The sequence below is a fragment of the Ceratotherium simum genome, chromosome 3 (genome assembly GCF_057802395.1).
Source record: "Ceratotherium simum simum isolate JZ-2026a chromosome 3, ASM5780239v1, whole genome shotgun sequence".
Lineage (NCBI taxonomy): Eukaryota > Metazoa > Chordata > Mammalia > Perissodactyla > Rhinocerotidae > Ceratotherium > Ceratotherium simum.
Window position 1 is genome coordinate 92,887,168 of NC_141902.1, and position 108,404 is coordinate 92,995,571.

The 108,404-nt window shown below is 48.5% G+C and overlaps 5 protein-coding genes across 7 annotated transcripts; 2 read left to right on the top strand and 3 right to left on the bottom strand.

Moving 5' to 3' along the window:
* Positions 1 to 936: 936 nt before the first annotated feature.
* PEX11A (peroxisomal biogenesis factor 11 alpha) lies at positions 937 to 7,872 on the bottom strand. Its single transcript, XM_004431943.3, has 3 exons — positions 7,702 to 7,872; positions 5,010 to 5,125; positions 937 to 3,042 (listed from the first exon to the last, which is right to left on the bottom strand). Exons 1-3 carry the CDS (start codon positions 7,764 to 7,766, stop codon positions 2,471 to 2,473), a joined length of 753 nt encoding a protein of 250 aa, XP_004432000.1. The 5' UTR covers positions 7,767 to 7,872; the 3' UTR covers positions 937 to 2,470.
* WDR93 (WD repeat domain 93) lies at positions 7,571 to 60,645 on the top strand. 3 transcript variants are annotated; one of them, XM_087428938.1, is made up of 17 exons: positions 8,031 to 8,443; positions 17,612 to 17,956; positions 18,578 to 18,770; positions 20,603 to 20,667; positions 27,611 to 27,689; positions 29,699 to 29,814; positions 31,566 to 31,604; positions 39,051 to 39,135; positions 42,928 to 43,099; positions 44,636 to 44,706; positions 45,257 to 45,343; positions 46,656 to 46,775; positions 48,201 to 48,414; positions 49,820 to 49,883; positions 51,807 to 51,963; positions 52,317 to 52,530; positions 60,301 to 60,645. In XM_087428938.1, exons 2-17 carry the CDS (start codon positions 17,654 to 17,656, stop codon positions 60,398 to 60,400), a joined length of 2,079 nt encoding a protein of 692 aa, XP_087285064.1. In that variant the 5' UTR covers positions 8,031 to 8,443; positions 17,612 to 17,653; the 3' UTR covers positions 60,401 to 60,645. The 3 variants fall into 3 exon arrangements, with proteins under 3 accessions (XP_014644159.2, XP_087285064.1, XP_087285063.1); XM_014788673.2 differs by lacking the exons at positions 8,031 to 8,443; positions 60,301 to 60,645 and adding an exon at positions 7,571 to 7,960 and having other exon boundaries at positions 52,317 to 54,424; XM_087428937.1 differs by lacking the exon at positions 60,301 to 60,645 and having other exon boundaries at positions 52,317 to 54,424.
* Positions 60,646 to 65,428: 4,783 nt separating this feature from the next.
* On the bottom strand, positions 65,429 to 66,810 carry MESP1 (mesoderm posterior bHLH transcription factor 1). Its single transcript, XM_087429139.1, has 2 exons — positions 66,112 to 66,810; positions 65,429 to 65,786 (listed from the first exon to the last, which is right to left on the bottom strand). Exons 1-2 carry the CDS (start codon positions 66,808 to 66,810, stop codon positions 65,712 to 65,714), a joined length of 774 nt encoding a protein of 257 aa, XP_087285265.1. The 3' UTR covers positions 65,429 to 65,711.
* Positions 66,811 to 82,544: 15,734 nt separating this feature from the next.
* MESP2 (mesoderm posterior bHLH transcription factor 2) lies at positions 82,545 to 84,843 on the top strand. Its single transcript, XM_004431946.2, has 2 exons — positions 82,545 to 83,384; positions 84,220 to 84,843. The coding sequence occupies exons 1-2, from the start codon at positions 82,545 to 82,547 to the stop codon at positions 84,484 to 84,486; spliced, it is 1,107 nt and encodes a 368-aa protein (XP_004432003.2). The 3' UTR covers positions 84,487 to 84,843.
* A 5,438-nt stretch (positions 84,844 to 90,281) lies between these two features.
* On the bottom strand, positions 90,282 to 108,142 carry ANPEP (alanyl aminopeptidase, membrane). The gene is made up of 20 exons (XM_004431947.3): positions 106,558 to 108,142; positions 106,009 to 106,151; positions 105,753 to 105,892; positions 105,227 to 105,353; positions 104,988 to 105,142; positions 104,644 to 104,757; positions 104,410 to 104,553; positions 104,164 to 104,229; positions 103,955 to 104,020; positions 102,089 to 102,264; positions 101,742 to 101,821; positions 100,925 to 101,058; positions 100,751 to 100,806; positions 99,733 to 99,880; positions 96,568 to 96,659; positions 95,999 to 96,109; positions 95,723 to 95,890; positions 94,795 to 94,935; positions 94,277 to 94,358; positions 90,282 to 90,856 (listed from the first exon to the last, which is right to left on the bottom strand). The coding sequence occupies exons 1-20, from the start codon at positions 107,163 to 107,165 to the stop codon at positions 90,704 to 90,706; spliced, it is 2,904 nt and encodes a 967-aa protein (XP_004432004.1). The 5' UTR covers positions 107,166 to 108,142; the 3' UTR covers positions 90,282 to 90,703.
* Positions 108,143 to 108,404: the final 262 nt, after the last annotated feature.

Below are 108,404 nucleotides of genomic sequence, written 5' to 3' on the forward strand. Positions count from 1 at the left end.
ACAAATTAACCATGCGGCTGTGTCGGACAGCAACCTGGGCCACAGGGCAGTTGTAAGCCTCTGGAGCAGTGGCTTTGGGCCAGAGGAGCACAGGGCTCTGTGCCTGAAAGCTCTGCTGACAAGGCTCGTTCTTTGGCCGCTTCAGCTGAGAGCCCAGAATGTGGGTGAGAGGTGACAAGTGGTGAAACGGCCTAGGAGAGGCCCCCGGGAGCAACCTGTTTTCCAGCAGCAGCTTGAAGGACACAGTTATCTTCTTTCCTTCCCCATCCCTACCTGCCTCCCCTGCCACCACCACAGGAGCACAGGGACCTCGGTCATCTTGTGCACCAGTGGGTCCCAACACTAAGCACTGCACTCAAACGTTCACTGTTGAATAAACAAACTATCAGGCAACAATGTTAGTTATGAATGCACTGGCCTGTACATGTATTAGGAATGTCTTTGCTTTTTAGAATCCCTCATGAATCTGGTGGCTCGGAGGTGGGGAGAGTCAGTTAAAAAGGACAAAGATGCACAGGGAGGGAGGTACCAGGGCACCACTAAGGTTTTCACAAATTCTAGAAGAGGTGGCATCTCCCAAACTCCCCACAACCCACCCTAACTTGCAGAGGACAAAAGTACCAAGACAGATAACACGCTGCTGCAGATTCAAGGCCGACTTCTCCAGTCAGAAGCCAAACCACCACCGACAGGGCTGACATAGAGGACCCTCTCCCGGTAGCAGTCTGGATGTGATCATTTTAGAGGTCTCCTGCAACCTGGACGTTCTATGTCTAAATTTTCTTCATCCTCCCCCTCAGCTTGGATCTTCCCAGGAGAGAGCTCATTTTCCCAGAGCTCACTCTACCAACTGGGTAGACTCTGACTGAGATTCCCTCTGGATCACCTTACCTTTAACTCTTCTCCATTCTCAGAACACATTCACAGGTACATGAGTCAAGTTTGTCTAGAAATTTATTAGACATAATTAATCTATTACAGTATAGGATCTGGACAAAGTAAAAATAATTATTTAAATTTTTTATTTGCCCTGATCTAGCAGCTTTCATTTCTCTTAAAATTCACAAAATGTTCTTTCCCAAATCCTATATGTTGATTGATCACTTTAAAAATAGAGAGCCAAGGCCCTGAGTCTCAATCACATTTATGGGAAATTTATTTAGTGCACATTTCTTTTCTCATTTCCATTCAGATGAGATGGCTTTATTGGTGAGGCTGACACAGGCCTCCTACTTGATGACATCCTATTTCTCCACCTCACTTCCCTCAAATCAGAGGATCTGTAATCATAAATAAGAACCCAACACCCAAGATGGGAAGGAAGAACACAGCATGAATAAATGTCCTCTTCACTAGCCCCTCACTGCTCTTTTCCAACTCCCCCAACCACCCGACACATATGAAGTCTGATTTAACATAGAAAATCATGACCCTCTTACGTTCAGAGTACTCATGAAATTTTTTAACTGCATAAATTTTTATGAAAATTAATGTAGAAATGCCCAAACTGTTATATGGCTTTAAAAAAAACAATCTAGCTGATAAGTCTAGAGATAGTTTTAATTTTTGTAGAATACAAACCACTGACCAATAATGGTTCAAAAAAAGGCTTTTCACACAGGATTCTAGAGAGTCTCACACTTCCACTCAATCAGAAAGACAGTGAAATATCATGGAAAGACCACTGAATTGGGAGTTAGAGGAATGAGGTTCTGTCCTCAGTTTTTTTAACCTCAGTTTCCTCATCAGTCACAGGCTACCTACAGGCACCCGTTGTGACCTTCCACGTTATTTTTACCTCAAGTCCTTTCTATCCGCTTCTGATTTTTGCTTACTCACTGCATTACCTAAAGACACCATTTATACCTCAATGAAGGTGCCTGATACATCTCTGATTCTACTTCTGGACAGAGGGAGGACAGGAGTGCGATGAAGTAAGGGTCCGCAATTTAAGAGGCTATAAGCCCAGCTCCCCTCCATCCTGGCACTGGCACCTACGGAGGAAAGAAGGGGCGGAGGAATAAGGGGCCTTTACTAGATCTGAGAGTGGGCTGTGCATCAGACCTACTGTATTCATGCGAAAGCAGGGAGGCACACAGCCCAAGAGTTACCGCATATTAGTATTCACTTGTTAGTTTGGGCCTTTTTCAATTTTTTTCTTTCAATTTTTATTCATTCAGCAAACACTAAGCTCCTACTACGTGCATAAGAGATGCTCACTAAATGTTAGATGAAGGGAAAATACTCAGAAATTCACAAGTCACTCCAGCACTCTAAAAAACATACATAAATCTTCACGCTCTCCCATTCTCCATTCTTGGCCCCACCTCTGCACACTTCACAGGTCACTACGTGTTCAGGTGAACAAGTCTTTAAGGACAGTAGGACACCATCTGTGCCTAAGGCAAACATCCATTCTGCTAAGAGGCCATCTGTTAAAGCAGGGACTAGTCTTCAGCCTGAAACCACCTCAGTGGGTCTTTAGCTTCATCTGTGGATATGCCACCGTGATGACGCCTGCTATAGAGGACACAAGACCTCCAAGTCCAATGATGCCAGGATTGGACTTATAGATCCCCAACTGGTCCAGAGGGTTCAAGATATCACAGAAGTTCTTCACCGTGTCCAGGAGCAAGGGAGGATGCTTCTTCAGAGATTGGAATAAGAGAAAGAGAAAGGACTGAAGCCATTCTGTTTCCTCATCAGCCACGCTGTACCCAAGAGGATCCTGGGATGATGATTTCTCCCCCTTTGCCTTGTCATGTGCAACCTGTTCCATCTGCAGGGAGATTTCATACAGATCCCTGACCAGGCTCAGCAGGAGAGAATAGTAGTAATGGCGGGCAGCCCACATTCGCCATTTCTCTTTGTTAATGCCAGAGGCGAGCCCTACGCTCCTCACCCAGAGAATGGTGTCACAGATGAAATAAATCACACGGTTCAGGTTGGCTAGTGTTAGGCATAAGCGGGGCACCAGGTCAGTGGCATGAATGCTCTGCTGAGTCGCCTGTACAGCATGTACCACATTGCCGAGTCTGAACCCTGCGAGAAGAACCCACAACAGTTAACAATGATTTAATTAGTGTGTAACAGGAAAGCAGAATCCCTATATCAAGGTGCGAAGCCAGCACTGGTTTAACAACTGACTGTCATTTGAGGCTCAATCTTTGCTCAGGAAAGGAGAAGGATATTACAGTATGTCAAGGACACCTAAAATGATCCTGGAAGGCAAAAAAGACAGTGACTCTTTAAATTTATCACCTCCGTGCCAGTGAATACCTTAACATCAACTTACAACGTACTTCAGGCAAGATCAATCATGAGTGTGAATTGTTACATTCAAATATTACCACCTACACTTCTTTCCAAGTAAGGTACTATGATAACATGAAGTCCAGATGCAATATTCTTTTGGAGAATCTGATGCTTTACATTTTATTTACTTTCCAGACAAAAGATTTCTCTTTTAAAAAACACCATTATCATTTTGCCATTTCTCTGGTCCAAACCCCTTTGGCTCCCTACTGTGAAGACGACCAAGTAGGGATGGTAGGATATCGTGGATAGGACAACTAACAATTTTGTCATATGTGACTCCTAGTTGAATTAAATCAACCGCTGCAAGGCATGCCCTTATTTAAGCATGTAATTCAATTAATCAGGGATGCATGAGTCAACGAACATTTATGGAGCACCTACTCAGAATGAGTTACAGTACTAAACATTATGGAGGATACAAAATAAGTACTTTCCTTAAAGGACTATATCTTAGACTCGGCCAATGCTCAAAAGTAGCTACCCTCAGGAAACTTATAATCTCAGAAGAATGTCTGGTATTATTTTATCAAAAATAACACAAAACAGAATATGTAATGAATAATCCTGGGTTCTAGTTCTGGCTCTTGCACTAACTGGCTGAGTGACCTTGGGTAAGTCCTTTCAGAACTTCAGAGACTAGTGACCTCTAAAGGACCTTTGAGCTCCAACATTCTCCAAGAGTCTAAGAACTTCTAATCTTGGCCTTCTAAGCCATCCAGAAAAACTGACCCGACCCTTCCCATCCCTCTGCTTGACAACTTAAGTCTTCTCTCCGTCAAACAAGTTTCCTCATTGATCCCTCAATACAATGGTTTGCTCATGACAGTTCTGCGACTTCACTAGAGGAAACCTCCCTTCAAGAGTGCTCTCCTTCGTTCTCTAGCCACACCTCAAGTTCCACCTCCTCCAAAACACCTTTCTTTTCCTCTACCCCAGCCAACATATTTGGCACTAAATCTTATTATTTATACCATGTGATCTTAGTTCTCCCATAAAGCCAGGACTAAACCTATATGAAGTAGATGTTCAAGAATAATTGATCAACATCTGATTTCTACATTCCATTCTAACGCCTCTGCTTACCTACTGTAGCAACATCTGGTTCTCATCAAACAACTAGGAGTCAGGCATGCAGTTGTTATTATAGGTATGGGATTTCCCAGTACGCTTTATTTTCAAAGTGAATTAAATGAGTGTAAAACCCTGACTTCACTTTTTGCCTTTAACATGAAACCACCCCACAAATGATCTAAGAAAATGTGTCCATCCGTTTCCTCTATCAATCCCTCAACAGAAGGGTAAAAGACAGGAGGCCCAAGATAAAGCTATTCTGTTCTTCTACAGAATACAAAGGGCTCCCAGGAGCCAGGAGCTCATGTCAGGGATTGCCAAAACATTTCGTGATTCTAAGAACTAAAGGTGAACTAACACATTGTATGTCCCAGTGGTTATGATTAAGCAGAAAGACATGGTGTAGCACCAAATGTGAACATAGGAGGGTGTGTGTGAATGGTCTGCAGCAAAACATTCAACTTTTTTGGCCTGTCGTTCCATGACAGCAGCCTTACCAGTCAACTTCATCAATAAACTTGATTGACTAGAAATTAATGACCTAGAATGTATTTTGTGAATTACAGGGTCTGAGGATTCTAAACCAGGAGCCACTGTCCCTCAAGAGACAGGGTACTTACATTTACGGCCAGTGCTCACACTGGACTCCAATTTCTTGAGCTTCATTACCACCTTCTCTTTGCCAGCTTTAGGCTCTAACAAATATCTAAGCAACATGCATGTGTACTGAGTAGCTCTGAAATGGAAAAAAAAAAATGAGGAGAATGATTTACAAACCAAATAAAACTTGATTCATGAAGTAAGAGAAGGAGAAATATGTTTTGCTAAAGATAAAGTTTCTCATGTAAGCAGCTCTTACGAAAGGAAAGTTCTGCAACAGTCACTCCACAGGGCCAAAGGGTAGAACATGTGATGGAAAAGCAACACAAAGGTAATGAAAGAGAATTCTGCAATAATACAGTGAACAGCCCCTAAAAAGGCCTTTTGCTGGCACAGAGAAATGGATATAGTCAAAGTGGCAAACTGCACAAAAATCTCCCTCATGTTGAGTCTGCAAAGGTCCATAATCTTTATTTTTTCTAGAATGATCTTTCAGATTTCTAAAATGAACTTTTTCTTTTTCCTGGGGAAGATTTGCCCTTCTGTTGCCAATCTTCCTCTTTTTTAATGTGAGCCACCGTCACAGCATGGCCACTGACTGATGAGTGGTGTGGTTCCACACCTGGGAACCAAACCTGGGCCGCCAAAGCAGAGCATGTCGAACTTTAACCATTAGGCCAACCAGGCTGGCCCTAAAATGAACTTTTTTGCCATGTAGTTAACCAACTACTTATGTGACAGGACACACACTCAAACCAGAACCAAATGAAAAGTCCACAGTTTGAACATTGCTTAATTTTTTATAAAAGGACCAAATACACACCAATACATAAATAAGTATAGACATGTTTTATATTTGTCTTTCAAAACTAATTAGCATTTTATATAAAATACAGACAGATCCTGTTTAATAATACAGTCATGTGCTGCATAATGATGTTTCGGCCAACAATGGACAGCATATATGATAGTGGACCCATAAGATTAGTACCATAGAGCTTAGGTGGGTAGCAGGCTATACCATCTAGGTTTGCATAACTATACACTATGATGTTTCCATCATACGATGAAATTGCCTAACAACGAATTTCTCAGAACATATCCCCATCATTAAGCAACACATGACTGTACTAAATATTTAGTAAAGTGATTATTGTCGTGACTACAAATAATGCCTTACTAACAGAAATACAACAAATGAGAAATTTTATCACATAATCAAACATCTAAATGCATTTGGCAGTCTATTTAATAAAGCAGGTGCCTGTTTCCTACTGTCCTGTAACTGCATTTGAATCCCTTTATGCTATAAACATTATTCTTAATAAAAACGTGGCACGTTTTCCAAAATGGTGAACTTGTTATTGGGGATGACGTAAAAAGAAAAAATCTCTCTCTTTCTCTCTCTCCCTTTCAATGTATGCTTCCCGGCTAGAGGGCTCAAGCTGGTGATGTCAATGAACGAATCTCCCTTTCTCAAACTTGGTCTAATACGAACGAGTCCAAAAACAAAGCATTATTTTATAAATGCCAGTTCGTTCACAGAAGCTATAGATCACCAAGGAGACTGGGAAATGAATACTAGAGATCTCAGATCTCGCTGAATAAGTATATTCTAAACAATTATTTTATTAACCAACCTCGTTGATAAACCTTGCAGGAAACATTCTGTGTACACTGGAATTGTAGCCTTCTATTTTAACAAAGCTTGTATATACCGCAACCATTTCAAAAACCTATCAAATTAATTAGAAAGGTAGTATGGCTTGTAGTTAACGACGTAGGCACTGAGGTCAACTGCATGGATTTAAATCTCTCAGCTCTACCACTTAGTACCTACTAACCTTCTGCTTCCGTTTCCCCATCCGTGAAATGGGGATGATTTAGAGTATCTACCTCATAAGATTGCGACGAGGGTTGAGTGAGTTACTAGCTGTAACACACTGAGAACAATATCTGGCATAAAGTCGGCTGCCAAAAATATCATTATTGGGGCTATTCTCACTGGTCTGTTTGCATTAGCACTTGTACACCCAGAAGAAGAGGAAAAGCTGTTAAATGAAACTGCAACTCTAACTATTCTATTTTTATTGAGCAAGAATCAACCAAATTTCTAAAAGAAATATCATGAATTATTATTAAAGCCACAATCGCTGTTTAATATGTTCAGTAGCACGGCGTGACCTTAGCGGCGCAGTCAGTTCTTTCCGAGCTCGCCACACTGTATTCGTTTCACAGCTCACGGACTATTGCACACGCAGCATCCCAATGAGGGAGACAGGACAGTATGGGAAGACAAGATAAAATTCCTGTCTCTCCATAACCATTTCATGGGTATTTGAAGCCACAGTCAAATGCTGGGCTTTCCTAGCCACAATGCTAAACCAGAGTTTCTCTTTAAAAAAAATCCTGGGAAGACTGCGGAGCGGAGAGACCCAGCCCTCCTGCGGTCAGGAGAGGAGGACTCGTCGACGGCCGGCACACGGCCAGGGCCTCCCGGCGGCCGCGCTCCGGGCCCGGGGCTTCCGAGCACGAGGCTCGGCCCGGGGGCGGGGCGTCGGCTCAGCCCCACGGCATTCATGGCGAGGAAGGGCTCGAGGACCACTCCCTCCGGGAGCCCGCAGCGGCCTTCCTGCTCCACGCATCGGGCTACGACCTCCTTCCCGGGCGCCGGAGAGAGGAAGGGGCGGTGGCCGCCAGCACCTGACTCACCTGAAGAGTCGTTCCCGGCCCTGGGTCTGGTTGGTGAAGCGGGTGAAGGCGTCCATGACATCCATGGCACCCAGCCCAGACCCACGCGTCGCACGGAGCTCACTGGCGAGTCCCCGCGGGAGAGCTGGTCTCGGCCCGCGAGAACGGCTGTCTCCCCGCCCCCGTGGGGGCGGGCGCACCTTCTGAAGAGCCACTTCGCGGGCTTCCGGTCGGGGCCGGAAGTGCTGGTTGCTAAGGCGACGCGAAGCAGCTGGCCCAGGTGAGCGAAACCTCAGCTTCCGCCCTCAGGTGCGGTGGCTCCCCGCATGTCCAGGGGCTCCGCTTTACATCTGGGGTCTTCTAGAGGGGGCCCGTCTCGCCAGCGGCAGGCGTTCCCGGGACGCCCCGCGCATCCCTGCAGATCCTGGTGCCCAGGATCCCCAGGTGGACCCCTGTCTGGCCACACGCCCAGTTGGGTGAGCAGTGCGGGATAGGTTGCGGAGAGCCGGAAGAAAAGACCCAGAGACTGCGAACGAGACATATAGGTTTATTGGGAGTTACTTACAGGGAGGTCCAGTGGCGGCCGGTTGGACAGCAACGAGCAACCGCAGGCGGGGAAGGTGTTGCTTCTATAGGCAGGGGCCGCAAAGGCTATATGCTTGCCAAGGGGCTGTCCCTGGTACGACCAGCGTTCCAGAAACAGTAGCTCACGTGGAGGATCTCTGTGTCCCTTTAAGACGTGATGTTCTTTGAGTGAGATAAGGTGAGATCCTGGCTGGCCAGCCCCTGGATTATTACAAATCCCAGCAGCTGGGCGTCCTGCCCAGAAGGGAGCCAGAAGCACACATGGTTGCAATGGGCTTGTGGGCTCTTGCTGGGCAAGCAAGGCCCAGGCCCTACAAACCCGGAATGGAGATTCCCCTGAGGTTTTGTTTGGGACTGCAGGGCCTAATCTTTTCCCAGCTCTGTGCTTCTGTTTCCCTTGAGCAACACCAGCTCCAGGTCTGAGGAATGAAATGGTTAGAGCAGAGGTAAGCCAGTTTGTGGAGTGTATTTCTAGCATGAGAGCTGGGGAAAGTGAGAGAAATTTTTGTTAGGATTATTGAACACTGAAAGATTTTACTTGAGGAAATCCTAAAAGGGTTAACATGAACAAAGTGGGGGTGAAAATAGATTACAGTGAAATTGCACCACTGAACGTTCCTTGTGTGGGGCTTGAAAACATGGAGCCCCACCCATTCCATAGCAGTAATTTTATAAAATGTGCACCCTAGAATCACAAAGGAAGGTCATCTGTTTTTGTAATCTTTATTCCCTTCCGCAGGCCGGCCCCTAACATTTGCAGGCCTGGTAAGAGTACCAATAGAAACCCACATACCATATGTTTAAATATTTAAAAGTTTTGAATCAAGGTAACAAATTGTTAAATAAAATATCTTCTGTTCTCCTACTTTGACAAATGTATCGTCATAATGATCTAGAAGTCCAGTTTCACATTCAGAATTCTTAAGCTTCTTGGAATACCTGGAAAAACAGCTAGAATATGGTACTGTGGGGAGAGCTGGTCCCCAGTCCTTTCTCACCCCCTCTCTTCCCATTTCTGGCTCCCACCTACATCACTGAGAGAGGCCTTGCATACAATGTGTGGATACTTCAAGACACATCCAAGTTTTGCCTGTACCCCTGCAAAGAGCCACACCTTGGCCGCCACTCAGGTCTGGGGGTTAACACTTTAGCAGCTGGGTCTCCCCTCAGGAGAAAGCTGAGAAGGAGACTCATGCAGACCCTGGCATCATTTGGGCAGTAAATTCCAGGGGGATATGTCCCTGAACATGATCTAGATTCCAGAAAGGGGTGTCTAGGCTTTGGGTGGGTATATCCTCTTGACCCCATAAATTACTCATCCTTTGCAGAAGGAAGTGCCTGTCTTCAGAGAGCCAGAAGTGTTTTCTAAGTTAATGTCCTAGGTCAGGGCAATATTGCAAGCAATAAGAATTTCTGAGGTGCTGGCCGTGTACCAACCACTGTGCTAAGCTCTAGACCTAGGGTTATAGACTAATGAGGGACACAAGTAAACAGAAAAGTACAACACAGCGATATGTTAGATGACAGAGATGAGCACAGGGTGCTTCTAAATACAGATTTATATAGTCTGTTTTCTATACCTATAATTCTGCCTTTTCCACAAGATCATATAAATTGAATCATATGGCATGTAGCTTTTTCATTCTGATTTCTTTCACTTAGCCTGATGCATTTGAGTTTCATCCATGTTGTGTATATCAGTAGTTTGTAATTTTTTATTGCTGAGTAGTATTCCATTGTATAGATGTGCCATAGTTCATTATCTCTTCACCCACTGAAGTACATTTGTGTTGTTTCCAGTTTGGGGCAATTATAATAAAGCTGCTATAAATACTTAAGTACAGATTTTCATATGAGCCATAAGTTTTCATTTTTCTTGCATAAATATGTAAGAATGGGATTGCTGAATCATATGTTAAGTGTATGTTCAACTTTGTGAGAAACTGCCAAATTGTTTTCCAAAGTGGCTGTACTATTTTGTGTTCCCACTGAATATGAGATATGAACGTGTGGGAGTTTATTCACCTACTGATAAACATTTGGGTTGTTTGAGTTTTGAACTCCTACAAATAAAACCATAACAAACGTTCACGTACAAGTTTATGTATGGACATATGTTTTCCATTCACTTATATCACACCTATGAGTAGAATGACTGGATATTGTGGTAGGTGTATGTTTAACTTTTTAGGAAATTGCTAAACTGTCTTCCAATCTGGTTGTACTATTTCATTTTCCCAACAGCAGCTGGAAGAGTTCCAGTTTCCCCACATCCTCAACAACACTTGGCATGGTCTATCTTTTTAACTTTAGGCATTCTAATATGTTTAGTGGTATCTCATTGTGATTTTGTGTGTGTGTGTGAAGAAGATCAGCCCTGAGCTAATATCTGTTGCCAATCCTCCTCTTTTTGCTGAGGAAGTTAGGCCCTGGGCTAACATCAGTGCCCATCTTCCTCTACTTTATATGTAGGACACCTGCCACAGCATGGCTTGATAAGTGGTGTGTAGGTCCGTGCCTGGGATCCAAACCCGCGAACCCCCGGCAGCCAAAGTGGAGCGCACGAATTTAACCACTATGCCACTGGGCCGGCCCCTCATTGTGATTTTAATAATGATGTCGAACATCTTTTCATGTGCCTATTTTCCATCTGTGTATCTTCTTTGGTTAAGTGTCTGTGCAAACCTTTTGCTCATTTTTAAAAATTGGGTCATTTCTTCTCTTATTACTGAGTTTTAAGAGTTTTTAAAATATCCTGGACACAAGCACTTTATCATATATATGACCTGCGAATATTTTCTCCCAGTCTGTGGACTACCTTTTATTCTCTTAACAGTGTCTTCTGAAGAGCATAAGTTTATTTTTGAAAGGTTTAGAAAGGTTTAAATTATCCATTTGTTCTTTTGTAGATTGTGCTTTAATGTCATACTGTCTTGACATGAGTACAGCCATGTTTGGCCGTTCCATTGACCTACACCCACCAGCACACAAAGAAATATAAAGCTACTTTCTCTGTGATGGGAACTGGCCCTTCTCCCACAGAAAGAGTTGCAATTTGTAACATTTCAAGGCTCTTTGGGCGTCATAGCACGGGATGGACTGGCCATCTGTGCGGGGCTGGGACGATAACCAGAGAAAACAATGCACGTACACAACTGCTGGGCTGGGACTATAGCCAGGGGGCTCAGTGCACATATGCCACTGATAACGATTTGTGCATGGGAACACTAAATGCTTGCTCTGCAAAACTCTGTAACTGCTTATATAAACTGCTGGAAACCGAGGCCTGGTGAGAGTTCCACCTGTGGAAGGGTCGCCTTGCCCGGACATGTGATTCCTGCCCAGCCGTGTAGATTGAAGGGACTCTCCCGGCAGTGGGGCGTGGATGTTGTGAGTAACTGATCTGATGTGTTCTCTTTTCAGTCAACCTGGTGTTTCTCTTTCCGGTTGATTTATGTCATTTCCCTTCAGCTGATGTGGATGCTTTCCCTTTCCAGTCGGGCTGATGTTTTTCCCTCTTACTATTTGACCTATTCGGATCTGTTTGCAGACTATCGCCTTTACTCTCCTCTATATAATAAAATATACCTTCAGTCCATTTGTTTGGAGTGGAAAGTTTCTTTTACATCTCCAATCGAATCCCCCGAACCTCTCATAACACATACCTAGGAAATCTTTGTCTAACCAAAGATTGTGAAGGTTTTCTCCTATGTTTTCTTCTAGAAGTTTCCTGGTTTTAAGTTTTGCATTTAGGTTTATGATCTACTTTGAGTTAATTTTTGTATATGGTGCAAGGTATGGATCGGAGTTCATTTTTTTACCATATGGATATCTAATTGATGTAGCATTATTTATTGAAAGGACTATCCTTTTTCCACTGAATTATCTTTGCACTTTTGTCAAAAATAATCTGTCCATATATGGATGGGTCTAATTCTGTACTCTGTATTTGGTTTCATTGATCTCTTTGTTGATTTTGATGCCAATACACACTGTCTTGATTACTATGGCTTCATAATAAGTCTTGAAATAGGTAGTGTTAGTCTTCTAATTCTGTCTTTCTTTTTCTAAGTTATTTTGGCTATTCTAAGTACTTTACATTTCCATATGAAGTGTAAAATCACCTTCTTAATTTCTAAGGAAAAAAAAAAAGCCAGTTGGGACTATTGTAGGGATTGTGTTCAATTTATAAATCAATTTGGGGAGAATTGACATCTTAACAAAATTGAGTCTTCTATCCCATGAATAAAGTATTTCTGTCCATTTATTTAGGTCTTCTTTAGTTTCAGCAATATTTCACAGCTTTCAGTGTACAGGTCTTGTGTACATCTTTTGTCAGATTTGTCCCTAAGTATTTCATATTTTTGATACTATTATAAATAGTATTTTTAAATTTCAATTTTTGATCGTTTGTTGCCAGTATATACAAATACAATAGGATTTTGTATATTGAGCTTGTATCCTGCAACCTTGCTAACCTCATTTATTAGTTCTGGTAGATTTTTTGGTAGATTCATCAGATTTCCTATATAGATAATCATATTATCTGGGAATAAAGATAGCTTTACGTCTTCCTTTCCAATCTGGATGAAACAGTTTTATCATGCCCCAAAACACCCTCATGCTACCCTTTTGAAATAACAGCCTCCCTCCACCTATAACTCCTGACGGCCACTGATCTGTTTCCCATTACTCGTTCTGCATTTTCAAGAATGCCGTGTAAATGGAAATCATACTGCACATAAATTTTGAGACTGGTTTCTTTCACTCAGAATAATGCCTTTGAAATTCATCATGTTTTTGTATGTATCAGTAGTCTTTTCCTTTTTGTTACTGAATAATATTCCATAATATGGCTATACCACAGTTGGTTTATCCATTCACCTGGTGAAGGACATTTGGATTGTTTCCGATTTTTGGCAATTATAAATAGAGCTGCTATAAGCATTTGTGTACAGGCTTTTGTGAGAACATAAGTTCTCATACTCCTAGAGTAGATACTCAGGGGTGGTATTGCTGGGTCATATGGTAAATACATGTTTAACTTGATAAGACACTGCCAAATCCTTTCCCAGAGTGCTGCTATCCTTTTGCATTCCCAGCAGCAATGCATGTGAGTCCATTTGCTCTGCGTGTTCACCAGGGCTTCATATTGTCAATATACTTTTTTTATTTTAGCTATTCTAATAGGTATGTAGTAGTGATCCATAAGTTATTAAGAAATGTTAGTTTCCTAATATTTTGAGGTTTTGTGTATTTCTAAATATCTTTCTGTTGTTGATTTCTAAAATAATTCTGTGTGGTCAGAGAACATGGTTTGTATGACTTGAGTACTTTTGATTTATTACGACTTAGTTTATATAGCCCAGAATATGGTTTGCCTTGATAAATGTTTTATGTGTACTTAAAGAATTTGTATCCTGTTGTCGTTGGGTAGAGTATTCTAGAATGTCAGTCATATCAAATTAGTGTTCAAGGGCCGGCCCTGTGGCTTGGTGGTTAAGTGCGCGCGCTGCAATGCTGGTGGCCCGGGTTCGGATCCCGGGTGCGCATCGAAGCGCCACTTCTCCGTCCATCCTGAGGCCGAGTCCCACATACAGCAACTAGAAGGATGTGCAGCTATGACATACAACTATCTACTGGGGCTTTGGGGGGAAAAAATAAAATAAATAAAATCTTTAAAAAAAAAAAATTAGTGTTCAAGTTTTCTGTATCCTTGCTGATCTTTTTGTCTACATAGTCTATAAATTATTGAGAGAGGGTATTGAAATCTCTGACTATAATTTGGATTTGTCTATTTCTCATTGAAATTCTCTCAGTTTTGCTTCATGTGCTTTGAAGCTCTGTTATTAGGTTCATAAATATTTAGGATTATTATGTCTTCTTGATGAAATGACCCTCTTATTATTATGAAACAAACCTCTTTATGCCAGGTAATATTCTTTGATCTGAAATATGCATCATCTAATATTAATATAGCCACTCCAGCTTTATTTTAATTAACGTTAGCATGGTAAATCTATTTCTACTCTTTTAGTTTTAACCTAAATATGTCTTTATATTTAAAGTGGATTTTTTGTGGGCAGCATATATTGAATCTTTCTCTTTTGTCTAATCTGAGAATTTCTGCTGTTTGATTAGAGTGTTTAGACTATTTACATTTGATATGATTATTGATATGGTTGGGTTTCGCCATATATTTTGTTTGTCTCATCTGTTTTTTGCTCTTTTTCTTCTCTCTTACCTTTTTTAATTGAATATTTTGATGATTCCATTTTATCTCCTTTGTTGGCTTATTAGCTGTAACTCCTAATTTTATTACTTTAGTGGTTGCTTTAGCGTTTATGGTATGCATGTTTAACTTATCAGTCTACATTCAAGTGGTATTGATTTACTTCCATTTCTCTCCTCCTAGCCTTTGAACTATTATTGTCATATATATCTCTTCTACATGTGCTATTAACCCCCTACTACACTATTATTATTTTTTTGTTTAAATATTTTAAATATCTTTCAAAGAGATTTAAATAATAAGAGAAAGTCTTTTGTATTTACCTACATAGCTATCATCCAGTGCTTTTCATTCCTTTGTGTAGATTCATATTTCTATCTGATACCATTTTTCTTCTGCCTGGAGGCCTTTCTTTAACTTTATTTCTTATAATCCTGGTCTCCTGCTGATGAATTCTTTCAGTTTTTGTATGAGTTTTTGTTTTGTATTTTGCATTCATTTATTTAAAGGTATTTTTCCTGGGTGTAGAATTCTTGATTGACAAGTTTTTTCTTTCAGTACTTTTAAGATGTTGCTCCACTGTCTTCTCACTTGTACTGTTTCCTTCAGGAAATCTGCTGTTGTCCTTTACTTTGTCCCTCTGTACATGTGTTTTTTCCTCTGGCTGCTTTTCATATTTTGTCTTGATCACCAGTTTTGAGCAATTTGATCATGATATGCCTTGGTATAAATTTCTTCATGTTTTATTTGGTTAGGATTTGTTTTTCTTCTTGCATCTGTGAGTTTACAGTTTTCATCAAATTTAGAAAATTTTTGTCCATTATTTCTACAATTTTTTTTTTTTTCTTTTCTTTTTTTTTTTTTTGGTGAGGAAGATTGGCCCTGAGCTAATGTCTGTTGCCAATCCTCCTCTTTCTGCTTGAGGAAGATTGTCCCTGAGCTAACATCTGTGCCAGTCTTCCTCTATTTTGTATGTGGATGCCACCACAGCACGGCTTCATGAGCAGTGCGTAGGTCCGCACCTGGGATCTGGGCCTGTGAACCCCGGGCCGCCAAAGTGGAACGTGCAAACTTAACCTCTACACCACTGGGCCAGCCCCAATTTCTACAAATTTTTTTTGTCTCGTCCCTCCTCTGGGGGTTTCAGTCACCCGTGGATTAGGCTACTTCAAGTTATCGCACACCTCACTCTCTTCATTTGTTTTTTCTCTTTGTTTCGTTTTGTTTCTGTTGCTGTGCCTTCAAATTCACTAATCTTTTTTCTGCCATCTAATTTGTTTTGCTCTGAAATCTTGTTATTAATCTAACTGAGTGTATTTTTCATCTCAGACATTGTAGTTTTCATCTCTAAAGGTTCAGTTTGGTTTTTTTCTTTTTTAGATCTTCCACATCTCTACTTAACATGTTCAGTATCTCCTCTTGGTTTTCGAACATGTGGAATATACTCATAACTGTTTTGTCTGCTAATTCTAATATCTGTTTTGGTTATGAGTCAGCTTCAATTGATTGATTTTTCTCTTTATTATGGGTTATATTTTCTTGCCTCTCTGTATGCCAGGTAATATTTTTATTGGATCCCAGACACTGTGAATTTTACTTCATTGGATGCTGGATATTTTTGTGTGTGTGTGTGAGGAAGATTAGCCCTGTGCTAACATCTGCCAATCCTCCTCTTTTTGCTGAGGAAGACTGGCCCTGGGCTAACATCTGTGCCCATCTTCCTCCACTTTATATGGGACACCGCCACAGCATGGCTTGACAAGCGGTGCGTTGGTGCGTGCCCAGGGTCCGAACCCTGGGCCACCACAGCGGAGCGCACGCACTTAACCGCTGTGCCACCGGGCCAGCCCAGTGCTGGATATTTTTGTATTCTTATAAATATTCTTGAGCTTTATTCTGGCATGCGGTTAAGTTACTTAGTAATAGTTTAATTTTCTAACTTCTAAGATTTGGTGGGTGATACCAGAGCAGCATTTATTCTAGGGCTAATTTTTCCCACTTGGCAAGACTCTTCTGAGTACTCTACTCAGTGTTTGTGAATCTTGAGGTTTTCTATTGTTGCTAGTGGAAACAGGCATTCCTGGACCTGTGTGAGCTCAGGTTACTGTTCCCTCTAATTATTTCAGGTAGTTCTTTCCTCTCAGACTCAGACTCAGACTCAGACTTAGCTAGTCTCCTCTCGCTCATGTGCTGGAAACATCACAAATGTACTTTAGCAGGTGAGCAAAGGTGATGGCAGCAGGGCCTTTATAAGACTTCCATGGCCCCCAGGCACCTGACAGTGCAAGACCCTACCCCACTACATTAAGCATCTTAAAATGTACCCTGTGTTCTACATTAAATGCCTTTTTTAAACTATAACATTTGCAAGCCTTGTTATAATTTGTACAGTTTTGAGTTTTATAAGGTACAGATGACTTGTTCTTTTCTTATAGGCTTGAACTTCATACACACACAGAGTGGAGCTGATAAGTTGTAAATATTTCTGTGAATATTTAATTATGTTGATGTTGTGGGGTTTTTATTCAGTCAATTTTTTTTCAAGTCTCAAACATTTCTGTAGGCCCTTGAAAAGTCTCATAGGCTCTGGGCACTGTACCTACAGAACTCCTGAGTGGCAGCAGTGGCAATAGGGAGAAAGAAACAGATTGGACAGCAAGGATTGGAAGTGCTTGACTGCATCAGGTTGGAGGTGAGGGAAAGGGAAGGGGAGAAGTCATGGCTCATACCCAGCGGGCTTGAGCACAGCCGTTTGCAGAGATGGAAGAATGAGAAAGCATACATTGTCGGAGACAGAGTGAATTCTATTTGGGACAGAAAGACAGCCATTCTCTTAGGAGGTGAAGAAAGGCAACAAGGATGCCAAACTCCTCTCCTTCCATCATAGCACACATCATCTTGGGCAGGCCTGGAGGATGTGAATAGTGAATACCTGTCTCTGCTGACATCCCTACTAATATGAAGAGTAATGTGGTAACAACCCTGTGATCAATAAGGAAAGTGCCAGTCTCTAGAATATAGTCCCCGTAGGCTATTTGTGGTAGAGAGGATGATGCTCTATCTTCTGCTAACTTCCCCTTTTTCTGAAAGTACCTTTGCTTACTTCTTTATCAGCTTTTCAGAGTTTCATAGAAGTTCTCAGTGCCACCTTCTGTGATGTCATCCCCCAAAGGAAGTCGAGCCCAGAAGATGAGGCTGCCCGTTTTTACACGAAAGGGGCCTCTGGAGGTGCCATCCCCAACAGAGAAGGACTGGTCTAAAGATGATGAAGAGGATTATGTATTCAAGGACCCAGATGAGGAGCTAGATTCCCTGCCTCAGCCTTATCGAATGATCAACAAGCTGGTGAACCTTCTGTTTGACCGGTCGTGGGAAGTTATTGAGGAGAGGGACACATTGAGGAAATCTGAGCTCAGCTGGATCCAGCCCACCATCTACCCTCCACTTGTAGAAAGCAAGGTATGGAGCAGCTGACCAGGAGTCCCTGTTTCTCAGTTCAGTGTTAATAAATGAAAACACCTGATCCAGGGAAGGAATTCCTACCAGGAACTTTCATTCAATAAGACAGGTGCATTTTTGAAAGATTATAGGCATGCTGATGTTGATGAAAATCGATCTAGTAATTGCCTGGGGAAGTGGGTGTTCTGGTTAATTGAAGATTATGCAGAGTGTCTTTTATATTCTGTTGTTATTTAAAAATCTTTCTGAATATGTTAATCTTGCTTGATGGTTGAGAATCTGCCAGTGCCTTACCTATAACTCTTTCCACAGTGTTCTAGATGAATAAAGTACAGGGAATGGGGCCTCTTGTCCACTCATCACAGGGCTTGTAGTCATGCTTAGTGTTATGAATGTGCATTTATTCCCAGCTTCTTTGTTTTCTCTGGCCCCTTTCCCCTAAAAATGGAATGCTATGACTTTCTTGATGTTTGGGCAAGATAATTAGATGAGCACTATGTTTGGGGATGATATTATAGCTAGGAAGGGCCCACGTCCCTCTTTGAAAAGTTAGTTCATATTACTTGCAGATGGTGACAGCTGAAAATCATTCCTTTTTTTTCTTTGTTTTTGTTTTCCCAGCTCAACAACATGCCGAATTGTATGGCTGTTTCCCAAGACTATGTGTTTATTGGAGGAGCCAAAGGATTCTCCATCTATAATCTCTACAATGCTAAACAAGTATATGTTTGGGAGAAACTTAAGGTTGATGTCACTTCCATCTGGGCCACAGATTTGGGGAGTGAAATACTTATTGCTCCTGTGGATGAAATGGGTACTTGTTCTTTATCTTCCTTTTTAGCTTAATTAACGGGTACCTGTAGACTGTTGCTCAATTTAATCTCCTTTCTAGAAATCAGCAGAGCCAGACATGGTCATGTAGTGGTAACTGACACCTACAGAACAGTATAGTGTGCCAGGCACTATTCTAACATTTCACGTATAGAGGCCCATTGAACCCTCACAACAGCCCTAGGAGGTAAGTACAACTTATTATCCCTGTTTTTCAGAAGAGGCAACTGAGGCATGGAGGTTACTTGAGCTAACATGGAAAGTAAGTGGCACGGGCAGGATTTGAACCAGGCGGCGTGGCCCCAGAGTCCCCTACCCTTTGGGCATTCAGCAATCCTGCCGCTCGCAGGAACCAGGGCTTGCTTTTTTCCCTCTTGTCTGAGGATGAATCAGGCCCTCAATGGGACTACAGTATAGAGAACTGTAGACAGTGTCCTGGAGGAGACTGTGTCTGCAGGAGAGCGACCTGACCAGATTGGCATTTTAGGAAGGGCACACTGGTTAGGAGTTTGAAAAAGTCAAAATGAGAGGCAGAGAGACCAGGAAGAACTATTGCATTCATTGAGGAGAGAAATTATGAATGTCTGAACCAAGGCAAGGTCCGTTAAAATGAAAAGAAGAATTGTACTATGGTTATAAGACGTTAACATTAGGGGAAATGGGTGAAGGAATAAGGGAACTGTTTGTACTATTTTCACAACTTTTCTGTAAGTCTAAAATTAGTTCAAAATAAAAAGCTTTAAAATGAAAAGGAAAATGTAATGGAAAAACTTGATGAGTGATGGAATATGTGTGTGAGGTCGGGAGTGGGGAGGTATATGAAGGATAAGTGAAGAAAAATGACTCCTTTCTGCCTTAGATAACAGGGTGGATGATGATGCCATGCCTTGATAGCAGTTATAGGAGAATAAGGTTTCAGGGGTCCGTAAGTTGAAGAGTTCCATTTGAGCATGCACAGCTTTGAGGCATCTGGAGTGGGAATGTTGATACTCAGGAGAAGTTTGGTCTTAAAGATAGGATTGCATTTGTCACACTGCATTATATCTAATTGGTTTCATGTCTGTGTGACCCTCAATGTGATGACTTTGAAGACAGAGACTGCCTTGGTTGTCCCTAGCACATTCATGGTCATGGAGTAGATATCCCTTGGATGTTGATTGGGTTGAGTTAGACTTTCACCCGTGGTGGGCCAGATGCCTTTACAAGGTCTGTATTATGGGTGTAGAAGCAAGTTCTGAGTATCTGGGAGGCACCTAAAGAAAGAAGTAAGAAGTCATGGTGGGTCATGATCATATATAGAGCCCTTAGGTTAAATGGGAACTAGAGTGACAGAATTATTAATTCAACAAAATTAACTGCATGACGAGCTTGTTGGGGGTTGAGAGATGAGGCACATAGAACGGTGAGATATGATTCTTTCCCTCAAGGAATCTATGAACTCGCTGAGAGGAATAAAATACCCTCACAGGAAACGATTGGATAACAATGTGAGGCAGTACAGATGATGTGCTAAAACAGGCGGATAGAAATCAAGGAGTGGATTGATGTGGCTGAAGCGCTTACAGAGCCTTCCAGGAGAAGAGGAAGGGCCAGGTTAGGTGGAGAGGACCCAGGCGGGAAAAGAACTTGAACATTTCAAGTGAGAGGTGGAGGAAGGCAGGGATACCATGATCACCCTGGGCAATGGAGGGGCCAGGGTGGAGGCCTAAGAGTGCGTGAGCTTATGGTGATAATTTCAGAAAGTCAAATGGAAAAGTCCAGTTCTTCTTTGGCTCACTTGTCTGTCTTACATTCTCACTTATTTTTCTGTTTCAGGTATCATTAGACTGTTTTATCTTTATAAGGATGGTCTTTTCCTAATCAAAGCCATTAATGAAGTGGTAAGTTCCTCTTCTTTCACCTGTAGCTGGACCAAAAGCTGTAGCACATTAAGTTTACTTTTAATATGGAGGTGATGACAGCTGTCCTAGAGTGGAAAGAAATACGGACTCCCGGGTCAGGGAGCCTCCAAAACATCAAATTCAAAGATCCCCCGCCATCAGAGGGTACATGCTGAATGCCTTGGATTTATATACCCTGTTGTTGAAAGAAGAAAATTACTAAGGGACTCCAGTCCAAATTGACCACCAGACCAGCATATCTACTAACTGCTTACAAGTCCCTAAATTTTCCAGGCTGATACACATTCTGTTCCCTTGCCCATGCTATCCCCTCTGCTTGGAGCGCTCTCCTTGCCTCCCTGACTACTATGTGCCTCTTAAATTTTCCTCGTTCCCTTAAATTTCCTTCAAGACCAGCTCAGTATCTCCTCTGAGATACATCCCCTGATATACCCAAGAAGAGCTCTCTCTCCCTCTTCTGTGCCACCACCATATAGAACAACATTTCTATCATGGTATTTTCTCCACCCTCCGTACTTACTTGTTTCTGTGACTGCTGTTTCTCTTGGATGTGAGCTCCCCAAGGGCGGGGGACATGTCTTATTCACCCATATATCCCTTGTTCCTAGCACACTGTAGGTTCTCAGCAAGTGTTTTGTGAATCAATGAATCCAAAAAAGAGAGAGGATTGCTCAGAGTAGATTTTTCTTTTTCTTTTGCTGAGGAAAATTCACCCTGAGCTAACATCTGTTGCCAATCCTCCTTTTTTTGCTTGAGGAAGGTTCGCCCTGAGCTACATCCATGACAATCTTCCTCTATTTTGTATGTGGGTCACCACCACAGCATGGCCACCAATGAGTGGTATAGGTCCACACCCGGGAACCGAACCCGGGCTGCCGAAGCGGAGTGCGCCGAACTTAACCACTAGGCCACAGGGCTGGCCCCCAGAGTAGATTTTTAGTTGTAGTTTGTCTTGTAAAAAGTACCGTTATTGGGCACCAAAGCAGTTCAGTGGGAAAAAGAAAGTGTTTTCAACAAATGATGCTGGAATGCTAGGTAAAAAATGGGGGAAAAAATGAACCTCACCCCTACTTCACACCATATATAAAAATTAATTTGAGGGGCTGGCCCAGTGGCGTACCAGTTAAGTTCGTGCGCTCTGCTTCAGCAGCCCAGGGTTCGCAGGTTTGGATCCCGGACATGAACCAATGCACCACTTGTCAGGCCATGCTCCCAGACATGAACCAATGCACCACTTGTCAGGCCATGCTGTGGCAGCGTCCCAGATAAAGTAGAGGAAGATAGGCATGGATGTTAGCCCAGGGCCAATCTTCCTAGGCAAAAAAGAGGAGGATTGGCATCAGATTTTAGCTCAGGGCTAATCTTCCTCACACACACACACAAAAATTAATTTGATATGGATTATAGGCCTAACGTAAAGGCTAAAACATTATCCTTCTTGAAGAAAACACAGGAAAATATTTTTGCAACCTTGGCACAGGCAAAGATTTCTTAGGACATGAAAAGTGCTAACCATAAAAGAGAAAATTGATATTGGACTTCATCAGAATTAAAAACTTTTTATTCCTCACACCATATAGAAAAATTAATTCAAAATGGATCATATGCCTATATGTAAAATCTAAAACTATACAACTTCCAGAAGAAAGCATAGGAGAAAGTCTTTGTGACCTTGGGTTAGGCAAAGATTTTTTAGCTCCAATATCAAAAACACAATCTATATAAGAAAACATTGATAAATTGAACTTAATCAAAATTAAAAACTTCTGTAAAAGACACTGTTAAGAGAATAAAAAGACAAGGAATAGACTGGGAGAAAATAATTGTAAATCACCTATCTGATGAAGGACTTATATCCAGAATATAGAAAGAACTCTCAAAACTCAAACTCAAAAATAAGGAAATAACCCATTTTTTAAAATGGGCAAAAGATTTGAAAAGAAAGACAGTTTGCCAAAGAAGATATATGGAAGGCAAATAAGATGCTCAACATCGTTAGTCATTAGGGAAATGCAAATTAAAATAACAATGAGCTGCCACTACACGTGTATTAGAATGCCTAAAATTAGACAGACTGACCATACGAAGTGTTGGCAGAGATATGGAACAACTGGAACTCTCATACACTGCTGGTGGTAAAGTTTAACTGTACAACCATTCTGGCAGTTTTTTAAAAAGTTGAATATACACCTACCATGTGATCCAGCCATTCTGCTCCTAGGTATTTACCCAGGAAAAATGAAAGCATTATCTCCATACAAAGACTGGTACATGAATGTTCATAGCAGTTTTATTTGTAATAGCCAAAAACTAGAAACCACCCAAACATCCGTCAACAGGTGAATTGATAAGCAGATTGTGGTATAGCCACACAAGAGAATACTGCTCAGCAATAAAGAGGAATGAACTATTAATGCACGTAACAACATGGGTAAATCTCAAAATAACTATGCTGAGTGAAAAAAGTCACACAAAAAAGAATACATACTGTATGATTCCATTTATATGAAATTCTAGAAAATACAAACTAATCGGGTGACAGAAAACATCAGTTTTTGCCTAGGGTGGGGTGGGAGAAAGTTGGAGGGAAGGATTACCAAGGGGCAGGAGGAAGCTTTTGGGAGCGATGAATATGTTCAGTATCTTGATTGTGGTGATGGTTTCAAGGGATAGCACATGTCAAAACTTATCAAATTGTACACTTCAAATGTGCAGTTTATTATGTGTTATTACACCCCAAATAAAGCTGTTAAAAAAATTAAAGCTTCTGCTCATCAAAAGATGTTATTAGAGTTCAATCGGTAGCAGGAGCTGAGAGCAGACCCCAGAGAACCTTGAGCAACCCCACCAGTGCCCAGCCTAGTGACCCTCACACCCCAGAAGGAGCTGCAGCTGTCGTGCCGGCCCCAGTCACTATGACCACAACCCTGGCGAGGTGGATACCCAGCAGCAGCCTCTGCACTGCCCACACCCATACCACCTGCTGTAGCACAGGGAGCAGTGGCACCCACTGTTGGGGACAAGGAGGTCATCGCAACAAAGGTTTAGGGAAGAGTCAGATGGTTCCATGTGAAGAACGCATATGGTTTCGTCAACAGGAAGGACATCAAGGAAGATGTATTTGGACAGCAGATTGCCACAAAGAATAACCCCAGGAAGTGCCTTTGTGGTGTACGAGATGGACAGGTGGTGGAGTTTGATGTTGTCGAAGGAGAACAGGATGCAGAAGCAGCAGATGTTGCAGGCTTGGTGGAGTTCAGTGCAAGACAGTGAATCCGCAGCAGACCTGAACCATTGTGATCGTCTCCACGTCCACGCCGTTACCAGCAGAATTCCAGACTAGTGAGAGTGGCGAAAAGAACGAGGGGTCAGAGAGTGCCCCTGAAGGCCAGGCCCACAGCATCGGGCCTGGTACAGGTGACAGTCCCCACCTGCCTAAGTGTGGAGACCCTGCAGGTGCCGAGCACGGCATGCCCACCATCCTGTGCAGGGAGAAGGGATGGAGGGCCTGACAAGCAGGGTGCAGAACAGGGTAGACAGCGAGACAGAATCTGTATCTGGGGACTGGCCCTCCTTGCCCAAGACGGCCCAGAAAGGATGGCAATGAAGAGGAGAAGGAAAACCAAGGAGATGAGACCTGAGGTCAGCAGCCACTCACGCCGCTACCCGGCAACTTCTGCTGCTGACGCAAACACCCGGAAAACCTAAGCCATAAGATGGCAAAAGGACAAAAGCAGCCGAGAATTTGGCTGAGAATTCATCAGCTTCTGAGGCTGAGCAGGGCCAGGCTGAGTAAATGTCGGCTTACCACCTGTATACCATCACCTGGTTCAAGAAATGAATGTGAATTTCCAGCAATAAGAAGTGAACAAAAGATAGGAGCAGAAGACCTTAAGTGCTTGTTTTTTTGACCATTGACCAGATAACTAGAACTATCGGCATTATCTGTGCAGCATCCAGTTTTTATTTTTACCTAAAAACGTCTCTTTTTGGTAATACCAACTAGGTTTCTTTTAAAAAGCTTGGTTTTTCTCAATACACCTTTAAAGGTTTTTAAATTGTTTCATATCCAGCCAAGTTGAGATTTTTAAGAACCTCGTTTTTAATTTGTAATAAAACATTGTGACTTGATTTTTTCAAAAAAGTTAACAAAATGCAAGCACCTGATAATAAAGGTCTTCATAATTATTATTATTATAAAGATACTATTAAGAAAATAAAAAAGCAAGCCACAGACAGACTGGGAGAAAGTACCTGCAATGTGTATATATACCTTTTAAAGTATATCCAGAATATATAAAGAACTCCAAATCAATAGTAAAAAAGACAACCCAATAAAAAATAAGCAAAAGACTTGAGCTGACATTTTACAAAAGAAGATATATGAATAACTAATTTTTAAAAGTACCCAATATCATTAGTTAACAGGAAATGCAAATTAAAATCATAATGAAATATTACTACACACCTATTATAATGCTTAAAATTAAAAAGACCAAGCATACGAAATACTGACGAGGATGTGGAGCAATAGGAACTTTGATACGCTGCTGGCAGGAGTGTAAAATGGTACAACCACAGTAAGTAGTTTCTACGAAGTTAAATCTATGACCCATCAGTTTGACTCCTAGGTATTTACCCAAGAGAAAGAAAAACATATATCCACAAAAACATTTGTACAAGAATGTTCATAGAAGCTTTATTTATAATAATCAAAAACTGGATGGGCCGGCCCGGTGGCTTAGCGGTTAAGTGCGCGCGCTCTGCTGCTGGTGGCCCGGGTTTGGATCCCGGGCGCGCACCGATGCACCGCTTCTCTGGCCATGCTGAGGCCGCGTCCCACATACAGCAACTAGAAGGACGTGCAGCTATGACATACAACTATCTACTGGGGCTTTGGGGGAAAAATAAATAAATAAAATTATTAAAAAAAATCAAAAACTGGAAACAGAATGAATAAAAATTTGTGGTATATTCAATGGAATACTATTTAGCAATAAAACGTAATGAAGTAGAGATGCTTACAACACAGTGGACAAAATTCAAAGACTTTAAGTTATGTGAAAGAAGCCAGAATGTACAAAGAGTACATTCTGTATGATTCCAATTATATGAAATTTAAGAACAGGAAAAACTCATCTATGTTGGTGAGGAAGATCAGATCATTGGTTGCCTATAGAGGGGTAGTTGACTAAAACAGGGTACTAGGAGAACTTTCTAGGATGATGGTAATGTCTTATGCCTTGACTGTGTGTTAGTTACACAGATGTATACATTTGCCAGAACTCATCGAGATGTACATTTAATATTTGTGCCTTTAACTGTATTTAAATTTTATGTTTAAAAAAACTCTCTAAAAACATTTAGAGAATATATAATCCTCAACTCATTTTATGAGAGCAGCATAACTCTGATATCCAAATTGACAGGGACATTACAAAGAAAGTAGTGTTGCCGGGTTAGAACACACCAAAAACTGTTTTTAAAAAATCATTAATTCGGGGCCGGCCCGGTGGCGCAAGCGGTTAAGTGCGCGCGCTCCGCTGCGGCGGCCCGGGGTTCGCTGGTTCGGATCCCGGGCGCGCACCGACGCACTGCTTGGCAAGCCATGCTGTGGCGGCGTCCCACATAAAGTGGAGGAAGATGGGCACAGATGTTAGCCCAGAGCCGTCTTCCTCAGCAAAAAAAGAGGAGGATTGGTGGATGTTAGCACAAGGCTGATCTCCTCACACACACAAAAAAAAATCATTAATTCATAATATATTTTTGAAGACTTCATTGTTAGCTTTGTAAGTTGCTAGGGTACAGACTCAATCTTCTGAAAACTAAGGGAAAGAATCAAGGATTTATCCTGACTTTCCTATATAGGCTGTATTTCAGGGTAATCAAATAGTTGATGATGGAAGGATCTCCTTTACAGAAGAATTCTAACAAATGCAGAAGGAGTGATCCAGTTGGGCTATCTTAATTTTATAGCCATTTTGCAGAGTAATGGTCTAGGCAGTGACCATTGGTGGCTGATGGAGAACTTGATCACTGATGAGCCAGGATGACAACACCTGTTCTCAATGCTCAACCTTCACATTACTACGAGAGAACAACCAGCTGTTATGAGCTCCTGATGTGATGCAGGAGGGAGACTGCACACCTGTGGAGTATTGTTGCCAAAACAGTTGAACCTAAATCTAATCAAACCTCTAGATCTGATTACCAGTTTATGGGAAATACAGGGGACTCCAGAGCCTTCATGAATGGGATTAGTGCTTTATAAGAGGCCCAGGAGAGCTCTCTTGAGCTTTCCATTGTGTGAGGACGCTGCGAGAAGGTGGCAGGCAGTCTATGAACCAGGAAGCTGGCCCTCACCAGACACTGAATCTTCCGGGTTCTTGAAATCCTTGGAAATCTTGGATTTCCAGCCTCGAGAACTGTGAGAAATAAATGTTTATTATTTATAAGCTACCCAGTCTATGGTATTTTGTTATAGCAGCCTGAACAGACTAAGACACTACGATAGTCTAGATAGAGGCTTTCTTCAAGCAAACTGACCAGAGTTTTCAGTGTCATGTAGAACTTATTTCAACTCATTTTGGATAACTGAGTGCTGGCCTAGATCTTTAGGGTTTGCAAACCTGACCAGGAGATCAGATAGTATGAAATCACCGCAAATCATCAGGAGTAGTCTACAAACCAGGAAATAAGTCCAAAAACTTCTAGACAGAAAATTGAGTTCCACTTTTTTACATATGATCTTGTCCAATTCCTGTACAAAAAATGGAAAGTATGAAATAGTTTGAGGCATCTTTTCATGTCTCAAGCTTTAAAAAGATTTATGTTCTCTAGTGTGAACCACAGAAGGCCCTGAAATACATTCTTCTCTGTCATTAGGCTGACCTTACTCTGTCAGCATCTCTCTTCTTTTCAGGATGACACCAGCAAGCAAACCACCTGTATAAAGATGGAGATTTCTCAAGGAGGGGACTTTGCAGCCTTCCTCCTACAAGGCAAGTTAACCAAAGGCTGTTAAGAAGGTTCAGATTTGCAGTCTCTTCCAGATAAACACTTTTGTTTTTCAAACATTTTATTTAGAAATAACTTATAAAATAGTACAGAATTCCCCTATACCTTTCACCCAGCTTCCCTAGTATCAACATTTAACATAACCCTGGTTCATTTGTCAAAATTAAGCAATAACATTGGTATAATACGATTTTTGTGTGTGTGTGTGAGGAAGATCAGCCCTGAGCTAACATCCATGCCAATCCTCCTCCTTTTTTGCTGAGGAAGACTGGCCCTGGGCTAACATCTGTGCTCATCCTCCTCCACTTGATATGGGACGCTGCCACAGCATGGCCTGACAAGCGGTGCGTCGGTGTGCGCCCAGGATCCGAACCCGGGCCACCAGCAGCTAAGCGCGTGCACTTAACTGCTACGCCACAGGGCCGGTATAATACTATTAACTACAGATTTTTTTTCAGATTTCACCAGTTTTTCCACTAATCTAATTTTTTTGCTCCAAGGTTCAATCCAGGATACCATGTTGCGCTTAGTCATCATATCTCCTTAGTCTACTCCTCTCTGTGACAATGTCTTGGTCGTTCCTTGTTTTTCATGACCTTGACACTTTTGAAGAATACCAGTCAGAAGTTTTGTGCAATGTCCCTCAATTTCAGTTTGTCTGAATTTTTCTCATGATTCAAGTGGGATTAAGGGTTTGGGGGAAGATACCACAGAGGTGAAGTGCTCTTTTCCCTGCATCGCATCAGAGGGTATGTGATAGCAACGTAACTCACTACTGCTGATGTCAACCTTGATCACTTGGTGAAAGTGGCGTCTGCCAGGTTCCTCCACGCCTGAGCTTCTGTTTCCCTTGCCGTACTCTGTTAGAAGTCGCTAAGTCCAGACCACACTCCAGGGGAGAGAATTTCAGCACCACTTCCTGGAGGTGGGAAGATCAAAGAATTTTTGGACATATTTTGAAACTACCACAGTAATTGAGAAACATTTGGGGGGAGATACTTTGAGACTTTGCAAATATCCTGTTTCTCCTTAAAGTTTTGCCCACCAATTTTAGCATTCGTCATTGGATCTTACCTGTTGCAATTATTACTGTGGTAATAGAACATGTTTTATTCAAATGATTGTTAGCTTGATTTTTAACTTTTAAATATTTAGACATATGGTATATGGGCCTCTATTTATACTCTTGCCCCAGGCCCCTCAAATGTTAGGTTCTTGAGGAAGATATATATTTTATAATGTTTTATGTATCAAAGGAAACTTTTTTACTATCTGTAGTAGCTTCCTAGGGCTGCAGTAATAAAGTACCACAAACTAGGTGGCTTAAAACAACAGATACTTATTCTCTCGCAGTTCTGGAAGCCAGAAGTCTGAAATCAAGGTGTTCAGATGATTACTTTTTTAAGGAAACATTTAGCCAGAATCCTATACCATGGGAAAGTAACCTTTCCCAGGTTGGCAGGTATTTGGTATAGAAGCTGAGCATGTTTCTTTGACAAGATAAAGTCCCACAGTCACCCCATGGGTTGTCATCTCCTTAAATATTGGTCAGAAGAATTCTCTTGGAGCATCTCCCAATTCTAACCCTCTCAGCCATACTCCTCCCAGTTACTGATTCTGTATATGCACCTTCCTCCCCAGGCAGGAGTAGCTGTAAGACAGAATGTCAGTGGAATGTACCATTTGGAACCTAGAAAACATGGGCATGAGGCAGAGCAGACAGTTGGGTTAAAAACTGTTAACATCAGTGCTGTGAGTGTGAGAAGTCCCTGCTCCCTTTCGATGTGGTGGCTTGGGGGAGGAGCTCTACAGCTTTCCATAAGTGAGGACTTAGAGGAACCAATGCAGAACCACATCTTCAGTTTTCAAAGTTGCTGTTCTGAGAGGGTGTGCTGGTCTCCGTGCCAGGGGTTTGAAGAAGACAGGCCATTTCTCAGATGAAACTTGTCGCCTGCTTGCAGTTGCTTAATGGTTGCTTGGTTTCCCAATGCAGGAGCGGGAGACATTTGGCTGGATGTGCATAAATTGCCCAAGGAGTCTTGGCTCAAGGAAGTGGAGCACCCCCAACTCACTATAAATCCAAAGAAAAAAGTCAGACAGCTGCAACTGGTAGGAAACATCTCTGCTTTCAACTGATACATTTCTCCCTACCCTTGATCCACATTCCTAAATCCTCTGTGGAACTTCAAGATAAATGAGGCCTTCTGGAGGCTATAAGAAAGGACAACAGGCACACTGGCCCATGTCTCCCCAATCAACTTGCTTTGGTTAAAGTAAGATATTACAAAGTGGACGTGTTTTCAGGAATGGGAGTCTCAGTTTCTCTCTTGTCAGAAAGTTGCCCTCCCCCAAGACCACTCCCAGGCATTTTTCTGGGGGGAGGGTCTTGGATCCTGACTCATGCCTCTTAGGTAATTGTTTTCCCTCCTGGGCTGAAATAATCCTTTCATGCCTTGAATTCCACTAAATTTCCCAGATGATGGTATAAAGCAGTTGTGCTCAATATACGGGAATACATATATTCTTCATATTTTTCTTAGAAATTAGGAACTCCACCATTTCAGTTTAATCATATGTGGTCCCTGGGCCTCATGCTGTGTCTTTAATATATAGTTCCTCAGTAAATATTACCTTAAGATTTAATTTGCTCATCTAACTGTTGTGCAGTTATTATTTTTTTAACCAAGTAATATTAATTGCACATGCCTTTTAAACATATTCCGTTAGGTGCTAAAGAATTAGTGAAATTATTAATATAGGAGACCGAGACTCACATTCATGCTGAGCTCATTGAGTGGCTTTGAATAAATGCCTTTTCTCTCCAGTAAATGTCTTAATTGCGGGGTGTGGTCCTGTACCACTAGAATTACCAACCCAGAGAACTTCCTCCTCTAAAGTCTCACCGATTTTATTCTTCGTACCTCTTTTTTTTTTTTTTTTGAGGAAGATCAGCCCTGAGCTAACATTCAGTGCCAATCCGCCTCTTTTTTTTGCTGAGGAAGATTGGCCCTGGGCTAACATCCCTGTCCATCTTCCTCTACTTTATGTGGGATGCCACCATAGCATGGCTTGACAAGTGGTGTGTTGGTGCGTGCCCGGGATCCGAACCTGTGAACCCTGGGCTGAGAAGCGGAGTGCAAGCATTTAACCACTGCACCACTGGGCCGGCCCCCCTTTGTACCCCTTTTTTGACACTTTCCACATACTACCTTGATTTTTAGTTATCCTGTTGTGCATGAAAGTCCTTTTTTCTTAACTAGATAATGAATTTCTAGATTATTAAGACCATACCTTCTGCTTCTTTTTATCAACCAACCCCATGGTATCATACTCAGTGCTCAACAGATATATTTTTTCGGGGGATTAATTTATTATCCAACTGGGAAAAGCACCTTGGAGTGGGTGTGGTTTCTCACCATAGTTTCCTCAGTTTCCATACACTGAGAAGCAACCAACTAATGCCAGTTACAGTGGTAGTTCCTGTACTATGAATTATATTTAGCGTTAGTTAAATAAAATTGTCACATCACCAATTTATTTTACCAATCAGAAATATTCACTTCAACTTAGATTTTTGTAATGGTCTGCTAACTGATCTCCTTATCTCTGTTCATTCGTATTTCCTCTTATCGTCTATTTCTTGTTTCCCCAACTACGTTTTAAGATCCTGGAGAATTGGGATCATGTGTTAAAATCCTGCAGGCCAGAGGACTACACAAATATTGGTCCTCCATGTCTACTGAATGCGTTCACTACTCACAAGAGTAATTGGGGGGAAGAAAGAGCATCTTGGAAGATTAAACGGGGAGGGGGATCATATCAAAGCCTAGTGTGAATTAATTTCTCATTTTTCTCCTCAGAACACTCTTGATCCCGTGACTTCAGATAATTCAGAAATGGTAAGAAACTTTAAAGAATATCTCCAGAGAGATTTAAGTTACATGTTAGATATTTTTATCTTGACTTGAAATTTACCTTAACTATCAAGTATACTAGTAAAGGGTTCCACCAGGGCACTATTTTCAGATTCTCTGTGACTTCATCTTGTGCCTCATGTCCATTGAAGATGGCGCCCTATCCTTGTGGGTAATTAAACCAAGTCATTTGTCCAGAGGTGGGTTTCCCTGAAGGTAAGGGAGGTTAATTTTCAGGTCTCCTGACTTGGATGGCCCCTGCCAAGGCCGTGGGAGGGGTCCTAGCAGTGTGTTCACATGGTCACGTATTTTTGTAAAATTGGCAAAAGTAACGTATTTTAACCACAATTACTTAATACCACTGTCTCTTTTAGTTCAAACTTCCACTCTGTCACAATTTCCTCTATATTGGGTGGTATTAGGGTGGCCATGGGCATTTTGTGTTCAAAATTTTGTGTTCTTTTTCTTACAGAGGCCCCCAAATTGTATGTACTTTGAGACCCATGAAACCCAATTTGCCCCTGCCAAAATAACAGCCCATCCAGCAAGCCGAGGTTCTTGGGGGGTTTCGTCTTTGTGTTGGGATACCTTGGAGAATGGAGCAGCTTCCCGGAGCTTCCTGGCTCTCCCTCTGAGGCCGAGAGCACGCCATGCTTTCCAGAGGCTTAGCTCTTGGAGGACTCAGGCTTATCAGTAGAGTAGTGATGAACTTCCAAATGGAAGTCTGTCTAGAGCCCTTTCTTTTTTTCCCTTTTTAAATTACATTATGTTTCAACTTATACAAATAATATGTGAATACATCACTCTGGGAAAAGCCAGGTAATTCAGATAGAGCAGCCCTCTCCAGAGTGCATCACCATTATTAGCTTGGTGTGTGTTTTCTAGATCTTTAGTGTATATTTATATTCTTTTATCTGTTTATTTTGAAAAATATAGTTTTGTTTTATGGGAATTTTTTTCTATGTAAGTGGCATCATACTGTACATATCTTCTTACGAACTTGAATTTTTTTGCTCAACTTATTGGCAAGGTTTTTCAATGTCAAATAAACCTACTTTGTTTTTTTGACCCTCTGTGTTCTATTCTATATTATGGATATACCATGGTTTATTTGGCTATTAGAATATTGATGATATTGAGGGTGTTCCCAGTTTGTGGCTTTTACATAATACAGTGAAAATATTTGTAAATTCTTCTTTGTATACCCAAGTGCTTCTGAAAGGTATGTGCATTTTTAGTTTTAATATACATACTGCTAAATGGTCCTTTAAAAATGGCATGACAGCCACAGCTTTGCTGACCTTGATATTATCAATTAATGTTTTTTATTTTGCAAACTGACGGGACAAAATGACATCTCGTGTTACTTTTCATTAATCTCTTCATATTTTTATTGGCCATTGAGGTTTTCTCTTCTGTGAGTTGCCTGTATGTATCTTTTGCTGATTATATACTTTCTTCCAATCTGTTATTTCCCTTTTTACTTTGTTTATGTCCTTTTTTGTTGAAAAAAGTTTTATATTTTGATGTAGCTATAATTATCTCTTTTCTTTACAGCCATTGCACTTAAGGAGGCTTTCACTATGCCAAGGTTATAAATTCTCCTATGTTTTCTTCTAATACTTTCATAGTCGTTTTTTTTTTTTTGACATTTCACTCTTTAATTCATATGGGAGTTTCTTTTGCGAATGGAGCAAGGGAAGGATCAACTTTTATCCATTTTTTTTCATACAGCCAATTGCCACATAGATATTTTTGAGTAATCCATCTTTTCCCATTTGCTTTGAAATGTGATCTTTATCATTCCTGTATATATTTCTATACTCTTTATCCTGTTTCATTAAAATACTTGTCTGCCTACACCAAGACCTTATGAACTTGGGAGCAAAACTGCCAGGGTTCTAATCCTGTCTATGCCACCTGCTTGCTTGGTGACCTTATTGGATATTTTCTGTTCTATTTTCCATGCGTTTGTTGTTGTTCTACCTTTGGGGAGAGCTCCTCAGCTCTGTCTCCCAGCTCTTTCACTGAGCTTTTCATTTTGCTATCATATTTTCATTTACAAGAGCCCTTCTTTTGGTTCTCTGATAGACCCCTCCCTTTTCTTTATTTACTTAGTGCATACTATGGCTTCCCTGAAAACATGTATGATAATTTTTTGATGTTTCTTTTCTATGTGTAGTCTGTTTCCCCCAAGTAGTTGCTTTTTCCTTGATGTTTATTTGTTTTGGTCTCTCTCTTTCAGAAGAACTGCTTTCCTCCCTTGTCTGATGGTACTTGGCTCTCTACTCATGTCAGAGATTGGGAGTCACTGAGAAACTGACAGGAGACACTGTGCGCATGGTGGGGCTTCTTGACTGTGGTTTAGTGTAGGGTTCCCTAGCTGGGCTGTTTTATTGGGAAACATTCATGTCAGTGTCTTGGAGTATTTCCTCTGTGGATGGTCAGTTTCCCAGTGGTGGCTCCTCTAATCTGCCTGAGCTGTAGAGCCACTAGGGAAGATGGCTTGGGTGTGCGGATGATCTCAGCTTTCAGGATGTAAACTTTAGCTTTATCCTCTTGGCTGCATGGAGTTAGGGAGGGAATCTAAGAATTTAACTGCTTCTAAGAGAGGTTTTCAACCAATCCTCCTGTTGCTAGCCCCACCGGCACTTCAGCTTTCAGAGATACCTGTGGCTGCCATTTCCTTGAGTCTTAGGGGGTTTGTGGTATAAATCAGGTAGCTCCCAGGCTTTCTCCCTTCCTGGATTCAGATCTAACTTTCTTGGGTCTGCCAAATCATTTAGCCATCTGCTTTCTATCTTCAAAATTGTCTTGCTTTTGTCTCCTCTTTTATTCTCTTATTCCTTATGAATTTATTCCTTTAAAAAAAAAACACTTTTCTGTCATTATAATGGGGTTTCAGGAGGGAGAGGAGTTAAATGCATATGTTCATTCTACCATCTGTATTTTCATGGCTATTTCAGTATTCATCAGGTCTTTAGTTGCAGCAAAGAAATTGGAAGGACATCAAGTTTCAGAAAATTGGAAGACACCAAGGATTCCAGCTACCACCACTGCTGAACATTACCATCCCCAGGAGACACAGCCACCAAAGCTGATGCTGGGCTTTGCATGATGGCTCTACCACTGGGCTCTTGACATGGCCAAGAATAATGTGAATAATTTATCCACTGTTTCTGGTCTCTGTGTCACTCCCTCAAGAGTCACAGTCCTGGGCAGGAGCATGCAGCTGGTTGAGCCTGGGTCATGTGCCAACACGCTAATCTCCAAGGGACAGGAAGAAGTATCAGGCCCCTTCAGTTCCTTAGAGGGAGACAGATCCTTCCAGACTCACACAATAGGGGAGTCCCCTCAAATTAGAAAAGGTGTTTAGGGCTGGATAGCCAAAGAGATGACAAATGTCCTACACTGGTACATAGGAAACCTATTGATTTTTGTATGTTGATCTTGTATCTGGCCCCCAGGGCCAACATTAGGGTGAAGTAAGTGAGGCACATAAGGTGCAAAAGTTAAAAAGACACTCAGACAGGAAATGAACAGACACTTCTCCAAGGAAGATATACAGATGGCCAATAGGCACATGAAAAGATGCTCAACATCACTAATCATCAGGGAAATGCAAATCAAAACAACACTAAGATACCACCTCACGCCTGTTAGAATGGCTATAATCACCAAGACAAAAAACAACAAATGTTGGAGAGGATGTGGAGAAACAGGAACCCTCATACACAGCTGGTGGGAATGCAAATTGGTGCAGCCTCTATGGAAAACGGTATGGAGATTCCTCAAAGAATTAAAAATAGAGATGCCCTATGATCCAGCCATCCCACTACTGGGAATCTATCCAACGCACCTGAAATCAACAATCCAAAGAGGCTTATGCACCCCTATGTTCATTGCAGCATTATTCACCATAGCCAAGAAGTGGAAGCAACCTAAGTGTCCCTCGACTGACGATTGGATTAAGAAAATGTGGTATATATATACAATGGAATACTACTCAGCCATAAAAAAAGACAAAATTGTCCCATTTGCAACAACATGGATGGGCCTGGAGCGTATTATGTTAAGTGAAATAAGCCAGAAAGAGAAAGACAAACACTGTATGATCTCACTCATATGTGGAATATAAACCAACACATGGACAGAGAAAACTGGACTGTGGTTACCAGGGCAGTGGGGGTGGGGGGTGGGGGGTGGGCGGTGGGCACAAGGGGTGAAGGGAGTCATATATGTGGTGATGGACAAACAAAAATGTACAACCCAAAATTTCACAATGTTAGAAACCATTAAAACATCAATTAAAAAAAAAAAAAGACACTCAGACATGCGAGGACAGGGTGGGCCCCTAACAGTGAGTGCCTCCTTAAATTTTGCACCCTGGTTGCCTCACTTCCTTTACCCTAGTCCCAGCACCGTTGGCCTCTTCACTGAACTTTGTTATTGGTTCTAAGGGTTTGCCAGCTGATACTCTTGGGTTTTCTAGATAGACAATCATAACTGTAAATACTGACAACTTTTCCTCTTTCAAATATTTATCCTTCCTATTTATTGTTCTTGCCTTGTTTCGTTTTCTGGGATCTCTAGTAAAATATTGAATAGGAATGGTGATAGTAGGCTATCCATGACCTGTTCGTGACAATGAGAATGCTTCAAGTGTTCCACTATTAAGCATGAAGATTACTACAGGTTTTTAGTATGAATTTCCTTTATCAAGTTAAGCATGTCTCCCTCTAGTCTAAGTTTGCTAAGAGTTTATTATTATTATTATTATTGTTTAGGAATGGATATTGACTTTTATGAAATGCTTTCCCCTCATGCTTTGAGATGAGTTTTTCTTCTTCTTTTTTTTTTTTGAGGAAGATTGGCCCTGAACTGACATCTGTTGCCAATCTTCCTCCTTTTTTCCCCCCAAATCCCCAGTAGTTAGTTGTATGTCATAGTTGTACATCCTTCTGGTTCCTCTGTGTGGGACACCGCCTCAGCATGGCTTGATGAGTGGTGCGTAGGTCTGCACCTGGGATCCGAACCTGCGAACCCCAGGGCCGCTGAAGCGGAGCACGCGAACTTAACTGCTAAGCCACCAGGCCGGCCTCAGAGCTTTTCTTCTTTAATCTGCTAATGTAGTGGGTTGCATTAATAGATTTTCTAATGTTGAAACAGTCTTCCTTCCATTCTTGGGTAATCCATACATGGTCATAATTCATTTAATTACACTATAAATTTGCTTGGCTAATATTAAAATCCTAAATAAAATATTAGCAAAACAAACTGATAGTTCTATGTTCATAGATAGTATCTATGTTCAAATATGAGATTGGTCTTTGCTGTTGTGTTTTTTTTTTCTCGTCAACATTTGGTATCAGCGTTATGCCAGCCTTGTAAAGAAAGTTGAATATCTTTCTTTTTCTCCCGCAGGTCTAAATAAGTCCTAGGATGTTACTTAGCAGTAAAATTTTGTATCATGTTTTCAATTTCTTCTATGGTTGTTAGTCCATCATTTAAAACATTTTTAGCCAATTTCAGTCATAATTCATTTAATTTATTAATGTAGATATATAGATATAGATGTAAATATATTTCTTCTATACTGTAAAAATCAAAATCTCTTAAGTTATTCCTCTTTCTTGTTCTTAATATTATTTATTTGTGCCTTTTCGTTATTTAAATAAACTGTTCACAGATCTAACTCACTGATTTTAACTTGCTAATATTTTGTTAATAAATTTTTGCATCTGTGTTCATGAAGGATATTTTTAGTTTTGTTTTCTTATAACATCTTTGGTTCTGGTATCAGGGTAATACCACCTCATATAATAGATTGGGAGTATTCCTCTTCTTCTATTTTCTGGAAGGGTTTGTGTAGAACTGATATGATTTCTTCCCAAAATGTTTGATAGAATTTACCAATAAAGCCATCTCATCCTGGAGTTTTCTTTGTGAAACTACAAATTCAATTTCTTGGATAGATAAAGGGTTATTCAGGTTATCTGTTTCTTCTTAAGCAAACTTTTGTATTTTGTGTCTTTCAAGCAATTTGTCCATTTTATCTAAGTTGTCAAATTTATTGACTTAAAGTGGTTCATAATATTTCCTTATTATCCTTTTATTATCTGTAAAATCTGTTTTGATGTCACCTCCTTCATTCCTGATATTGGTAATTTGTGTCTTCTCTCTTTTTTTCTTAATCAGCTTGGCTAGAGGTTTGTCAGTTTTATTACTCTTTTCAAAGAACCAGCTTTTGGTTTCATTTCTTTTTGTCTATTGTTTTGTGTTTTCTGTCTCACTAATTTCCAGTTTGATTTTTATTATTTCCTTTCTTCTGCTTACTCTGGGTTTAATTTTTTCCTTGTCTTCTAGTATCTTAAGGTAGAAGATTGAGTCATTGATTTGAGATCTTTCTTCTTTTCTCATATAGGCATTTAGTGCTATAAGCTTATATCTAACCACTGCTTTGATTGCATCCTTTAAATTTCAATATATGTCCTCATTTTCAAAAATACTTAAAAATTCTTTCTCGTTTGCTTTTTTTTTAATTTCTTTTTTGACCAATGGATTCTTTAGAAGCACATTGTTTAGTGTCCAATGTTCCAGATATCTTTCTTTTTTTGGTTTCTGATTTAATTCCATAGTGATCAGACAACACACTTCATATAATTTGAAACCTTCTAAATTTATTAAGATTTGTTTTATGCCCAGAATATGGTTTATCTTGGTAAGTATTCTATGTGTACTTAAAAAGAATGTGTATTCTGCTATTGTTTGTCAAGTTATTCAAGTCTTCTATATTCTTAGTGCTTTTCCTTCTATATTCTTACTGATTTTCTATCTACATAGTCTATCAATTATTGAGAGAAGATTGTTCAAATCCCTAAGATTGTAGATTTATCTATTTCTGCTTTCACTTCTATGAGTTTTTGCTTCATGTATTTTGAGGCTCTATTACTAGGTGCATAAACATTTGGAACGTTATGTCCCCTTGATGAATTGACCATTTTATCATTATTCAATGACCCTTTGATCCCTGATAATATTCTTTGCTCTGAAATCTATTATGTCAGATATTAATATAGCCACCTCAGCTTTCTTTTGATTAGTTTTACAAGATATACTTTTCCATACTTTTAATGTGTTGGTGTCTTCATATTTAAAATGTTTCTTTTTAGCAGCATATCATTGGGTCTTGCCTTCTTATACAATTTGACAATTTCCACCTTTTAATTGGGGTGTTTAGGCCGTTTATATTTAATGTGATTATTGATATGTTGGGGTTTAAATTTACCACTTTGCTATTTACTTTTTATTTGTCCCATCTATTTTTCTTCCTTTTCCCTCTTTTTCTGCCTTCTTTTGGAATGAGTGTTTTTAATGATTCTATTTTATCGCCTTTGTTGGCTTCTTAGCTATGCTTTTTCTTTATTGTAGGATATAAACATTTGTTTTAGAGGAGATGTTAAGTTGAGTCTTCCAGTTCACATAATGAAGATCAAACCACCCAAACCAGTTACAGGTCAGTATGATTCGACTAATACTCGTTCCTTTTTTTTTTTATTTGTGAGGAAGATTAGCCCTGAGCTAACATCCGTTGCCAATCCTCCTCCTTTTGCTGAGGAAGACTGGCCCTGGGCTAACATCTGTGCCCTTCTTCCTCTACTTTATATGGGATGCCACCACAGCATGGCTTGACAAGCGGTGCGTTGGTCTGTACCCAGGATCCGAACCCGTGAACCCCAGGCCACCGAAGCGGAGCACGCAAACTTAACCACTATGTCACCAGGCTGGTCCCTAATACTCTTTCGTTTTGATGTCGATTTCTCAGTTTTTTCCTTCTTTTCCTTCCTCCACACTTCGTGTCTTTTCTGTTTGTTAGCAGCAATATCTAATTTGCAAGTATAGTTTTGAAGAGGAAAATTTTTTTTAAGTCATAAGCTCTGGAACCTAAAGACAAAAAATATAAATGTTACAAGGATACAAATAACTAACAGAATTGGGAGATCAGGAAAGAGAGACATCTTTCCTGAGTGCTAGTTGGCGTTCGTTCATTCCTACATTTCCCGTGTTAGTTCATTCGTCAGTATTTCCTGAGTGCCAATAATACACCAAGCACAAAGATGAGTAAGACACATCTCCTGCGCTCTAAAAGCTACTGGTCTACCAAGGGAGAATAGAAGGAAACCACCACAGTAGGAGGTGATAATGCAGCAATGGGGAACATCCAGGACCACGAAGATGTAGAGGAAGCAGTGACTGACTCTACCCAGGGAGTAGGCAAAGGCTTTATCATAGGAAGGGACATTTGGGAAGGTTTTGAAGAATAGGTGGGCGTTGGTCAAGAGGAGCAGAGGGGAAGTCCATTGTAGGCAGAGGATATAGAGTATATCCTCTCAGTACTCACACATAACCTTAAAGCCATATCTACAATAATGTTCACTGCAGCATTATTTGTAGAGGCAAAAGACTGATTAGATACAATCTGGTATACTCCCACAAAGGAATGCTTTGCAACCATTAAAAACAAAGAGGGAAATGCAAAAGGCCAAGACCAGCCAATTCACTCTTGTAAAAGAACGTGATGATATGATTTGCTCCATCGAGATTATTATAAAGCTATAGTGATTAAGACAAGATAGAAAAATAGATGAGTGAATAATAGATAAATAGATATATAAAATATAGAAATAGTAGATAGTATATAGTAGATAGCAAAATCGATGAATGAAACAGGATAGAGAGGCCAGAGCAGACGCAGGCATAAATGGACACTTGCTACCTGACAGCGGTGGCACTACAGAGCAGTGGAGGAAGGAGTCGTTTCAATAAGTGGTGCTGGTTCACCATGTGGAAACAAAAGGGAAACTTGACCCCTGCCTCATACCATACACAAAAATAAGTTCCAGACAAATCTAAAGTGAATATGAAAAACAAAACGATAAAGCCTTTAGAAAATAAGACAGTATTTTTATGACCTGTGGGTAAGGAAAGACTTTTTAAACAAAACACAGAAAGTACTTATAATAAAAGAAAAATTTGATAAATCTGACTACATTAAAATTAAGGATTTCTAATCATCCAAAGATGTCATTAAGAGCATGAAAGAGACCCACACATCTATGGACAGCTAATCTTTGACAAAGGAGCCAAGAACATACAATGGGGAAAAGAAAGTCTCTTCAACAAATGGTGTTGGGAAAACTGGATAGCCATATGCAAAAAAATGAAAGTAGACCCTTACCTTACACCATACACAAAAATTAACTCCAAATGGATTAAAGACTTGAATGTAAGACCTGAAACTGTGAAACTTCTAGAAGAAAACATAGGCAGCACGCTCTTCGACATCGGTCTTAGCAACATCTTTTCAAACACCACGTCTGACCGGGCAAGAGAAACAATAGAAAAAATAAACAAATGGGACTACATCAAACTAAAAAGCTTCTGCACAGCAAAGGAAACCATCAACAAAACGAAAAGACAACCTAACAATTGGGAGAAGATATTTGCAAACCATACTTCTGATAAGGGCTTAATCTCCAAAATATATAAAGAACTCATGCATCTCAACAACAAAAAAACTAACAACCCAATTAAAAAATGGGCAAAAGACCTGAACAGACATTTCTCCAAAGAAGATATACAGATGGCCAACAGACACATGAAAAGATGTTCAAAATCACTAACTATCAGGGAAATGCAAATCAAAACTACAATGAGATATCACCTCATGCCCGTCAGAATGGCTATAATTAACAAGACAGGAAACAACATGTGTTGGAGAGGATGTGGAGAGAAGGGAACTCTCATACACTGCTGGTGGGAGTGCAAACTGGTGCAGCCACTATGGAAAACAGTATGGAGATTCCTCAAAAAATCAAAGATAGAACTACCATATGATCCAGCTATTCCACTGTTGGGTATTTATCCAAAGAACTTGAAAACACCAATTTGTAAAGGTACATGCACCCCTGTGTTCATTGCAGCATTATTCACAATAGCCAAGACTTGGAAGCAACCTAAGTGCCCATCAAGGGACGAATGGATAAAGAAGATGTGGTATATATACACAATGTAATACTACTCAGCCATAAGAAACGATGAAATCCAGCCATTTGTGACAACATGGATGGACATTGAGGGTATAATGCAAAGTGAAATAAGTCAGAGGGAGAAGGTCAAATACTGTATGATTTCCATCATTAAGTAGTAGATAATAACAACAGTAAACAAACACATAGGGACAGAGATTGGATTGGTGGTTACCAGAGGGGAAGGGGGGAGGGAGGAGGGTGAAAGGGATAATTCAGTACATGTGTGTGGTGATGGGTTGTAATTAGTATTTTGGTGGTGAACATGATGTAATCTATGCAGAAATAGAAGTACAATGATGTACACCTGAAATTTTTACAATGTTATAAACCAATGTTACTGCAATAAAAAAAATTTAAAAAAAAAAAGAGCATGAAAGAGCAAGCCACATAGAGAATATATTGCAAAACACATAAAACTTATGAATGGTCCATATCCAGAATATATAAAGCATTCCTATAAATCATTAAGAAAAAGATAGTCTAGGGCCGGCCCCGTGGCTTAGCGGTTACGTGCGCGCGCTCCGCTACTGGTGGCCCGGGTTCGGATCCCGGGCACGCACCGACGCACCGCTTCTCCGGCCATGCTGAGGCCGCGTCCCACATACAGCAACTAGAAGGCTGTGCAACTATGACATACAACTACCTACTGGGGCTTTGGGGGAAAAAAATAAATAATTAAAAAAAAAAAAGAAATGCGAGGTCACTGGGGAGGGGAGTGATAAGTGATTGACAGGGAAAGGAGATTTTTTTTAAAGGAAGGTAGTTGGTGTGTCAACACGGGTGGAGACTGGGACTGTCTAAATGAGGTGGGTCTTCAGAGGTGGCTGAATAGTGACCGTAACTGGCGGGTTTGGGACCTTGCTGAGCTGGGGAGACAGCAACAGTGATCTAAGGTTTCTAGTGACATGGTGAACATTCCCTCGGCCTCCTTTGGAGATTCTGTCATCCGGAATCAGGAAATGACAGTGGGATGGGGATGCAGGAGTAGAAGGAGGGAGAGCAGCTGCTCACTGCTCTGCCTGTGTTCCCTGAGCCGGTGGGGTAACAGAGGGGCCCAGGAGAAGATGAAGCCCTGGGCTCACAAAAGGATTGCAGAGCAAGAACAGATTTCTGAGGTAGACGGATTCTGCTGGAAACTGGGAAGCATGGAGGAAGGAAGGGAAAATCAAGAGGGGCAAGTCAGATGGTTTGACCAATTTGGGAATATTTTCCCCTAGGTACCACATTTAAAAGCCCCCTGGAAGTCTTTGCAAAGCTAGAGGACTGCTGGGGGCTGGGCTCCGGGCAGAGCCACTTCATCAGGGAGAGGCAGTGGGAGCAGCAGGCAGCCATCTTCGCGGCCTCCTACAAGAAGTACCTGGATGGGGAATGGAACGAGGAGCCGCTCAGGTGAGCCCGGAGGAGGCCCAGCTGGAACCCCCTGCTCCACAGGAGCCTGGAGCCCCTAGAGCTGCTCCTCTCTGGGCACACGCAGGAATCAACCACTGACCAGGATTAGTCCAGGGTCTAAAAGCTCTTTCTGGTTTGGGGGATTTTTCTGAGAACTTCAGTAGATCTTTTGAAAAGTTGTATGGAGGTTCTTTAAATGTTGTTAGAAGAAAGGCTATAGCATGGATTTCAAAGAAGGAATAGGAAAAAAAAAAAAAAACAAACAACAAGGAATAGGTATCTATGGAGATGACAAATAGTTTATTTTACAATTTTATGTGTGATATCATCTCTTAAAAATTTTTTTTCCTGATTATCTAGACAACACAGAAGATCCTAAAGATGGAAGTAAAAGTCATTATTATTAACATTTTTCTCCATTTCCACCCAGGCTTTCTAAATGTAATATGTTAATGTGTAATTATTAAAATACATTACTTTCTAATCTCAGTCAGCAGGTAGGCCTCATTAGCCCCATGTTATGATAAAGTATCTGTATCTGGTGATACAGTATTTGAAGTACCTGGGGGAGCTGGTTTTAAGAACCAGCTCTCTTCACAGCTGCTGTGGATCTCAGGAATGTTCTTGCTTTACATGGAAAGTACAACTTCTCATCTTTTTGTTTTGTGTGTGTGTGAAGAAGATTAGCCCTGAGCTAACATCTGTTGCCAGTCCTCCCCTTTGTGCTGAGGAAGACTGGCCCTGGGCTAACATCTGTGCCCATCTTCCTCTACTTTATATGTGGGAAGCCTGCCACAGGCGCGTTGGTCCGCTTGATAAGCCGTGTGTCAGTCCTTGCCCCGGATCCAAACCCTCGAACCCCGGGCTACCAAAGCAGAGCGTGCGAACTTAACCGCTAGCCACCAGGCTGGCCCAGAAACCTCTCATCTTGTTGTCAAGTGGACCTGGAGGTTTTTCACTTCAGGACACAAAGTCCTAGGGCTCAGCCCTAACAGCAACCAGCCGGGTCATGAACTGGAACCCAGCAAGGTTCAGTGGTATACTGCCTAGCGAGGTATTGAGGAATTTTGCAGGCCAGTTGTTAAACTGCTAATAATTGACCATAGTGGGAGTATTTATATCACAAAAAGCTACAAACTCTATAAATCAGGAAATTGGGGCTTTTTTTTTTTTTTTTGTGAGAGCCAATTCATCAGCACACCACTGGTTGTGTTGCCTCCAGGGTGAGAGAGCGTTTATGCACATCACCCAAGCCTGGTCATTAAGGGACATTCCCCAAGGACAGTGATGGCTCTGCCCAGTGCTGGGTGCTGTTCCCAGCCTGGGAGTGACTCCCACAGCTCTGCCCGCCCTGCCCACACCAACTTCCCGGGTCTGCACCCGCCAGGGCTAGAATGTGATTTGCCTCATGGCCCTGTACCCCTGGGAAGGTCCATCTTAACTACCCGTTTCTGGTCTTAGTACCCAGACTCTGCCAGCACCTCTCCCTGCTGAAGAGTCTGCCGTGGTTCTGAATAGTGTCTCTCTCTTTCCCAGTATGGCCACCTTCCATTTCCTCCTTCCTAGCTGCATAACTGCAATGCCAGCGGACGTCAAGAGCCCCTCAGGTAAGGGAACGTGGAGCAAGGGGTTGTCCTGGCGAGAGGTTGCTTTGAGGGAAGGCCTCAGCAAGCCCTCCTAGAGCAGACCCTGGCGGTGGGAGGGAATAAGGTGGAGAGTCGGTTGCCAGCTGTAGCTTCACGGTGTCTGGTTGGACCTGTGGCCCATGAGCCCAGCTTCCCTGATAGTGGAGGCCGCTCCTGTCGCAGGGGAGAGTAGGAACACACATCCCGCCAGGCTGCTTCTGGAGATGCATTCGTTGTGTAGACACTGTCCGCTGACAGCCAAGTGGACATGAATTATATAGAAGATGTGAAAGCAGCCATGGGCAGTTGTGGCCATCCTCTCCGCCTGCGAAGGCGAGTGGGCCCTAGGAACAGCCGTCCCGGGGGTGCCCAGCCCCACCTCCATAAGAAGCTCACCCTTCTGTTGGGTGCTGCCCATTAGAACAGACCACTTTTGATTTCAGACTGACTTCCGCTTGGGCAGACACCTTCCACACAAGCAAGGACCATGCAGGCTCCTTACATGACATGCCTTTCCTCTCTTCTTTCCCAGGGGTAGCCTGTGTCCTTGGCGTACACTGGACTGGAAGTCACAACTTCTTCCTCTATTCACTTAACCGAACTCTGAAGGATAAAGTTGGTACTTTACTGCTGAGATGGGTGTTGCCTGAGCTCAGGGCTCTCAGAGCATGTCATTCTCCAGCTTAGCTGAGAGCACGTGACTGACCCATCAGCGCCACTTTAGGGGACCAGAGCTGTGCAGGCAGAAGTGGGTGGCTCGGTGGCTGTGGTGTAACCCCAAGGCTCTGTCTCTGAACTGTTATGTTTCTTAAAGATGGCAGGTCAGTGGGGACAAATCCCAGTCAGGTCCATGGGGCTCATTAGGCAGCTAACGTAAAAAGAGGGTGGGCGTGGCCTCAGAAGGCCAGGTCCAGTCCCAGCGCCCCTGTCTGCAAACTGTGTAGTCTCAGGCCAGTCACTTCATGCCCCGGTCCCCTTTTATCCTCTGAAACACAGAGCTAATTAACTAAACCATCCCCATCCACTGCATGCATTTGTTGCGAATAGCAAAATCCAGAGGGTTTCTGTGTGTGAAAGCTCTTTGAAATGGAAAGGCACTTAGGAAATAGGGGGGTTGTTGTTTGTTTGTTTTTTACAAATCCATGGAGGCAGTTCCATGAGCAAGTTCCCTTTGTGATAATCCCTTGAGCTGTACACTTAGGTTATATTTTAGAATTGTACTTAAAAGTAATGTTTAAAAATTCACGAAGAGGGGCCGGCCTGGTGGCACAAGCGGTTAAGTGCACGTGCTCCGCTGCGGCGGCCCGGGGTTCGCCGGTTCAGATCCTGGTTGCGCACCACCGCACCGCTTGGCAAGCCGTGCTGTGGCGGCATCCCATATAACGTGGAGGAAGATGGTGGAGGAAGATGGGCACGGATGTTAGCCCAGGGCCAGTCTTCCTCAGCAAAAAGAAGAGGATTGGCAGATGTTAGGTCAGGGCTGATCTTCCTCACAAAAATAAGAAAAAAAAAATTCACAAAGGAAGATTCCCTCTCCCAGGCAGCCTGGCTTCCAGTCTCCACGTCTGTACTGACTGCCTGTATGTCCTTGGGCTGGTCACTTGCTTCTCTGCCTCAGTCTCCTCCTCTAAAGTGGGGGACTAGTAGCCCCTGCCTCCTAGGACCCTTGTGAGAATTCAATGAAGTGGCGCACATGAGTGCTCACCGCAGTGTGTAGCACCTAGCAAGTACTCATTAGGTGTTCCCTGTGGTGTAATCGTAGTGTGACTTGGAGAAGCATTGTGTAGGGAGGAGAGATGCTGAGTCAGACAGGTGCTCCTCCCCACATCCCAGACAGGCAGACTAGTCTGGGTCTCAGGTTGTCCAGGTAGAGGTGAGGGGTGGGAGTGGGGTCTGGGGGCCCGCCTGGTGAGTAGTGCCCTCCCTGCTAGACCCCGAGGGCGTGTGGCCCTGTGCTGCACCCATCGCAGTCTCTCAGCTCGGCTGCTCATCCTCCTTCCTGGTGCTGGCCTGCGAGGATGGTGTGCTCACGCTGTGGGACCTGGCCGGAGGTGAGCCCCTGCATCTGCCCAACACCTGGGTGGGGTCCGGGTAGTGAGACTCCAGAATTCCTGCAAGCTCCCCGCCTTCTGTTAGTCACTCTGTGTTCTTCAAGTCACCTTGCGGAGCTGGTCCTGCTTTGCCCTCATTCATTCACTCAACAAACATTTATTGAACACATGTGTTGACACTTCCCATTCCTCCTGTGTATGTTGAGTGCTTGCTCTGTGCCTGGCGCTGTACTGGGTCCCGGAGGCACAACCATTACTCCATTATCACACTCCAGAGAGGACGTATCTTCCCACACAGAACGTGATGTCATGGCGGCCTCAGCCCTCCTTCTCCTAGCCCCCACGCTCTCAAAATAAGGAAGGCTTCCTTCCTGCTATTCCACCCCCACCCCAGTCAACAGGAACCTCATTGGTGCTGAAGCTGAGAGACCTACCAAGTGGTCAGTGCGAGACAAGCAGCTGTTCTGGGTGGGTGGCAGCTTGATGGGGTCCCAGGGTCCTGGGTCCAGCTTTGTAGGTGCAGAAAATCAATGGTATCTATTCACCCTGAATTGATCCACCTCTGAGGGAGTATCTCCCTCTAACCAAGCTTTTAAGGAATCAATGAATGCATCAGTGGTTTGTCACTTTACAGTTGGATGTGTATATCATTTGAGAGTAGAGGTGGGCCGTCCTTCCTGGCAGCCCTCCCAGCGGGTGAGTTGATGAGGAGAAGCGGAGATAGTGCCTTGTTTATTGGAGAGACGATGGTCGGACAGCAGAGCTGGCTCTTCTCAGGGAGGCTTCTGTCAAGTCAGTGCAGTGCCTTCCTCACCTGGGCTGTTTCCATCTGCGGAATTCAGTGGTTGTTTCAAATAGGGAGACATTCTCCCCACGTGGTGCTAAGACAAACATCACTAAAGGCCCTCCTGAATTTTATTTATTGCACCCACAGCATTATTATAGTAGTGAAAGATATTTCAAGGGCAGAAGAATGATTATAATTTCACAATCCCTTGCCCAATAGCTTGTTTTCGTTTTTCTAGATATTGGTAAATTCTTGCTGTTTGGCTACACACATACCTCCCTCCCCTTTTCCGACACCGCCCTCCCCCGCCCCGACACACACACACACCTGACATGCATGGTCAGCTGCAGTTCAGTACCTGGCTGGCTTGTAGCTTCCTCCTGTTCCAGTGCTGACTCTGCCCCGCTGTGGGTTGGGTTCTCCCCCTCCCCTACTCCTCTCCATACTTAGAAGGGGTCCTCCTGAAGGGGGCTCTTCTCTCCATTGGGCATTGGGCTTACTGGGTTCACTCTCAGAGGGTGTTCATCACTTGGTTTTGCCCTCACAGCCCTCAGGTACTCGCGGGTCACAGACCCTGCTTCCGTGACCGCATCCCTCTACCCTCTTTTGTGACCTGCTGGTGTGATTACTTCCTCCAGGATTCCCTCTCGGGGTCGTCGCTCTTCCTGAGGGGTGTTTCTGCCAAAGCGTTCACTTCCTAAGATACTTCTTAGTGCATGAAGGACGGAATGTGTACCCCGAGGGTCCAGTGAAATCCCAAATGAAATGTGTGGTGCTGTGCACAGATGCTTCTCTCCACCTGGTGGCTGCCCAGGGCACTCAGGGACCCACCAGCAGTGTGCTTGTTGAGAGGTCAGTGGCTTGAGGGCAAGATGGGGGTGAATGATCTGCCAGACAGATGATGCTATTTAATAGTGAAAAACTGACATCTTCTCCGACTCGAGGAGAACTCTGCTGATGAGCTTCTCACAGTCACCAGTGTCTTTTACTTGTGAGTATATAGATAAAATATTTCTAACAAAATTGTATGATGGCACAAATAATGTCTTTCATATGCCACATGATCAAGAAGAGGGTCTTTCTGCCAAAATAGCCTTTTATCAGTTTCCCCAAGGGTCTCTCTTTCTTTTTTAAATCGTGAAATATTTTATGCATGCAAATGATCTGTACAATATCTATATGTGTGTGTGTGTATTTAGTATATATGCAGACACAGACAGGCAGACGAATAAACTCCCTTGTACCCATCACCAAGCTTAAGAAATAGGTCATCTCAGATTCAGTTCAGGCTCTCTGTGTGCTTCTCCCTGCTCATATTCTTCTTTCTCCTCCCAAAGGGAACCACCTTATTCATTATGTGTTGCTGTATATAACAAAGCACCCCACAACTTAATGTTCGGCCTGATTCTGTGGGTCAGCATTTTGGGCTGGGCTCCATTGGCAGTTCTTCCACTGGTCTTGCTCAGGCATCACATGTGCCTGCAGGCAGCTGGCAGCTTGGCTCGGGGCCGAGGGTCTAAGATGGCCTCACTCACATACCTGGCAGTGGGCAGGCCATTGGCCAGGGCACTTGTTCCCCTCCTGTGGCCTCTCCTGCAGGCTATCTCAGGCCATCACCCGGTAGCCTAAGGGTTCCCAGCAGCAAGCAAGGGCAGCCGCAGGGCATGAATACTTTCCAAGCCTCTACTCGTGTTACGTGGGACAGAGCACGTGGCAGGGCCACACCTGCACTCAAGCGGTGGAAAAGTAGCTTCTGTCTTTTGATGGGAGATGCTGCCAAATATTATGGCTTTTTGTTTTTCAATCTGCCACGTCTTTTTCCTAAATTCATCATTCCTTTGCTTTCCTTTAAGAATTAACCACATCCATATGACTGTATCTCCAAGCAATATGTTGTTTAGCTGTGCGTTTTTAGGGGACTTGTAAATGGGATGATATTCTATGTATTTTCAAACTTTTCAATCCTATTTATTCTGTAACTTGCTTTGCAACATTGTTCACAAGAGTCGTACATGTTGGTGTGTATGTAGCTCCAATTCTTTTATTTTCAGTGCTATATTGTATTCCATCGTATAATATGCCACAAGTTCCTACCAAAGGATATTTAGATTGTTCCGGGTTTGGCTGCTATGAACGGTCTCCGACACATCTCCTGATGCTTATATACAAGAGTTTCTCCAGGATATATGCCTCAGAGAGGACAGCAAAACTTTAAAACTCTTCAAGTATGAACGTCTGTGTGTCTTGTTCCCCATAGGCCTGCAAAGCACCTGGATGAAGCCATCTGTGCCGTGGCCCCCGTCCCAGCCTTACCTGGGATGGTAGGTTCCCCATGCCACTCATTCCTCTTCAGTGAATTTGTTTGTTTTTCCTTCAAAAAATATTTGTCAAAGGCCTACCAAGCGCTAGGCACTAGACTAGCTTTGGGGGACACAGATATGAAAGAGAAGGTCCCGGCCCTCATACAGTTCACAATTCAGTGGGAAGACAGATGAGTCAGCAAGAAGCTGCTCTAGAACATGAGGAAGGCTGTGATACATTATGCAGTGGATGCTGTGGAACAGAGAGAGGGGTCACCTAAGTCAACCTGCAGCAGTTGGTGGGGAGCAGGGGGATGCTTTCTGAGGGAAGTGACAGAACAGCTGAACTGAGCCACAGGAGCTAAGAAGGCAGCACCATGGAGGCAAGAGAACGCTGTGTGTCCAGGCTCTGCAGGAAGTTCAAGTAGCTGCAGGGTCAGATTCCTGTGGGGTGTCGAGAGGGAGGAGGCTTGGGGTGGGACAGAGGGGCCAGACGGTGGAGGGTGCAGACGAGCCCTTGTGTGGGGTGGGGCTTGAAGCATCGAGGGGAGTTGGAGCAGGAAAGCAGCATATTCAGAGAAGGGTGGAGAGTGGAGAGGTGTTGGTGCAGATGGCCTCCACAGTGCTGGGCTGCCTGTGGCTGTGGCCAAAGGAAAGGGAGGCATTGAGGCTGGTCCTGGCTTGTGGAACTGATTCCCTAGTCCTTACAGGGCTGCCGAGGGGAACACAGGCCTGGAAGGAAGGTCTGTGATTCCTGCTGTGCTGCAGGTAAGGGGCCCATAGGACCCACAGAGGAGGCTCTGAGAGAGCCCAGGGCTAAAAGTGTAGACTCTGTGCTCTGGTTAGTGGTGGTTAAAGCTGTGAGGACCAGCAGGTTCCCCTAGTCAGAGAGAGGAGGTGTGTAGAGAAGAGGTTCCCTGGGGGTATGACCATCACTCACAGGACACGGCAAATGAGCTCACGAAGTGACTGAGAGGGACTCCCCAGGGAAACCAGGCGGGGCTCCTGGAAGCTCAGGGAGGAGAGTTTGAAGAAGGCGAGAGCACAGTGTCCTGTGATGAGAACCAAGTACTCATGGAGACCGGTGTCTGTGGTGGGGACAGAGGGCGAGCAGGGGCGGTGGAGGAGTGGAGAGGGTGAGGAGAGACTCTGGGACATTTGTCAGGGAAGGGAAGGTGGTGTGGCAGCTGGAAGAGGACATAGGGTCAAGGAGGGTTTTTTAGAGATTGGGGTGAGTTTAGTATGTTCATCTAAGAGAGGAAAGAGCCCCAGCAGGAGAGAGGCCCCGTCTCGGATCTCAGGCAAGGAAGGGCCGTGGGACTGAGCAGGGTCCCCAGGAGGTGGCAGGAAAGGGTATCTTCCCAGATGCAGGACTGAATCCTGGCCATGTGGAGGGCCAGCTCTTCAGCAGAGATGCTGGGGGAACTAGAAAGAGAAGCCATGGGCCAGCCCAGTGGCGTAGTGGTTAAGTTCGCTCGCTCTGCTTCGGTGGCCTGGGGATTCACGGGTTTGGATCCCTGGCACAGACCTGCATACTGCTCATCAGGCCATGCTGTGGCGGTGTCCCATACACAAAGTGGAAGAAGATGGGCACAGATGTTAACTCAGGGCCAATCTTCCTCACCAAAAATAATAATAATAATAATAATAATAATAAATAATAAAACATTTAAAAAAAAAAAAAAGAAGTCAGGACACAAGGGGAAGGACAGCCCAGGATCAGGCACAGCACCTGGAGGAGGGCCGGGGCTGCTGGTGGCACCAAAGGAGTAAACATACACCTTCCTCTGGTCCCCTGAACAGCCCTGGGTGCGTCCAGAGGCTGGGTGCCCAAGAGCAAATAAATTCTGTTTCCGTTTTCTGTGTCCAGCTGCTTCTCTTCCTCCATACTGGGGTGAGTGACAGAGTGGAGAAGTCCTCACTCACCATCTGTTTGCTTCCCAGGTGCTGATCTTTTCCAGGAATGGCTGTGTGCACCTCATGGATGTGGCCAAGCCTCACATCATCTGTGCCTTTGCTCCCCCAAGATCCTACCGTCTGGTGGTCCCGTGGACGCCAGTGTTTGTTGTGTCTTCACACCGCCCATGTTTCCTGCTCCGAGGTATGGAAGGGGACCAGGAGGGCTACTGCCCAGACCTGTGGCCTGCTGGCCATTTCCTGGACTGTCTTAGTCCTTTCACAAAGCATAGGATGACCCCACCAAAACTCCTCCCCACTCCTCGTCCCCTCCACCATAGGCCAAAAGGATACTCCTCACTAGGCACTTAGATAAAACGCGGGGCAAGGTCTTCTCTCTGGACTCCTGCTCCTCCAGATGAAGTGAGCCCCTCACAGTGCAGCCCTGATGACCCAACCTCTATAAGCAGAGAGCAGCCCCCACCTACCCACCCAGACCACAGAGACCAGGGAGAAAGTCATCATTATACAGAACATGGTGTTCTTGTTTCATCTCAGGAGACCATCCAGATGAAATTGAATCCACCGAAGACGACAAGAACATCCAAAATTCTGTTTTCTATTTTAATTTTGAGGCCTACCCACTCCTGGAAAACATCTCAGGAAATTGCACCGTTCCTCAACCTGACTTCACAGATAACGTGGCCTTCTCCCAGGGGTTGCCCTTGGAGAAAAGATGCGCCAGTTTCCTCCAGAAGAGGCAGAGTTCTAGGTCTGTAGCCCCTCCCTGCTCCTGGGGTTGTCTCTGGGTTAAGGCACAGTGTGGTTCCTTCGATGGTAAGATGCGCTCGGCGTTTACGTTCTCCCTTCAGTGAGGGATTCCACCATATCAGAGCTCGTGAGCCATACTCCAATCCCCGTTTGCTCTGGAGAGGAGTGATGAATTCAGGCTGGTGGAAAAGAAGGGCTGCCAGTTGCTGTTTTCTTCCTGTCGAGACCCTCTTTCCTTTCTGCTTTCTCAATTCTTTTCTTTTTTTTTAAGCAATTTGGATTATTAGATGCAGTCATCTAAGACAGGGGTTGGCAAACTATAGCCTGTGGGCAAATTGGGCCCACTGCCTGTTTTTGTAAATAAGGTTTCATGGGAGCCGTCAGGCCCGTTTGTTTATGTCTTATCTCTGGCTGCCTGTGTGCTTTGGCAGCAGAGATGAGCAGTTGTGCAGAGACCAGGTGACCCAGAAACCGTAACTCATCTACGGTCTGGCCCTTTGTAGAAAAGGTTTGCCAGCCTCTGGTAAGACCCCCTTCCTTTACCCAGCATCTAGAGAAACGGTTATGTAATGCATTTCTCCTCTTCCCTTTCCCCTTCCTGCTACCCCCAGTCCTGCTGGGACTCTGCGTGTGCTGCTTTCTTCTATAAAAGCGTAATGAACTGTCCTCAGTCCATTCTGGAGAAGCAGGTGCTCTTCTAATCCGTCCACAACAAATTTATGGATGTTTGCAAATTCTTGTTGATGATTTCTGCCATGATCTTAGGTGGAAGGGGGTCATCAATGGAGCCCTGGATTCTCGTGCCAGGCCTGCCACTACAGAGCCAGTGACTTTGGTGGTCCCTTCTCTTCCAGGACCTCAATGTCCTTCTGTAACATGAGCTCTGAGATTCTGTGATCTCTCCAATCTCCATAGCGTCGCTTCCCAACCATCTCTCCCTTTCTCTATTTACCCCTTCTTTAAGAGGAACGCAGTAGAATGGCTAAGATACTCTGACTCCACCGCTTACTAACTAGGAGACCTTGGGTGAGTTACTTAACCTCTCAGAGCCTCAGTTTCCTCATTCATTCAAAAAATATTTATTGAGCACCCACGATGTGCCAGACTGTGTTCTGGACATTTCAGTAATGCCTGACCTTCAGGTTTTGTAGGTATTCAGTGAGATAATACATGTAAAGTGCTAGGCACAGGGTGGTCGCTCAGCAAATGGTAGGTCCAAGAATGATGACGGGTCCTCTCTGCTAACGCCAGTTCATGCCTAGGAAAATTGTAAACATCACCACGAGGTGGCACCACAGCGCCTCCTTCATGACGGCATTTACCTGCTGTGTTTAGTGCCTTCCTAGGCTGTGGTGAGTTGCTTGGGTGGCTTTCAGTGTGTCAAGGAGGGAAGCATGCCCATTCACTGGGAGAGGAGTATGGTCTCTGGGTCCTGGGGGAGGAGGACAGGGAGGAAGGGGTCAGTTGACATTTCCCCTGATAGGGATTTACTAAGGATGCTCGGCTGTTCCTCATGTGGAGGTTTCTTGTTTTGACCCTTGATGACTTGACTTGTTCTGAAGAGATGCAGCTGAAGAATTTAAGTGTGAAGTATCATGATGTCTACAACTTACTTTCAAGTGGTCCAGGAAAACATTTATAGATAGAGACAGAGAGAAAGAGAAAATCTGAACAACTGGTGAAACCCAGGAAAATATTTATAGAGAGAGACAGAGAAAGAGAGGGTGATGAGATGTTAACAGCTGGTGAATATAGGTGAAGGTTCATTGCACTACTTGCAACTTTTCTGTAAGTTTGAAATTTTTCTGAATAAAAGATGGGGAGTGGTTATAAAATATTATTTATAGTATAATCCTGATTTTGAGTAAAAGAGAGAAGACTGGAAATGTGCACACCAAGTAGTAACTGGTTATATTTGGGTGATGAAGTATGAATGATTTTTTTCGTTGTATTTTCCCTATTTACAACTTTTCTACAAAAAATATGCATTATTTTGGAAAATTTAAAATAGTGGTTAAGCAAAAAGTCAAGAGTGTGAGATTAGGTTGTGGCTGTAGCAAGGCCGTTTTCCTGGGGTGGAGGGCATGGCAAGGAGCTTTCTGGTGCTCTTGCTTGAGGAGGCCCAAAGAACTCCTTGTTTACTGAGTTTGTTTCTGTTCCTGTCCTTTCTGTCTAACCCGCTCCTTTCACTAGCTTAGAAAGGGTGAGCTGCTTCCTACTTTATCCAAAAGCCACTGGCTACCCTCCCTGTGAGAATGGACCACGGGCCAGCAGCCCCAGTCCTGGGCGGCTCACCTCCTGCCTGGCAGCAGAGGGCCCGACCTGCTCAGGACGCCTCCATCCCTAACAGACATTTCCCACCCTCAGCCACGCCACAAGCAGGGTTAGTACCCAGACACCCCAGGAACCCTGCTTGGCTGGTGACAGCTACAGCGGAGAATTACCTGCTGTGAAAGTATCACTCATTGTTTCTGATAGAAGTCACATCTGTGCGTGTAGACATTGGGAAAACAGGACAAGACAAAAAAGAAAATTTAAATAACCCATAATCCATACCAAAAATCCCAGCGCCACTGTTAATATGTTAGTGCCTTTCCCTCAGTTTTTTTCCTTGGCATTTTTACTAAATTGAGATCATGTTCCGTGTTCGCTTTCTAATCTGGCTTCATGTCACTCCAGAATATAACTTAATGACTTCTTAATTTTTAGAAAATCTTCTTTGTAAATATGGTTTTTACTGCTGATGCCATTTCTGTGGACAGGTGTCTATAATATGCTGCCCCCCCGCCCTGTGGTTGGGCTCGCTCTCGTGAGGAGACAGCCCTTCTGCCCTGACCTCCTCCAGGCTCTGGAGTTCCAGAGGCCTATCCTAGCCCCCATGGGAATGGGGGGGACTCTTCCACCTCCCCCTTCCCAGCCGTCTCTCCTCCCTGTCTGCACAGCTTAGTCCCAGGTGCCACACCCCAGCCCCTCCTTGGAAGGCCCACAGTGTCTGGGTGGGGTGGAGAGCACTGCCCCCCAGGAACGTTCTGCAGGGAAGAGGGCCAGAGTCAGCAGGGCTGACCAGGTGGGGCATTGGGGGCCGGGGGCAGCACTTGGGCTGAGCGAGCAGCGGGAGCTTGGGGAACGGAAAACCTCAGAGAAGTACTCCCTGGGTCCAGAGACCCAACAGGAGCTGGGAGGGGTCGCTTTGTGCGATTGGGGCAGGCCCAGCTTGAAGGAACGTTTCTTTGGCCCTGATCACAGTGTTTGAATCATATCCCTTGTGGCAACCCATTTTCTGAATTGGGTCCCAGCGATAAATTGGGAAACACTGATTTAAAGAGGCTTTTCCTGTTCTACTTGCTCTGACATCTGGGGCTTTCCCAAAGAGTACCCCCCACCAGCATTTTATTGTGAAAATTTTCAAACATACGGTAGCTTTGAAAACAAAATATCAGTGAACACCCATATACCCACAACCTAGATTCTATTGTTAACATTTTACTATTGTTATTTATCACACATATCCATATATGTCCCAAAGGTTTTAGGTCTCGTCTTTCTTTTCCTTTTTACTTCTTGTGTCTGAAAGTTTCCACTGGCCCTAAAACGAGGTGAGGCTGGAAGGCAGTGGATTCACGTGGCAATAGATTCAGTTTCAAACTTGTGATAGCCTGACCAAATTATTTTCACAAACCCAGCCCTGGGGACTTTTATAAACAGCCCATGTGAGCCTGGAGCCTGCCCTTAGGGCTTTGAAAAGAGGCCAGTGAGTGCCAATGCACCCCCTTCTCCAGCCCTTCCCCAGGCATGGCCTCTGCTCCCGTCCAGCCGGGCACCCAGGGCACCGTTTCCATCTGGCTCCACTCCCCGTCTGTTTAGTGTCTGCCACCTCTTGCTCAGTCAAACTTTTGATCACAACAAGACAGAAATTTCAGGACACCAGGAAGCGAGACTGTGTGTGTGTGTGTGTGTGTGTGTGTCTGTCTGTCTGTCTGTCTGTCTCTCTCTCTCTCTCAACCTTTATTCCTTGCGGAATACAAGGCCAAACAAGATCCAGGTTCTGTCTCCCCAGCTTTCTTCTAGAAGATGGGCTTCTGGGATGACCCAACAGTCCCAAGTCCACAGGGCACATGGCTCCCTTGATGAGGGCTGGGCAGGCCCTGTGTGGACACCAGGTGACATTTCCCTCAAGGTTGGAGGAGGAGGGCAAGGGGTGGTATTCTGACCCCCTTTGTTACTATCCCTGGAACAGAAATTGTGGGCCTATCCTAACTTTCCTTTCTCTTCTTGAGAAACAAAGGGATAAATCCCTGGAAAATGATTTATAGACTCATAGACCCCAAATGTGTATACAGTCAGGCTATTTGAATTCAAAGGCTTTGTGCAAGGACTTGGACATGTTCCATCTTCTCTCCCACTTTGTGGATGGACAGCCTATCTTTTTGGAAGATGTACGCACCTGGTCAGTACCTTGCTTCAAACAGACAACAGTCATAGTTTGTTACACCATCACGGGAAGGAAAAGCCTTTATTTGCTGATGGTGGAGGGAGAGTGTCTCAGGCTCCAGAGAGGGCTTTTCCCAGGGGGTTCCTGATGGCCAGTGCCCAGCCTCATATGACCAGGCATCCTCCCCACTCCCTCCTCTGCTGAGCACTGCAGAGAGTCACTGCAGACGTGCTGGCCCGACGCAGGGCGCCCACCAGCTTCCACCTACTCACACCAAATGGCAGGCATCCCCCACCACCTCTGCCCTGGCCATGGGTGGATAACCTCACCTCCCGCTTCCCGGAGCTCTCTAGTCCCTTGGCTGCCCTCTCGCCTGGGTCGCCAGGGGCCCCCACCCTACCCCCTGCCTACCTCCTGATTCAGAGAAAGCAGCACCCTGCTCATACCCAAGGCTAATACTTCTTCCTCCATTTGGGGTCCTAGGCCATCTCCTCCCCCAGGACACCAAGACCTTCTCATCCATCGGTTGGCGACCTCTTCCCCTCCACTGGCTCGTCATAATCATAGGCATGTGTCCCCACCATGTCCCCACGTTAGAAAACAAGCAAGCACTTTCCCAGCCCTGCAGCTGCCTTCTCTCCTCCTCCCAGAGCCCGGCTCCGAGGAGCCGTGGTCAACACAACACTCCTGTGTCCTCTTCTTCCATATGCTCCCCAGCCACTGTAGACACCGTGGGTCGCTCTGGCCCCACCTGTGCAGCCCAGCAGCCTCACACGGTCATTTGTGTGGGTTTTTCTTACTATTTATATAGGGTAATTCTTAGAGGTGGCCTTTCAGGGTTATGGGGTAGGCACCTTGTAACTGTGACAGTGGTACCCACCAGCCCTCCAGAGGTAGTGGATTCACTTCATGTCCTCGCCCCTTCCCACACTGGCCAAGAAACGGGAGACAAAAATTGATGGCTCATTACTGTTTTAATTTGAAAAATGAGGAGGTTGAGCATCGTTTTGCCATGTGTGGTGTATGTTTCTCTCTCTCCTCCTGTGACCTGCCCACAGTCTCTTCCTGGGGGTGAGTTCATTTTCTTTTGATTTTAAGAGTTCTTTGTGAATATGTTGCGAATAATTTTTCAGGTTTATCTTTGGATAGGAGTAATTTTGGTTGCTTGTTTGGCCCAAACAAAAGTTTCACATGTCGTGTGGCTGGAGTTTTCCATCTTCTCCCTTAGGCTTCGCTGAGGGCTGGTTGTGAAGAGCCCCAGATTCAGGGTGCAAGCCCTACACTGTGACAGGGGGTCGACTGGGGGCCTCTGGCTGTGTGACGGGCAGACCTCAGTGTCCTCTTGTGTAAAACCACCGACAGTCGACTCTCCTCACAGGACATGGCCTGGCACACATGCGCAAGGTTCGCCATTACTTATTACTAGGTCGTAGAGAAAGCCCTTCTACTCACCAACATTATATTTTAAAAATCACTCACATTTTCTTTGAACACGCTGGTGGCTTTATTTTCGGTCTTCCTTTAAAACTTGTCTTCGTTGCATCTGTTACACCGCCTCCTGGATGGTCACTCATTGATTCCTTGTTCTGACCCCCTGACCCAGCAATTTCACTTCCACTTGTTTATCAGCAGCAGCGGAGGCATCATTATAATTAGCCTTAACTGAGCGCCTACTGTATGCCCGGGACTGTGCTGAGTGCTTTGCGGGAATAATCTTATTTGTTACTATTATTATCCCCGCCGTACAGCGAGGAAGCTGAGGTGGACAGAGGTCAACTCGCCCATTCAAAGGCACCAGCTTTTAAGCGAAGGAGCTGGGTTTGAACACAAGGCATGTGGGTCCAAAGCCTGAGTTTCTGACCTGCACACTCTGCCTCCCCTATCCGCTCCCGCAAGCAGAGATGCCCCTGCGGAGACGGGATGGTCAGCGCAGCCCTGATCACATTAGCAGGAGGCTGGGAACGCTAAGTGTCGTCAACAGGGAAAAAGAATGAGAAGGATCTGTGAGCGCCACCTGGAAGTGATTTCTAGGATGTAGTTTCAGTGAAAAAAGCAGGGTGCACAACAGTGCGTTGCACGCTTTCATTTAAGTATAAAAAAAAGATACATCTATGCTTGTACGTGTGTGAACAATTTTCAAGGACTCGCAAGGAGCTGTTGATTACAGTTGCTTTGGGATCAGAAAATAAGGATCTGAGGTGAGGGGGAGGTTTACTTTCAATTGTATACCCATGAGTAGTCTTTGATTTTTTTAAAAAAAGCAAAGCGTAGATTACTTTTTTAAGTTAAAAAGTGTTTTAATGTGTTGAGTACCAGACACGTCTCCGTGTGGACGTCCCACAGGCAGAGCCTCAAACAAATCCAGAGCTGCAGTCACTGTCCCTCCCGCCCGTCCTCTGTGTGCCTGGAGCTGAGCTCAGGCTCCCGAGGCAGAGACCCTGGCAGCAGCTTGCCCCCCCTCCTCCGCCACCCCGCTCACAGCCGCCAGCTCTGCATGCAGAATGAGGCGTGAATCCAGGGCCTCTCTGATTTTTCTGTATTGAACATGCATTTATTTGCTATTAAAAGAAATAACCTCGTATTTATTTATTTTTTTGTGTGAGGAAGACTGGCTCTGAGCTAACGTCTGTGCCCATCTTACTCTATTTTGTATGTGGGTCACTGCCACAGCATGGTTTGATGAGCTGTGCGTAGATCCGCACCCAGGATCCGAACCTGCAAACCCTGGGCTGCCTAAGCAGAGCGCATGAACTTAACCACTATGCCACCGGGCTGGCCCCTGTAGCCTCTTATTTTATAAATGACCCAACTCAGACGTCTTATCTTCTGGAGCTCTGCCTGGCAAGGTGGGCCTCTTCCTCCTCTCTGCGTTTCTCCTCTGTTGCACTTCAGTGCCTCCTGTTACAAACGTTCTTTTACTCTTGTCACTCTTACTAAACTGGGGAGAGGGACAGGCTGTTTTAGTCACTTTGATCTTTCTGACATTTGCACCAGCGCCTGTCACTGTAGATGCTCAAGAATGTTTATTAAACGAAGCTGTTGGCATTCTGCTGTATTGAACGTTGGTCCACGCGGATAGACCGTTAGTTCCTAAATTCCCTGTGCCTGCTCTCTGTACACTTCTTGGTTTGGAATGCTAGACCCATCATTCATTCTGAACAGTCCTCTCGAGTGCCTGCTGTGCACCAGGCTGAGTCCTGAGGACACGGACATGAAACAGATATGTCATCTGGAGAGTTCCTTCTATTAGCAGGGTGGTCAGGGTCCACCCTGGGGACCTAGGAGTCGGGGGATGCAGCACAAGGCAGGACCCTCTCATCTCCAGTGTGTGGCCCACAGGTTTCAGAGGCTGGAGACGAACAAGGTGAAAGAGGAGGAGCCCTGGGCCCGGCTGCGGCGGTATTCCTTGTTCCTCCAAAGAGAGAACTTCAAGAAGTGACTGGGCAGTCACCCTGGGCTCTGTGAGAAGGTTGGCAGCAGGCAGGCCTCGCCCCAGGATGCCCGGAGGCCAAGAGACACAGTGCAAAGGACTGCAGCTCATAGGCCCAGGGAGCCTGGACTTGCAGTCTTGGACCCCAGCAGAGCCAGCAGGGGGAAAGGATTCTGGGGGCCTTCAACCACTAAGCCACTTGTCAGAGCCCTCGGGCGGGCAGAGGGTCACCCAAATAAACAGCAGTGTTGTTTCCAGACTCCCAAGTTGCTGTGATGTGTAACCCTTCATTCCCACCCAGTCCAGACTCCAGCAGGGCCCAGGCGTGGTTTCCACCAGAGTCCCAGGCCTTGGGGGACCAGGCTTCTGGGCCTTATAGGCCCAGGAGAACCACTTTGTTCCAATGAACAAGACACCCAGCCCACCCCAGCTACTGGGTGGCCCCCTTTTCTCTCCACCCACTTCTTTTCCCTCTCTGTGCTGGCCCATAGCCTTTATGGAAGCACTTTGGAGAAGCTGAGGCTCAGAGTGGTTGAGTGACTACCTGAGGTCACACAGGTATGAGAGGCAGAGTAGGGCCCGGTGAGGTGGGGGGCAGGAACTGTGCCACTGATGCCCCTTGCCAGCTAGCCTGGGAACCCTAGAGGAAGCTGGGGGGCCTGGGGGCACAGGAGGGGGCAGAGAGGCAACTTTCTCTTCTCTAGAAACTGCCCTTCCCAGGAAAACTGGATGGAGGGGTTCCCTGCAGCTTAAGGCCTCTGCTGCCTCTCTGAGGACACTGAGTGGTGACTTTGAGAACTGCAGATGGTTAATGTCCCAGCCTCCCCCATGGTAACCTGCCCACGAAGCCCTGACTGCATGCAGGGTTTGTGACGGGCCGCTTCTTTTGTGTCCCCATCCACCTCCTCCCGGGGTCACACACGCTCCTCATTGGCATGACCCCTCCCTCATGGCACTGGTACTGACTAGCCGAATGTCCCCTGGACAAAGGGGTCCCCTGAGACACCCTGCCCCTCGCCCTCCCCACCATGGGAATGAAAACACAGCAGCAGAAATAACATTTTACAGCAGTCTGTTTCCTCTACACAGCAGGCACCCTGGCAACTCTCTTTGAGATGGGAGAGGAAACCTTGGGATGGTGGTCTTGGCCCTCACACACCACCTCAATGTGACGGGGAGCTAACATTTACGGGGCATCTGCTGTGGTTTCTGTGTTTCACAGAAATGCAGATCTTACCGTTATCCCCACTAGCACCTGCGGCATGTGCCCATCCCTGGAAGGACATGGAGGTTATGACCCCTGAACTAAGGAGGGGAGAACTGTCTGAAGAAAGGAAAATGACAGCCACGAGGGAAGAAGGCAGGAGGGATGCTGAGCAGGCCAAGATGACAGAGGTGCTGGGTCCACCTCCAAAGTCACGTGTTGCCAACGCCATGCCACCTCCTCGGTTCCTAGTGTGTCTGGGGAGGGCGAGGGGGAAGAGGGGAGTAGGGGCATTCACAAGGAGCCTGTGTGCCGGGTCCCACAGGAGGGACAACAGAGAAGGAACCAGGGCCTGGCAAAGTGCTAGAAGAGGCAGGAAAGGCCTGGGCAGCGCTGGGCTGTGCGTCCAGGGCTCTAGCCCCCCTCAGTGCTGGTGCCCACCAGGGCTGAGTGGGCTATGCCAGTGGCCCCAAAGAGGTCCTTGAGCACTGGGTAATAGGGCCCCTTGGAAGCACCAAGAACCCTGGGTCTTCTCAGGGGAGTGTTAGGACTAGGGTGAGGCAAACGTTTGCCCAGAGTGCAGAATTTAGGAAACATTCACCCTCAGGGTCGTGCAAACGCATGATGGACAAAGTGGCTTCTGGCCTCACCCTGGGACAAGCGGGGGCTTTGTAGTTAGGGCCAGCCTTCCTCCTGTGCCACCCTGGTTCCCCAGGGAGAGGGTGTTTCAGAATCCTGGGCATCCATGTCCCTCTCAGATGGACCTGTTGATTTAGGAACACTCGGCCAGAGGGACATCTGGGCTTGGCCCTCCTCCAGATGCACTGCCCACCCAAGGCCGAGCCCAGCTCTCCGGCCCTGCTCCCAGAACAGTCTGCCATTTGCAGATACAGGCGACTCATGACCACCGCCTGCTTCCTCTGCCCCTGGGTTCATATTGTGACACATGTAGCATGTCCTTGAGTATAGAATGATCAGCTTAGCGGCCCCTCCTTAAAACGTTGGCCCGTGCAGCATCAGCATCTACACAGGACAGCTGTCTCAGCGGGACACCATGTGCGGTCAGTGAGCAGAAGCAGGTTCCCTGCTGGCAGCGGCACCCGTGGCCCATGTGCGTTAGGAGCTTTATTTTATGCCCTCCAGCATGCACTCAGTTACCTGCCTGGGCTATTCCAAAGACGGGACTTGTCACTACCACCCACCGTTGTCCCCACCCTAATAGCCACTAACTTTGTGGAAAACTCCTTGACCTTTTTCTGTCTTGATCTGTAACATAACCACAAGCACACACCTGCCCACCTCTCCTGTGGCTCTGAGGCTAAAGTGACTTGAAATTAGATGGTGAATTGAAAGCCCAAAGCTGAGTCTGGCCCAAAGTAGCTGCTCCAGATCTGTTTCTCCAGCACGTGCGTTCTGACCATCAGGCTGTGAAAGCAGCTCTGCGGGAAGGGAGGGCAGCCCTGTTGACCAGCAGCGACCAGATCACGGGCGGACCCACAGGCTGGCCCCGGTCGGTGCCCCGTGCTGACGCCGTCCTCACACTCCCACATTCCAGCAGACGAGGCTCAGACCGCCCCAGCCCAGGGCACCCTGCCAGGCCCCCGATGAGGTGTGCTACCCCATACCCTCTGTCCGTGAAACAGGCTGGTGTTCAGCTGTCAAAAAGGCAGTGCACCCGCGGGTGAGCACACAGGCCCAATCCCAGCGCTGCTACTGAACATCTGTACGGGCACATTAGTTAGCCTCTTAACTTTCCCATCCTTAAGGTGGCCCCGTTAACTGGGGTTACCTCACAGGTTAGCTGAGAACTGAGAGCGCACGTGCCCAGGACTCACCTACCCGGACGCTGGTTACTGTCCTCGTCTCTCTAAGTGGGGACGCAGGGTTTCCTCCGGGTGCGAGTGGGGCTGGGCCAGGAAGCGGGTGGGGTGCGGGAGCGGTGGGAGGCAACCCATCTCCAATCCTCTGTCTTATTAGCAGGGACGTGTTAATGAAAATTCACACCCAGGTGCTAATAAACAGTGGGCCCCTCCTGGGCTCTGAGAGGGAGGAGAGGCCCTCCGCAGGGGAAGGGGCTGGCCAATGAGCCCCACTTATCGGTGAAAAGACTTGCTAATAACTTTAATTCCCCATCCTAAACCACGGGGCCTTTGCCATGCAAACAGACTTTCTAAACTGGGTAGGCTCCTGGAAAAGACTTCCCGCTCTGCTCCAGTTAGGGTCCTGGGAGGGGAGAGCGAGATGGGGGTGGAGATGCGGGAGAAGGCGGTGATCAGCGAAGGTGTGAGGTCCTGCCCCACTGCAGGGCCTCTGCTTTTGGATCCTACTCTCTGCAGCCAGATGCTGGCCAGGGTGCGCCTGGACTCCTGAATTACACAGCAGTGACCCCACCCCACTCCGAATTATTCCCCTCCTGGCCAGGGCCCAAGCACTGGAAATGATCTCTGAGGTGGTTTCAGAACACGCCTACCAATATCAGTGGATAAGCAGGTAAACTGTGTGGTATGTCCATACGATGGAACAGTACTGGGCAATAAAAAGAAATGAAGTACTGATACGCAAGACAAAATGGGTGAACCCTGAAAACGTTATGCTGAGTGAAAGAAGCCAGATACAAAAGGCCTCATATTGTATGATTCCATTTGTACAAAATGTCCAGAACAAGCAAGTCTACAGAGAAAGTAGATTAGTGGGCTGGGGTGGGGGTGGGGAGTGGAATAATGGGGAATGATGGCTAATAAATACAGGGTTCTTTTTGGGGGTGATGAAAATGTTCTAAAATTAGATAGTGGTGATGGTTGCATAACTCTATGAATATACTAAAACCATTGAATTATAACCTTTAAAAGGGTGAATTTTATAATATGTAAATTACATCTCAGTAAAGACAAATACCAAGGTCTGTGTTTCAAAGACGCTTTAGGGAGGCAGAGGGAGAACTGGGTATCCATAGAGGGTGAGGGACCCTTGGGCAGAGAGGCTACACCCCCTTGCCCACCCTCATCCCCAGGCTTGACTGCTCACCAGACCCCCCTGACCCAGGCCAGGCTCCTTCTGGGCTCAAGGCTCCCCTCTTCCCCATGCAGCACCTTCCTAATCTGAATCCAGCCAGTGTAGACAGGAGTGCGGCAGCAGTCCAGGTCAGCTGTGTGGATTTGGATGCAACCAGATGAGCCTGTCATCTTACCTAGCCAGGCCTCTGTGAGGTCACAGTTACATAACCTCAGGACTGATCCACTGGTCTTATGTCCCTTAACCACATGGGAGAGAAACCAGACTGAAGGGAGATGGGAAAAATCCCAGGTCCAGGCCAAGATGCTCCAGCACAAGGGGAGTAAGGACGCCAGACACAGGAAATGAGCCTTTGGAGCCGGTGTCCCCCAGGCCAGAATGAACGGAGCTGGCAAAATCCTACCAGGGCTGAGGCCTCAGATTCTGAAGTCATATCTGGGCCTGAGTGCTGATTCTTGGTTTACTGTTCTGTAAAATGGTTATTTGGATATAAAATGTGTAAAGGACTTGATGCACAATAAGTACTTGCTAATGGAAAATGTATTTTCTACAGATTCTTTGGTTTTATCCAGCTGCCCACCAAGTCCAAAGAAAAGATGGACAGACTCCACTAGCTGCCACTTTCTCATCTGGAGAGCCTCCCCCCTTCAAGGCTGACCCATGTGGAGTAGGAGATGCTAAGCCAGGGTTGAAGGCAGGGAGGAAGGGGTCTGAGCCTGTGTGCTTTGGGGGCTGAAATTGCAAGAAACCCTCCCAACTCTCTTATGTTCTTCTTTGGAGGAGGGGGAGGGAGCACTGTGTCCATGAAGAGGAAGAAGAAATTGCCAACCTACACCAGCACAGTTTATTCACAAATAAATAAATACACACTAGGCAGAGCCTGCTGCCTGCCTCTAAGTGTGTACGCTATGGGCTGCCCCGACACAAGAGACTGGGGAGGGCCGTCCTGGGTGGGGACAGGCTGTCACTCTCAGGAATGCCCATGCCAGTATAGCCGGTGCCCTCCTCGAGGAGAGGGAGTCTGGAGAGGGACCACTTCGAAGCTGAGGCCAAGAAGGCCTCGGGGCTCACGGCCAGGGCGCCAGCTGTCGTCACTTCAACCACTCAGGCTGGCGACCACTCCAGGGGCGACAGGGGCATCCAGGTCTCCAGCAGGGCCAGCACGTCGCCGGGAAAGAGCTGCGGGGAGAGAGGGAACAGCGTGGCCCTCTGCGTTGGCCGCGGAGCCCGGACGTCCGCGGTCGTGGGCTCCACTCTCAGGAGGCCTTTGGCGGGGAACGGGACCCTGTCCCCTGCGCGTCCTCTCCCTGCCCTCGCCGGGGCACACCAGCTACGTTGCTCCCGTGAGCGGGCAGGCGAAGCTGGGCTGCGGTGGGGGGAGGGGGGAGGCAGGGTGGCTGGTCCCCGCAGGGGTGCTGTCTGCCGGGGGCGCGGACAGTAGGTGGCGTGGCGCCATCCACCACGGCACCGGGAGGGGGGTCTGCGCGCGGAAAGAGGTACTAACCGGAGACGAGGGACCCAGCTCCATCGCCAGCCCTTCTGGGCACACCTCCTCGTTGTAGCGCACCGGCAGGTTGCACAGCTCCGGCGCCGCCGGGGCCTCGGGGCAGGCTGGCGGGGATCCCCAAGACGCCGCGGCCCCGGCAGCTGAGCCCAGGCCCGGGCCGCACGCCTGCGTCTGCGCCTGCGTGGTGCCGCCGTCGGGGCAGAGCGGGCAGCCCCGAGGGAGCGGCGCGTCGCTGTGCCGCCGGCGCCGGCGCTGCAGGCTCTCCTCGCTGAGGCCCAGCACGGCCGACAGGTGGCCGATGTAGCGGATGGCCAGCCGCAGCGTCTCGATCTTGGTCAGGCTCTGGCCGGCGGGCGCCACGGACGGCGGCAGAAAGCGGCGCAGCTCGTGCAGCGCGCGGGCGAGCGTGCGCATGCGCAGCTTCTCGCGCTCGCTGGCGCTCTGCCGCTGCCCGCTGCCCAGACGGCTGCCGCGGGCGCTGCGCCTCCCGGCGGTCGGGGCGCGAGGGGCCGGGGGTGCGGGCCGCCCAGGCCTTGGCTCGGGGCTGCCGCCCAGGGCGCTGCCCCAGGTGTCCGGGGACGAGGCGGGGGAGCAGCCGCAGTCCCCGTCGGAGGCCGGCGGCGGCGGCCGGGCAGGGCCCCAGCCCGCGGAGAGCATCCAGGCCTCGGAGAGCGGCGGGCACAGGGACTGGGCCATGGCAGCGGCGGCGTGTCTGGGGGCCGGCGGCCGGCGACGGCTTTATCCCGACCCCGAGGTGTCAAGTGGCCCCTTCCAGGCCGCATCAGCACTTCAAAGCGGGCTCGGGGCCTGGAGGGGGCGGAACCTGACCCTTTGAACCGACGGGGGGCGAAGGTGCCTGCCCGTTGGCTGCGCCAGGTCGGCCCCACCTGGACCCTCGCGTGGGCACCTGACCCAGCCACTTGGGCCTCCTGCCTGCGCCTCAGACCAGCGCTGCCCGGGGCTGCCCGGCCAGCTCTGCAGGTTAAAGGAAGCGAGGTCAGGGAGCTGGAAGTCCAGGACCTAGGTTTGGGGCTGCCTTCACCTGCTGGGGACCTTAAGCAAATTCTTAAATTTTCTTGCATCTTTGTTTCCAATGTGTATAATGGGAACCTCGGAGCATGCTGCAGCCAGGTCTGTAGAATTAGTTGGGGACCGGGAGTGGGGCCCTGATTAGCGCTGGAGGTGAGAGGAGCAGTAATCTGTTCCTCCTCTGAAGCAGGCTGGTCCTGGATGCGCCCTTCCCTGGTGGGCGGGCAGGACATTATGAGGAAGCTATCCCAGGAAAATCCAACAAGCTGGCCGAATCTGGTCAGGTTGCTGGACCATCTGAGCCGAGGGGGGAGCCTGCTGCCCCCCAGGACATCCTCTGCCTGGTGGGATCAAGGGCTTGGCCTGTTGCCACAGCTGCCAACACTGGCCTCTAGCCAGTATTCTGCACTTTGGGGCAGGTATAACAGGCTGTGCCAAAGAAATCTGAGTGGAAACGACACAGAAAAAGCATTTAACAAATTTCAACACACTTTCATGATAAAAATTCTCAGGAAACTAGGAATAGAAGGGAACTTTCTCAACCTGATAAAAGGCATCTACAAAGAGCCTACAGCTAACATCATACTAAATAGCGAAAGACTGAGAGCTTTCTCCGGACACAGAGAGCAAGGCGAGGATGTCTGCTCCCACCCATGCCTATTCAACATTATGCTAGAGGATCTAGCTTGTGCACTAAGGAAAGAGAACTAAAAGGCATACAGATTGAAAACGGAGAAATAAGACTGTCTCATTTCAGACAACATGGTTGTCCACATAGGAAATCTCAGAGAATCTACACTGTTTGCCTGACTCCTCAGGGGTGTGAGTTTGCACCTTGTTATAATCGCTACTTCATGCATGAATGTCTGTTCTCCAGCCAGACTGAAGTACCTGGTGTCTGGCAGCATGTCTTCAAGAGAAGTGGTATCTAGGGTCTCTTTCAGTGCCGTGGGTCTAATGTTTTGCATCCCCCCTGGCTTCCAGCCCTGTGAGACTGATGGCTGAGCTGGTTTGCAGCCAAGAAGGCCAAGTGGCTTGGTACCTTCTCCCTGGGCACCACCGCCTCCTCCCCTTGTCTCTTTTATCTTTTACTGCCCTTGGCCTCCTCTAACACCTTCTATACCCCCTCCTCCACAGTCTGTCCCAGCACCCCGGAATGCTTATGCCCACCATCACATCCAGGAGAGGCAGTGCCAACCCACCCTTGAGGAGAAGGGGAGGAACTCACTCCCTGGGCACATGCTGTAGGACCCATCTACTCCCAAGGAGAGCCTGGCCAGGACGGCCCTCCTCAGCTTGCAGCTGTCAGCAGGGTCTGCCCCTTCTGGACCTTGGCCGATGGAGGGCTTCCTGGGGCTCCAGATCCAAGCCCAGAACCTGGCATTGAGCCCAGTGACTTGGGCCCCTTTGATTCCATTGGACCCGAGGGAACAAACGGTCAGGAATGGGTAGAGTGTGTTGTGCACCCAAGTGAGAGGGAATGCAAGGTAAAGGCTGGACAGGCAGGAGGGCGGGATCTCAGCGCTCTGGACGCTCTGTTGCCAGCCTTCTGAATGTCAAAAAATCTTCCAATTCTTGCGTGATTCTGATTTCCACTTTGTAGCTAATTAATTGAGAAAACTCAAAATGACCAAAAACTCCTAGGCAATCAGCCACCCTTTTGTTTTATTGTCGTATCTTTATTTATTTGAAAATATAATACATGCACATGGTTAAAAAGTCAAAAAGTCAACCAGTACAGAAGGTATAACAAATCTCTTTACCATCCTGCCTCCAGTTCCCCCTCCAGAGGAAGCCACCAATACTGGTTTGTTGGTAACAATGCTCTGAAATGAGTTCTTGTTTTATTAAGTACAAAATCAACTAGACATTTTTTGGACAAGAGGCAAGATGTGTGGGAGCCCAACTGTTTATCCTGAAAACACAGCTCTGGCCTCTGAGGATTATCAGGTCTGGGACCTAATGGTGACATTCATTGGGCACTCACACGGGAGCCACTGAGAGATCTGGAGCAGGAGAGCGACACATGAGCCGCGCATGACAGGAGGATCTCTGGTGTCAGGGCTGAGAGAGGGTTAAAAAGATGCAGGGGGCGAGTGTGGAGGCAAAGAACCCACAAAAATGGCATAAGAGAGGTGGGGCAGATGGGAGGATTCCACCCCCAACCCCAACCTTGGGGTCTTCAAAGGCTGACAAATTGGAGGTGCCACATGGGAGTTGCCTCTCCTGTTGCCCCTGGGGTCTCTGGGCCCAGTTTGTGCAAAGGCTTTGGTCCGTGGGCCTGATGGAGCAAGGTGGGGGCAGAGGAGGGACCCCCAGCCTGGAGCCTGGGCCCTACCACTCTGTCAGCTGGCCTCCCCTTTGCCGGCCTCCCCTTTCCCGTCCTCCATGCCTCTTGCCTTTGATCTCCTTATCACTAGCCTCTCGGTGGCTTCATTTGGGAGCCTCCGAGTTAACGAGTTCTCCGAGTTCTCCAGGCAGCAGGGCCCACACACCCTCCTGCTGGGGTGAGGACTTCACACCTCTGGGGCCTGTGTTTTGACAAGTGCCGGGGCCAGTGGCTCCGGCTCCCCTGGCCTGAGCCTGCCTGAGTCTGCCAATGTGTAAGGCTGGGAAATGAGGCCTTGGGGTAGCCCCACCGAGCAGAGGTGAGAGTTCGGTTGGAGTCCTTGGCCCCGGGTGGGGGCAGGCAGGACAGGGCGGCACCCTCTCAGGCTGGGGCCTGAGTCTCAGCCTTCCTGCTAGGATCCAGCTGGCTTCCTCAGGCCAAGCCTGGGTCCTGGGCACTGCCCCCTCCCGCCTCCCAGCCTCAATGCCCTCATTTCCCGGCCAGCCCCTCTGACATGGGAGTGCTAATCAAAGGTGCTATGTCAATACTCCCCTCACAGGCCCTAATCCTGTCCCCGCCGGAGCCAGAGGCCCCAGGAGAAGGAAGCAGCTCCTTTCCTACTGCCAGCCTGCTTAGCATCAACAGGCACATCTCCTGGAAAGCTCCTAATTTGGGTGTCCCCTACCACCAAGGATCTCCCCGCCACACCTCGGCACCAGGCTGAGAGGCAAGCCCTTTCAGGGGAGCGATTGTTATCTATGACGCCCCCACCTTTAGACAGCCTGGGACACCCCTCAGGAGTGTGGCCAATGTGGGTTAAGATGGAATCCCTGTCCTGCCACGTACCACCTGTGTCACGTGGGTAACTCGCTCTCCATCTCTGGGTCCCAGCTTCTGCTTCCAAGCCTCGGGGTGAGCAACACCTACTGTGCTGACATCATGAGGACCAAATCACACTGCACAGACCGTGCTTCCCGCAGCGCTGCATGCCTGCTGGCTGCTGTCGCTTGGGGCCTGGCACTGTGCTGGGGCTTCGCCGGGTCACAGCTTACAACTACGCTGTGACATGAGTGTCACTGTCGTTTGTAGATGAGGAAGTGGAGGTGCAGAGAGGTTGTTCTACGTCACAGAGCTAGTAGGAGCAGACCTGGGGTCTGTTTGGCTCTGTCTGGGGCCCAAGCCTGTGTTCTGTCCTCCCCACCCCCTCCCCCGTCTCCTCTGGAGGACCCGAGGGGCTCCTTTCCTCCTGGAGGGCTGCCCCCAGAGTGAGGTGCAGGGTGGGGGCGATGCCCCGGAACCCCATGAAACCTTGCTACAGCCACAGGGACCTGTGGGGGTGTCAAAGAAAAGTGTTCCAGACCCACCTGGACCTGCTGAACCAGAATCGCTCGAGGGTGGAGCCAGAGAATCTGGCTATGAAAGGTAAAATCTCCCCAGCACTATGAAGCTTGGGCACTGTTGAGAGAAGCAGTGCCCTATAATGAACCCACCCCCCAATCCAGAGAGTGGAAAAGGCACGAGGGAGTGCCCAGCCTCCCGCCCCAGATCCTAAGTCCCCTTGGGTCTCGGATAGATGAGGCCGTGCTTGGTCTGGAGAGGGGGCTCTGGCCACCTGGAGCCCAGGGCAGTCAGAGGGCCTAGCAGGAAGGCTCCCAACCTGTTGTCCACTTCCCTCCTTCCCCATCAGCCTCCCAGCTAAGGCCCCCGAGGCTCCCAGGGAGCCTCTTCCAACTGAGATCACCCCCTCTCCTCACACCTTTAGCTCCAGGAGCCACCGAGTTGGCAAGCCATATGGAATAGATTATTCTGGACCCACGATAATCTGATTATCTTGGTCATGGATCAGCTGGATGCGCAGCCAGTGGAAGTCACAGGAGGCAGAGGGGTGACGAGGAGGGAGGGGGTGGGAAGAAAGGAGAGAGATTTGGCGGGTTCTGGGAAAGGCTTGCGAGGAAGTGCCAGAATCTCCGTAGTTCTGAGAGCCAGGCTGAGAATGCAGGGTGAGTAGATAGCGCCCCTCTCCTTAGGGGTGTCACACTGATGCTCCTTCGCTTCAGCTGGATAAGTGGAGGAGGGTCTAAGCCTTATAGTGAAACGTAGGGAAACCGAGGCATAAAGGGGTTAAAGGGGCTGAGCCAGCCCAAAGCAAAGATTCAGACATGTGAACGTGGGGAAACTTGTCACACGGCACCTTGGCTTCGTCAACTGTAAAATGGGGCAGGGACTCCCGGCCGCCTGCTGGGATGTCCTGGGAAGCTGCATGCCTTGGTTAGAAGGCACACGTCTCAGGCCAGAGGGTTGACGCCTGGGTGTCCAGTGTCCTCAAATTCCCAGCCACAGCCAGCAGAGGGCGCCGCCCAGCCACCTGGGATCCTGGGACCGGAGCAGGACAGATCTACCTCCAACCAGACAGAGACCTTTTTTCTGGGGCGAGGGCCAGTGCCGGGTCGGGGTGGTGGGTGCTGGGAGCTAAGTAGATGTGTCAGAGATGCCGGGGCTGGCTTAAGAAGTGGGTAAAGATGGCTCAGCGCCAGTGTGATGGGCTGTGTGACCCCAGACAGGCCACTTGCCCTCTCTGGACCCTTTTGCTCATCTGTCCACCGGGAAGAACATGCATCTGTGTGCAGAGAGGCAGAGGAAGATGGAGCCCAGACGAATGAGGAGAAGGGGGACAGGCTCAGGGGGGCAGGGGCAAAGCAGGGCCCAGGTCTCCCCACCTTCACTACACACCCCTGGGAACAAAGGTTGAAAACAGATCACAAGCTGACGGAAACTCTAGGCAGGGGATGCCTGAGGCTCTGTGCCCTTGCCAACTCCCTGATAAGGATTTGCAGGCCCAGCTCAGCTGCCAACTTGGGGCGTGTCCAACACCAGCCCCTCCAGAAAGCACAGCATGGAGCTCTCTCCAGGTAGGATGTACAGGTTTCAGGCCCCTTCTAACCCACCCCTGCCCTCGCTGACGCTCACAACTGCACGGCCAGGACTGTGATGAGCCCCTGCCAAGTTGCTGGGTGGCTCAGGCCCTCAGCCAGCTCCAGTTCTCCTTCGTAAGGGGAGGGGAAGGAGAGCACCCCTGCCTCACCTCCCCAGAGGTATCTGACTTCAGACCCAATAAAAAGCAGAGTGGGGGCTCCTAGGACTGAGCTGGAACACCGGGCAGGACCTGGGGGCTGAGGATCCTCTGGGCACAGGTTCCTTTGCCAGATGCTGGGGGACAGGGACAACCCTGGACAGAGTGGAGAACATCTAGGAGGAGGGGAGAGAGCTTAAATTGACCAGATAATAAATCAAACAGGAGAAGGGTCTTACATGGTCAGTACTGATTCTGTGCCAAAGACTGAGGCTAGGATGAACTCAGTCCTCAGCTCTGGAGGATCCCCCATCAGGAGAAATCCAAGATCCAGCCCTTGGCCTGAGCCAAGGAAGTTTTCTTTACCCTTAGAGATTATGCCCCAGCCCAGGCCCCACAGGCGGCCAGGCTGGCTGAGTCCACCAGGTGTGCTAGCACGAGCTGCCCATAACCAGGTCAGCCTCCTCGACAACGCACCTCCAGGGCTCCCAAGGCTGGCCTGAGGCTTCAGAATAGCTCAGCATGCCCTTCGCCCAGGGGGTTCTCTGACGGGAATTCATCCTGATTAGAAAAGATTAAAGGTGCAAGTGAAGACACACTGCTGAGTGACAGCACCACGTTGCAGAAAAACCCCTTCCGTATGATGCCACTGACATAACCAAAACATGAGAAAACAAAAGTCTAAAAAACAACGTGACATAGAAAGTCATCGAATGATACCATGCATTTTGTAAGGGTCTGCTGTATGCATGTGTGTAAATGCACAAAGACCTCAGGGTCCGCTCCAGATCTGTAATCACATTCAGGTCTCATCTCGTGTGTGTGCATGTGGGGCAGGTCTGGGCTCTGAGCGGTGATCAAAGGAGACTTTAGTCTCATCTGTAATGTTTACATTTTTCACAGGGAGATCACATTCATATATTACATGTGCAATTTAAAAATAATTTTTAAACTATAGGTATAAGGATGTACCTATATGGACCACTCTAAGGCCTCTCAGTGGACAGTAGAGAACTTGCTAACTAAACTGTTACCCCCACCCCGTGGAGTACGAGGCATGCCTTAAAACTCTCATTTCAGAAGTACATCTACTGAGATGGAAAATGTTCTTAATATGTCAAAAGCTGGTCACAAAACAACATGCTCTCTGTATACACAAGGAATTGAAAGGAGGGACCAGAACAGATCTTCGTAAGCCAACGTTCATAGCAGCATTAGGCACAATAGCCAAAAGGTGGAAACAACTGAAATGTCCATCAAGGGATGAATAAACAAAGTGTGGTATATAATGCGATGGAAGGTTATCCAACCATAGAAAGGAAAGAAGTTCTGACACAGACTACACCACAGATGAACCTTGAGGACAGTATGCTAAGTGAAATAAGCCAGACACCAAAAGACAAATATTGCACGATTACATTTATATGAGGTTCCTCAAATAGACAAATTCATACAGACAGAAGGCAGATTACAGGTCCCAGGGGCTGGGGGAGGGGGGTAAAGGGGAGTTATTGCTTAATGGGTACAGAGTTTCTACTTGAGGTGATGAAAAAGTTTTGGAAATAGAAGTGGTGATGGCTGCACAACATTGTGAATGTAATTAATGCCACTGAAGTTGCACACTTAAAAATGATCAAGATGGCAAATTTTATGTTATATATATTTTCCTACAATTTTTAAAAATGTAAAATACAAAAACTATTGAATTTTACACTTTACAGGTGAATGTATGGTGTGTGAATTATATCTCAATGAAGCTAAAAGAAGAAAATATATATACCAGAAGCTTCAAAAAATGGAAAAACAAAAAAACCCCAACATGCTCTCTCTTGATGACTCTCCCTCTATTTTCATGTATTTGTAGGGATGCAGAGATGTGGGCCAACATGTTAATATGGTTCTCTCCGGGTGGATGGAACTGGGGGCATTTAAAATTCCCTTCTTTTTGATTGTCTATATTTTCTCACTTTTCTGTAACAAGCATTCATTGGTTTGGTAATTTTAAAAAAAGAAAGAGAGGGAAGGAAGGAAGGGAGGGAGGGAAGACTTTGCAGAACCCTAACCCCCCCCCAAGCTTGTTTGCATTCCAGTAGGTAGGCCCAAGGCCCCTGAGGCCTTCAGAGCTAAGGCGGAGAGCCTGGGGCCGCAGGAGTGGGCACCTCTCATTCTCTCCCTTGGTCCTTCCCAAGAACTGCAGGACCTTAGATGGTCTCTCTCCAGCAGGGCAGGCAGGCAGGACTATGGAGTCTCCCGTACTGATCACATGGGACTCCACCTGATCCTCCTAGGAAGGCCACACATTTCATAGCCAGGAGACTGAGGCTCAGATGGGGACTGAGCCCAGGCATGACTGGCCCCAGGCCTGAGTGCCCCTACTGGGCTCCGGAGCCTGGACCAGGCAGCCATGGAGCCTCTGCAGGCCCCTCCACGCCAGCCACCTGGGCTCAGCTTTCTTGTTGGAGAAAGAGCGGTGGGTCCACCTTCATGCCCCCAGCAGCTGCTAGGGAGCCCCCACATGCCTGTGGTCCCCAGCCCCTCCTGTGCTGCCCCAGCCAACAGTGGCCACGTCCTCCCTACCTTGCTCCACTTCCTCTCCTCTGGGCTCCTTGAGCCCCTCCCGGTGCCCCTGCCCCAGCTCCAGTCAGCCCTCACCCTGATGTGATACAGTCTCCTGACGGTGTCCTGCCTCCTGCTCTTCACCTTCCAACCCCTCTCCTCCCTCAGAATCTCTGTGGATCTCATTGCCTCCCTAAGAGTCCAAACTCCTCCCTCAGCAGGACTTTCCAACCCCGACCCCGCTCCCACCTGCTGGTCCACACCCTCTCCCACTGATCCCACCCGCATCACGGGCTCCAGCCCAGTTGGCACTGCCCAAACTAGCCCCGGGCTTCCCCACTGCTGGACCTGGACTCCCACCTTTCCCCTCTGCCAGGAATGCCCCTCCTCCACTTGAAGAAAATCCACAATTTCAGGTTCCTCCCTGCCTCCTGGGGCCCACCCTGATCACTGGCCAGGTAGCACTCGTCTGTCGCCCGTGGGCTCCCAGCACACCAGGCCACCATAAACTCAGAGCCCAATGACTTGTTCCTCTTTCCCGTCTCCCACTCACCAGCTCCCCAAGGGCAGTGTTTCCCAATGGTGTGGTGCATGGCCTTTGTGGGTTCAAATCCTGGCTCTATGGGACCTTAGGCAAATGAAGTGACCTCTCTGGGCCCAGTTTCCCCATATGAGCACGGGGAGAACAGCAGGCCAGAAGTCACAGAGTTGGGCCCTGAAGAGGCTACTGCAGGCCCAGCGCTGGGCAGCGCACAATGTAGAAGGGCTCCAAAGACGCGGACAGGCTGAGGCCCAGTCAGGGTGAGCTTCAGTTCCAGTGGTTGCTCTGTGACCTTGTCCTGGTGGCTGTCAGTCTCTGGGCCTCCCAGTGACACTGATGGTGCTCTGCCCGGCAGGGCTTTGTCATTGGGCTTCCCTGGCTACGCCCAGAGTCATGTACCAGCCCCTGGGCCAGGAGAGGCTGACTCAGGGCTCCTGGAGTGAGAGGCCTGTGCAGGTCCCTGTCCTCCCTCATTTCCTCCCTCCCCATCCCAGGGACAGGGGCCCTGCCTTTCCCCTGGGCCTCCCAGGGCGGGGACCTGCAGCCTCCCACCCCCATGCCAGAAGTGTGTTCTGGGGTTTCTGAGGGGGCCCACTACCCGGCTGTTTTGGAGGCCCCTGCATGCCCTCGTTCCCAAGTCGACACCTTCTGCCCTGGAGGAGGCGGCCTTGTATCAACAGGCAGAGAGGAGGTGTGAAGGCAGCCACAGTGGCCAAGGGGGAGGCCGGGCTGGCCCGCCCTGCTCCGCTGGTAATGAGAATAGCACACGCTCCTGCAGCCACCACGCAGCCTGACCACCCCCAAGGCCTGGAAGGGACCCCAGGAGAGGGAAGGGGAAGAAGCGTGATGGGGCAGAGGCCAGGCCTTTACCGGCTCCAGCCCTTGGACCTGCACCCGGGGCCCCGCACTGCCCGGCCAGGGAGAAAGAGCAGGTGGAGAACCCCCGGGGGAGGAATGGGGGCAACAAACGGTGAACCTGTGCTGAGCCACCACGAGCGGGCTGAGCAGAGTCACTGCCAGCCCCTGGCCCCTAGCAGGGCCAGAGCTGAGGGAGCGCATGCAGGGGCCCGCCTGTGTGCGCCTCTGCCCTTCTCAGCTGACTGGTGGTCTGGGGCAGTCTGGGAAGCCAACAGGGGATGAGGGGTGGAGGCCTCAGCTTCCTCCCTTGTGTAACAGGAATGCTGACCCGGTCACTGCCTGCCTCACAGCTGACTGTGCCACACTGGCAAGCTTAGCTGAAGGTCCCCGAGAGCGAGGAGGGGGGGCACCTGTGAGGCCTCACTCTGCACTCGCCCAGCCCAGGCGCCCTGGAGGCTCCCGTGGCTCCCTCGCCCTGAGACGGCCCAGAGCCCTGAGGCGGCAGCTCCTGTTCTCTCCCTGTTTCTTGGCCTCAGCTCTGAAAGGACCTCAGGGATCCTTTGGACCAACCCCTTGTTCTATGGAGCTTGGCAGTGTTGACAGAGGTGATGACAGCCAACCACTTCAGCTCCTGCCTGTCTGGCCTCTTCTTGATCATCTCCAGGAACAGGCCACTCACTCCCTCATAAGTCAGCCCCTCCGATCGTAGAATGTTCTTCAGACTCTCCCTTGAGTGTTCTCCTCTGGGTGTCTGGAGGCAACTATCACATCCCCTAGTTTTTTTCTTTTTGGACAAAACATCCCCAAGTCCCTCAGCTATTTCTCTGATGATGTGGTTTCAAGCCCCCTCATCAACCTCCCTCCCCTGAGCTAGGGTTTGTCTCCATCCCTCATGAACTGTGCCCCCCAAGCTGACCACTTACATGGCCCACCCTGCCTGAGGAACAAGAGACCATCGCCTCCTTGGTTGAAGACCTGATTCTAGTGGATGGGAATGCGATCACCTTTGTTTCCATGCCCTTGATGCCTGGAGGGCAATGCCTGCCATCCTCTTTCCACATGTGCTGCTGGTCACATGATGCCTCCTGACCCTGAACTGGGAGGGCACAGGGGCTCTGCTGATTCCACCTTCTTAGATCTGATGGGTTTTTCCAGTCTGTCAGGACCTCTTTATTTATTTGTTTTTACTTTCAAGCATACATCATTATATTTTCAACTTCTGTAGAGACTGCATCATGTTCACCACCAAAAGTCTAGCTGCCATCCCTCACCGCACACATGTGCCCCTTCACCCCTACGGCCCTCCCCCGACCCCTCTTTAGATCCTGGCTGTTATCCAGTTCAATTCTTGGGTTTGGATCTTACCCCAAATTAGATCAGTTCATAGCTTCATTCAAAATCGTCATGCTGCCCATGACAAGGCTGGGAATAGAGCTGGTGGCACATCACCAGAGACCTTCATCCAGGTGAACATCCATGCATTCACCTGTTGGAACACTGAATCTGTTATGAATTCACTTACCTGAACTGTCATCCAGCTCACGTGGCCCCATCTGTTGACAAGGATACCCTGGGAACTTCTTTATTATGTGGACAGCAATTGTGTTTGGTTGCTCATAGCACACACCCAAAATGACAATAACTTAAACCAGATGGTGATTTATTTTCTCTTACATTACAGAAATTCAGGGGTAGACAGTGCTGGGCCAGTGTGGCACTTCCATGCTGCCATCAATGCCTCAGGCTTCTTTTTGCTTTACCGTCCTTAGTGCATGACTTCTGTCCATGCGAGAGCCCTTGCAACAGGCGAGCCGGTGAGGAAGACAGCAGAGACGGCCCACGTGGAAGCCCCTGAGCAGGACCCAGGCCTACCTTGCTGGCCCAGCACCAGGGGCAGGTTTCAGCACAGAAGGAGGTATGCTTGAGGGTCCCAGTGCTGGAGGCAAACTGGACAAACAGCTGGGCCAGGACCTGGCCCACCAGGACCAGCTGGCTCCGCCCATCCATTTGCTAGCTGGCTGGGCTGGCTGGCCCCGGCTCCAGCACCTGAGCTCTCCCGGAGCCTCTGCATGGCAGTTCTGCTGACCCTTTGCTACAGGCCAGGAACCCGCGAGCCTGCTGAGGATGACCCTCATGCTGGGTCCACGGAGGAGAAGGGCTGGAGATGGAGGGCAGGGGAACGGAAGGACGCCCACAGCCCGGTGCTGGACTAAGTCTCAGAGAAGGAAGGAATCCCCTTCTGCCAGGGCCAAGGCTGAAGATATCGGCCCCCTTACTCACAACCCAGCCTAGTCCTTCACCCACTTCATTCTGCTGCCCTGAACTTGCTATAAGCAAGGCTTACAAACACAAGCTCTGTGCTCAGCACTGTGTCATGCATTATCTCATTTTACCCCAACAACTGCCCTGGAGAGCAGAATCCCCACTTTATAGATGAGAAAACTGAGGGTAAGTTGCCCAAGTTCTTACAGCTGGCAAAGGGTGGAGCTGGGACTCTAAACCAGCCTGTCTGATTCCACAGCCTGGCCTCCTAACCATTAAACCCCACTGCCTCCCTGGGCTAACTGGAGGTCCAGTGCGGGGATCCACTTTGTTTGTCCCCCTACTGAGTGGGCCTGTCAGACAGTGTACCCCTGTGCCCTAGAGGCTGGCTACAAGGCCCAGTGAAGAGCCAGGGGCCACAGCAAGCCAGGCCCTAGGCCACACCTTCCAGAACTTATGCTCTGACACCCCACAGTCAGTCTAAGGCCTGGGCTGTGGGGCTAGCCCAAACCTGGAGGCCAGGCTCTCCTGGAGAGGGAAGGGCATTGCAGGGCTCTGTGCTGGCAGCAGATTCCCATCATTCACCAAATCCTTTCATGGGAAATCCCTCCAGGCTGGCTCTAATGGGTAGTGAGTGGGGAGAGAGGAGGAATAACTCTGGATATTTGGAACCTTCCTGGAGATCACAAAGCCATTCCACGACTCCTATCTGGCTGCCTGTGCACAAGGCAGTGCTATTTGGCAAAAACTACAAATGTGCTAAAGGCACGTCAGTAAGGGACTGAGTATGGTGTGAGCATGCCTTTTAACTCAGCAGTTAAAAGGGCTGAGTCAGAGAGCTCAATGTCAACAGCACATTAATCTGAAACTTCAGAATCCAGATTAAGAAATATATATGAGGGGCTGGCCTGGTGGCATAGTGGTTAAGTTCGTGTGCTCCACCTCAGCGGCCTGGGGTTCGGAGGTTTGGATCCCGGGTGTGGACATACATACCACTCATGAAGCCATGCTGTGGCGGTGTCCCACATACAAAATAGAGGAAGATGGGCACGGATGTTAGCTCAGGGCTGATCTTCCTCACCAAAAAAAAAAAAAAAGAAAGAAAGAAAAGAAATATATATGAAACCTGATGAACTTTGTTTACAACTGTCAATTACATGTACATAAATTCCATGATAGTACAATCTGTCAAGACCTTTATAGCACTGTGCAGCCTTGGATGAATAAATGATGATTTATTATAAGTGTTTTCCCATTATTTCAACCTAAAAAGTGTAGGATTGACTGTTTTCTAAGTCCCAAATGCCCTTAGGAAAAAGTAGTAGTATTTTTTTTTACCTTGGTTTAAACCCTTCTAAGTCATGAAATTTTGCATAATAACTGCTTCTTTCCAAAGAAAGCCTGTTTGAAATCAAGGCCATCATTTATCAATTCCACCTTCTTTTTGTGCTATGGACAAATTAAAAAATTTCTCTCCTCATTCATAGCACCTAGAATAAACTAAACGACAGTTGCCTCGACCAACGTTATTCAATGTCAATTATTACTTCATCCTAATGTTAGAGTGGTAACTTGGGCATATTTTCTCCAATATTTTAAAAAATAAGTTCTGAGGAGAAAGTGATGTAATTTCATCATTGAAAGTTTATCTGCACCTCTTGCCATTTTACTTTTTTCCTAGTTAAAATTATCCACTATGATTAAAATGGACATTTAAATCACCTACGACTAACCATGAGTCAGCAAAATATGTGCTGACATGGCACGCTCTAAGATATGCTGTTGAATGAAAAAAAGCAAGTTACAGGCAATGTGCCATAATGTTACCTCACATATACTGTGTTTTCTAAAGACACATGTGTTTATGTGAATGCAGGGACCAGGTCTGGAAGGACACATGGCAACTGAACAACAGCTGTTAGCTCTGGGGGGAAGCTACAGGGAGTCCAGCTGTCACTGGAATGCTTCCATTTCTACAGAGAGAACTATTAGTTAAGTAATTTGTGCAAATAAAAGTTAATTTTTAAAAACAGCCATAAAAATACTACAAGGCCATTTACTACTTCAGGCTGGTGCGGGCTAATCTAGTCCTGAAACATTATCCCATTGACCTTTAGTTATTGATTACATTTTTTTTTTTTATGTCACACCTGCTCAAAAGTCCATTTGGCTCCCTATCACCTTGCAAATAAAACTCGACTTCTTAGCCTGGCCCCAGCCAAGGTGTGTCCTAGCTCTCCACACCACCATCCCTGCACACTGTTCCTGAAGCACCTTGGGAAGTCCCCCTGCCAGGTCTTTGCTTACGCAGTTCCCACATCCAGAATAATATTCTCTCCCTGCCTCTCCCTGCCCAAGTCCTACTCATGGTTCAAGGCCCCGCTGTGACCTCTCCACCTCTGTGGCCAGAGCTCTACAGTCCCTAGCCCTCATTTGGCCCTTAGCCTCCGAATTCAACCCTTTCTCCCAAGATCACAAAGAACACTGACGCCTCCTTTAAACTGCAACTATTGCTGAGGAGTGACAGCTTTTACTTTATAAACTTTACTATGTCACAGTTTATACTACGAGACGGTAACAACAGTCCTCAGTCCTGTGAGTAGATACTATAATTATTAGTCCTGTTTTATAGAGCAGAAGCTCAGGCTCAGACAGGTTAAGGGCACTACCCAAGGGCACACAGCTACCACTTATATAACAGCCTGACACTTGTCCCTCCCACAAGACTGAAATCTCATGAAAGCAGAGACCACAACTAGCTTGTTCAGCCTGGCGTGCCTGACACTTACCAGTTGCTAAATAAATATTTAAATGTTACATAACAAAATGAATAATGCCTACAAGCATCTGGAAATGTAAGTACCTTCTTTATAAAATGATAGCAGCAAACATTTAGCCCACTTGCCAGGCCCATACTAGGTGGTTCCACGGATGGTTCTGCTTAGTACCAGCAACCTAGGTGGTGACTATTTTATATCGTTATTGCAATGGGGATGAGGAAACTTGAGCCTCAGAGGAACTAAGTGACTTGCCCAAGGTCACACAGCAAATCAAGAGTGTCTGACTCAGGCTTGCTTGGGGGCCCATCTTCCCCCATTTTCATCCCCCGGTACCCCATTCCTCTTCTCCAGGCTGCTCTGTTTTTCAGGGACAGAAACTAACTGTGTGCAGTGAGATGACTTTCTCGGTGTCACTCAGCAAAGCAGCAACTGCTGTTCTGGGGAACCCAGGAAGGGTCTACCTGTTATGTCCCCTCCTCCCCACCGCCCTCACCGTGGCCGGGTCCCTCAGAGCTGGTCTTGGAGTCTTATTCAGCACACTTGTAGGCAATGGGTGGAAGTTACCGGGCACAGCCCCCTGGGGCTGGTGATGAGAGAGGCAGCTACTCTTCCCAAGGGTCCATGAGTCACTTGAGGGACAGCCTGGCCGCCCCCCCAAAATGGCACTGCCCACGGTCGTCGGGCTCCTGGGCACTCACCCTGAGCGCGCGGGGCGGGGTAGGGTGGGAACACGGTGAGAAGCTTAGCAGCTCCATCCAGATGCGAATTATCCCTCCCACACTTCCCGGCTGCAGGGGCCTCCATTAGAGCCCCTGAGGAGTCAGAATCCACACCTTCACAAATGGGCCCCTTTCCCAGGGCCCCCCTGCCCAGACCTTCCCTGGGCTCTGTGGGTTTTGACACCTCTCTGTAACCTGGTGGGGGGCCACCTTGCACCTTTGGTCACGATAAAAGCTCAGGCCCGGAGGTGGCCGGCCTGGCCTCCCAGAGCCTGCAGCCCCGGCCATGGCCCAGTCCCCTCCTCTTCAGAACCTCCCGGGCCACGACCACTGGATCTTCCCACAAGGTTGGGGCTGGGCCGGCCACTCCGACTCCACGTCTCCGGCCTCCTCCTCGGACTCGTCGGGCTCGTGCCCTTGCGACGGCGCCCGCAGGCCCCCGCAGCCCGCTCCACCGGCCCACAGCGCCCATGCCGCACAAGCCGCCCCGACGGCGCCGCGACGTGTGCGCTCCGGACCCGCCGGCGGGCAGCGGCAGAGCGCCAGCGAGCGCGAGAAGCTGCGCATGCGCACGCTCGCCCGCGCGCTGCACGAGCTGCGCCGCTTTCTGCCGCCGTCCGTGGCGCCCGCCGGCCAGAGCCTGACCAAGATCGAGACGCTGCGGCTGGCCATCCGCTACATCGGCCACCTGTCGGCCGTGCTGGGCCTCAGCGAGGAGAGCCTGCAGCGCCGGCGCCGGCGGCACAGCGACGCGCCGCTCCCTCGGGGCTGCCCGCTCTGCCCCGACGGCGGCACCACGCAGGCGCAGACGCAGGCGTGCGGCCCGGGCCTGGGCTCAGCCACCGGCGCCGCGGCGTCCTGGGCATTCCCGCCAGCCTGCCCCGAGGCCCCGGCGGCGCCAGAGGTCCTGGGGAACAGGATCCCCGACATGGGTCCCTGGGTGACACCGCCTGACTGCCCTGGGATGCAGTCGCCCCCACATCTGTCCCAAGGGAGAGCCCGCGACGCGGCCCTTTGGACGCCGCCCCAAGTCTTTTCGGGAACCCAGACGTCCCCAGAGTCCAGGAACTACGCCACGCCCTGGACGCCATCCCCCTCGCCCGGGGAGCTGGCTGCAGTGTACCAGGTACGCGCCCCCGAGGCCCTCTCCGCTTCCCTTGTGGTGGTCTCCAGGCTTCAATTGGAAATGGAGGAGGTGGGTAGGCTCTAGTCTGCAGAGAATATAGTGCTTTTTAGATCCCGGGTTCTCTAATCCAACCCTGGTTAGGAGTGGAGAGAAGCTCTAGGGAGGATGGAGAGGACCCTAATCTCCTTGGGGAAAGAAGTGGGGCCCTGGGGAGTTAAGGCCACCACCACCTGTACCTAGAAGTCTTCACAGACATGTGGAAGAGGGGGGAGTCCTCGGACTTGCTTCAGGGGCCACTGTCAGGAAATTCGCTCCAGGTGCTCCAGTAAGTGTTGAGGGGGAGGAAGGACCAGCCGACACCGGGAGTAGGGGCTTCCTGAGCAGTTGGGCTTGGAGCTGGTGACCTTCATGCTTCCTTCAAGCTGCAGTCATTCATGAGGCCCATGAATGAGTGAATCATGGTCCATAAAAGAGCATATTAATAACGAAAATTTATTGAACGCTTACTATTCTTGGCACTTGACAGGTATTAACTCATTCAGCCCTCCAACAACCTTATGAAGTAGGTGTTAGCATCATCATCCCCATTTTACAGATGCAAAAACTGAGACTAAAAGAAGTCAGCTGAGTTCTCGTAGCTAGTGAGGGGCAAAGCTGGGATTTGAACTCTGGCAGTCTATTTCCAGAGCCAGTTCCCTTCACCACGTTGTTTCACTGCATCCACAGCACTAGGGCTGTTCAGAACCTGTCAGCAACACTCTGGAGAGCGTCCAGGTTCAGATCTCGGGGCATCAGGCAGTGGCCCACTAACCAGCTGCTGTTGTCTCTGTTGCAGGGTATCTCTGTGTCTCTGGAGCCCTGTCTGTTGCCAGAAACCCCACCCCTCCTGCCCCACCCAGCATGCCAGAGACTCCAGCCTCAGACCCAGTGGGGATGCTGGAGCCGCAGTGCAGAGGTGCTCCCCAGCTCAGAGGACCAGGGACCAGGCCCTGCCTTCCAGCTCAGTGATGAAAGCCCTCCCCAGAGCTCAGGCCTGCGTCTCAGTGGCTGCCCTGAACTTTGGCAAGAAGATCTGGAGGGGCCCCACCTGGGCATCTTCTAATGGCCTTGCCTGCCTCCTTTTCAGCCAGGAATCAGACCTGTCGTATGGAGCACCCTCCTCAGTTTCTACTTCAGTGGTTTTCAAGCTTTCCTTTAGCCAAGGATCCCTTTTCCAAGTGATGTCTTTCATGGAAGCAGTGTTGAAACAAATAGTGGATGGCCTCCCCGGCTGCGATCGGGGCTGAGGCAGTGCCCTCTACTCCTAGACACCCCCCAGAAGGACTGATGCTCTGTAGACACAGCCTGAGCTACAGTAAGGTGGTGCTTGACCACGAAGTTGGCCAGGCTGGGACTGGTGGGGAGTGGGTTCAGGGTTGGGGGTGGGCAGAAGCCTATATGCTTAGATTTTGTACTTAAAAAAACACCCAAAATTTGGTTTGATCTGTTTTTCTTCTACCAACCTGGGTTTTTATTGCCTCTGGAAAAGGAAGAATGTTCCCGTCCTGCGGGGAACAAGTCATGCTGCTCTTCCCCTCCCGAATCCAGGCCTACCAAGGTTGGGAGTGGGCCCTCACTTGCCAGTTGGACAATATTTACTGCACAGAGGCTCCCCCTGGCCTGCTGTGCGGGTGGCACAGGTGGGTTAACACTGGACTTGCACACTTGCCGCAGACTCATCACCATTGCCCGTTTCCATCCCTCTGGGTGCATTCCTGCTGCCCGAGGGCTCTTTCACAGTTATATGACATTGTTTCCAAAGGATGCTTGTGAGTGGCTCCCACATGCTAGGCCCAGTGTATTAGTTTGTTAGAGCTGCCTAAAGAAAGTACCACAAACTGGATGGCTTAAACAACAGAAATTTATTTCCCGCAGTTCTGGAGGCTAGAAGTCTAAGATCAAGGTGTCAGCAGGTTTGGCTTCTTCTGAGGCCTGTCTCCTTGGCTTGCAGATGGCTGCCTTCTCACTGTGTCCTCACATGGTCACCCGAAGTCTGTGTGTCTCGTCTTAATCTCCTCTTCTAAGGACACTAGTTGTATTGGATTAGGGCCCATTTGTATGATCTCATTTCAACTTAATTACCTCTTTACAGACTCTGTCTCCAAATACAGTCACATTCTGAGGTCCTGGGGGTTAGAACTTCACCATGGATTTTGGGGGAACACAGTTCAGCTCATAATACCCACTATTAGGTGCCAGAGAGAAGCATTTCCCAACTAACAGAGCCCAGATCAAGGATGGGGTTTATACAAGGTACTTTGGGACCAGAGAGGATGTGACAGCCTGGTGGGAGATGGGGTTGACAATATATAGTTTCATTCTTGAGTTACTGATCCATCAGTCCTGCTGCCTTGATTTATGCTGTCTTGAGTAAGAGTAAGAGGCACCTCCAGGATCTTGGGGAAAGGATGCTGGGATCCATTAGCAAAGGCTGCCATGGGCTTAAGAGCCAGCGGTGGTGGGAACTTCCTTCTGTATCTTCTAACACGAGTAGGGGAGAGTTCCGGGTGTTGGAGCTGGGTATTGAGGGATGTGGGGGAGTTTGCCAAGAGGAATGAGTGCGGAGTGATCCAGGCAGAAGAAACAACATGAGCCAAGTTGAAGCAGAAGTGGCTCAAGTCCAGACTTGACAGGGAAAAGCGACCAACAGAGTTGGGAAAGGAGCTCATGTGGCAGCATGGTGAGGCATTGGCCTCTGTTTCCTAGGTGATGGGGAGACATTGGAGGTTGGGGGTGGGGGTGAGCTGGTCAGAGCTGCTCTTGGTCTCTTTGGCTGCTTCACAGAGATGGAGCCCGGCAGGGAGGCCCCTGTAACAGTGCAGGGCGGGAGAAAGGGAGGGAACGAGATCAGAGCATGAACTGCCTGAGCTCTAGGCCACACGCGGGGTAGATGCGTCTGTCTCTGTCTGACGCTGCGGGGTAGCCCATTGCCTGCTGACGTGCCCTATGACATCAGGCAAGGCACTCCGTCTCTGTTCCTCAGTTTCCCCATCTCCTAAAAAAGGAACTGGCTTAGGTGACCCCTGCGGTGCCTTCTTGCCGTAACTTCTAGACGTGGATTCTGGTTCCTGCTCTAGGGCCCTCATGTCCCTAGGGGCTGACAGCCACAGCTGGAGGGGTGAGAAAACCACATGCAAGGTTACACACAGCAAGGAGACGGGTACAGGGCACAGCTGACCTGGGTGCACGTTCCATTCAGCTATGTAACCGTGGGCAAGCTACGAAACCTCCCTGAGCCTCAGTTTGCTCAGCTTTGAAATGGAGACAATAGTAGACCCTTCCTCTCAGGGCTCTTAGGCTGGGCACATAGTCGTTGCTCGATATACAGTAGCTGAAGAGAACCATACGACCTAAGAGGTGACCCAGTCCAGTAGTTCCCTCACCTGGTGTGTGTTGAGCCATCTGGTTCCAGGTTCCCACCCGGAGAGCATGATTCAGTGCATCGACCAGGGCCTGGGACCTGGGGCTTTAACAAGATCCTCCCCAGGGATTCTGAGCCCCAGCCGGGTTTGGGAGTGTCGATGCAAAATAACCATTCTATACGTAAGAGAAATAGATGAGTTTTACTTGAGCCAGAGTGTGGATTATAACCCGGGAAGGCCTTTTCCAGAAAGGAAGAAAGTGTTCCACAGAAGCATGGTTTTCAGTCGTATCTTTTTAGAACAAAGAGCATACATTAAACACACCCAGGATACATTTTCAAAGTTCCAAAGAGGTATTTAGTTGCAAAATAGCAGGTCAACATGACCCTGATGTCAGGAAAGGAACAAATACGGGCAGCATTACCAATAGGGCGTTACCAACGGGGCGTAGGAGGGGAAGTGTGCACTCTTAAGAGAGTGCAGTCTTTACTTCACCGTTAAAGCACATGTACAATGTATGTTTGAAAGGCCATTAAGTCAGGCTTTTTTAGTTCAAGCCAAATCGTTTTCAATCTGAATAGTTACCCCATATACCTCAATATGTGAAAATCTCTTGCAGGAGCAATGGCTGTTCTTCGCCTCTTCATTTTACAGGTGAGGAAATAAGCCGGGGGTGGGGGGGAGCAACTATCCCTAGCCCCCAGCTAGGTATGGCCGTCGGGCCCCTGGCTCCCTGTCTAATGCTCTCTCTTTCCTGAGAAGACCCAAGGTCTTGGCTCCACGGTGATGGCTTCTGCACCTAAGGCAGACCTGAACAACTGCCCGTCTCCTTCCTTTGGCTCTCACCAATCTAGGGTTTGTCCTTCTAGGCACAGAGTGGTACTCCCTGGTCCAGTCACTGGTGGCCACACTCCTCTGCTCTGAAGCCCTGCAAGGGCTGGAGTGGAGCCCAAGATAGTAGTGGCCCTCACCAGCAGCAGCCGGAGCTGAGCATCTTTTGGAACTTGGCAGCTTGTTCTCCCAGCTGCCCTCAAGAGGTGCTCCTCTAGGAGGGGCAGAGGCAGAGGCCAGAGGCCACCATCCCCCAGCTGGAGTTACCTGGGAGACATCCTAGGTGCTTCTGAAGTGAGGGAGCAGGGCCAGAGGGCTTGGCTTAATCCCCTAGCCCTGTCCTCCCCTCTGGGAGGGAAGGCTCAGCCCTGCCTCTCAGAAGCAGCAGCCCCCGGCCTCCATCCCTGGCCCCATCCCAGGCATGCTGCTCTTGGCTTCACCCCTCTGCTAAGTGCCTGGCAGGAAAGGGAGAGGGGCTGCTGACGCTGGTGCCCTGCCTCCGATGACTGGTCTACCCATGTCTTCCTAAGGACTCTAGTCGCCATCCATAAGAGACTGGACATTCACTGAATCTGTCATTCAGGCCTTTCAGTGACCCTGCAGTGTAGAGGACATGCTTCCTGAGGGGCCTCCTGGAGGTTGGCAAGGTGAGAGAGGGCATTACACCCTGGCTGCTTCTTGCTGATCCTCAGGGCCTTCCTTCTTCCCCCACTGGCCTTGAGGGCTCAACCCACTGGCAGACAGAGCGCTGGACAGGGAGTGAGCAGTCTGAGTTCTAGTCAGCTCCTGCTCTGCATGTGACCTTGAGCAAGGGTCTGCAGGCAGTTCTCTGGCTCTGCATGTCCTCGCTGCATCCCTGGGGAACTGATTTCCTCCAGCTGTGCAGGCACAGGGTGTTATGAATGCCAAGGTTGTAAGCTGTCAGGCAGTGCGAGCTTGTAACCTTGTAATGTGTGGATGTCACAGACCCTGCCCCAGGTCCCAGTGGGGGATGGGCTTCCACTCATGTACGGGCATTGGGGGGGGGGGGGGCGGGTCTCCTAGCTCTACAGAGTTGTGACTTAACCTCCCTGCGCCTCAGTTTGCTGAGATAAAGACAGTCCTTATCTTATCTCCTGGGACTGTTGAGAACCAAACGAGATAATGCGCATAAACGCTTAGCCCAGTGCCAGGCACAGAGACTGGGATCCCTGTCGATTCTTCTCATGGGAAGCCAACCTTCCCCAGAGACCCTAGCTGGTGGGGCTGGCCCCTCCCCCAGTGGGGACCACCTGAGGGGGCCTGCCCTCTGGTCCCCAGGTCAAGTGCCAGCCGCAGCCTCTGGGCACTGGCGACAGGAAGGGCTGGCCCAGAGGGGCTGGGCTAGGGGGAACCTCCTGGTTGGAGAGGGACCCCAGCTTGTAACCACAGCCAGCCCCGGCCCTTGGCCCGCCCCACCCTTTGATGTGCAGAAGACAGTAAAGCATGGAGGAGCCTCCCCTGCCCCAGACCACCTGCTTCTCACAAGAGGGACAGGTTGTGAGGGAAGAGGGTGGGCAGGGCCTTGAGCCAGGAGACAGGGCTAAGGATGACAATACCTAGCTCTCCTGACATGTGGGGCCGTACATGTGGCTAACTCCGTGAATCTCCTTAGAGTCACACACCAACCCTGTGATCAGTGGTCTTAAAGTGAAGCTCAGGCATTTAGATCACTTGCCCAAGAAGCTGGCTGAGCAGTGATCTGAAACCAGGCCCCTGGACTCCAGGACTCCAGCCCAGCAGCTCACTGTGGTGTCAGTTGGAGGTGACCCCCCAACGAGCCCTGCTGCTGTCTGTTTCCTCCCTCTTTTCCTCCCACCAGCCTCGGATGCTCAGCTGGGCCTCGTGGGGCTGAGGCTGAGGTGAGCTTTCTACAACGGGGCGGCGTTGCCAAGAAACTCTCACCAAGGCCACTGTGGGCTGTGGAGGGCTGTGGATCCCAGGCCTTCTCCTCAGGGTGGCCTGACCCCTGGCTGCCCCAGGTGATCTGGAGGGCACTTGCCTTTTTCTGTACACTACTCTTGAAAAGAACCAGTTTTCAAATTGATATCTACCACAGATTCTGGAGGGGTGGTGGGACGTGCCCATGGCCAGTGAGTGGTTGCACCAGGCCTGGCACCCAGGGCTTGCTGCCCTCCCTGCAAGCCCCTTTCTCTCACTGTCCCAGGTGTCCCAGGTGTGCTGCTGTGGTATAGGAAGAAGGACCCAGCCAGCACACTGCTCCCTTGCCTCATGTGAGGGGGTGCAAACCCTAGCTTCTACAACTGTGAAAACTCCTGCTTTCTGAAAAAGCACTCCCTCCAGTGTCAGGACTTGCTCTCTACCTGGCATCAAGCCCTAGCTCTCCCCACTCCACCAAGGGAACCACTGTGTCCAGTCGCCTGCCCCCTGCCTCCCATGGTTCCCCAGCACCCAGCATCTTAAGCCTGCCATGGGAATTCGGATGAAATGAATGCAGCAAGTGGACACCACCACACAGGTGTCTCGTAGGAAGGACCAGGGGGCTGGGTACTTCTCCCCTCCTATGCTCCTTGGGGGTCCCAGACCCCTACAGTGCTTCCCATACACCCCAGGTTCCCTCCATCCCAGTCCCCCCAGCTGCTGTGCGGACCCACTCCTGCTCTAGTTTAGTAATGAGTCTGGAAGCTCATCTAGAAATCTTTTATTTACATTTTCTCTTAGAAAAAAAATATACAGATCTAGTGCTGTGTTGATTCTTCAGGTTCAGGGTCTTTATGGGAAGGTGAGAGAGGGTGCAGGGCAGCCCCCCAAGGCCATCCATTGTCCATCGAGGGCTTCCACTCATCTGGCCCTGGAGCTGGGCTTCCCTGAGATTAGCCCCAGGGCCCTGGGTGACAGGCCTGGGGTGGGGTTGGCATGAGGGGCAGGGGCTGGGAGGCGCTTGGACAGTCTGGCCATCAGGATTGGTCCCATGAGTGCAGAGAACGTGGGCCAAAGACTTTGTTCCTGAGAGGAGGATGCTGGTGCCTCAGGCTCCAGGAATGGGGGTCCTGCTGTGGGCCACTGGGACAGATGCACGTGGGGGCCTGGTGACTGTAAGGACAGGGACTATTCGCTGTTTTCTGTGAACCAATTGAGCACAAATTCCTTGTTATCCTGCACCCACTTGATGTTGGATTTGGTCTTCTCCAGGGCTTGCTCCAGAGCCCGGGTGCCTGAGCCAAAACCTATGTCCATGTTATCCTCCTGGAACTGCTCCAGCTGCCAGGAAAAGGAAGATTCTTAGCTTCAGGCTGGGTCTCTAACACAGCTTTGAGGAGAGGGCCACCCAGGCCTCTGTCCTCCCACTCCACATTAGGGCCCCCACCCCCATGAGGGCCACAGCCTGTTCTCCAGGGCAGGAAGGGCCGGTCCCTCCCTCTCCCTGGGCAAAGTCCTTATCTAGGGCAGAGGTTGAGGATGACAGCCTCAGGGTAAATCTGGCTCCTCCATGTATTTGGCCTTCATTGTGTGGCTCTTCACTGAGTTGACCCTCAGTTTTTAATTGAATTGCAATCTCAATCCAATCAAGGTAGGCAAGAGGGACAAACTAAACAGACACTACAAGGAAGCAACCAGCCAAAATGTGGCCATTTCTATACTATAAATGACCCAGTTGCATCAACAAATAAATGGTATTTTTTTAAAAAGAGATGTTACAGACTGAAAGCTATATTAGTACCAGAGGTTGTAGCCAGGGCAATTAGGCAAGAAAATGAAATAAAAGGCATCCAAGAAAGAAGAAGAAAAACTCTATTTGCAGATGACATGATTTTATATATAGAAAATCCTCAGGAATCTACAAAAAAAACTATTAAAACTGATGTGTTCAGCAAGGTTGCAGGATACAAGAGCAATTTACAAAAATCAATTGTATTTCTATACACTAGCAATGAAAAATCTGAAAATGAAATTAAGAAAACCATTCCATTTACAATAGCATCAAAAAGAATAAAGTACTTAGAAATAAATTTGACAAAAGAAGTGCAAGACTGGTATGCTGAAAACTATAAAACGTTGAAAAAAATTAAGACCGAAATAGAAGGAAAAAAGACCCAAATAAATCTGTGTTAATGGATTGGAAGATTTAGTATTATTAGCATGGCAATACTCCCCAAGTTGATCTACAGATTCAATGCAATCTCTCAAAATTCCAACTGCCTTTTTTGCAGAAATTTGCAAGCTGATCCTAAAATTCATAAAGAAATGCAAGGGACTCAGAATAGCCAGACAATCTTGAAAGAACAAAATTGGAGGGCTCACATTCCCAATTTCAAAACTCACTACAAACCTACAGTAATCAAGACCGTGTGGTACGGGCATGAGGATAGACAGACACATCAATGAAATAGAATAGCGTGTCCAGAAATAAATCCTCACATTTATAGTCAATTGATTTTCAACAAGGGTGCCAAGACCATTCACTGGGGGAAAGAATAGTCTTTTCAACAAATGGTGCTGGGACAACTGGATAGCCACGTGCAAGGGAATGAAGTTGGACCCCTACCTCACACCATACATAAAAATTAAGTCAAAAATTAATCAAAGTCCTAAATGTAAGAGCTAAAATGATAAGACTCTTAGTAAAAAGCATAGGTGTAAATCTTCATGACCTTGGATTAGGCAATTGTTTCTTAGGTATGACATCTAAAGCACAAGCAACAGCTGGACTTCATCAAAATTAAAAACTTATGTGTATCTAAAGGCACTATCAAGAGAGTAAAAAAAAAATCTACAGAATGAGAAAAAATATTTGCAAATCATATACCTAATAAGGGCCTAGTATTCAGAATATATAAAGAACTCTTACAACTCAACAATAAAAGGACAAATATCCCAATTAAAAAATAGGTGAAGGATTTGAATAGACATTTCTCCAAAGAAGATATACAAACGACTAATAAGCACATGAAAAGATGCTCAACATCATTAGTCATTAGGGAAATGCAACTCATAACCACAATGAGATACCACTTCATGTGCACTAGGATGGCTATAATTTAAAAAAAAAGAAGAAAATAACAAGTGTCTGAAAAGACCTAAAGAAATTGATTGGAACCCTCATACATTGCTGGTGGAAATATAAATTGGTGCAGTCGCTTTGGAAAATATTTTGGCAATGTTTCAAAAAGTTAAACATGGAGTTACCAAATGACCCAAAAAATTCCCCTCCTAGGTGTATACCCAAGAGAAACCAAAACGTGTGTTCACTCAAAAATTTGTATATGAATGTTCATAGCAGCATTATTCACAGGTAGTGGAAAAGTGGAAACAACGCAAACGTCTGTCCACTGATCAATGGATAAACAAAATGTGGTATATCCACACAAGGAAATTTCACTGTCATAAAAAGGAATGATACAGCATGCTACAATGTGGATGAACCTTGAAAACACTATGCTAAGTGAAAGAAGCCAGAGACAAAAGACCACATATTGTATGATTCCATTTATATGAAATATTCAGTATAGGCATATCCATAGAGACAGAAAGTAGATTAGTGGTTGCCAGGGGCTGGGGACAGGGGGAATGACTGCTAATGGATATGAGATTTCTTTTGGAGGTAATGAGAATGCTCTAGAATTAGATGGTTGTGATGGTTGTACACCTTGTAAAATATACTAAAAAACCACTTAAGATTGTGAATTTTATAATATAATGAATTATATCTCAATTAAAAAAAGATGAATCAACCTAATGCAATGAGTTAACTTTGTTTGGCTTCTGATTCAAACATACATATCAATTGCAAAAAGACTTTTTTAAAAAAACAACTTAGAGAATTTGAAAATGGCCTGGGTATAAGACGATAGTAAAGAATTGTTAATTTTCTTGGGTTTGCTAATGACAGTGAGATTACGTTTAAAAAATTCCTTTGTTTTAGATATGATTGAAATATTTACAGGTGAAATTATTTAATATCAGTGATTTGCTTGAAAATTGTCCATCCTAAAAAAGTGTTGGAAAAATGTTGATAATTGTTCGATCTGGGTAATGCATACATGTAGGTTCATTATATTATTCTCTTTACTTTTTGCCTACACAAAAATTCCAAGATGAATATTTTTCCTTTTTTTTTGTGAGGAAGACCAGCCCTGGGCTAACATCCAATGCCAATCCTCCTCTTTTTTGCTGAGGAAGATTGGCCCGGGGCTAACATCCGTGCCCATCTTCCTCTACTTTATATGGGATGCCGCCACAGCATGGCTTGACAAGCCGTGCATCGGTGTGCACCCGGGATCCGAACCTGTGAACCCCGGGCCGCCGAAGCGGAGCGCATGCACTTAAACCACTGCACCACCTGGCCGGCCCCACCAAGATGAATATTTTTGATTGAATTGTCAACCATTTAAAAAGTCTGAATTTACAGCAACTAGAAGGATGTGCAACTATGACATACAACGATCTACTGGGGCTTTGGGGGAAGAAAAAGGAGGAGGATTGGCAATAGATGTTAGCTCAGGGCTGATCTTCCTCACACACAAAAAAAGAAAGTCTGGATACCCAGCTTCCCCTATAACTGAGTAAGGCCTCGCAACATGCAGCCCACGCTCCCCTGTGGCCACATTTGGCGGGAGATGAATGGCAGCCGTCCCTTTAGATGGGCCTCTGGGTGCCATCGCACGGCCCAGGGCTTCCTACCTGCTGCAGCTCGTACTCGGTGGAGAATCGTCGGGTGACTCCCCGGATGAGGTTGGAGAAGGAGAAGGAACCACTACCGTAACTGCAGGGCGGGGAGAGAGATGAACCGTGAGAGGGGCCGGGAACTGACGCTCAGTGACTGGCAGGTGACACTAAATCCACACAACTACCCTGTGACTGTCCCCATCTTGTAGATGAGATGAAATGACACGCCCAAGGAGACACCACTAGGAACTTGAGTGCGGGTTGGACTGCAGTGTCCTTGCTCCTGTCCCTCCGGAGAACACTCCCAGCAGCCAGACTTTCTTTCCCCCAAGTGGGAAAAAGGAGGGCCCGTACCCTGCCTTCTCTTGCAGTTTCTGCCCGCTACTCGACCTCAAGCTGTGTTAATTTTGACCACTCCTATGCAGTGTCCACCCCCCAACTCTCAACCCTGTGATGTTCTGTCCACACAGACCACACCGGGGCACCCCACCCTTGGTGTGCATTTCCCCCTGACATGCTTCCAGCAGACTCACTCCAGAAAGAGCTTCCTCCAGTTGCTCTGGACAAACTCCCAGGCCAGAGTTTGCCCGACGACGTTGCTGGCGATGCTGGTGATGGTGGAGGTGGCGTCCTGCTTCCGGATGAGGTCAGGGTTCAGGGTGTAACTCAGGTACCTGTGAGGGCAGGATGCCATGTTAGCGACCACTTCCACGGGCTGCAGTCAGATTGGAGAGAGAACCCAGGACAGCAAAGCACCCTGCCCTCTGCCACGCACATCCCTACCACATCCTCTCAACGTCCCTTCAGCACGCCGAGGGTTGAAGACTCCTTGGTCCTACATCCCTCTTGTAGATGGGACACTGAGTTCCCTAAGCAGGGTCACTGGCTATGCCAGGTGTCATGCCTGTTATGACCTGGTGCCTGATAAATGTCTGACGATGAAGGAAGGAAGGAGTACTAGGGCCGCGAGCCCTGGACCAAGTGGGACAGCCACTCCTATCTTTGATGTTGAGGGTGGCTCTTCTTTACTGGGGTCCAGCTGATGGCATATGAGGCACACAGTGGGAGCCAGGAGCCCTCAGCCAAGGGCTTGAGGGTACCAAGCTGGACGTCCAGAAGGACTCAGGTCCAGCTGCACCAGAGCCCCTGACAGAGGGAGACTGAGCTGCTGTCGAGTAAAGGTCAAGAGGCTACAGCAGTTAAAAGCACAGGATGTGGACGCAGACCTGGGTTCACATCTTGACTCTCTCACTTATTAAGCATCTGGACCTTGGGCAAGTTGCTTTGCTTCTCTGAGCCTCAGTGTCCTCAAAATGGGGAAAATACTGCCCCACCGCGCAGGTTTGTGAGGACCCCGGGAATGAGAGTGTGGAGGCCTGGCTGGTTCCTTCTCCTCCACATCTGGCCCCTGATCCCGGGGAGGAGGGGGACTCACCCACCCCGCCCGGCCCAGGTCCTCACCTGTTCAGGATCCAGATCTCGTTGCTGCAGGCCAGGCCTGTGCGGAGTTTGTCAGCTTCGTTTACCAGCGTGGCGTTTAGGAACTGCTCCCAGGCGAAGTCCCACTCCTTCTTGCCACCCAGGGCGATGGCTTTGCAGTAGACAGTGGCCCGCAGATTGGGGTGGATCCTGGCATGGGGTGGAGGCTGTCAGGGGTGGAGCAACAGCAGGGAGGGTGGAGAGGAGGACAGAGCTGCGGGCTTGAGGGACAGATGAAGATTGAGGGGACACACTCACGGGTTATTATCGGGGTCTTCCATCCACTGGTTGAAAAGGGCCGAGACCAGATCCTCACACTCAGTAACCCCATTGGAGCAAGCGGTGCTGATGGCGTTAATCTCGTTGTACCTGCCCCGGTAGTGACATGTGGTCAGCCTGCCTGGCCCCTGCTGACACACAACTCCAGGCAGGGCAGCAGGGCCAGGGGTCTCTGTCTAAGGCTGCAGCCTGTCTGGCCCTCTGGAGTCCCCCTATTTGCTTCATGCCTCAGGCCTGAGCTTCCTCAGTCCCCAAGGCAGCCTGGGGACACACAGGGGCCCGCACAGGCTCCAGCCTCAGCTTCAACACCTAAAACCTGAATGACCAAGCTGGTGAGGGGACCTTGGAGTTTCAGTTTGGTCCTTTGTACAAAGAGGTCGGATGGGCCCACAGGCCACATGGGGCCTCAGGGCAGGGGTGTCTCTGGGGTGGGGGGTGTCTCCTTGTCTGGCGGCCCTGGTCTGGCCAGGAGTTGGGAGCTCCAGAGGAGGATACTGCTGGGTGGCTGGGCCACCTGTGACCTCCACACCAGGAGGGGTCATACTCACTGGTCCATCAGGCTTTCTGGGCGCTGAGTCCAGTTGCTGGTAGTACTTTGGAAATGATTGAAGAGGGGTGTGACCTGCTTCCTCAGGTAGCTCTGGGGAAAAGAAAACATAAATAGCTTCAAAGGGGAGACTCATGCCTGACCTGCCTGGACCCCGTGGAGCTTATGACGTGGCTGGGCAGGTGGAGCAAGGGCTAGTGGCTGCAGAAGCAAAGAGGCCAGAGGCTCGGGCCTCGCCCAAAGCCAGACAGTGCTCACAGGGGCCAGCACGAGGCCAGGTTTCTGAGGACTCGTCTGGGGTTCCTTCTTCTCAAAGCCTCAGGCAATTCTAGCACTCCATGTCTAAGTGTCACCATTTCTTAATATAGTGCTGGGCGTCCCCCACTCCCCGGCGGCCGATCATAAGTATTCCACAAAACACAGAAAAGCATACGCAGAAGATGAAAACCAGGTAGGAGCTTACCAAACCAATAATTTCCAAATTAATGAGTTTACCCCTTCTTTTTTCTTTTCTACCTGGCATATCTACAATTCTGCACAGTGCTCTTTTTATCTGACATTGTAACATAAGCCCCACCCCACGTTATTAAAATCCTTTGCGGACTCTGGTTCAGTGTGGTAGATGGTCATGTGTACCAACCAGAATCTGTCTCCAAATGTAAAAGGAATAAACCCTGAAGAACAAAGAGAACAGGAAAGGAAACAACATGGATGAGACATCCACACAGTTTAGGAGCTGGAGGGCGAAGAGAGGGAGATGGGACAGGCGTGGCAGAGTGGGAGAGTCTGCGACAGAGCCCCACCAAGGGGGAGATGGAGACGGAAGCAAGATTTGCGGTGACAAGGCTCAGAATTAGAGGGATGGGTCGGTGGGACAGGAGTGAGGCAGCAGCCGTAAACAGGGCGATGGGGTCAACGTCCGTAGAAGGAGTAATTAAACTCTCAAGCCCCCACTTCCCTCCTTACAGCACGTAACACCCCTCCCTCCCTCATGGGTGAGGCTGAATCAAAGGACTCAGAACTAGGGGTCCCCAGACACAGTGGGAGGGTGGCTGGACTGCAGAGAGGGCCAGAGGCGAAAGCTCACATACTAAATGGAGGTGCCCCCCAGTTTCCTTCCCCACTCTGATCCCATCACCAGCCCCATTGCACAAGACAGGGGCTCACTCTCTGGAGACTGAGTGGTCTCAAGGGAACACACTCACACATACTCATTTTTTTTTGCTGGGAAAGATTTGCTCTGAGCTAACATCTGTTGCCAATCTTCCTTTCTTCCTTTTTTTTTTTTCCCCTCCCCAAAGCCCCCGTACACAGTTGCATATTCTAGTTGTAAGTCCTTCTAGTTCTTCTATGTGAGTCGCCGCCACAGCATGGCAACTGACAGACGGGTGGTGTGGTTCCACGCCCGGGAACTGAACCTGGGCCACCAAAGTGGAGCGTGCCAAACTTTAACCACTAGGCCATCAGGGCTGGCTCTCACAGGCACTAATTTTTGAGAGTCCTCGTGAGGAGTTGCTTGGCCACTCAGTCACCCCACAACAAGACCCATAGATGACAAACTCCACCTCCCCATGGAGTTTCCAATCACTTTTTATTGCCTTACTCTCAAATCCAAAGGGGCAGCTCAGCCTCCAACTTGAAAGGAGACCAAAACAAACAGAAGACTCAGAGGAAACAAGTCAATGGAAGAAAAGGAAAATTTCGTAAATATCCCCCCAGGGAGTTCAGAGAAGCTATTTCATAGGACGCCAGAGCCAGGAACGGAAATTGGAAGTTTAAAAATATGATGGAAGAAATTAAAACAATCTGTAGAGGGGAGGTGGTGTGCATATCCCAGAGGGCAGAACAAAAAATGAACAAGCTGGAAAATAGAAGAGAGAAGAAAACTGGAGAACCAATGAAGAGCAGTGAGCTGGACTTACAGAGGTCCCAGGAAGGGAGGACTGGAAAAGAGGAGGGGAAGAAAGCGTGAAAGAGCAATGCAAAAAAGCCCAGACTGAAACAGTAGAAGGACGAGAAATGCCCAGTGGAGGCCACCTGGTTGAGACATGAGCCCACAAGCTTCCAGAAGAGGGAAACTGGCCACATACAAAGAACTGAAAATGAGGGGCCGGCCCCGTGGCCCAGTGGTTAATTTTGGTGGCCCAGGTTCGGTTCCCAGGCACAGACCTACACCACTCATGGGTGCCGAGCAGCAGTTCTAGAAAGTTCTAGAAGGGAGCCGTCAACATGAGGGCTCCAGGAGAGATGTCTCCAGGAAAAAGCAAAACAGAGGCATTATCTGATACATTTGTACAAGATGTATAAAAAAGGAAACATAATCATAGTACTCTATATGGCTCAACAGAGAATGATATTTAAATAATCACAATAAAGCAAATGCTGATTACTGATTTGACCAAGTATCGTGATTTAGCTACATCACGAGGATGGAGTGAATTTGAGGAAAGTAGGTTAATGAGTTAAAACCTCATTTACCATAATACTTCATTTACCATAATAGGAAGTTAATAAATAATGTGAAAAAATTTTAATAAAAAAATGATCTCTTCAAGTATGATCTACATGATATTCCATTAAATAGCTATTCTAGTTTACTTAACCAGTCCCCAGCTGTTGGACATGTAAGTGTTTTCAGTTTTTTGTCTTTTATAAACAATGCTGCCACGAACGTCCTTACGGATCTAGCTTCATCCAGAGCAAGCTGAGCTTCCCCAGGTCTCCCTCTCTAGCGGCAGCCTCGGCTCCCCATGTGTCAACCGTTAACGCCCGCATCTCCCTCCCAGGCCAACAGGCAGGCGAGGCAAATACGGGCCTGCTCATTTCACAGAGGGCTTCTCTGGGGCTGAAGACGGGGTGCCGAAGCCCACACAGCTCAAAAGACAGGCCTTCTGCCCCCCAGCCCACAGGCCTTTCCTGTGCCATCTGCAAGTGCTGACTGCCAGATCTGCCAGCTACAAGTCTGCGTCCTCTCCGCCCCGCCCCCCCCCCAGCGCTCTTCAACCCTCTGGCCCTCCTGCGCTCTCCCCTTTGCTGAGCCTGCTCTCAACAAAGGACCTAGTGTCGTGTCAGCCGGAGGGTTCCATCACTCCAGGCAATATTTCTATTGACTTCCTAACGGAGCCATTTCAGAACTGGTCCTTGAATCCGGCCACGCCCTCTGTACCTTCATGGGGCCGTAGACCTCGGTTCGGTCGAACATGAGCTCGAAGTACCTCAGGCTGCTCAGGGCGGCCTGCCAGGGCATGTACTCTTGCTCTCCGATCAAGAAGAGGGTGTTGTTCAGCGCCAGGGTGACAGGGATCCTTCGGGCACTGGGGACAAACAGAAGGGCCCAAGTAAGCACGCCCACCCAGTCCAGCCTCACTGTGGGAACCCCAGCCCCCTCCTGGAGCCTGAGGTCCCAGACCCTCAACCGAGCCAGCTCAGCGTTCCCTGGGTGTGGGGCTGGCGCGGGAGGACACGTGGATGCTGGGCACTACCACAAACAAGGCCAGCCCAGGCCCTGGCTTCACCCACTGCCAGTCACATTCCCTTGCTTATTATCCCCACTTAACAGATGAGGAAACTGAGGCTCAGAGAGGTGAAGAGACTTGCCCATAAGAGACAGAGCTGAGATTCAAAAGGAATTAAAGCTAGTGCTCTTTCCTCCATCTGCCTCTACTCTGATTGGCTCCCTCCTCCTCCTCCTCAGGCCCTCTGTGCACATTTGTTCATAAATGTCCACATCTGTGGTGACGTCACTTATGTCAAAGAGCTTAGCACCTTTTGGGAACACAGCAGGTGCTCGATAAAGGTTTGTTTATCCATGTCCTGTCCTTCCCAGATTTTTTTAGCACCTAGCACGGCGGCGTGGCACACAGGTGGCCCTCAGGAAAAGCTTGGTGCCGTGGAGGACATGCGGTTTTGGAGCTAGACAGGCCTGTGTCTGGCTGTCAGGGGCTACGTGTGACGTCAGGTGAGGTCCTCACACTCTGAGTCGCAGATTCCTGTCTGGGAAACGGGCTGCAACGCTAATAATCTCCGGGGGTGTAGGGGCCGAGGTGGGGATGGAAGCTCGGGGAGCCCGCCACACTGTGCCTGGCACACAGTAAGGACAGCAGGAGGGAGCCCCACTAGGGCTGAAGTCAGCAGGCCTTCCACAGCTGAGCACGGCAGGGCCTGAGGAGGAAGGGGGCACTCACTTGGCCAGATTGAATCCCTCGTAGATGACCTGCGCCCGATTGATGACAGGGATGGCCTAGGAGGGGCAACAGAGCATGTGACCTCAGGCTGGTGGTGGGGGCAGGCCCTGCAGTCTGGTGCCATCCTGGGGCTGGGCTGGGGGCAGGGGACGGGCTGGGGTGGCCGACACCTACCGTCAGGTCTGTCTGCAGCTGGGTCTGAATCTTCCTCCAGTTGTCTTCGTCGTAGTTCACCTGGTAATAGCCCGTCACGTTGAGGTTCAGCAGGACCCACTCGTCATCCGCAGTTTTGAACAGCTCGTTCTGGGCTGTGGGGAGAGACCAGAGCTGGGGTGAGGCTGCTCAGGAGGCACAGGCTGGCCCCTGGCCCTCCTCTCTCCAGGCCTCAGGGTGAGCAGCCTCCCGTGCAGCCTGGCACCAGCTGGCCCTCAAGCCTCTGGGGCGAGGCCGAGGAGAGGGGAGGAGCAGGGTGTAGGATGGGGCTGCCAGGCCAAACTCCGCCTCTGGCTGACCAAGCGTGCCATCTCTGAACCTCAGTGCCGGCCCTGCCTCCTGCAGGCTCCATGAGGCCGGAAAGTGACAGCTGCCTGGACACCTCTGTCCGCACAGCCACGGTCCACGCAGACTCAGCCTCCACGCTGCTGCTGCTGCTGCTCCTTCTTTCTCTTTCTCTTTCAGCTTGTGACAGCTCCATCACACCCCATCGATGGAGCGGGAAGCCCAGGCAAAGCCTCCCATCCAGTCGGCACCACCACACCAGTCATCTCTTCCTTCCATCTCTTCTGCTCAGCGCCCCCTCCCCCCGCCCTGCCTTCCATCATTTCTCCTGGCGGCCAGAGAGGATAGAGATTGGAACCAAAGTGGTCAGCTCCATTCACTGAATGAAATGATGAAGGAAGCCCTCGCTGAGGCCTGCCATAACTCCCAGAATGTGGGCCAGGAGCTGGGAGTACAGGTGGGGTTGCTGTTCACTAGGGCAGGGCCAGATTACTTTGTGCTTCGCCCTGCAGCCAGTAGTCCTCCTGCTGTACGCCATTTCTGATAGACGAGATGGGAACAATCCACAGGTAGCTGCAACAAGAGATCCACAGGCAACGTGGTGAGAGACCACAGCTCTTGGCCACTGCCAGTGAACAGCAGCCCTGCCCAGGCTCCCAAGTTCTGCCTGACTCCGGCACTAAGTGCCCCCATCCTCCTGGCCCCAGAGGGAGAGCCAGTCTACAGCCACCAGGGCTGGGACCAGAGCAGGCCAGACCCTGTTATGGTCAGGGAGCCCCATAGCAACTGCCCCTCAGAAGCCTCCCTAGGACACCTGCCTCAGTGACCCCCTCTGCTCACTTGAAGTCTGAGGGCCGGGTGACGTTGGAATCCGGGTCAAGGAGGAAGTGCTCCTGGGAGATTTTCCCTGTCTTCGTGTCCACGGTGATGATGGGGAAGCCCATCTGCAGGATCCAGCGGTCCATGATGTTGCTTATAGTGCCAGGCAGCTGGATGGCTGTCTGATTGTCTACAGCCTGGGGCAGAGTGTGATGGTGCTGCTGTCAGCGGACTGCCACCCTCCACCCCGCCCATCCAGGGCAGCCCCTGCAGCCCCTGGCCTCTCCTCGCTGGTGCCCCTTGCTGGGAGGCAGTGGAAGAACACTGGGTTGGGAGGCAGGAGCTGGGGTGCCCAGTGCTGGGCAAGCTGAGGACTTCCCGGCCTCTGGTTCATTCCACACTGATTAAACAAATCTATGGGGTCCCCCATTCTGTGGCCCAACCTGAGGGGGGGGTGTTAGGGAGGGGCACCCAGGATGCCCACGGTTCACCCTGAACAACCCTGGGAGGATGAGAAGGGAGAGGAGACAGAGGTATCAGTGTCCTGGTGTCACAGGCAGGGGGAGGGGGAGGGCCGTGGGCGGTGTGAAGGAAACACACCCAGGTGGGAGTCTGGGGACGGGCTTGGGGAGTGTTATTGTCCTCTTTTGTCTTTTTCCATGTGTGTGCACTGCTTTCGTAATAACAACAAAAAGCCAACAACATCTGTTAATAACTGAGAGAGTGAAACCCTAAGAACAGAGCAAGAAAGAGGGCAGAAGAGCAGGGCAGAAGGGTATAAGCTGAGGGGAGGGCACTCTGGGGCTGCAGAGATGGGGCTGAGGGACAGGGGGAGTGGGAGGGAGGAATGGGGCTGCAGGGGCCCCTGGCGTGGAGGAGGGCTCGGCTTTGGAGGGGAGGAAGGAGCAGGAAACTGGGGCGGGGCAAGGAAGACAGTGGAAGTCGAGGGGAGGGAACGAAGACAGTGGAAGTGGAGGGGAGGGAACGAGGCCGTGAGTGCCACCTGTCAGCCGGCCGTGGGAGGTGGGGGAGGGGGATCAGGCTCATGGCAGATGGAAGCTGGGCTGGAGACTGGCCAGGAGGGCACTGGAGCCCAGCTGTGACTCCATGACAAGACCCTGGGTCTGCCCTCCCTGGTCAGACTGGCCCAGCCTGGGCACCTGGGGACTGGAGGGATGGTGGTAGCAGTGGGGGAGCAGCTGGAGAGGGAGCCTGGGGCACGGGATTCTGGAGGGGTCAGTCGGGCTGAGAGGGCCACAGAGAAGGGGTGGGGGCAGCTGTGAGGGAGGGGAGATGATGGGGGTGAGGGATGCACAGACTCCAGCCCTAGGAAAGGCAGGGAGGGGAAGGCAGGAGGGTGGGGGCCAGTCAGAGAGTTTGCCGCACAGACAGGGAATGCTGGGGGTCTGAGAGGACAGGAATGCAAGGCGGGGCTGGATGGAAGGGTCAGAGTTTATGCCGAGGGTGCCAGTGTGTGCAAAGTTGCGCCTGGGAGGGGCCGGTCAGGGCACAGGACAGCCAGGAGTGCTGAGTAGGTTGAATGACGGGCTCCCAAGTTCCAGGCAGCAGAGGGCTGGAGCTTGGGAACCGTGAGGGCCCGTTTCCTCACTGCTAAGATGAGGGGCCTCCTCGGCTCCCATCATGGAGCTCACTACAGCACGAGGCAGGCCACCTGCCAGGGGGCTTGACCTGTGGTCTCACAACACTTCCTTCAAGGAGCCCTCACGGCACCCATTTTACAGATAAACAACCAAGGCTCCAAATGACCTGCCTGGGCTGGTAAGCAGTGGAGCTGGGCACATTCTCTTACACATGTGCTGCCCCCAGGGACTTTCAGCATCTCAGGACCCCAACAGAACAGCCTCAGGGGGGCTCGCTGTTACCGACCTCCTGCAGGTGCTTCCACAGGTCCAGGTAGGTGCTGCTCTGGTAGGCAAAGGCATGGAGGTAGGACTGCGGAAAGACAGGCCACTGTGAGGGCAAAGCCGGTATCCCCAGGCTCTACCACTCAACTTCTGTGGTAGGCAGGGCTCAGGGACAAGGGGCGGGGGCTGGAGGAAACAGCCTCCACTCCATGGCTGGCCAGGGGTACTCACCGCCAGGCCCTGCTTGAACAGGTCCTCCGTCAGGAAATTGGAGAGCATCCTTAGGACAGAGGCTCCCTGGGGGAGGGGGAGGGGTTCAGAAGGGCTGTGCTGAGCTGGCGGGACCCTGTGCCCCCATCAGGCCAGGACAGGTGCTCCTGGAGCCCTGGCTGCGGTGGAACCCCCGTGGGCTGAGTCCCTACCTCCCTCCGCATGCCCCCCACTGTCTCAGGACCAACACAGAGGCTGGGGCAGCACCTTATTGTAGGTGATGGTGTCAAACATCTCACTGATCTGGGCCGGCGTGTTGACCTCGTCGGCAGGGCAGGTCAGCGGGTGGGAGGAGGCCAGTGCATCCACGGCCATCACAGAGTACAAGTCGTTCAGCACTATGAGGTCTTTCTGCAAATCCCTGACAGCCATCAGGAGACTGGCCTGGGAGGGGGTGACCCAGGCCTTCCCCCGCCCCACCCCGGACCCCAGCTGGCTCACCAGATTCCAGGAGGGTTCTGCATAGTCAGCACCCAGGTACTCCACATAGGAGGCAAAGCCCTCGTTCAGCCACAGGTCATTCCACCAGGCCACAGTCACCAGGTTCCCAAACCACTGTAGGGGAGGGAGGTCAGCCCAGCAAGCCACTCTGGCCTTACAGTCACTAACAGTACCCAGGGCCACCATTCCCGGGCTGGGGACTTCACCGACATCATGGTGACTGCTACCCTGCCAGGTGGGACCCTCCTCCCTTCTCAGCTGCCAAGCGCAGAGCCAGGACTTGTGCCATCTCCTCCCAGGGCCCTCTGTGTCTTTCTCTGGACTCCCCACGATGGGGCGGCTACCTGGTGCGCCAGCTCATGAGCAATCACAGTGACCACTCGCTCCTTGTTGCTGATGGAGGAGGACAGCAGGTCGAACAGCAGAGCGCTCTCCCGGTAGGTCACCAGCCCCCAGTTCTCCATGGCGCCGGCGTTGAAGTCGGGCAAGGCGACCTGGTCTGGGGATACCAGCCATTGGCAGGATGGCCTCTAGCTATGGAGCCCCACCCACTGCCCCTCACCGCACAAGACCCCTCACTCACCGGATTTGTCAAGTGGGTAGGATGTATTATAATGTGAGGCGAAGAAGTTCAGGATGGGGCCTGTCACGTTCAGGGCATAAACGCCATGGCCCTCCGCAATTGCACTAGGCCGAGCCCAGATCCGGATCTGCAAAGAGGATGGAGGTAGGTCAGGGGTCCCTCTAGGCTCCTGGTGCAGATGGGCTGAGCCCCAGGGCCCAGCAGACTGGTAGGGGGACCAACTAGGTTAAACCCAGAGGCCTGGTCAGCAGAAGAGAGAGCTAGGGGTCTCTGAGGGGCTTCGAGTCATAGGGAGGAGCCTTTGGGGAATAACAGTAGTCATAGCCACCATGTGTCTCGCACCCAGGAGTTGGGAACTCCCTTCAGGAGGTGGGACCTATTTTTCAGATGCAGAGACTGAGGGTCAGAGAACTTAAGACGCTTGCCCAAGATCACTCAGAGCTGGGATTCAGGGATGAGGATCAACAGGAATACCCCTCAGGCCAGGACCAATCCCAGGGAAGGACTGGCGGGCCTAGCTCCGTACCAGGACGTCATTGGGTGACCTCGAGTCCACATACGAGAACTCGCACACGATGAAGGCCAGCAGATACGTGGACATTACAGGCGTGCTTTCAAACTCGGTAATGTTCCAGTCGGGGTCTTCCGAAAAGGAGACACTAGGACCTGGGCATGGAGCATCCAAGTATGTGGGGATGTACCCCACCTCCCCCCGCATCCTGCACTCCAGCCCCAGGTCCCTGCCTCCCAAGGCTGTGTGGCCCCAGGACAGACTCGCTCACTTTTGGGCAGCATGTTGGACAGGGCCGTGAGGTCTTTGGGGTGGATGAGGGTGATGTTAAACTGGGCCTTCATGGATGGCTCGTCGAAGCACGGGAAGGATTTCCGGGCATCTGCAGCCTGCATCTGTGTCGTGGCCAGCACCCTGCCCAAACCAGGGTGTTAGGGGCTGTGCCGGCAGAATGCTTGCACCCCAGGGGGGTGGGCAGGCTGGGAGTTTTAGGGTGTTGCTGGGCATGCAGAGGAAGGGGTGCACAGAAGGCCTAACTCTGCCCTCCCCACCTCCCCTGGGCAGCCTCACGCCCTGACACGCCCGCTGGCTATGGGGGATCAGAGCTCCTCTGGATTCAGGGTCAAAGTCCTGGCAGGCTCTATCCCCGTATTAGCTGGAAGACAAATTTCTCTCCTCTGAGCCTGCAGATGGAATGGCCAGCCAAGGGCTCCAGAAAGTTCAAAGGTCTCGAATCTAAGCCTTTCCTTGACCCTCAGGCTCCGGCTCTGCTTCAGCGTCTGGGATCCACCCCCACCGAGCAGATCCAGCTCCAACTCACTTTTTGACGTTGCCTTCCGTGTACTCGCTGCGGTAGAAGCCTGCCAGGTCATCGGCCAGCTCCCCCTCAAACTCACTGTCCATCTCGTACAGGCTGCCCTCCGCCAGCGTGCCCTTGAGGTGCACCACCAGGTACTGGGTGAGCTCCACCAGCTCAGTTCTGTCGATCTCAGGGGGCTGGGCGTCGCCCACGCCGCGCAGGACCACCATGTGCCCCTGAGTGAGGGTGTAGTTGAGCTGCTTGCTGTGGATGATGATGACGTCGGTGGCCTCCTTGCAGGTGAAGCGGACAGTGCTTTTGCCCTGGAAGATGTACAGGCCCTGCTCGTTGGGGGTGAGGTAGGGCCTCAGCTTCACCCTGTAGGACTCGGGCACCAGTGTCGTGGGTAGGCGGTATTGGTTCCATGGCTCACTTTGGTCCAAGGTGGTGGCAGCAGTGGTGGTGGGACTGGTAGTGTGGCTCGTGGTGGCTGCAGCGGAGCTGCCAGCATTCTTATTCTTCTCCTGGGAGTACACCACCGACAGAGCAATGATGGTGCACACGGCTGCCACGCCCAGGACGACGCCCAGGATGCCCAGGGTCTTGGAAATGTAGAAGCCCTTGGCCATGGTGAGGGTGGGGAGGGAGCTTGGGGAGGTTCAGGACAGGTAGGGAACGGGGCAGCCTTGGGCCAGGCTTATATCCCCGAGGGGAGGAGCCCCACAGCCTGAAGACTGGGCAAAAATTAACCAGGGCTCAGACAGGCGAAGGTCACTGGAGTGGGCAGGGGAACACTCCACCCAGGCTGGGGAGAGGAGACCCAGGAACAGTGTGCGGAGTGAGGCTCAGGGAGCCTGCTGGGAGCAAACAGCGTCCGGTTACAGGCTGCCGGCTGCCTAGGAGTCTGCCCGAGGGCTGAAGGGCAGGGAGTAGGCTGCGGGCCCAGCAGGTAGAGGGAGCAGCCAGGTGGCGTTGATCTGCCTGCGAGCTGAGACAGTGGGGACAGAAGCAGGAAGATCAAGGTTAGAGTCAGGGAAGGACTTCTCAGGAGCAAGAGGTGAAAGATGCAGAGAAGGGAAGGGTTGTTTTCTGGTTTGGGTCAAGAACATGCTGGGTCACCCCGTGGCTGGATTCTGGAAGGATGCCTGGGGCTCCTAGGCGACGCGGTCCCAGCCTCCCGTGCACTCTTCCAGAGCAGGGGGTCCTCCCAGGGTCCCTCCCTTCCCCTTCTTGACAGAAACTGTTTGCTCAATTATCAGCTCACTGAATAGAATCAAAGAAGTTGTTTTGCCTTTTCTTTTTTTTTTTTAAGAGAGGAGGCTGGTGGAGGATTAACCTCTTCCCAGCCGTGACCTTGGGCAGGTAACTTTACCTTTCTGCAACCTCTTTCCTCGTAAATAAACAATCGTGTTTACCTCTGGGGTGTGTTGAAAAGATTTACTGAGAAGACATATTAAATACCACACAGTAGAAACTAAACATCATCCCTTGCTCACAGTGCAACCGCTGCCTCTTTTCCTCTCCTTGGTAGAAATGAAGATATTACTTATCACACTCAATAAAATACATTCGTACAGGAAAACGATGCTCATTGTCACCCTTCCCATCCACCAGCTCAGTTTCCTAGACCTTGACACAGCCTGACCCTCACCCCACATCCAACTCCCCCATCCCCTGATCTCGCCATGTCCTCTGTCAAAGCCCCTCCACTGTTTATGTGGACACTGCTGTACCCTCATCAACACCCCCCTCCACTCGCGCCCCCTCAAAACTATTCGCCACACAACCAGGATCATTTTGACCACCGCTTAAAACCTTCCTTTTGCTCGTAGAATCCAGACCAAATATTCTAAAAGGACCCACAAGTT

Bases quoted from the DNA above. Each gene is read 5' to 3' on its own strand.
- ANPEP (XM_004431947.3), bottom strand. From the start codon at position 107,165: ATGGCCAAGGGCTTCTACATTTCCAAGACCCTGGGCATCCTGGGCGTC. The intron at 101,059-101,741 runs GTAATCTGGCCC...CTCTCCCCACAG, and splicing joins GCTGCAGGGCGAAGCACAAA to CCCAGAACGAGCTGTTCAAA. The intron at 90,857-94,276 runs GTAGGAAGCCCT...TTTTCCTGGCAG, and splicing joins CCGAGTACGAGCTGCAGCAG to CTGGAGCAGTTCCAGGAGGA.
- PEX11A (XM_004431943.3), bottom strand. From the start codon at position 7,766: ATGGATGTCATGGACGCCTTCACCCGCTTCACCAACCAGACCCAGGGC. The intron at 5,126-7,701 runs GTGAGTCAGGTG...TTTCCATTTCAG, and splicing joins GGCCGGGAACGACTCTTCAG to AGCTACTCAGTACACATGCA. The intron at 3,043-5,009 runs GTAAGTACCCTG...TTCTTCTCGCAG, and splicing joins TGTGAGCACTGGCCGTAAAT to GGTTCAGACTCGGCAATGTG.
- MESP1 (XM_087429139.1), bottom strand. From the start codon at position 66,810: ATGGCCCAGTCCCTGTGCCCGCCGCTCTCCGAGGCCTGGATGCTCTCC. The intron at 65,787-66,111 runs GTTAGTACCTCT...CTCTCCCCGCAG, and splicing joins AGCTGGGTCCCTCGTCTCCG to CTCTTTCCCGGCGACGTGCT.
- MESP2 (XM_004431946.2), top strand. From the start codon at position 82,545: ATGGCCCAGTCCCCTCCTCTTCAGAACCTCCCGGGCCACGACCACTGG. The intron at 83,385-84,219 runs GTACGCGCCCCC...TCTCTGTTGCAG, and splicing joins AGCTGGCTGCAGTGTACCAG to GGTATCTCTGTGTCTCTGGA.
- WDR93 (XM_014788673.2), top strand. From the start codon at position 17,654: ATGTCATCCCCCAAAGGAAGTCGAGCCCAGAAGATGAGGCTGCCCGTT. The intron at 18,771-20,602 runs GTACTTGTTCTT...TTTCTGTTTCAG, and splicing joins TGCTCCTGTGGATGAAATGG to GTATCATTAGACTGTTTTAT. The intron at 46,776-48,200 runs GTGAGCCCCTGC...TACTTCCTCCAG, and splicing joins GCTGTGGGACCTGGCCGGAG to GATTCCCTCTCGGGGTCGTC.